This window comes from Phascolarctos cinereus, unplaced genomic scaffold, assembly GCF_003287225.1.
Source record: "Phascolarctos cinereus isolate Bilbo 61053 unplaced genomic scaffold, phaCin_HiC Scaffold_726;HRSCAF=1367, whole genome shotgun sequence".
In the NCBI taxonomy this organism is placed as follows: domain Eukaryota; kingdom Metazoa; phylum Chordata; class Mammalia; order Diprotodontia; family Phascolarctidae; genus Phascolarctos; species Phascolarctos cinereus.
In genome coordinates, this window is record NW_027556098.1 from 341,672,952 (window position 1) to 341,817,130 (window position 144,179).

The window sequence follows — 144,179 nt, forward strand, 5'->3', positions numbered from 1 at the left end:
TTTCACATGCTATCGGGAAATAAGAAAAACAGGAAATGGGGTACAGAAGTCTATCCTGCCCTACAGGAAAATAGAAGGGGAAGGGGATAAGAGAAGGGGGGAGAGAAAGAAAAGAGGACAGACTAGGGGAAGGGATATTCAGAATACATGCCATCCTTGGGTGGGGGGAGGGTAAGACAGGGTGAAAATTTGAAACTCAAAAACTTGTGAAAATGAATGTTGAAAACTACAAATAAATAAATTTATATTTAAAAAAATGAAATGAAATGAAATGAAAAAAAAAAGAAATACTCCCCTGTCTTATAATTTGTGATATACAATAATACTAGCATTTAGATAGCGCTTTAAGGTTTGCAAAGCATCTTACAAATATTTTCTCATCTGATGCTCCCAACAACCCTGGGAGATGAGGGATATTATTATCCCTATTTTACAGATGAGGTAAACAAAGATGAAGTGACTTGCCCAGGACCACACAGCTAGTAAGTGTCTGATGACAGAATTAAATTCAGGTCTTCCTGACACCAGGTCCAACACTCTACCCACTGAACCATAGCCTAACTTGCAGCCTAGATTTTGGGAAAGCAAATTTCAAAGGGTTCCAAGATAGGATAGGATTCCTTGAACTAAAATTCCATAGAAGAAGCCAGCCCAGGAAGAATAAGAAACTCTCAGGAATAAAATTTTGAAAATATAAAAGAAATAATCCTGATGAAGAAGAGAAGGGAGAAATGAATGATGAAACAGATCTGGATGCACAGAGGACTCATCAACCACTACAGATGCAGAGGGTTGGTTGGTTTGTTTGTTTCATTTATGTACTTAAAATAGCAACAAGGGCAGGTATTGGAGGAAGAATAAAATGGTTCCAAAAGGAAACTTTGAAAGAGGAAGGGAAAGATACACTGGGAAATGTAGGAGATGTAAAAACAAATATATCAGGCAGGTAGGTGGTGAAGTGGATAGAGCTCTGGCCTTGGAGTCAGGAGGAGTTCAAATCTGCCCTCAGATACTTGACACTTACTAGCTGTGTGACCCTGGGCAAGTCACTTAACCCCAACTGCTTCACCAAAAAGATATATATATATGTATATATATATATATAACTTTTATGTCCAATGAAGAGTCAGAAGCTTAGAATGAGCTGAAAATGGTAAGGAACACTGAGGACAACCAAAAGGGAATATTTTTTAAAGCCATATTAGGAGGATATTGGAGAATTCAATCCAATTCAATTGAACAAACATTTATATGGTCATATTATTTGCAGAAATTATCCCTGCCCTAAAATAGATTACATTTTAGGTTTGGATTTTAGGGATCCAAACAAATAAGAAGGTGAGTAAATACCTGATAATTGGTTGTTGGATTGAGCATTAACCAAGGGGATCGAGAAAGGCTTCCCAAAGCGTACAGGGACTGCCATGTGAAATGAGCCTCAAAAGAAGTTAGAGCTTCTAAGAGGTGAAGAGGGGACTACCTGAACCGAAACATGGAGGAAGGAAATTAAATGCGAAATTTGAAGATTAGCAAGTAAGCCAATGTAGGGGCACATGAAAAGGAGTCACATGAGATGTGTCTGAAAAGGTAAGCTTCTGAAGGACTTTAAATGCCAGGTTTGCATTTTATCTCAGAAGCTTAAATAAGGAAGCACTGAAGATTTCTGAGCAGGAGAGTTGTACAATCAGACCTATACTTTTGGAGGATTACTTTGGCAGCTACTCAGAGGCTGGAGTGAAGAAGAGAAACACTGGAAAGTAGGAGTTCAGTTAAGACATCTTGGCCATCGCCCAGGTGAGAGATGATTAGGACCTAAACTAGGGTGACAGCCAAGTGAGTACACAGATGGATGAGAAAGATGTTGGGGGGATAGAAATGACATGGCTTAGGAGGCAAGATGCTTTGTACTTGTTCAGATGCCTACAAAGCATCCAAGGGAAGATGTCCTGGAGGCAGCTGATGATGATTGGAGTTCAGAAAAGAGAGTACATATACATAGATAGATAGACATAAATAGAGATGGACAGATAGAGATAAATAGAGATAGATCTAGAGACAGAGATACAGATAAACAGATAGATGATAGATAAGTAGAAATGGAGATAGATGACAGACAATAGATAGATACATAGATAGATAGATGGATGTTTTTAGGGAGTTATCTGCACAGAAAGGATGGTTGAATTCAAGACAGCTAATAAAATGACCAAGAGAAATATACCCCAAATACATCAAAGAAAGATGGAAAAGGCCAATATGTACAAAAATATTTACGGTTGTACTTTTGTAGTGGCAAAGAACTGGAAACCAACGTTTCCAGTTCCCAATCAATTAGGGAATGGCTGAAGAAATTGTGTTATATGAACGTAACAGAATATTATTGTGATGTGTTATTGGAGAGAGGGGATTATCAAAAAGGCAAGCTCCTGGAGGACATGGAAGGGTATGGGGTTCAAGGGTACAAATGCAGGAAAAGATTGATGCTTAGGGTAAGTGGGGCAGTAACAACAGATGATATAGATAAGGGAAAACTACCTCAACTCAGCTTTTATCTTTCCTGCCCAAGGAGAATGGTGTTTGGATTCAAAAGGACCAAACAAAACGAAATGATTAATGTGAAATTCGATTCTATTCAACAAGATAATTAAAATTGAAACCCAAGATAGTTAAGTAAATAATGAGAGCACTTAGCTTCCCGGGATGAGTTCAGCTAATCAGACCCAGACAAACTACATCCCAGGGCACTAGAAGAGCTGGCCAAAAGCTGCCTCAGGAAAAAAAGAAGGAAAAATGTTATACCAATTTTCTAAGGAAAAAAAGGAAGATAGTGGGATTGGCACGCTGATAACTTTGACTTAAAATTTTGACAAAGTCTTTATATGTATTACTTTAAAAATCGTGGGTGAACATCTTGAAAAAGAAGCTGTGATGTCAAACAAGAACAGGTCAGCTGTGTGTTGGTCAGTTTTGCTAAGCTGCTTTCCTTTTTTTTATTTTTTGTTACAAAGGATGGCTCAATGGGTAGGGGAGGGAGGGAAGCATGTTTTAGGAAATTAAAGTGATTTAAAGATAAAAGATAAGAAAAAATGCTTAAAAGACAATTCACATGGAAGAATCCAACTATATTAAACTGTGAAGAAAAAAACCAAGGAAATGATCATGTCAGACTCTTCATTTTCCTTTTCACAATTACTAAGCTGGTAGCTCAGGGGAATATTGTACATATGGTTTAACCTGGACTTCTGGCAGGTATTTAGCAAAATTTCTCATACTATTACTGTGGATAAGAAGAAATGTAAACTAAATGGTAGTACAGTTGAGTGGATTCTGAATTGAATAACTGAACCCAAAGAGTATGCAAAGAAAAAAAAAGGTTCAATGGAAACAATGTAAAATTTCTAGGAGAGTCCCTCCAGGGATCTGTCCTTGGGCATATGCTATTCATTATTTTTATTAATGATTTAGATGAAGACAGAGATGGCATGCTTATCAAATCTGAAGATGACACAGAGTTAGAGATGGACAGCTAACATCCTGAATGACAAGATTAGTATCCAAAATGATTGTAATAGGCTCAAATGTTGGAATCAGTTGAATAAAGGAAGTGAGGATGTTTAGTCTGGAGAACTGAAGACTCAGGGAGAACGGAATAGATATCATCAAGTATGTAAAGGGTTACCATTCAGGAAAGGGATTAAATAAAATCTTGCTTGACCTCAGAAGACAGAACTAGTAACCAAGTAAAGACATGAAAGAGAAAATTTTAAGTTGAATATAGGGAAAGATTTCCTAGCAAAGCTGTTCAAAAATACAATCAGCTGCCTTGGTGATACCATCATTTGTCATGGGTTCCATTATTTCTATGAAGATGTCTCTCTTGATTCTCAAGTCTCACATCCCCAATTGCTTTTTGGACAGCCGTAACTAGATGTCCCATAGGCATCTCAAACTCAACATGCCCAAAACAGAACTTATCTTTCCCTACCTAAACCTTCCCATCTTCTAATCTCCCTATTACTGTCTAGGGTACCACAATTCTCAAAGTTACCTAGACTCATAACTAGGTGTCATCCTTGACTTCTCACTCTAACTCATCTAACATATCCAACCCATTGCCAAATTTTGTCACTTCTACCTTTACAACATACATGCATACATACATACATACATACATACATACATACATACATATATCCCCTTCTCTTCACCCCCACAGCCATTATGCTAGTTCAGGTCCTTATTATCTCTTGCCTGGACTATTGCAATAACCTACTAATTGTGTAGCTATGTGATGAGGTGAATAGAGTACCAGGCCTCGAGTCAGGAGACTTATCTTCCTGAGTTCAAATACGGCCTCAAACACTTACCAGCTGTATGACCCTGGTCAAGTCACTTACTCCTGTTTGCCTCAGCTTCCTTATCTGTAAAATTAGCTGGAGAAGGAAATGGCAAGCCATGCAGGTGTATTTGTCAGGAAAACCCCAAATAGGGTCATGAAGAGTCAGACATGATTGAAAAACAACAACAACAAACTAATCAGTCTCCTTTTTTAATGTCTCTCCCTACTCCAACCCAACTGCCATTCAGTTGCCAAAGTGATTTTCCTTTAAAAAAAAAAAAGTCTGCCCAATTCCAAAACACTTATGGAACATGCTACCCACATCCAAAGAAAGAATCAATGGAGTCTGAATACAGATTGAAGTATATTATTTTCACTTTCTTTATTTTTTGTGTTTTTTTTTCCTTTTGCAAAATGTTTCTTCCTTCACAACATGACTAGTATGGAAATAGGTTCTATATGATTGCACATATATAACCTATATCAAATTACTTACTGTCTTCAGGAGGGAGGAGGGAAAGGAAGGAGGGAGAAAATTTGGAACTCAAAATTTTATAAAAGTGTAAAAATTGTCTTTATATGTAATTGGGAAAAAATAAAATACTATTAAAAAAACAGGTCTGCTCATGTCATCCCACCCTTCACCCACTCAATGATCTCCAGTGGTTCTTTATTACCTCCTCGATTAAATATAAAAACCTCTGTTTAGCATTTAAAGTTCTTTATAACCTGACCCCTGCCTACTTCTCCAGTCTCAACCTTCCCTCTATGCTTCTTTAATCCAGATACTGGCCTATCTGCTATTCCTCACACGCCCCTCTCTATGCCTATACATTGGCTATCCCACAGGTTTGGAATACTCTTGCTCCTCACTTCCACCTCTTAGTTTCACTGGTTTCTTTCAAGAGAGCTCAAATCCCACCTTTTGCAGGAGGTGTTCCTCTCTGAAATCACCTTCCATCTACTCTACCTACTAAAACATCCATATGTTGTCTCCCCCATTAGAATGTGAGCTCCTCCAGGGCAGAGACTATTTTAGCCTTTCTTTTCATCCCCAAGTCTTAGCACAGTGCCAGGCCCACACTAAGTACCTAATAAATACATGTTGACTGACTCATCAGTGAGTTTTCACTCACTAAATATATTTGAGTGAAGAACAGACGATCTTTTCTTAGAAGTATTGTACAGAGGAGTCTCTAGTTTGGCTAGCTGTTCTCTAAGCTACCTTCCAATTCTGACCTTTTGTGATTCTATGCATACCATTATATGCTAAGAAATCCTATAGTGTCATAACGACATGCCAGGGCACTTTGAAAAGCACATACTATGTTTCCAATATGTAAACTGTGACCACAATGAACTCATTGACAATAAGTCCTATTTAATGAATATATGTAATGAGATATATGTGTGTATGTGTGTATACGCACACACATGGTTTGCTCCAAAGTGATTACGGCATGTAAAGCATATGCTATACAGTTATATTTCTCAGTTAATGGTTGAAATACATAATTAAAATTTTTTTAATACTACATTACTAAACATTGTCAATGTTGGTATATAAATTAAAGTAGTTTTTTACTTTATAAATTTACCTTTGTTAAATTGATTTCCTTTATAACACATTGCTGGTTGTCTGTCTTTCCTTTTGCCAAGAATGCTTTCCCAAAGGCTCCTTCCCCAATCATTTTAATTACATCATATTTATCCATGGTTTCTGGTGTAGAAAAATGTCTGGAATGAAAAGACCTTAAAAATAATTCATACGTATTTTATAGTGATTAGGAAATTAGATGATTAATATGCTTGTAGCAAGCAAACTGAGGAAGACTATTTTACGGGAAATTCAGGGAAGAAAACCTCTCCCAACCTAAGACTCTCCCTCTCTGATAAATGGCTTGGCTATGCTATACTTAAAAACAGATTCATTCTGCTAAAATGTCTTTCCTTCCAAAGTTGAGTTTTAGTCTGATATTTAAGTTTCTTTATGGAAATAAAAACTTCCATAAAGAAAGTTAGCTACATAAGCTTACACACACACACACACACACACACACACACACGTATATTGCCTCTTTTTGTATTCCTAAGGCTTACAAAAGTGTCTGGTACATAGTAGATGCTTAATAAATATTTACTGATTGACGGATATATTTCATACATATTATCCCCCCACACACACACATATGTGCATATCTCAGCACAGGATAGTCAGGCCATTTATCAGAAAGGGAGAGTCAGGCTGGGAGAAGCTTTCTTCATTGTTGTTCAGTCATGTTTAGTCTGACTTGGTGACTCTTTTGGGGGTTTTCTTGGCAAAAATATTGGAGTGATTCGTCATTACCTTCTCCAGTGGATTAAGGAAAACAGAGGCTAAGTGACTTGCCCTGGGTCACACAGCTAGTGTCTGAGATTAGATTCGAACTCAGGCCTTCATGACTCCAGCCTCATGCTCCACTGAGTGACCTAGCTGCCTTTTAAGGTTTCTATAAGACAGACTTCCTCAGCTTGATGATTCTCCCAATAATTATCCCATTTTACCGAATAATAGTCACACCCCAGTTTTGTTTTGTTTTGTTTTCAGTCCAAAGATTGGTTCATAACCTTTCATCGCATTGTGGCCAAATGGTATGATTCTGTTCTTCATGCCACTTAAAAGGTAAACAGCAGTGTATTCACCAGTGGCATATGCATTTTTGTCTTGAGCATTGAGAGTCCTAATTCTCAGTCCACGAACATTGTCAGTATTCAATTTTAATATATATTCACGAATATTTCAGGCATCCTAATCTTGCACCAAAGACAGTTTGGTAATAAATTATTTTTAAGTAATACCAGCACAATTAAAAAAAAACACATAATGGTCACACTCCACTTTTTTGCAAAAAAAATTTGGCATAAATTCTGCAACAATTATGTGGTGAATATGGTATTGCTGCTATATACACACACACAGCAGCTAGTTGATACAGTGGATAGAGTGCCAGGTCTAAAGTCAGGAAGACTCACCTTACTGAGTTCAAATCTGGCTTCAGACACTAGCTGGGCAAGTCACTTCACAGCTGTAAAACAAACTGGAGAAGGAAATGACAAACCACTTCAGTATCTTTGCCCAGAAACCCCCAAGTGGGGTCAGGAAGAGTCAGACATGACTGAAACAACTGAACAACATATATGTGTGTGTGTGTGTGTGTTTCCTTGTGCTGTGGCTGGACAGCCCAGGAGCAAAGCTCAGGTTTACAGATACTGAGCCCAGGAGTACCCCCCCAACACACCTCAACCACACCCACTATGCTTCAAAAGCTCAGAGGGAATCTTTCCTGGGGGAATCTGGGGCAGCTTGGAAATCACTATTTCCTTTGGGATCCCCCCCACACACCCCAGGAAGGAAACTGCTAGGAGGCCAATCTGAGCTTTCCCATCAATCTGGGGGACGCTACGTCCGGGGCAAGAAAGCGACGAAGCCTCCAGCGCTGGGCGACCCCAGCAGCAGCTCTAGCCCGCGCGCCTGCGGACTCTGTTTCCCGTTGCCATGGAGACCGAGTTCTGCTGCCTCCCAGTCTCCCTTTGGACGCGCGACCCTCGCCTGGTTCTCCCCCGCCCCCCCAACCTTTCGCCCCAGACGAGAGCGCGCGCGTCTCCCCCTTTCCCCACTACACAAACGTCGGGCTCGCCCCCAGTTCACCTGCTCAGCTTTTCTTCGAGGCGGCTGCGGCAGCGACAGAGGGTCCCCAAGCCTGGCCGCTTAGCTTGCCCCACAGCGCCCCCGTGTGGCTGTGGGGAGGAGTCAAGTGATAGCTTGATAGGGGCTGGGACGAAAGCCAAGGCGTCATCCTGCACGGGAAAGCCGGGCAATAATGAACCTGCTCAGGGAGCAGTCGATCCCCAGTCCCTGTGCTCACCTGCTGCTGGGCTGGCCTTGCACAGCGCCGGTGATATATCTTTTAGGACAAGCTCGACCTGAGAACCCGTCAGGAAAGGTGGTGAATTAGGCAACATTTCTATCCGTCCTCCTCCACTCCCACCCTCAGCACCTCTCAGGTGGACAACAGTGTGGTGAAAAGAGCTCTGGGATCTCGGGTCAGAGAACTTGGGTTCAAATCCATCCTGTTGCTGTGTGACCCCGGGCAAGTTATTCAACCTAGCTAGGCCTCAGTTTCCTCACCTGTAAAACGAAGAAACGAAGGTGCTGGCCTAGACTGCTTCTAAGGTCCAAATCTATAATCCTAAGATCCCCCTCCCAACTTCTTGTAAAAATGTTACACTCAGACCTCATTGTATTTACATTTCAGTAGGGTACTCTTCGAGATCTTAAAACCCCAAAAGAATGACTATTATGGGTGGGATTCTAATCAAGATGACTCACAGGTACTCACCTGTTAAAGAGGCTGGGGAGCCTACTTCATGGAGAGCCATTGATAAATGAGGCGTAATGGAAGTGCCTTGGAGAGATTTGAGGTACCTACAGACGTTCTGTAATTGGTACCTGTTCTGCTGACCTTGTGGAGGACAGCAACCTTTTTGATTGGCTGCAGTTGCAGAATTGGGACTGGCCCTAGCCAGCCTTCACCTCTCTCTCTGTAGATCTCAGCTCTTGGTTTGGCCTTGATGACCTGGCAAGAGGCAATGCCTTAAGGGAAGAGGCTTTGGGCCCTCTCCTTCCAAGACCAAATGTGCCTCCATGAACATAGGCTTTGCCTGCTCAATATTTGTTCTTTAGATTTAGATGAAGGGATTAGAGGCTGTGACCTTGTGAGTTTTGAAAGGTCAGGAATGTGAGCCATCCAGGAATTAATTTTTTTTTTTACATGATGGATTTTACAACCAGCCCAGGATCAACACTCAAGGAGCTACCTTCAGGACTCAGCCCTGCAGTAACTGAGGCGGCAGCAATATCACACACATACGGACATGAACTGTTAGAATCTATCATCCCTCTCACTATACAACTTGCCTGCTCTCCCTTTCCAGTCCCTTGTTTCATTTATGGTGAAATGCTAATATGAATGTGATTTCAATTGTTTTAGCAACATCTTTGTCTTTGGACAAAGATTACACATTTAGATCAAGCACCTTAGGAAAAATGTGAATTAGGCAAACACCTGTACATGGTCAAAAAAAAAATTGTGATTCTTAGCACCTTACCTGAGGCAACTTTGGATTGTGGACTATTTTTTCTAATAGGCTGCTGTAGTATTTACCACTTTGGCATGGAATAGGTAATATATGGTAGCCAAAACACATTTTAAAATTTATCACCATTAGGTAAGTCTAACCAAGGCAAGGAGAACCTACCACTTCCCCTCTAGGATATATTTCACGCAAATTATCCAAACCTGTGTTGAACAAAGGCCAAATATAAGTTCTCTCCATGATCAACCTGATTTTTCATAAACTAACTTTCTCCCTCTCCCTCTCCCTCTCTTTCTCTCCCCAGGTTGCTGGAGTATTTGGATTTTAACATTTTTTTCAATCACCATTAGTTGTTGTAACACAATGTGGGATGGGAATCAATTTTGTTAAGTTGTAGGTAGCTAGCTAATAGTATAAATTATAAGGCTCAATTTTTTTTAAGGCAGTAGTGGGAAATGGGAAACACTTCAATTAAACAATTCTATAAAATTTATGAAGTGATTATTATATACTAAGTGCTATGCTAGAGGGTTTATAAAGACAAATAGGACTCCTTCCAGGCCCTTCAATTTCTAATCTAGCAGGAGAAAGAAGAAAAGATGCACAATAACTATAACACAAATTAGAATGTAAATACATAGGAGAGTTATAAACAAAGTAATCAGAGACAGTAAAGATTATGTTTACCTAGAGGGATTAAAGACAATTCGAGCCAGGAGTTATAAACAAAGGTACAGGCAAGGCTAGATCTTGGGATGGAGGAGGGAGGGAGAAATTGAGAAGAGACTGATTTTGACTTTGCTTTGGAGGTAGGGAATTGCAGGATGAGTTCAGGGTATAGCAAGTGATTAATCCAATTTGAGCAGACCGTCTGACAAAACTAGAAAGGATAGTTTGGAGCCAGATAGTGGACTCTTGAAAGTAGACCTTATTGGGATTTTATTCAGTAGGTAATAGGGAACCACTGAAGGTTCTTGAGTAGTAGAAGAGTGTGATGAGATCTCTGCATTGGAAATACTAATTTGTCAGAAGTTTGTAGGATGAATTAGGAGAGGTCATTGCAATAGTTCAGGCTAGGCAGTGGTAGGAGAAACAGAAAGAAGCAATCAGGTGGAAAAAATTTCAGAATTAGAACTGACAGAAAGCAGCCTAGGATGAATTCAAATCATCAAGCTATGAGGAACTATATCCTGAAGTCCTGAAGGAACAGGAAAATATCATGACTGATCTTTGAAAGATTATAGAGAATGGAAAGGGTGTCACAGAAATGGAAAAGGAAAAAGTGCCCCAGTTCACAAAGAAAGATTATGGTGTCCGTAAATTAGAGGCCAATGAGCTTGATTTCCGAAATCCTGGCAAAATTCTAGGATGTAATAAAATGTAGTGATCACAGAGAGCCAGTATGGCTTCATCAAAGGCAAGTCATGACAAATTCACTTTTTATTTCCTTTTCTCATGTAATTAATTATTAGAACAATGGAATAATGTAATTTTCCCAGATTTTATATATTTCCCCAAAGCATTTGACAGATTGGCTTATTACTTCCCCAGTATTATTGTCAATCTTAACTCTTCCCCTTCCCTATCCCTGCTGGAATATGATGTATTTCTATATTAACCTCTGTGCGTGTTTACTCTTTTACTCAGTTCAGGTAAGAGTGAGGTTCATCTAATGCCTCATCTTTCCATTCCCTCCTTCCGTGTTTGTATACTTTCTCTTGCACATCATTTATGAGAAAGCAAATTCTTCCCTTCTGCACTACTAAATTCCTTTTACTCCCCCTTATTTTTCCCCTCTTAAAACTCTCAGAATAGAATCAATACACCCCCAAGCCATGTTTTTCTTAACTCATTCAGTACCTCTTGAACACATTAAGGTTCTGAAAAGACATTTATTTCTTCTCCTACCAATGGAATATTTGCTCTTTTCAATTGCTCATATAAATTTACCTTTCTAGGTTTCCCTCGACTCCTATGTTTCTATTTCAGAGTTTCTATTCAACTCTGGTCTTCCCACTAGAAACGTCAGAACATCTTCTATTCCATTTAAGGTCCATTTTCTTCCTCTAGGATTATACTTGGCTTTTCAAAGTAAGTTATTTTAGGTGGCATACCTCTCTTTTTTTTTTTTGTCTTTTGGAATATCGTAATCAAAGATCTCTGGTTTTTGGCAGAAGCCGCCTTATCTTGTGTGATCTTAAATATAATTCCCGAGTACTTGAACTGCTTCTTTCTGACCACCTGATGTCTCTCAAAGGCAGCTAGGTGTCACAGTGGATAGAATGCTGGGACTGGAATCAGGAAGACCCGAATTCAAATTCCACCTCAGATACATAACTAGTTGTGTGATACTGAGTGATCACTTAACCTCTGTCTCAGAATAATAACAGAATAGTGTTGTTGTGAGGATCAAATAAGACAATATTTGTAAAATTCTTAGCACAGTGCCTGGCACACAGCAGGCACTTAATAAATGCTTATTCTGGGGGCAGCTAGGTGGTGCAGTGGATAGAGCTCCAGCCTTAGAGTCAAGAGGACCTGAGTTCAAATCCAGCCTCAGACACTTGACACTTACTAGCTACGTGACCCTGGGCAAGTCACTTAACCTCAATGCCTTACCAAAAATAATAATAACAATAAAAATTTTAAAAAATAAATGCTTATTCCCTACCTTCTTTCCCTTGGGGAGCTCACCACTCTTACTACCTTCTGACAGAGAATCTTGCAGGCTATACATGATCTGCCTTTCTTCATGCTAGCACTCACTTTCTGACTGCCTTGGATTCTGGCTGACTTTTTAGTGCAGTTTTACTATAGCTTCCAACTGGATTTCTTCTTTCTCATCTGGTCTGGCTGCAAACCTGAGGGTGGGCGTTGGATGATCCATCACCTGTTCAGGCAGCCATCTTGGTAGGAAGCTAGATGCCCTTAAGAGTTTTTTTTTTTAAATGTTACTGAAATATTTTTAAAATAAACAGCAAAGTGTACACAAAAATGAACGACTCCACAATTATTCTAATGCAAGAAATGGAAACTTTTATTATGAAAAAAGTATGAAAAGGTGACCAAATATTTTCAGAAAAATCATGAAAAATTATAATTTCTCCAAAATAGATTATAAAACAGAGAAACAGGTCCTGGTTACAGGTGAAATGAGAGATTACACTGAAATTGTGTGTACTTTTAAATAGTTTTTAGTATTTAAAAAAACTGAAGGCTATCAGCTACATAGTCTGTCATAGCCTAATTATGTATCTTTAATTCCTAATTATCTCCTACCTGCTTCAGTTTCACCTTAATTCCTTGATCCTCAGCTTAAATACTGTTTTTGCCTAACCAATTCCCTGTCCCCATCTCAGACTTGCTTTGTTCCTACTTATAAGTCCAAGTTTAGTACTATCTGCTTTGCTCTCTGATACCTAGCAACATCCTTTTTCTGTCCTACTCTTCCTCACCGTTCACACCTGACCTCTGATCCGATCGAGAAATTCATCTCACTCTCATCCTCCTATTTCTGTCCCATCCCCACTGGCTCCTTGATGTCATGCACCCTTCACACACAAAAACATAGCACAGTGCTTTGTACTTCAGAATGAATCATGAGATCATTTGACAGAAACATCCCTGCAGAGTGGAAAGAACACTGGAATACTTGCATGGACCGTTTCTTTACCTGTTGTCTTCTCCGTGAGCACGTGAACTCCTTGAAGGCAGGGCTGGTTTTTGCCTTTCTGGGTGAGCCTAGCACTGGCATGTAGTGAGCACCCTTAATAAATCCTTGCTTTCTGACTGACTGACCAACTGACTCGGTGACATTACAGTTCCCACCTCTACCGCTGTGCAATCTTGGCCAAGTCACAACCACTCTGAGCACCAGTCTGAGCCACCTATAAAATAAATGGTCTAGACTAGGTCTCCTCGGTCATTTCCAAGATCTAAAATTCTGTGATTCTGTTGAGACCTTAACATCTTTGTGAATTTATCTTTAAAATTACAACATACAAAACCATAATCATTATTGCGATGATAACCACATGGCTTCTCTATTCTTGTCACATTCCTTGCTCAGCCGTCTTCAATTATTTTCCCATCATCAAATCCCCAGCAAACACCAGGGGAAATACCCACCTGAGGAATTCAAAGCAAACATCTATCTTGTGTCCACCATGTGCCAGGAAATTCAGATGATAAACACAAAGAGTCCTTGCCTTCAAATAGCTTGTCTTCTCCCAAAGGACACTGTAGTCCAAGAACTGTCCAACCGAAAATATTTTGTCTCTGAAGAACTGACAATAACAGCTTGATTTTCCTCTCAAAGATTCATCTGTTCTTATTCTACTTCATTGGTGATACTCATGTCCTATTCTTTTTCTTTTTTTTTTTGGCAAGGCAATCAGGGTCAAGTGACTTGCCCAAGGTCACACAGCTAGTAAGTGTCAAGTATCTGAGGCCACATTTGAACTCAGGTCCTCCTGACTCCAGGACCAGTGCTCTATCCACTGAGCCACCTAGCTATCCTCATGTCCTATTTTTATCACTCATGCCTGACCTCTGATGTGATCTAGAAACTTGGCCCACTCTCATCTTCCTATTGCTGTCCATCCCCACTGGCTCCTTTGTCAATTAATGGAAAAGATCCTATTACGTAAGAACAAATGCACCACTAAAAATACATCCTATGACACTCTCATAAAAATGCTATGGAGTATAAATACGTAACATGTCAAAGTCTTGTTTATTAAGAAGTAGCAACAGTATCAAGACACAGGGCTCTCCCTTACCAAAGTATTTCAGGATTAAAAGTACACTGAATATTGAGAAAAGAAATCTCAAGATGTTTTCCCAGGGTGGCACCACTTCCCTTTCTGACATATAAAGAAAACCATTTACATGATGCTGTTCCAATTAGAAGATTAATACAGAACTAACATCTACTTCAAAAACCCACTGGGGTTCTAGATGTATTTTCTGGTGATATTCATCAAACTCCTCACCTTTAATATTCGCAGCTTTTATCTATTCTGTTGCCAAAGTAAACTTACACAGTGTTGATTACTTAATTTAACAATTCTTCTGAATCTGCTTAAGAAACATTTCTTTTGGAATTATTCATGATCCACACACTTTAATTCAGCTCTCCTCTTCAGTTCAGACACCCAATCTGGGTCATCATCATCTTCTTCAAAATCCCTACATGTGAGAAATGAAAATAAAAAGTCTTCATCACAGGCACTCAAATATTTGTTTGTTTAATACAAGATAACACAACCATTTTAAAAACAAGCTTTATTCTGCTCTCTCCCACCCTTTATTCTCCCCTTTCCTGACTATTAAATAGGTCTTAAGGAGGAGGAGATGATAGAAAAGCTTTACTAAAAGTCCTTTTACTAGTTCTATTATAGTTTTTTATTCCTAAATATTTAGCATGAAAAAAAAATAGTGAGGAATACAAGATTTGAAAAATTAGATACACAGATCCAAATCAACAATGGAATGAAATTCTGTATCTCAGCATTGTTTTATTCCTATAGGACAAAATATCATGCCTGTATTCCACAAGGGTGAAAAATAATATTAAATCCCCATGTTCAATATGAAATTATTGTATAATATTTCTGTTAAAGCAAACACATGCTAACTAAAATTTTCTATATTAATTTGAACATACGTGTCCTCTTCATCTAATCTAGGTTCAAGCCTCTCAGAGTCCAAGATGATATCATGATCTCCATCTACACAATCTGATGTTTCTGCTTCATCAGAAAGAGGTCCTTTCAGAAAATTATCTGAACCTTCAAAAGATTAAAAGAATATCAACTTTTAAAAAAAATTTTTAATTGTTTCATTCATACACATATGTATATATGTAGATGTAGATATATACACACAGATACATCATATATGTGTATATATGATGTATCTGTGTGTATACACACACACACACACACATACACACACACACACACACACACAACTTATATTCCCAACTAGACCATAAGATTCTTGAGGGCAGAAACCATGTCCTTGATTTCTGTCTCCCACATATAGTGCTGGGCATACAGTAGATACGCAAGTAAACACTTAATGGTTGGATGATTAAGGAATGTTATTTCTCCCCCCAAGAACAAATGACTCATATAGGTTTCCATGACCATTTCCAAATACACATCGTTTCTTTAAGTGCTATTTAAACAAGTATCAAAGTGAGAAAAAGGCTGCAAGAATATATCATAACTGCATATGTATCATGCATAACTTAGGATGATTGTTTCTGCTTACTAAGTTCTTTCAACTAAGAATTTTAAAAAGCATTTTAACATGGGGATCTTTGTTTAAATGACAAAAATGATGAAATACAACACAGTTTAATCCCTTTCCTTAAATGATTAATATAAGTATGGGACCAGGAATTGAAACTCAGGCTCTTGACTGCTAGTTCAAGCTTCTGAATAACAAAAAATCCAGCCCAAGAAAAGGCAAATCCTATTACAAATACTACAACAAAGAGTTGCCATGTCATTATCTACTCTAGCATGGAGCTTGATATAGTAACAACCTTGCTTGGAGCCTGTCCAAGGAGGTTTATCTACTGGAAGTAATACAGGAAAAAAAATCCTCCTTAATAGCCTCTCACACATAGAATCAACAATTTACAGAATTTCAGCACTGGGCCTTCAAAGAGCATTTAGTCCCAACCCCTCAATTTTACCTTATAGATGAGGAAACAAGCTAAGTGGTTTCTACATAATCATATAGGTAAATGGTAGAACTGAGGCTAAAACTCAGATCTAACTCTTTATCAAGGGCTAAAATTCTTTCATCTAATCATAATTGGTTGTCATTCCATCTCTCTACCTTAAGGCTTCAAACTCTATACTTCATCCATACCATGGTCTCTAATCCCTCAACCTCTCAATTGGGCCCTCACTGCAGCAAGGCAATCCTCAACAGATTCATATCCAACTCTCTACAGCGGCTCTTCCAAACCTTTTCCTCTCTTCCCAATCCTCTAATGGCTCTCTCTCTCCCCCAACCCTTTGAGCTGAGAACCTTGTCTCATATTTCACTGAAAAAACTGAGGCTATTCGCTGAGAGCTCCCGCTTCTCCCTCTTCCTTATTTCATGTCACTCAGGTGCCCTCTGATAGCTACTATTTCCTCCTTCACCCCTGACACACATCAAGAGATAGCCCTTCCCTTTGCCAAGGTAAATCCCTCGCCATGTACAAGTGATACCGCTCTACTCTGTCTTCTCTGGTGGCTTGTCTCCTCTATCATCTCACTCTCATTCATTTCTAATCTCTTCCTGTCTACTGACTGTTCCTCTATTGCCTTCAAACTATATCTTCCTCACTCTTAAAAAACCAATCACTTGATCCATCTATCCACTTTAGCTATCATTTAACTATCACCCTATATCTCTCCTCCATTTCCCAGCTAAAATCATTAAGAAAGCCATCTATAAATGGTGTCTTCACAATCTTTCCTCTCATTTTATTCTTCCTCTCTGAAGTCTGGCTTCCAACTTCATCTACATCATCTCTGGCACAGAGTTACCAAGAAGAACAGCATTTTGGCAAGGTTCTTGTTTATTATTATAACAACCACCCCACATACACACAAACCCTAATTTTTAAAAAAATCTCCTGAGTTTCTATTTTTGGCTTACTATTTCAAACAGTATTCAATAAAACAAAATTCCAGTAAAATAAAATAAATTGGACTAACCCTTGGAGTTCACCACAGTTTGTTCTGAACTATAAAATATCAATACTAAGGTAATCAAATTTTTATTTGTTAAAATAAGAGGGATCAACATATATCCCTCTTAAAAGGACAGCAAATTTATGATCCAGTTAATCAAATAAGCAAAGGAGTTAATAAAATAAAAGTAAATCTATAACAGATTTTCCTGAAAATCCTATAATTTCTTATTGCATTTTAATTAGAATATGAAAATTATCTCTGAATACTTTCAAATGTTAAAAAAAATTCTAACAGATTTAATTTCTAAGCACTTATGTGAGCATATGAAGAATAGTCATTTGTTACCTGATTTATATATTGTGTAAGTCTGAAATGCCAAGCTAAGGTCAGCATTCTTAAGGATATTCAACAAAGTTTCAGGAGATTCTTTGAGCCACTGCTTCCTGGTATTATTTTCACTGTACTTTATTACAGATCCACCTAGTTAGGGAATGCTCAAAGGATTAGTATGCATTAAAACAATTGCCTGACATGGAACATAAGATTTATCTTTCAAATCATATCTCAAAATTTAAAAAGGCACTGTTTTTACCCTTTTAAAAACTTATTCCATATTCATGAGCCATACTTAAGTTCACACTGACACACTGACATCAGAAAAGCAGGTTACCAAATAATTCTTAGAAAGTTCTATATAAAAATGGTTAATTTTGATTACATTAAATTTAAAAGGTTTTGCATAAATGAAACCAATGCAGTCAAGATTAGAAGGAAATAGAAAACTGGGGGGAGAGGGGGAATTTTATAGGAAATTTCTTGATAAAGGCCTAATTTCTCACATATATAGGGAACTCAATCAAATTTATAAAACTACAAGTCATTCCCCAATTGATAAATGGTCAAAGGATATGAACATGCAGGTTTTCAGAAGAAATAAAAGCTATCAATAGTCACATGAAAAAATGATCTAAAAGCACTATTGATTAGAGAAATGCAAATTAAAACAACTCTGAGGTCCCATTTCACATCTATCAGATTGGTTAATATGGTAGAAAAGGAAAATGACAAATGTCGGAAGGGAAAATTAGGATACTAATGCACTACTGGTGGACTTGTGAACTGATCCAACCATTCTGGAGAGCTATTTGGAACTATGCTGAAAAGGCTTTAAACTGCGCATACACTTTGATCAGCAATACCACTACTAAGTCTGTACCCCCAAAGAGATTTTCAAAAAGGGAAAAGGGCCTATATGTACAAAAATATTTACAGCAGCTCTTTTTGTGGGGGCAAGGAAGTGAAATTGAGGGGATGTCCATCAACTGGGGAATGGCTGGACAAATTATGGTATACGATTGTGATGGAATCCTACTGTGCTGTAGGAAATGAAGAGCAAGATGCTTTCAAAAAAACCTGGAGAGACTTACATAAACTGATACAGAGTGAAGTGAGCAGAACCAGAAGAACAGTGTACACAGTAACAGCAACACTGTAAAATGATAAACTGTGAATGACTTAGCTATTTTCAACAACACAATGATCTAAGACAATTCAGAAGGACTCATGATGAAAAGAACTGATGGAGTCTGAATGTAGATCAAAGCATACATTTTTACTTTCTTGGGGTTTATTTTGGTCTGTGTTTTCTTTCACAATATGACTAATATGCAAATATGTTTTGCACAACTGTATGTATACAACCTTTATCAAATTGCTTGCCATCTCAGGGAAGGTGGAGAGAAGGAAGGGAGAGAATTTAAAACTCAAAAATGAATATAAAATAACTTTTACATGCAATTGGAAAAATATTTTTAAAAAAATAAAAAAGAAGAGTTCTACATAATGAAATTAATTACATTCAATCTTATCTTTACATACCTCTATCCTCCTCTGACGTTAAACTGGAGGAAAGTATAGACGCTTTTTCCAAGGCATTTACAGCTGTATTGCATATGTTCTTCTCCCACTGTCTCCTCTGAGGGCTTGGCAAGTTCCCTTTCCTCAAATGGACTGATTTGTTTTCTTATTTATGGGATAAAAAGGAGAATATTAATATTATATTTATATATCTAGTTAACTAATATAGCACAACAAAAATGCATCATTCCCTCAAATAAAAAGTAGAGCAAGATTTTTTGACCTCTCAAGGCTAAAGAAAGTAAGAAATAAGGTACTTATTAAAGTGTTTCATATATTTTTACAGTATACATATGTATCAGTACAGTTTGATTAATGTTATGCAACCTCAGAATTTAAGCTCAAAGAAAGTTTATCCAATAATTATTCTATGTTGTTCTTGACCAAATGTGGACAGTCAATAAATAATATAGAAAAAAAATATCAGAAGATGTGAAGCAGTTTGGAAAATCATCATTATTCTGAAGTTATGTGAAAGTATCGACATTTTATATTTGAAACAAATATAGAAAAGCTTATATTGTTTGCTCCAAGTCATATGGATTACAAAATAATCAAAGACATCTAATTTAGACTGATTAGTTTTAACTTGGGAACACTCATCTTCTAAAATATAAATTAAAACTACATGAATGTACATATGTGTGTATGCATATATACAAATATAATACATAATGTGTCTGCATACAGATCGTATATTTATATAAAATAATTAATATAAAATATATTTAACATATACTATGAATATACACACATATATGTAGATATATAAAAAAACCACTGACTATTGGAAAGACATGCAAAAGTCTGCTTGCCTGGTTGTCCTGGAAACATATATGTGGGCATTTCCTCTCTATTTCCCCCTTCCCTCCCCTAAGGAGAATGACTATAGTAACTATAGAATTAGAGCATTAGAATTTTTAATATTTACCTTTTTCCTCTTTGCTTATTCGTTTCAGTGCATTTTCAGCCAAATTTTTATTAATGTGCTCTAAGTCAGCATGACTGCACTTTTTACCTTCTTCTTCCCCTTGCTTTAAAAAAAATAAAAAACACGGTTGTCACAAAAAAACATAAACAAAGAGAATCACGAGTTAGGAAGCACCTTGAGGGGACAGCTAGGTGGCTCAGTGAACAGAGGATTGGCCCTGGAGTCAGGAGGACCTGAGTTCAAATTCGGCCTCATACACATAACACTTACTAGCTGTGTGACCCTCAGCAAGTCACTTAACCCCATTGCCTAGCACCCCCCCAAAAAAAAAAGATAAGGAGAAACCTTGGGAATCCACTTGGTCAAGCCTGACCTAAAGTATAGATCCATGTACTTGAAGATATATAGGGATGAGGAACTCATTGTCTTGTAACCCAGCCCATTCTATCTTTTAATAGATCAAACTGCGAACAAGTTTTTATATCAAGTCAAAATCTACTCCCATGTAATTTCTGCCCTCTGAGAACAAGCCATAGGTCTAACCTTTCTTCTACATTTTAATATTTAAATATATTTGACAACTATCATGATCCACCCCAAGTCTTCCCTTTTCTAAGCAAATAAGCTCAAGTCCCCTCATCCAATTTTGACACATTAAGTACTTCATCATTCTGATCGTGTTCGAGATTGTCAATGTTGGTCCTAGAATCCAACATGAACACAGTATTCCAGAGAGAGGTGGTACTGTGACCTTCCTGACCAACCAAGCTGAGAAGAGCAGACCCAGCTCTCTTGGACTTTCTCTACAGCATCCCAGAATGCCCTCCCGGACTTTAATAACTACAATGACAGCTTCTCCCTCTGACTGGTTGGTTCCTTCCAAAACCTCCATTTTAAGAAGGAGGTCCAAGCCAGCCATGTCTTCATTCCCCTCCAGCCTGCCCTCCCGACTCCACTTTTCTGCCATGTCTCCCATGCCAGGTACTTTCATCTCTTCACCTTCTCTTTCCCTTCCCTCATCAATGCTTTTCAAATTCCTTTTGTGTGCTATCTTCTCCCATTAGAATGTAAGCTCCTTGAGGGTAGAGACAGTCTTTCTGTTTACATTTGTATTCCCAGCATTTAGTAAGGTTCCTGGTACATAGTAAGCAGTGACTGAACAAAAATCAATAAACATTTATTAAATGCATACTATGTGTCAGGTACTACATTAGGTTTGAGAAAAACAAAGATGAAATTGAAATAGTCCGTGCCTTCATGGAGCTTACATTCTATTAGGAGAGATATCATGTACATATGTAATTATATGCAAAAGAAATGCAATATGATTGGGAGGGGGCAACAGCAGGTGGGCAGTTCTGAAAGTCTTTCTGTAGAAGGCGTCTGAAGTGAGTTTTAAAGGAAATACATTTCAAGAAGCCATATAAAGCCAGGGAATTTACTGAGCAGGTCAGATCTGTGAAGGGCAGGACAGAATCCAATGGAACCCTCGATGTCCTTGTTACAAACAGTGAACTTATGCTGAGAGAAAGTTTATACAGAGTGAAGGACTTGGAAGTCCAAAAGATCTGGGTTCATATTCTGACTCAGAATCTTACTAGCTGGGAAAGTGACCCTCAGCACGTTGATCACCCTATTTGGGCTTCAGTTTCTTAATCTGTAAAATGAGACGAAACAGCCTCTGAGGTCTCTTACAGCTCTAAAATCTATGATGCTATGTTAATGTACTCTCTGTCCCTAGTTTGGCTTAGAACTCTCTAATGGGAAAATTCTTGATTAAAAAAAAAGGAAAAAGAGAAAATCATAAATGATAAAATAAATTCAATTACATCAAGCTGAACAGTTTTTGCAAGAGCAACCTCAATGCATATAGGCTAAGGAATGCTCTCCCTGCTGCTTCTCTCTCTCTTACATAACACCAACTGCCCTTACCCTCTTTTTCCAGTCACCATCCCAGCTGCCCTCAGGTCTTTCCCCTGACCCAAGCCCCAGTCCCTAGGGTAGTTAGCAAATGAGAACAGAGGGCTCTTCTTAGATTCCACTCAGGCTCTCAGCACATGAATGAAATGCTTTTTTCCACGGGGCTAGGCCTGCTGTCAACACTGGAGATTTGAGACAATAAAGGCTAAAATAGGAAACTGGGATCAGATCAGGGAAACCCTAACATGCTGGGCTTGGGAGTTTATTCAGCAGACAATGGAGAATCACCGTTGGTTTTTTAGCCAAGGAATATCTGCTTAAAGTATTCTTTGGAAAGGAAAACCTAGCACTGGTACATGGGGTAGATTGGAAGGCAGGGAGTCCAGAGTCAGATCAAGCACCTGCTCATGTGTATTTCTTTTATGAGTTTAAATCTCATCAGGATAGCTAGGTGATGCAATGGATAGCCCAGGAGGATCGGAGTTCAAATACAGCCTTGGATACTGGATACTAACCGTGCGACCCTGGGCAAGTCTACTTAACCCTGACTGCCTGGGGAAGAGGGGTGGAATCCCATCTACCTCAATGTAATAAGTTGCTTGAGGGGACATCGTTTTTCTTTTATTGTGTCTAGCACAAGCCTGGGTAGAGAGTTGTTGTTGTTCAGTCATTTTCAGTCGTGTCTGACTCTTCATGACCCCATTTGGGGTTTTCTTGGCAAAAATATTGGAATGTTTGCCATTTCCTTCTCCAGTTCATTTTATGGATGGGAAAACTATAAAAGGGTTAAATGACTCACCCAGGGTCACACAGCTAATCCAGATTTGAACTCAGAAAGATGAGTCTTTCTGATTCTAGGCCCGGCACTCTATCCACTGTGCCACCTAGGTGCCCTGGGTAGAGGGTAAGTAGGTATTCAATAAACACTTGCTATATTGGATTTTAAGGTACTTACCTCAGTAACTGCCTCATTTCCTGAGATTATATTTGTTCTGGCAGGGCCTGAGGGAGAAAAAAAAAAGAAAACATATATTTAAGTATTACTACTTCATTACTACTTATAAGGTTTTATGAGGAAGTTAAAACATTAGTTGGAACCAGTGGTACAAAGCTTTAACCACCCTAAGAGCAGCTCTCAGTTTTTACACCTTTCTACTAAGGAGATGGTCAGTTACAAATCTGATCATTATGGTGTTAAAGTGAGTATTCTGTTTGTGGAAAAACCAGTAAGAGCAAAAAGAATGCCAAGACAGACCTTTAACACAGATGTCCCCAGATGCCTGTCTTTTCTCTGCTAGATTATATTCCTTGCATCGAATGGGTTATCAAGGTCCATATGTGTGTCTAATTCGCCTAGAAAATGCATTAGCTATTAGCTGCACTCTTTCAATCACTGTATATTACTTTTGTTTCTCATGGGAAATAGCTTCTCCAGATTGTCTTGAAACATCCACAGACTGTCTCTCTGTGGTCCCAGGTGTGGACCCTCCTCTACTGCAACAAGTCCTTAACAATGCCTACAGCTAACTGTAATGACCAATCTTGACCAGGAAATGAACCTCCCTCCTTTTAGCTGGAGAAATGAGGAACTTCAGGTGCGGAATGCAGTCAAATAGGTCACTATGTTGTTGATTCTGCTTAATTGGTTTTCTCTGTTCCAAAGGAAAATTACACTGACTGGGGGCATGACATATGCAGAAATGACTAAGATGCAAAAACAAAAGACATCGATAGGGTTTTTTAAAAAAAATCAAGCCCTGAATAAGAGCAAACACTGAAATAATTCTAGAGAAACAAAACTAACTCTTGACCTCTAAAGGGGTAAAAGGGCAGAATTTTAATACTGGAAGGTATTTAAGCCCTACAAAAGCTGTATAAAAGCATGACTTTAAAATAACTTTTAAATTAAAATGTATTTTTTCAAGCCAGTCTTTGGGTCAAAAGATCTGGGTTCAAGTCTTGCCTCTGAAGCATACTGACTATGTGACCCTGGACAAGTCACTTAAATGTCTCATTTGTCCAGACAACTCTTTAATTAAGACTATAGGTTGTAGAGAGTACGCTGAACTACATGGGTAGATGGAGGTGTTCCTCATACTAATGAAATCAAGTCCAAGTAACCCCTCCAAAAAAAAAAAAGGAATTTTCAAAATTTAATTCATCTCTACCTCTCAGAATTCTTGCTTTCCTTTAAGGCGCAACTCAAATAAGTCTTCCATGAAACTCCCCCTGATTCCCTACTACCTCCCTAATTAATGCTCTTTTTCTCCTTGATTTTCCCTGCATTATATTTCTTTATGTACACGTTGCACCCCTACTCCTACAAAATGAATATAACCTTCTAGAGAGCCAGGACTATTTTGTTTTTGTTATTGTATACATAGTACCTACCACACAGTGCCTCGTGCGTAGTAGGTGCTTAATAAATATGTCACATTTAATTTTTTGTAACTTCATAGATGATTGAATTTTGATGTCAAAATGTATACTTTGATGGATCTGTAATCTCATCCATGTGGGCACTCCCTCTACCATGCATACTGCATCCTAACTATACCTTCCTACCCTGTACCTCTGAAGGCAGGTGGGTAGCTGGGTGGATGGAGAACTGCGTTGGCAGTCACAAAGACCTGAGTTCAAATCTGGATTCAGATGTTCCTTAATTGTATGATCCTGAGCAAGTCACTTAACTGATATCTGCCTCAGCGTCCTAACTGCAAAATGGTGATCATAATAGCACCTACCTTACAAGACTGTTGTGGGGATCAAATAAGATAGCTGTAAAACGTTTTGCTTAGGAAATGTTTATTTCCTTCTCCCCTTCCTTTTCCTTCCCCTTGTACATTTCCTGTCCATATTCTTCACAAATCTTCCTTTGAAGATCTACTTAGCTCTACAGATAGCTCTTCCAGCAGGTCACAGTTTCCATGCCTCACTCAAACTGTCCTTCTGGTATCTCTTGTTCTCACCCATGAGCAGCACATTCTTTTCTGGGCATACATTTAGTTCCCTGTATGCCAAATCTTGCATGCAAGTTAGCAATGGTAATACCCTACTTCTGTGCAGCATGCATCTTACTCTACTGTCCTTGCAATCATCCTCAGTCTTGAGCCTTTGGACAGCACAGTATTTCACGATTTACATGGAAAGGCAATGTATATAATAACAATAACTAGCATTTATAGAGTGCCTACTGTGTGCCAGGTACTGTAATGAGCACTTTATAAATATTATCCATTTGATCCTCACAACAACCCTGGGAGGTAGGGGCTGTCATTAGTGTAATGGGAGTGTTGGACCTAAAAGTCCAGAAAAACCTGGGTTCATAACCTGCCTACCTACATTTCCTAGATGTGGGACCATAGGTAAGTCATTTAACCTCTGTGAAACGCAGTTTTCTCACCAGCAAAATGGGTGAATAATACTGCCCATAGCACCTCAGCCTCAAGGGATTAAAGAGATAAATAAAGTTTATAAAGAACTTTATAAACCTTGAAACACTACATCTGAGTCAGTTATCATTATTATTCCAACATATATAGTATCACTGGAAGAATGCAGATGTTTCAATAATGGGTTTCTGTGTCATCAATAACTAGCGAGCAATTATGAAGCACCGACTCTGTGCTAGGCACTGTGTTTAGTGCTGGGGAGACAAAGAAAAGTAAAAACAATCCCCGCCCTCATGGAGCTCACATCTTAATGGCAGAGACAACCTATATAGATCAGAACATATGAGATAAATATGGAGTCGATGTAAGAGAACCTTGACATGATTGGCACTAGCAGCTGAGGGGATGGGAAAAGGCATTCTGGAGGAGGAGGGAACTACTTAAAGAAAGCCTGGGATTCTGAGGCCAAGGCTGGGAAGTGGGACAAAGCATTTCAGGCAAGGCAAAGACGCAGAACGAGACACAGAGTCTTGTGCAAGGAACAGCAAGGAGGCTGGCGTGGCTGGATCACTGAGTGCGGGGAGGGAGAGCAGGAGGATGTATAAAGACTGCAAAGGAAGGCTGATGTCAGGTTGTAAAGAGCCTGACCCACCAAACAAAGGATTTTCTAATTCATTCTCGAGTGATATGGTCAGACCTACCCTTTAGGAAAAATGGCTCGTTGGGATACAAAAACACAAAGTGGACTCTGTCCTGTGCCCAAAACTGAGACACTGCAAATCAATGCTGTGGCATTTAATAAAGCAAACAGAAGACATTACCACATCCCTATATCATTTTCACTCAGTGTTAACTCTCTGATGCTTGGTTTTGGTGTGGGAGACCTAGGACAATGAGGGGTCAATGAAAAGGGACAGAGAAATCCAGAAATGACAACATTCAGAAAAGCTATGGGATGAGATTTTAGAATCATAAGGCTGCTTAAATATCACCTAAGAGATTATCTAGCAGGGGCAGTTGGATATAGCACTAGGTCTGGAGTCAGGAGGGACCTGAATTCAAATTTGTCCTCAGACACTTACTAGCTGCATGACCCTGGGCAAGTTATTTAACCCTGATTGCCCCCTTAAAGGAAAAAGAGATTATCTAGCCCAATTTGAACCTTGCCTGAAAACAGGCTATGAAACCTTTGTAGACATATAATTTCATACCAATACTGTATATACGTGGCCTTTGGGAAAAACTTTACATAAGAACATTGCTTTCTACAAGGCCCTCGATTTAATAGGCTATACTTTAATTTGCTAAATAAAAATCACTACTAAAGTTATCAAACATAAATTCTGTGGTTCCTGAATGAGCTGAATGTTTACATCAGGCTCATAAATAAAAATAGCTTGAAGTGAAAAAACCAGCCAAAGAAAGAAACACACCCAAACCTCAAATCCATTTTGATTTACAGTATCTGATAATTATTTCACATTAACTTAAAATATGTTTTTCTCCTTGTAACATATGTAGGAATTTTTTTTAACAAAAGTTAGACTTTTAAGCTTCTGTTGTTCAGTCTTGTCCAATTCTTCATTACCTCAACTGGGGTTTTCTTGGCAAAGATATTAGTGTGGCTTGCCATTTCCTTCTCATGTTAACAGATGAGGAAAATGAGGCAAACAAGGGTAAGATCTTGTGCCCAAGATCACACAGCTAGTAAGGGTCTGAGGCCAAATTTGAACTCAGACCTCTTGATTCCAGACCTAGCACTCTATCTACTGTGCCACCTAGCTGCCTCTCTCTTACCAACAGTTAAATTAACATTTATAGGCAATCCTTAATATCCCTTGTATCCTTCTCCACCATTCAGTCATCATAAGCCCATGTAAGGGGGCTGCATTAGGTGAAGGGTATTTTGTAGGAGAGAGGAACCACTCCATCAAGGTCATTTTTGGGAAACCATAAGAATAAATTCCAAAACCATTACCCATTTTTGTTGGTGTATCATTCCTGGACTTCCTGGTTTCCTCTATTATTTGCTCACCATACTCTTTGATTACCTGTAAATTGAAATAGAATATTAGAAAATGTGCTGTAAGTAACCTACCTGCTCCTTAGATGCCATCATAGTGATGTCCATTTGCCAATTATCTATATGAGTGCCTGAAGTCGAAAAAGCCTAAATGTCAATTTGTCACATTTTTAAAAAATCAACTCATGGTCCAACTAAACATATCTTACCTCTGGAGACAAGCACTTCCGGATAAGCTTTGCTAAAGAGCCTCTAGAGAGAATTGTAGTAGCTGAAGGACGACTGGTAGGATCTCTCTTAAACATTTGCTTTATCAGATAGTGAAGCTCATAAGAGTAACAAGATGGGAGGGGATTGTAGGAGCCTTTGCATATCTTGAGGATAAGATTTTTCCAACTATTGGCCTGAAACTAAAATATTAAAATGAACTTTATTTTTTTAATATTTTATTTTTTCCCAATTACATGTAAAGACAATTTTTAACATTCCTTATTTTAAAATTTTGAGTTTCAAATTTTCTCCCTCCTCTCACCTCCCCCCTCCCTAAGATGGCAAGCAATTTGATATAGGCTATACATGTGCAATCAGGCAAAACATGTTTTCATATTAGTCATGTTGTGAAAGAAGACACAGCTCAAAAGGTAAAAAAGAAACACAACAAAATAAAGACAGCGAAAAATAGTATGCTTTGAACAGCATTCAGACTCTGGATGTGAATAGCATAAAATGAACTTTAAAAGAAGACAAAGGAAGTTAAAAAAAAAAGAAACATAAATGGATAAACAAGTAAAGGCTGAACCCTATCTTGGCTATTTCTATTTAACAACTTAGAAGACATTCCTGCTGACCCCATCTGCTCATCTGCAAGAAGTTCCAAAATAGACATCATTCTAACACCTGATGACTAGTTCCAAGTGGCTCAATAGAAAAGGATATGTAAGAATGCTTGAAAAAACAAACAAACCCTAAGCTTTGGCTCTCTCTGCATACTCTCCAGATAGTCCAAACATCAGTATCTATTTCCCACTTTTTTCTTACAGTCTTTAGTCAAAAAAATAGAGCTAATGAGCCCAGTCATGCATTTATTATTTCAATAAATAACAAATTTCAATAAATTTTCAAATTTCAAAAATTTAATAAAATTTCAATAAAAACAGAAAATATCAATAAATAACAAAAAATATTCTATATGTTACATACTAAATATGTTAGGTACCCTAGGCTAGACATTTTGTTCCCTCTTCCTATTCTAGGGACTATCTGAGAACATTGTTTCCCAAAGGTATTGAAATGAACTATTTATTTCGCAAAGCAAATCACAAGCATTTTTATTGCCAAATACTTTTTACCCTCCATGACATTTTGAACCTATGTGTAATTGGCTAATTTTTCTAAGCCTCAGTTTTTTTATCTGTAAAATGGGGGCTGAAGGGAGGATGGGACAGAGGGCCACTTAGGTCCCTGCTGGCTCTAAGTGTTATGATTCTATAAACCACTTCACAGAAGGTTAATAATGACTTTTCAAGACCATGTCCTCCAAAATAATGAGACTGCATAAGTTTCACTTACAGCCTATCCCATTTTTCCTTTATTCTTTTTTATAATGTGTATGTGCATGTATCTATACAAATACATACATTACACACATATATACGTACATACATAAATATATGTACATGCATATATACACATATACACACACATGTATATATACATGTATACACATACATACACGCACATATATATATATATTACACACACACACACACACACACACACACACACACACACACACACACACACACACACACACATATATATGATGGTATGATACTTTTCAGGTTTTTAAATCACTATTCCGGGAAAGTTAAATCTTAACTGGTGTGTGTTGTGGAATTTTACCAAGAAATGGAGAATAAGATATGCAACTTAATATTTTAGAATAGAAGTAAAGTTTAAGCCTATTCTTATTTAATGACGTAAGAACAGGGGTGAACATCTTGACAATCAACCTATGTAAAGTTTTTTAAAATTTTCCTTAGAAATAGAAAAAGCCTTAAAGAGATAAGAATAGTTAAGGCTTTTTCTTTTTTCTCTATAATCTGATATGAGCATGAAACAAAAGGGGAAAATGTGTACCCAACAAATATAAAATAAGAAAAAAATCTGGCTGAGCTAGGAGAGAACAGACTTGCTTTGATTCTGAAGCTTATGCTAATCAGTTGCTGGATGTGAATTTCTATGATCTCCAAAGGATCAAAAATGACTTGAGAAAATAAAGACAATATATCACAGATTTCTAATTCTTATTCACTACATCACAGTTCTTGATACATGTTCTCTCTTTTAAAAAGTGATCACTCATGCTTTTGATAGATTTTTGAAATCATTTAAAAACTAAGTTTGAGAGACCAAGGATATTCATCAAAAATCTGCTGCTAAAATCAAACATATCCTGGGTATTTTACCCTGGGATGATGTTACTAACTCATCATTACAAAAACACATATGTAACAGTGATCAGCTTTTCTTCAGAATCACTCACACCAATGTTTCAAACTCCTGCATATTTGTGAGACAGTGTTTTAGGGTTCAATTAGCAGCAATCAAACATTAATTTTCCTGTACACAAACTTAATGAGCTTTATAGGCATTAATCCTCCTTCTAGGATACTCTATTCCTACCACCACCCCACCACTATTCCACTGCCTGTCCAATTCTTAGCCATCCTTCACGACTCTGCACAAATACCTTCACCCCCATGAAGTGTTGCCTTCTCAAAGCATTTTCTCCCTCCTATATACTAATATGCCACTTGTTATCTTCACCATTACTCTTCAACATTTATTATGGTTAAGTATGTACAGCTGTAGCATTCTTGCTAGATTGTAAACTCCCTGAAAATAAGGATCATGTGTCTTCAGTGACCTCCACAGTATCGAACACAGTACCTGGCACATAGGATGCATTTGCTAAATATTTGTCGAAGTAATAAATGAATGACCCACCATTATTAGCACTAAGATCTAACCCAATGGTTCTCAAACTGTGGTCTGAGGACCCCTGGGGGGTCTCTGAAACCATTTCTGGGGGTCCACAAACTCAAAACTATTTTCACAATAATACTAAGATGCTTTAGTATCCAATACAGCATATGTTGGTAGATATAACCCACCAGACCAAAAGCTCTTTGGGAGATCCTCAACAATTTTTAAGGGTATAAAGCGGTCCCAGAGACCAAAAGATTTGAGAACCGCTGGTCTAAATAAAGGCTGGGCAATCTTAAAATCTTTTTGTTAACCTCTCAATAAAATCACAACCATTTCCTATATCTTTTTGCCTTTCTTTGTATCCCTGGTGATTAGCCCAGTGAATGGCCCATAGTAAGTGCTTATTAAATGCTGCCTGCCTGACTAAAAGTTATAAGGAATAATAAGCATATTTGTAAAACACACTGAAAATACATAAAAATTATATGAGAAAATCCTTTTCCCAACGACCTCTCAATCAAAGAAGAGACTAAAAAGATAAAATCTGTCTACTCATAGAAATATATCCTTTCAGAACTGCAAAGGATGATGAAATGAACATTTCCTAATTCTATTTTATGTTAAAATCTCTAAATAAAAGTTCAGTCGTGAATATATGTGGAAGTTTTCCTAATTTATCCATTCCGAGGAACCATACTTCCTATTATAACTTAGCATATTCCTTAAAACCTAAGCAGAGCAAAGCTCAATGAACAACGGTCTGAAGGCTCTATTTTGTATGGCATACTTACTGGATGTCTGAGGGTACAGAGTTCATACAAAATGCATCCCAAGGACCATATGTCACTGAAACATGAAAAGATTAAAGTTACCAATCGACCATTTAAATTAAGTTTATTCAAATACAAAAAAAATTTTAATCCATCTTTAAGATGGACAGATATTACACTACTAAGGTAATTTACTTTTTAAAAAAATTTATTTTATTTTTAATTTATGGAATAAAATAATCATTTCCATAATATAGTATAATTTTTAAAAAGATACTGCACATGAAATTTAAATTTGAGTATTTATTAACTGGTGTCTTCTGAAAACCCATACTGACTCATACTTAGCCTCAGCATGGCTGCTATCAAGAGGGCCTTATTCAGGTGTCATTTGGGTGATATTTATCCTACAGAGGAACATTTGAGAAATCTTAGATTTAAAGAATCTCAAAAGTTGGAAGATATCTTTATGTTCACCTAGTTCCACACAAAGAAAGAGCCTTTCCTATAACATCCAAGAGAGGTAATCAAATATATGTAAGAGTAGGAAGCTCACTAATTTTTTTAAGTAGACTACTCTACTGCCCAAAAGCTCTAATTTTTAGGAAATTCCCATACTGAGCTTATATATATGTCCCTGTAACTTCCACTTGCTGTTCCTAGTTCTGTATGACCTTTATAATAACCCCAAAAAAGTCTGCTTTCTCTTGAAAACCTCCCTCAGGTCCCAAATCTTATCTTCTAAAAAAAAAAAGGGCTGAAAATCCCTAGTTCCATCAACCAATTTTTTATATACAGCGATTTCTAATTTTTTACCATATTGGTCCCTTTCTTCTAGAAGAGGGAATAAGTTCTATTTTTTTCTTTTTATAATTTTTAATTTTCTCTTCTCCCAGTCCCTCCCCACCCTTTAACAAGGCAAGACATTACAATGTTTATGGTTACAATTACATACCAATTACACATATGAAGTCATGTAAAACATATTTCCATATTAACCATGTTGCAAGAAAAAAAGCAAGAAAAATAAAGAAAGTGAAAAAATATATTTCAACCTATATTCAGAATGTGTAAGTTCTCTGTCTGGAGGTGGGCAGCATTTTTCAACATGAATCCTTTGGAATTGTCATGGGTCATTTTACTGAGCAGAATAGCTAAGTGTTTCACAGCTGATTGTCATTAGAGTATTGCTGTTACTATGTACCTATAATATTCTCCTGGTTCTGCTCACTTTACTTTGTATCAGTTCATATAAGTCTTCCTAGGTTTTTCTTGAACCATCTCCTTTGTCATTTCTTATAACAGTATCCTATCACAATCATATACCACAACTTCTTCAGCCATTCCCCAGTTGATGGGCATCCCCTCAGTTTCCAATTCCTTGTCACCACAAAAAGAGCTGCTATAAATATTTTCTGTACATATGAATCCTTTCCTTTTTCTTTTATCTCTCTGAGGTATAGATCTTGTCGTGGCTATAAAACTGTAGTCCTTTAGTCGTAGTTTCAAATTGTTCTCCAGAATGGTTGGATCAGTTCATAACTTCACCACAGTGCATTAATATCCCTATTTTTTCCATATCCTTTCCAACATTTGTTATTTTCCTTTTCTGTCATATTAGCCAACCTGACAGGTGTAAGGTGATACCTCAGAGTTTTTTTAAAATTGCATTTCCCTAATCAATAGTGATTTAGAGTATTTTTTCCATCATTGTTGATAGTTTTGATTTCTTCTGAAAACTGCCTGTTCATATCCTTTGATCATTTACCAACTGGGGAATCAATATCAGTCAGGGAATGGCTCTTATTCCTATAAATTGGGCTTAGTTCCCTACATATTTAAGAAATTAGACCTTTATTAGAGAGACTTGCTATAAATCTCCCCCATTTCTTGCACACATATACACACACACACACATTTTATACATATGCATATATGTATATATTGATAACTGCATTTCAGTAAAGTTGGTTTTCTCTGTAATACTAGTTATCCCTCCCACATTGTGACTTTTCCCATCGTGGTTTCAATATATTGCGGATCAACATAAGAAATTAAATGGCTCTTTTGGGAGAGTTTTGTGGAAGCTGCAAACAACACGCAAAGGCCAGCAGACAACACAGAGCCCATGACCAAATACTTAACTCAAATTTTATAACAAGATACTGTAAACACTCCATAACAGAAAAGAAAAAATCCAGACCTCCTCTGGTACGAAGGGAGAGCCAAAAAATTTTACTCAGATTTTCCTGATCCTGTGATGTGGAAGGGATAACTGTATTTACTTTCTTTGCAATAAAAAACACAGCTCTGAGGAGAAGTCCACAGGTTTCACCAGGCTGCCAAAAGGGTCCATGACACCAAAAAGGTGAAGAAGCCCTGGTCTAAAAAAGCTTTATTTTTTCATCAAAGGGATGAGTCCCATACCTTTTATTGTTATAAGGCATATTCTCCCAGATTTCCGGAGGCACATAATAAGGTGTTCCCACATATGTACAAGCAAATGCCATAGGCCTGAAGTAACAACAAGAGAAAGTTTTTCAGATTACTACTGAAGGGCAGATGCTTTGATCACTGAATCTACCAAAGAAGAGAACTACATACTTGGAGAGAAGTCGGGCAGATCCAAAATCCCCCAATTTTATGTGTCCATTTTGGGTGAGGAAGACATTCTGCATTACCAAAAGAAAGAGAAAATCAGATTATCTCTTTAACAAATACCCTCCTGTTCACCAGAAGACAAGAGTCTCCAACCGTTGCAGGAAGAGGATCTAATTTTCACTTCTCAGAGACCTTGAGTCCAGGAGTAGAGTACTGGTGTGTTAACAGTAACACCTCTGTGCAGAACAGGGAATTGGGAGTAACAGATGAATCTTGGCAAGGACGGTGGAGTTAGGCGGGTACAGGATGGTTGAGAGATGGGAATGTAGCAGTGTCACCCTGTTTAATATACTTATCAAGCAAGGTTTTCAGACAAGACAGACTTACCAGGTAAGGATTCAAGTTGGAGAAACCTGATACAAGAGATGCTAAAATTTCTTTAGGGTAAAATGGGAGAGTAACAGCAAGGTAAGGACAGGAAGTCTTTTCCAGCTCCGTGTTTTTGGTATTTTTAAAAACTAATTTCTTTAATTTAGCCATATTAGCCAATCTAACAGGCGTGACATGGTACCTCAGAGTTTTTTTTTAAATATTTATTTTCTAATCAATAGTGATTTAAAATATTTTTTCATAATTGTTGATAGTTTTAATTTCTTCTTCTGAAAACTGCCTGTTCATATCCTTTGATCATTTATCAATTGGAGAATGGCTCTTACTCTTATAAAGTAGGCTTAGTTCCCTAAATATTTGACCTCTTGGCCTCAGTTCTCCCACCTGTAAGATGAGGATAATACCACCTACCTCACAAAGTGGTTGTAAAGTGCTGTGCAAACCTCAAAGTTCTATATAAATGCTAGCTACTACTCCGAGTCAGTGACAAGCAATCTGATATTTAAAACTCCGGATTGCCTTCACTTTTAGGTCAAATTCCTCCTGTCACTGTTTTAACACTCCTATTTTCATTTTCTTACACAGGGTATTTAGGTGGCACAGTGGATAGAGGGCCAGCCCTGGAGTCCAGAAGACTTATTTTTGTGAGTTCAAATGTGGCCTCAGATACTTACTAGCTGTGTGACCCTGGGCAAGTCACGTAACCTTGTCTGCCTCAGTTTCCTCATCTGTAAAATGAAATGGAGGAGGAAATGGCAAGCCACTCCAGTATCTTTGCCAAGAAAGCCCCAAATGGGGTCATAACAACAAACCCAGCTAATATGCATCCGAACTGAGATTTAACTCGAAGTCCAGTCCTCTTTCCTTTATATCCCAGGTTTCTCCTCCACAGCACTGGTGCTGTAGGAAACAGATGAACTGACGAGAGGCTAGTGACACCAGGATATTTGCTCAGGTATTTAGGGGATCCAAAAAGAAGCAAGGTGACTGGTTTTTCTTAAGAACAGACACAAGGCAAATAAGAGTAGAGCCTGTCCAGGAACAAACCAGTTGAGGTTAGACAGAACAGTTTAGATGTGTTTGAGGCTGGGTCTTTCTCCCCCATCAATGATTACAGATAACAAGCAGTGGGGGCAGGGAGACGGGGCATGAAGTGGATGAAGAAGTGAAAATGAAAGCTATGGTCAAAGCTGCCTTAGGGATACCTGCCTGAACTTCATTAGCTCAGCTTTCTCCTGGTTTCCTATTCCTCTGGAAGGTGTGTCCACGGCAACAGCAAGTGTGGAATGGTTTGTTTCTAAAACATCAGATAAAGGGGGCTATAGCAATAAAACACACAATATGAAGTCAATCGGTCCTTAGGAGTAAATACTAGCTATTAGTCATTTTCCTCAGAAGCAGAATAGGGCAGTGGAAAAAGTGTGGGTCGAGGAGTCAGAACACCTGGATTCTAACTATTGTCGTTAGACTGTGAGCTCCCTGAGGGCAGAGACTGTCTTTCATCATTCTTTGTATCCCCAGCAGTCAGAAGAGTGCCTAGCACATAGTAGGCACTTAATGAATCTTTATTGACTGAGTAGTTCTGGCTGTGTGTGCTATTTGGTAGCTGTGTGATATGGAACCAGTCACATAATCTGTGACCTGCAGTTTCCTCTTCTATAAAAAGGAAATGTTAATTCCTGTCCTGCTGACCTCAAAAGGCTATTGTGAGGGGCAAATGCCATACTTTATGTGAAAGCATACTGTCACACACTATTATTGTTGCTATTTGATGAGAAGGGGTTAATTGGGCAGGAGAGCAATGCACACCTGAAATGGGAATAGGAGGTCATCATCGAGATGGGAAAAGTTTGCAGGAAGGAAAGGCTGAAAAGGAGAGGACCAAGGAATTGGCTCAATTTCCTTCCTTCCTTTCTTCCTCTCTCCTTCCTTCATTCCCTCTTTCCTCTCTTCCCTCCTTTCTTCTTCCTCCCTTCCCTTCCTTCTCCTTGTTCTTCCCTCCTTTTCTTCCTTCTATCCCTCCCTTCTATCTCTCCCTTCTTTTCTTCCTCTTTCCTTCCTTTTCTTCCTTTTCCTTTTTCCTTCCTTTCTCCCTTTCATTCCTTCCCTTTATTCTTCCCTTTTCTTCCTTCTATCCTTCCCTCTCTCCTCTCCTTCCTTTCTTCTATTTCTTTCCCTTTTCCTTTTTTCCTTCCTTTCTCTTTCCTTCCTTCCCTCTTTTTCTTCCTTCCATCCCTCCCTCCCTCCTTTTCTTTCCATCTCTCCCTTCTTTCCTTCCTGTCTTCTTCCTTCCCTCTCTTCCATCTTTCCCTCCCTCCTTTCTTCCTTCCTTCTTTCAACAACTGGTCTCCCTATCTTGCCCAGGCTGGGAGTATAGGGGCCACTCACAGTCCTGATCTCATTCCAATCAGCACAGGAACTTTGGACTGCTCCATTTCCGATCTATGGCTGTTTACTCCTGTTAGCTAGCCTAGTGGTCTCTCAGCTCCCCAGGGTTCACTACATTAATGCCAAACTTAGTGTTAAGTCCACTACAGCTCAAAACTCCTGAGCTCTAAAGATCCGCCTGCCTCAGCCTCCCTTACAGCTGAGAACACAGGCATGCACCATAGGCTCAGCTCAACTTACTCTCAATAGGGCAAGCTCAAGAAGGTGTACATTGAAGCATTTTTGTCACATAGCTTGTTGCTGCTCAGTTGTGTCCAACTCTTCGTGACCCCATTTGTTTTTTATTTTTATTTTTTGTCAGACATACTGTAGTGGATTGCCATTTCCTTCTCCATCTAATTTTACAGATGAGGAAACTGAGGCAAATAAGGTCAAGTGATTTGCCTAGGGTCACACAGCTAGTCAATATCCGAGGCCAGATTTGAATTCAGGTCTTCCTGACCCCAGGCTCGGCACTCTGTCCACTGTGCCACCTAACTACACAAAGGTAAGTATCTCTGCTTCCTTTGTTCTACACAGGTGACAAAGTGAATAACGTGGCTTTACTCCCAAGGTGTGCATTTAAGTGATGTACCACTGTATCCAGAATGTAACTAAATAATGATTGTTCTGGTCTATTATTATAAACATTGGCATTTTCCTATGCTTACATGCCCTCAAGGCATGCACTAAGGTTCAGAGAACTGTTTGCCCTTACCCTAAGTAGATTCAGACTGCTTTTCTTATTAATTCATGGCCTTCCTTAATGTTCTTATAAGTAATAGCTATCTTGGACTATTACATGAAGAGACTCCCTCTTTAAACTTGCTACTTTTGATTTGCTATGAGCTAGAAAAACATAATCAACCTTGATAACACTACACATAAAATAAGAGTTTACAGGCTCTAAGCAAGCCCTCATCTACAGAGCAGAACATAAGGGCTTTATGTTTAGAATGGCTGAGGTTGCTGGAAGACTAATGTCCAGGTGAGACATTTCTTTGTCTTAGTTGAGAGAATACTACCTATTGCCCTACCCACCTCACAATGATGTTTTGAGAATAAATTGAGCTGGGAGACAGGAAAGCACTTCGGAAAGTTAAGAGTAGTACCCAAATACAAGGAAATGTTATTGTTTTAATGAGTGACATGCTCAACTAAAATGTTTAATCCAAGTTCATCTATAAGCAGGCAGATATTTGTAAAAATAAATGACATCATGTCCACAGGCTGCCCAAAGAGACTAACATTTCCAGGTAGGAAAAAATATTAAAAAATTGTTTTAGTTAAAAAAAAAATTCACTCACTTTGGACTTGATATCTCTATGTAACACCCTTTTTTTGTGAATGTGATTCACTCCCAGGCACATCTGTGTAAACCAGTGAAGTATCTGTGAGGAAAAGATATTTAAAATCCAGTTCACGGAGTACCTTTTATTTAAGGAATTTTTTTAAAATCCACTTATGTTGTATTTTCAGATCTTGAGCATATTAAAACACTATCAAAGCATAAATATGATAATAGGCATGATGATGTAGAGAACTGACTTCAGAGACAGAAATATACGGCTTCCAGACCCACACACCAGCTGTAACCTCTCACTGTCCCTGAGCAATCAAAGAGAGCTATGAGGGCAGAACAGGTACTGATCTCCATCGATGAGGGAATTTCTCCGCCAACGAAATCAGAGAACCAGACAGCATCATCATCTTCATCTTCATTACCATCATTTCATCATCATTACTGTCATATCATCATCATCATCATCATCATCATCATCATCATCTCACCATCATCACCATAATCATTATATCACCATCATCATCTCATCACCATCATCTCACCATCACCATCATTATCATCCTCATCACCACCACCACCACCATCATCAACATCGGATCACGGATCTAGATGCTAGAAGGAATCTAGTCCAACTCTTCATTTTGCAGAAAAGGAAACTGATGCCCAAGGAGGTTAAGAGACTCGCCCAAGGTCACACAGGTAATGTCAGAAGCAAGATCTGAACACAAGTCTCATGTCTACAGAGTTAATGCTTTTTTCCTCACTATGCCACAATGCTTTGTCATCACCATATGTCAGAAAACTAAACAGTCCATCCATTAAAATATTCAGACATGGAATAAAAGAGACAAACTCATATATGATTATTTTACATGTGATGACAATCACTATTTCATTTCAAGCCTTTTTTTTTCATTCAACCAAATCCAAGTAGTTTTGAGATATGTATTTGGTATTAGCATTCACATAAATATAAACCATACTTTTATAATATGAAATGCACAGCACAAATGTGATAAATACAATTTCATTGCTATTTTGGGAGTTTAATGATCATTTCCATCACCGATTTCTTGAGGTTAGCATTTTTTCATATTATGACGATTTATATTATAAAACCTCCTACATTATAGTGCTCTAACATACCATATGACAAATATAAGCTGAATTTAACTGATTTCCTTTTTTATTCTTTTGAGTTTCATTTATCAAAAGTCACTGAATACAGCCATCATAGGATCTACACTACTAATATGACATTTTCCTAAAAAAGAAGTGTTCTTTATCACTACTCACAGTAATGAAAAGCATTATCAACTAATCAAATTAAGCCCTGTGTACCAAAATACAATTTTCTAGGCTGTTTTTTAAATAAAAGAATTAAGTATACACTTTTCTATAAGTAGTATAAGCAAAAGGACAATAAGTACTAATTGTTAAGAACACTTGCCCACTGTCAAATTCAAAGTTAAGTGTACTGAATAGTAGGGTTTATAAAATGAGCAAGAGAAGACTGGAAATGGATACCACCATACACCAAAATGTCTGGCCTCCTGTTTCACTTAGCCAGCAAAACAACATAAAAATATGTTTACTTTTTAAAATGTCAGTAAAACACAAAACAAGGGATGTTTTTAAAACTATATGTGACATATGCTAGTTATAATTCTGAAACAATGCTAATGTCTATATCAGGTTTGTCAAATTTATATAAATTCTACTTGCTAATATTTTCTGAAAAAAAATGTATATATAAATGAGTCCTTCTAAAATGGTTTCAGTCCATCCACTAATGCTACTTCACTTTTAACATTCCAAATTTTACAAATTTTTATGAAAAGGAGAAGGCATCATGGATAGTTTAGTGGACAGGACACTGGACTTGAAGTCAGGAAGACCTGAGTTCAAATCCTGCCTCATATTTACTGGCTGTGTGAGCATGGGCAGGTCAATTAATCGCTCTCAGCCTCAGTTTCCTCAACTGTAAAATGAGGGTGTTGGACTAGATGATCTCTGAAGTCCCTTCCAGCTCTAAATATATTGTCCTATGAAAATTTGATTAATTCAAATCAATCTAAGCATTTATTAAGTACCTACTATGTGTAAGACACTGTGGTAGATGTTGGTACACAAAGAACACAAGATATACATCCTGCTGCTGTCAGGGAGCTTGCATCTTATCAGAGTGAAAACATAGTATACAGAGAGGCCAAGTTAAGTGCAAAAGAGATGTTTAAGAAAGCAGATCTCTTACCATATCCTCAGGGAATAATTTTCCTCTTTGATGTTTAATCTTTTGCATGAGATCACCTTCATCACAATATTCCATCACTATATACAGGTGTCCATCAGCTTGGAAAAATTTTAAATTTGTTAGTTAATTATTCTATAAACAATATCAGAAATGTGGACACTACTATGCAAGAACAAAATAAATGAATATTTACCTTCAAATGACTCCTTAAAGGCAACAATATTGGGATGCTTCATTTTAGCCAACAGAACGGCTTCCTTCCTAGAGTTCTTTACATCAGAAAGAGACTGGAAAAAACGGTTTTAAAATTTTAAGTTTTAAAATTTTAAATTCTATGAATACATTCACAAAATGTTCAATAATGATAATCCACAGTTATAAAGTACAACAACTGTGTTAAGGTAGGTTATCCTCTTTTATCTGATAAGGAAATTGAGGCAGAGGGGGATATAATGACTCATTATAGTTAGTAAATATCATTGTAAGGATTGGAAACCCAGGTCTCTCAACACCATAGTCAATGCTCTTTCTCCTAGGACACTGCTCATATAATGCATTTATATTCTTTAACTAGTTTAGAAACACAAGGCTAATTTAAGTGATTTTACACAAATCCACTCATTTGGTCTCCTATGAATTGAACATAGTAAGTGCTCAGTGACCTGCATAATAAAATTACAATTCACATCTATATTGTGTTTCATGATATAAAAAGCCCTTTCCTCACAAAAGCACCATGAGGCAGGCTGTACAAATATTTTTATCCCCATTTTACAGGTGAGGGCACAGGCTCAGATGAAATGATTTGCCCATGGTCACGTACCTAGGAAGGGTGAACTTAAAGGGGTCATAGGTCACAGACCTAGAGTGGGAAGAGACAAGTATAAACCCTTCATTTTTCAGATGAGACCCTGAGGCCCAGGGAGGTCACTGCTAAGTAAGCACAAAAGGTAGGATTGGAGCCCAGGTTCTCCGACTCCAGAACCAATACTCTTGTTGCTATACTACGCTGCCTGATACTCTGACTCCAAGTCTGGGAGTAAATTGTGTGCTTTAGATATGATTCACCCATCACACTATACCTCTGGGGACCTCTCTTCAATAGCCACCACTGTGTTTTCAGAAAAACATAAAGCAATTTTGAACACAACATAATTAGGAAAGGAAATAATGATAATGATAATGATAATAATAATAATATAATGATTGGCTTTTTACACCAGGACAAATTTAAGTTTGAGATGTAAATCCTGGAAAAGTTTTTCCTAAACTGTGATTAGCAAAACTTGCTGTTTGAGGTAAAAGCTCATAGGATTTTATTTTGAGTCGTCTGATGGGTCATAATCCATCGATAATCAATAATCCACCATCTGAGAGAAATGCCACAAGCTACTCAGAGAAGGTGATACTGGTGGGAAGTCAGCATTGGGAAAAGCTGAGAGGACAATCTTAGCCTCAGTCTATGATGGGATCCTCCTGGCTCAGTTTCCCCATTATGTTCCTTTGAAAAGGAATGTTACCCACCTGGCTATTCCTGAGTCTGGCTATGAGGTGGATTTGACGCTGCATGGGTGGAAAACTGAATTATCTGAATCCAAACAGAGCTAAGGATGTTCTATCCTCTCAAAGTTGGGCCCTAAATCTAGTCCCTGCTTTATATCTGGGCTCTGCAGTTTTTTTCTGTCAGATTTGTGTCTTCCAGACTATGGGCCACTCACCTACAGTTAGTAGCAAACATCGAGTACCAGCCAATGTTCCCACATCATTCCCTGGATGCAGCCTGTGCTTGCTTCCAGTCAACCTCCTCTTTGGGACCCCCTCAAGGCAGGGACAGCTCTATGCCCCTTGCCAGCAGGAAGCAGGTTCGGAAGCTGAGACCTTCACCCCTTACTCTAAAAGAATTAGGGTCCCATTTGTTTGAGGGGGGAATGATGAGGATGGGATCTAGACCCCAAAAAGGAAAAACCCTGGATTTTTTCACATGGCCAAGCCTGAGGCTATAATCCCAGCAACTGGCCTTTTATTGTGGCTACACCCAATCTCCCCTCCATTGTCTTGCCTCTCTATGGCCCCAGGCCACTTCCCACCCTTGGTAATTCTATTACCTCATGGACTACTTGGTCACTCCTAGATCCCCCCCAAAGTCTTTCTGTATATAAGGTCCATCTTGTCTCCATTAAGATGCTGGGATTCTTATAATCTAACCACTGCTCAGATTCTTAAAATCTAGCCACTGCTTACCAACGTTCAGACTCCTTAAGAGTCTGCCTGATATGGCAGATGTTCTAATAAACTTTGTCTTTGGCTGGAAAAAAAAAAGCCTAAAACAACACTAAGACATTTGAGACAGCCTATATTATCTCATCTGACCCTCACAACAACCCTGGGAAGATAAGTGCTATTATTCCCCATTTTACAGATGACAAAACTCAGGCTCATGAAGGTTAAGTGACTTGCCCATGGTCACAAAGCTGAAAAGTATCTGAGTCGCTGAGAAAGAATTTGGGCTTCTGATTCTAAGCCTCTTACTCTATCCACTGTGCCACCCAGGTACTATAAGTATATGCCAAAATACATATGCATACGTGTGTACATATATAGCCATGTATAGAAATGCATTCCAATAAGCAACATAAATGATTTTAGGATTCCATATTTTGTGTTTTACACATTGCTGGTCTTTTTCTTTGATGTAGATAATACATCAAAGCTGGACACTACAGAGTGCTGTAGACAACATATCAAAAAGGACACATGCAGAAACCACGTACAGAAGAAAACATGTTCAAAAAAAATTTTTTCCCATAAAGTACTCTAATATCTTTTTAGGAGTGAGATGTAAAACCTATAGTTTTATCTTGCCATTATGAATCTGGCAATGACTGCATAGTGGCATTTATAACAAGGTTAAAGTAGAAATTTCTTGATATTCTAAATAGCCTTATGAATTCCAATAAAATATATCATTAGATAAATATTTTAAATCCAAGTAGAGTAAAACACCATTATAAAATTCTTCCCATATCCCCTAATTCCTTTATGCTATGGGTCAAACTGTGCCACCATGTTATATCAGGACAAAGTCTATAGAGAGCAGCTAAGTTCTCTCCCTGCCTACCCATTCCAAGATCACAACAGGGTGATGCTATAAGGCAGCACGTGTCTTGGGTAACCTCTTTTTTTGGGGGGGTGACTTCTTGCAGCAAACTTTTGAAAGGTCAGGACACAGGACAGGCAGCACCAAAAAATGGTCATCTGTATCACTGCAGGGAACACCTACATTGATGAGATCACAGATCTAATGGAGTACTAGATTATTTTCACATGTTGTTTCCAGGAATCATTACACTTGAAAACTACCAAAACTTTCACAAATATCCAGGTAAAGAATTTAGGAATTCTTGTGAATTATCCTTATTTATGTCCATAACCATTCAATGTTGGACAATTTTTCTTTTCATTTGTTACTAGCACACTGTGCCTGGTCCAGTTCAAAGGAGCTTTTTTCACTAATAAGGCCCCAGAAATAGTTATGGAACATATCAAAATGTAGGGGCAGCTAGGTGGTGAAGTGGATAGAGGGCCAGCCTAGAGTCAGGAAGACCCAAGTTCAAATCTGGCTTCAGACACTTACTAGCTGTGTGACCCTGAACAAGGTACTTAATTCTGTTTGCCTCAATTTCCTCATCCATGAAATGAGCTGGAGAAGGAAATGGCAAATCCTCCAGTATCTTTGCCAAGAAAACCCCAAAAAGGGTCACAAAAAGTCAGATACAACTGAAATGATTGAACAACAACAGTATCAAAATGTAAGTAAAGGGGAAGGGAACCTCCCTTTGGGGACTGGGCCTGTTCAAATGAGAATTTTTACTCAAATGCCTACTGGGTGAGAGGCCTGAGATTTACTCTGTAAAGCATCACAATGCCTTTGGCATGCAACACAAATGCTATGTGAAATTTGAGGAATTTAGGATCATACATTTAGGGCTAAATGAAACCTCTGAGGTCATTAAGGCTGATATCTTCATTTTATTTCTTGTTCAGTTGTGTCTGACTCTTCATGATCCCATTTGGGGGTTTCCTGACAGAGATACTAGAGTGGTTTGCCATTTCCTTCTCCAGCTCATTTTACAGATGAGGAAACTGAGGCAAACTCTTCAGTGACCTGCCCAGGGTCACACAGCTAGTAGGTGTCTATGATTGGATCTGAAATCAGGAAGATGAATCTTCCTCGTTCCAGGCTTGGCCCTCCATCCATTGGGCCACCTTAGTTGCCCATCTTTATTTGAAAGCTAAGGAAAATGAGGACCAGGCCAGTTAAAATTACTTTGTAAAAGTCACACAGCTAGTAAGTAGAAATGGAATTGGAAGCTGATCCCTCTGGCTCCCAGTGTGTGGGATTTTTCACTATGCCTCAATTATTCTGCTTATCCTTTGACCAAAGTCAGGCTTTATGCGAAAAGAGGTCTGTGCTAAAAGCCCATCTTTGCCTCAGTACAAGAAAGAGTTGCATCCTATTTTCCAGATAAAAACAAGTTTTAAAAAGAGGGAAAGAGAAGAAAATGAAGCCACTTGAATTCAGCGAGATCAAATCATCTACGTCTCTTTGGGGTCACTATGATTTTTCTCCATCTCAGATAATACAATCCTGTTTTCTTCTTTCTCATAAATCATCAACCTTAAGAACTGAATTGGGACTTTCTGATTATCAAATCAAGCCCCTTCTATAAAATCAGAAAACTTTGGTCTACTGAGGGGAAAGTGTCTTCCCTAAGGTCAAAGAGACTTCCCCAAGGTCAAAGAAAAGGGCAGGAGCTGAGGAACCCATCCCCACGGCTCCTGATTTCAGTCCAGTGCCTTCTCTTCACTAAGGTACATCATGCTGCCTCCCTTAGGCTTTCTCTGTCTGACCAGGCACCACTTGCATAGGTATATTAATCCTACCCTTAACTTTTCAACATAATGATGAGGATAGTGACAGCAAGTCACATTTATATAGTACAAAATCTGGTTCTCAAAGCACTTTCACTATTGTCAGGGAATTCTTGGGTTCTGATCATTTTTGTTTCCTGCTATGGCTGAAATTTCATTTGGTCACAAGTGGACATACTGAGCAAACCAACAGTGATGGTCTCTTCATTGGTGGTGCAAAGGCGACATTGTAACCATCTACATCAAGGATGATGACTCATCATTTTAAAGAAACAGCATACAGAAACCATTTTTTAACCTTGACGCTCATCCTGGGTCTATACATATAAATCTGATTCAACATAAGCCTAGGGATTATCTGATGATACAGTGAGAGTTAATTTCTGAAATAGTTACCTTGGGAAGCCTTATTTCCTTCATCGCATACTTCTGGTTGCTGCTTTCTTGTTGAACTAAAAGAGCCCGGCCGAAGGAGCCCTCCCCAATCACCTTCAGTACTGTGTAGTTATCCATAATGAAGCCTCAGTTGATGTTGGTGAAGGTTATCTTTCATAAGTTAGTCTTCCAAATCCTACAGACTACATTAAAAAACAAAAACAAAAATAAAACATAAGAACCAGCAGCACTCAGGTTAATTTTTTTTTTAAAGAAACAAATAATGGGAAACTATGATCCCTCTTGGGCCGCCAGGTGGTACAGCGGATAAACTGACAGGCCTAGAGTCAAGAAGATCTGAGTTCAAATATGACCTCACACTTCACTGAACCCTGTTTGCCTCAGTTTCCTCATACATAAAATGAGCTGAAGAAGAAAACAGCAAACCTCTCCAGTATCTTTGCCAAGAAAACCCCAAATGGGGTCACAAACAGTCAGATACAGCTGAATAGCAGCAACATGATCCCTTTTATAAGGGACCTTGAATTGTCTGGAAGAAAAATGCTACAGAAACTTTAAATATAACAGGAAAAAAAAGTTGTAAAATGCAAATCACTGTTCTTCGAGGCTAAGGTTGCTGAATTTTTTAATTTTTTATTTCATGTGATCTATTTTCTATTAGAATTTAGGGATGCTGCTAGGTACTGGCTCTATGATTTCAATGGTATAAGGAGTTCCCAGTCCCAATCCAACAAGCATTTATTAAGTACCTACTAGATGCCTGGAATATGCAAATTGAAAAGCAGCTCTTGTCCTTTTGAGGATCTTCCAATCTACTGGAGAAAAACAATGTATAAACAGGTCAGGTATATACACATGCTAATTTGAGGAAGGAAAGAGTATGAACAAGAAGGAGATCAGGAATGCCTCCCCTCAGGAAGTGGAACATAAACTGAGCCCACAAGACTCTAACAGGCTGAGATGAGGAGGAGAGGGGGCAATTCAGGCACTGGTATACAAACGAACAGACACGGGAAATAGAAATCCAAGTTCAGGAATAGCAAATAGAGTCATTTGGCTAAAACATAGGATGTACAAAGGGAAGTAATGTGCACTAAACCTAGAGAAATTAGCTGGGAATATATACATGTGTATATATATGTGTGTGTATGCATGTGTATATATATATATATATATATACACACACACACACACACACACATATATATATATATATATATTTTTTTTAATTAAGGACCAATCAGCCAACCAGTAGAACTTTCCTATGTAAAATCTTTTTTAAAAGATTCCATCCCAAAGGGTTTCATCTTTGATTTTGTAAAGTTTAGGCAAATGAAGGAATAAACAAGCTATTTTAAATTCTGTTCTGAGGTCTCCCTCATTCTTAGATATATATATATATATATATATATATATATATATATATATATATATATTTTAAATTCATATCCTTTTTTTTCTTTGCCATCATTTCTTCTGCGGCAAACTTATCAATGAACAACGATCACCGGCGACATGCTGGCTGATAACCTTTGATTTTTGGTGGGTAGTCATCACATTAAGATTGCTAACTTGTTTAGGTTTTCCAGGGGTAAGCAGCAATAGATCTAATTCTAGGAAATAGTAATAGTCAGAAGGAAATGTCCATTACTGTCTCTCCAATGTTCACCTCGAGCTTTCAACTGGAACACTCTCAACCCTTAGAATGAGGACATATGCAACTCACAATCACAGAATCTAGGCTTGGAAAGGCTTTCAAGTCATGAGTCCAACATCACAGTAAAGGAAGCCCGGCTCCCAAGGCGGCTGGATTTTAACATCCCCAGTGACACCTTCAGCCCCTCACCAGGACTGTCTTTAGGAATCAAGTGGTTCGAAATTTCTTTATTCTGACTGGGTGAATATTTGCTCCCCCTGTAACTTCTCCCAATATTTGCTAATTCTCCCCAGTGAGAATTAGGCAGAATAAATGTAATCCCTCTTCCACAAGGCAGTCCTTCAAATATCTGAAGACACTTACAATGCACTTAAGGCTAAATGACCCACTCCCTCCTCAGTCTTTAAATCTTTTCTCTTATCATGGAGCTTTGTATTTTTAGAAGGAAAAAACCCAACTCTTCCCATTCTACAAAATGCTCTCACCACCCAGGTAAATTTAAAATTGCAAAAGCAAATAAACACCTGCAAAGATGGAGAAGGGTTAGGATCCGCTTGTGTGCATGGAATGCTGTACCTTACCTCTCAAAGCGGGGCTATATAGTTGTTTGAGGTGACCACCTTGAACGCTCAAGGCTGTTTAGGAAAACTTACGCATCGGTATCCTACCCTTCTGTTTTGGGGGACCACCCCCAATACACCAAGTACTACTTTCTTTTAAAAAACCAAAACCAAAACTCTGGGGTTTCACTTCGGCTGTGCATATAGACACTGAGGCCGAGTCTAGAAGGGCGCATAGGTGCGGAGGATCAGGGTGGGAGTGGACTCACCCGACCCTAGCAGGGAGTGCAAGGAGTAGGGGGTGGGGCAGGGCTGGACGGCTGGAGAGCGGCTGCACAGCAACCCCGGACCTGGTGGGGGAGGTTGGCTGCATCGACCTGCCCAGCCAGGAAGTGCAGGACACGAGCTTCCAGCCCTTTGTTTCCCTAGGGAGCTCCAGGGGCCCTAGTCCGTTCTGGCTCAGCTCTCCCTCCCCACTGTCCCTGGGAAGTAGTCATTATATACCCTGATGCATCTGCAGCCCCCGAGCTTTCCCCCAAGCCGGCAACCCGGCAGCCCCTGGCAGCGCTCACGCAGAACCTTCCCCAGCTGCGGGACTCCTCCAGGTCTGCCAACAGGGCGCGGAGGCGGGAACATAGGCACCCCGGTGAATAATACAGGCAGGATTCTAGGGCGGCCGGGCCCTTGACGAATTGGCTTTCTGGTTCTTGGGTCAAAGACAAAGAGACCGAAAAAAGCGGGAGGGTAGTTGTCTTTGAATTAGAAAGACTACAGAACTCGGTGCTGGTGTTTTGTTTAAAGGAATTACTTGGGGCAGCTAGGTGGTGCAGTGGATAGAGCACCAGCCCTGAAGTCAGGAGGACCTGAGTTCAAACTCGACCTTAGACCAAACGATTGATACTTACTAGCTGTGTGACCCTGGTCAAGTCACTTAACCCCAATTGCCTAAAAGAAGAAATTACTTTGTGTTGCAGCTCAGAAATACCAAATACCTTAATATACCTAGTGTGTTCCTAATAACAGCTGAAGTTTTACAGTAGCATTGCTGTTGAATGTTTTAATTGTTTATTACCAGTAAAAAAATACTTCATGCAGTAGGAACGATCAGAACCCCTGTTCAATTAGATGAGTGGATCAGGCAATAAATATTTGTTTAGTTCCTACTATGTGCCAAGCACTGTGCTGTGAGCTGGGGATATAAAGAAAGACAAAAGACAGTCCCTGCCCTCAAGGAGCTCACAGCACTGAGGAGACAACATGCAAACATCTAGGTACAAACGAGTTCTTTACAAGATAATTAATATGAAATTACAGAAAATGGACTCCAGTAGAGTTAATCCTATAGTTAAATGTCACCCCTCCACGCTCAGGTGAGAAACCAAACTATAGTGGGTGAAAATTTTTTTCCATTGAGTCCCGGCAGATCATAGAGGAATTCTGCAATGATCTCTGTCTGCAGTAACACTGAGCAGTAGCCCACAGGGCAATCTGGCCTCTGTCCCACATAGGACAAGCTGACTAGTTCAAAAATAGGGTAGTGAATAAAAAGGCAGCTGTGGTGGGTGTGATCCAAGGCTGAGGTTTGGCAGGGCAAAATCTTTCACAGGATTCAAGAGAAGAAGGTAATGTAGAATTGACCTGGGCCACCAGTTTCACTTTAGTTATCTATTTTATCTTTTGTAATTGCTTCTCTCCCTTGTTTGATGAAGAATATATCTTTTTGCTCATCTGCAAAAGGTATATGATCTGCTTTTTAATGATTATGATCTTTAATAATAGGATACTGTATAGGATGTATAGTGGGGATATGGTATGGAATTAAGGTACTGACCTCATTTCTACCTGAAAGCCTCCCAGTTTTCCCAACACTGACACTCCCCACTCAGTTCAGGCTCTCATCACCTCATACTTGGACTATTGCAATAGCCTGCCACAAGTCTCTCCCCACTCCAATCTATCATCCACTCAGCTCAGTGGTCAGAGGTCTGACCATCACCTTCTTCACTCAACTCTAGTGACTCTCTGTCGTGTCCAGGATCAAATTTGACACTGGCATTCTTGATGTTCATCGGACAAGATACTCCATCTCCCAACTCGTTTTCACTGGCCATCCCCCATGCATGGAATGTTCTCTCTCATCTCTACCTCTTGGCTTTGTGTGGGACAAGTGAAAGTTTCTCATGTGAAATGTAAGCTATGCTCCAAAATGTAGTGAGGCTTCAGCATGAGCTAGGCCTAAGTTTCACTTTCGTTTTTGGGGAATGGGGGCTGTGCACCAGCTGCCCGCCCCCTCCCTTGTTTTGTAACCACCCCTTCTGTTGTTTTGTGCCTTAACTTTACCATATAAGGCAATCCTCTAGCTCCCAAGCTAGTTTTGAGTAAAATGTATCTCTTGGGTTCTAAATATAGACTGTGAGGTCTCTTGCCTCAGCCAATGAGGATAAAGAGAGTGAGACAAACAAGTGGGGAGGGGGGCTTTTTGGAGTGGTTTGCCTAAGACTATATAACTGCTTGCTGCTGTTTGTGCCAGGCCTCACTACTCTAGTCTGCTGTGGGTAGGTGATGTCCAACTCTCTCTCTCTCTCTCTCTCTCTCTCTCTCTCTCTCTCTCTCTCTCTCTCCCTCTCTCTCTCTCTCTCTCTCCCTCTCTCTCTCTTTCTTTCTCTCTCTCTCTCTCTCTCTCTCTCTCTCTCTCTCTCTCTCTCTCTCTCTCTCTCTTCTCTCTCTCTCTCTCTTGACTTGCTAGAATAAAACCTTCTGTTTTCTACCTGGAGATACCTCTGAGTTTTTATTTGGGTAAGTGGTCTCAATCCCACTCAGCTTCCTTCAAGTCCCAGCAAAAGTCCCACCTTCCACAGAAAGCTTTTCCCTACCTCTTAATTACAATGCCTTTCCTCTGTTGATTATCTATTTATTTCTGAATATAGTTTGTTCATAGTAATTTACGTGTTGTCTCCCTTAGATTGTGAGGTCTTCTCCTCAAGGGCAGGGACCATCTTTTGCCCTTCTTTGTATCCTTAGCATTTAGCATAGTGCCTGGTACGTAGGCACTTAATGTTTCTTGACTAACTTGACTGATATGGTATTGAGTAATATGTATATTTTAGCAGCCCCATTTGGAAGATGCCATAAGTCTCTTAGTTTAGTTTTTCCAGCAAATTATTCAATTTTTTGTTTTCCATTTTATCTTTGTTAGATTTGTGCAAAACTGAGAGATTAAAATATCTTGCTCCTATTACATTATTGTCTGTATCTTGTAATTCAGTTAATTTTTCCTTTATGAATTTTCATGCAAAGGCATTTGGAGTATATAACTTTAATATTGATATTGATTTGTTGTCTATGGTTCTTTTCAGTATAATGTAGATTCCTTATCTCCTTTTATGTTGCAAATGTTTGTTTTTGCTCTTGTCTAGTAGCAGGATGGGCAGCTGGATGGTTCAGTGGATTGAGTACTGGGCCTGGAGTCAGACATTTACTAGTTCTGTGACCCTGGGCAAGCTACTTAACCTCTATTTGCCTTAATTCACTGGAGAAGGAAATGGCAAACCATTCCAGTATCTTTGCCAAGAACACCCCAGGGACAATATGGTCTTTGGGATCATGGAGAGTTGGACATGACTGAACAATAGCATGATGACAACCTCTGCTTTTTTGTATTCAACTGATGCACAAACTTTATTCCAGTCTTTTATTTTTATTGTCTTTGTTTTTTCAGGTGTGTTTCTTGTAAGCAACTGGAATTTTGTTTTCTTATTGAATATCACTTTTTCCCTGTTTTATTGGATTATTTAATCTACTTATATTTAAAGTTACGAATTAGATGTATATTTCCCTCTATTTCTCTATTTTTTCCCCTGAATTAGGATGTTATTTTTCTTCCTTTGTAAATCTTGTACTTTGTCTCCAGTTATTTTGGCTTAATTTACTTTGAAACAACCCTATTCTTATAGTTTCTTTCCTCTCACCCTCAAACTCCCTCTCCCATTTTCTATCCCTTTCCCTAATTTTGGAATTTTGCTTAATTCCTTTTTCTTTCTTCCTTTTATCTAGTCATTTAATTCATCTCATTTTTTCTGTTAAAGAGAAACCTTCCTCTACTTCTTCCATTTGTTTTCATTTTCTGTGCCTTTTTCTAAAAAGGATTCCTCTCATTCTCTTCTCTATTTTAGACTTTTATTCTTAGATTCAAGTCCTCGTACTTGTTTTATTCCTACTTTTAAAAATTTCCCTATATTCCTTCTAAAACACCTATTTTTGTGTTCCTTCCTCCAAATTTTCTATATTACTGCCTTGTAGATCTTGCCCTCTCTTCTGTTGAGCCTCACTCTTAGAAGGATCACTTCTAAAAGATGAGAGGCTAGAATTATTGCCCCATTGTAGAAATTTTCTTATATCCCTGATTGTCCAGTTAATTACTAATCCCTGCTGACCCCACGATCATTTTTCTCCCTTTTTGCTATGAAGTCTCTTCCTTGAAACCATGCCTTTGCTCCCTTCCAGTTGTCAGTCACCTCCAGGAGCTTAGAGTCCCCTTCTCCTGATGCAGAATGCTGTTCATGGAGGAAGAAAACTGTCTCAGAAGTATTGGTCTTTCTAAATACTAAATTCCTGAAGATTGTATCCATGGTAAGGTCCCAGTATCCTATTGGAGGAGTTCTCCTCTATGGGACTGTTTTTTGGTGGTACCCCCACACACCAGTGAATTATGATTTCCTTCTTGCTTCTTTTTTGGCCCTTCTCTTTGTAAATTCACCCATTCTCCTGTAGGCCTTCTTCTGAGACTACAAGAGTTATTTTTTCCTTCACTGTTTGTCATTAACTTGATTAGGGTACAGTACACATTTTCCTCTATCTTCTTCCTCTCTTTTCTCCTTTCATGAGCCCTCCCATTCAGTAGTTTCATCTCTCCAAAAACCATTGATTCACCTCTAGGTGGGGTGTTTTGAGATTTAGTATATGTTTCAGGATTGTTCCTCCAACATTACTACTTCTAATTAAGTGCTGTTTTCATAATTATCTGTACTTTTAGAAAGAAATCTCTAATAGCCTGTTATTTTGTTGTTGTTAACCCTAGAAGTATCTCTACTTTTTTTTCTCTTTCTTTTCCTGGGGTAATTTATTTCATTATTTGTATTTTCATTCATAGCTATATTTGTTTACCTTTCTCATATTTCTTGTCTGGAGTGTTTGCAAGGCAAATAACCTGCTCATACCTGCTTTTCTTTGTAGGAATGTTTCAATGGCCTTTTTTTTTCAAATGTCTTTTTTTTCTTTCCCATTATTGGACTCAGATTTGCAAAGGTATCTATCTCATTGTGGGTTATATTTTGAGCTCCTTTGCTCTTTGGAACACATTATTCTATTCCTGCCCTATAGCTTTTAGTGGCTACAGAATAGCCTTGTTTTTTATATTTCGTCTCCTTTATATCTGAAAGTCTGTTGTAACTAGAATTCTTATGTTACATTATGTTTTAGAACTTGTAGCAGACCGTCCACACTCTTACCACCTCCTCCATCCCACCCCACCCCTGTCACCAACCAAACTTATAGATTCTTTTTTAGTAATGCTTTGCTTCTAGTGTTCAGAAGTTCTGGACAATTTTCTTGTATTATAGCATTCAGGTTGTTTTACTTATTGTCTTCTTCTAGGAGACCTATAATCTTTAAGTTGTCTGTGTCCTGTCTTTCAAGATCAATGTTTTTCCTGTAAAGAAATGTTTTCTTTGAATATTATTGCTTCTCTTTTTTCATATTTTCCTTCACTTCTGTGTACCTGCAGTCTCAATCAGTTGTTCTTTCATTTCTTTGATGAGACTTGCTACCATGGATTTTATTTTGCCAATTATTTCTGCTGGGCAGGCCATAAATTCTTATTTCTCCCTGGAACCATTTGTGAATATCCTGCTTTGGTTCCATGCTTTTGGGTATCCACAAGGTCTTTTTCCTTATTAGGGGTTGATTCATTTTCCTGTCTTGCAATATTTATTCAGAGGTGTTCAGACTCACCTAGATGTTCTGGGGGTCACCTTCCATTCTCTTATTATCTTCTCTGTTATGTTATGTGTTTGTGCTTAAGGTTTTAAGTGAGTTTTCTTCCTCCTAAGATCTTTGGCAATGCCTTTTTTCCCTTACGCTCTCCTAGCTCACTTTCTGACTTTTTCACCCTTGATGGTAAATACCATGAGGGTCCTCTATCTTGTTAGTTACTTGACCACATGACCTGGAAGCCTGGTCAAAAGTATCATATGCAGAAGAGCTAAGAAGATTAAAGACTGAGAAAAGGCTATCAGATTTCCCAATTAAGAGGCCACTGGTGGTTTTTGAGTTAATAATTTCAGTAAAGTAATGGGACCAAAAGACTATAAGTGGTAGAACAGTAAAGAGGTATAATATGAGTGGAAGCAATGAGTGGAAACAACTCTACCTTTATAGCGTTTTAGCAGTTTAAGGAAAAGCTATGGTAACAATTAGATTTATTGTACTGGACTGCAGAGAGCAGAATTAGTACCAGTAGAAATTATAGGGAGGCATATTTTAGACCATCCTAACAATTAGACTTATCCAAAAAAAAAGGGGAGGGAGGTGCTTGATGATAGTGAGATCTTTGTCACTAAAGTTAGCGAACCTAAATAACTACTTTTTGTAAAAAATCCCTCCAAGGTTACCTTCCATCTATTCTGCATGCACCTATTTATATATGTATGCTATATCCTCCTTTAAAATATAAGCTGCTTATATTTTAAGGGACAGGGGCTGTTTTTGCTTTTTCTTTTATCCCCAGTATTTAGTACTGTGCCTAGCACATTGTAGGAGCTAAAGAAATGTTATTTCAATGACCTGATTGACAAGATTCATTTGTAAGGTTGGATTAAATGACCTGTTAAGTCCTTGCCAGTTCTATGGCTGTAAATGCTAAAACTTTACATGGACAACTTACGTATCCAGAATACCTTATTCACCAATGTTAGGTCAAATAATGAGGCTTCACCTTAAGGCATTATTATACTTAGGAATCCCTACAGGTATTCTTAAAAGTAGAGAAAGCAAATGAATACTATATAATTGCTGATTCACTTTAAAAAATATACAACAAAGTGACACGTTTGTAAAAGTTATTCACGATAAAAATTTTAATGCAACTTTTATATCTTAAAAAAGCTCAACAAAATATCATAGTTTTAGTTGTTAAATACTGAGAAATACTCAAAGGACTAATGTTAAGTGAATATAGATTCTACTCCAAAAACCCCAATTAAAGTGAATATTTAAATCTTACTAAATTGGAACACATTTCCTCTAATGGAAAAAAATATATCATGTTAGCATACTTCCTCCAACACAAATACATTTCTAGAAAAACCTTCTTTTCCAACATTGTTCTTTTGATTTGTATACATCCATTTAAATAGTCACAAAAAAAGTAGGCATATGTAATAGTCAGCTATGTTATTCTTGAATTAGTTATACTGAGATTTTCTTGCTCAAAATAATAGAATATAGAAATACAAACTGTATAATAATCTTGTTTCAAAGACAGTCTCTACCAATCTCCAAAAAAAGTAGACTTCCTAACTTGTTATTTTTTGGATAGTAAGGCTAAATCTGTTTACTAATCCATGCAAGTCAAATCCTGCTATATAAGTACCTCATCAATTACATTTTCATTGTAGTAATACCTTGGTAAAAACTTGGGTAATAAGCTACACATCTGTGGGAAATGTGAAACCTGAAACACAACAGACTTAATTTGATAAGTTTTTAAATATATTTCTTCCCTTGTTAAAATTTCATTTCTTTTCTGTTTCTTTTGCTTCTTCTTCAAGGGAAGTTGCACATAATGCAGTGTTTGGACGGCATATATAAGCGCTTGTTTCACTTCCCAGTTCTGCTAACTGTTCCAATGAAGAAACACAGGGATAATGATCTTTTAACATATCTGGTAATTTACAACACTTCCCCTGAAGACGTCGAGAACGCCTCACTGGTGTCAGAAACTTCAAGTCCTTAAATGAAGAACTATTTTCATCAAAATTCATCTTCTTTTTCACACTAAAGGAGAACACAAAGTTATTCCCAAAGCTTCATAATAAACTGCATTATACCTTTTTAAATGCTAACATTTAAGAGGCAGTTCATCTTCAAGTATGATATGAGAACATTAGTGTAACTATTTGTTAATCTCAAAAAACCCCCCAGAAATTAACAACCCATAACTTATTCAACATTCAGGCACAAGCTATGTCCCCCTTCCACCTCTTTTACTCAGATATATTGTAGTCTTCGAAGACTAAAAATTATTTCCCTAAAAAACTCTTCAAAGAATCTGTCTTTTCTTCCTTTCCATCTTATATTCTGTATATTTTCATTTCCACACAATTAGAGATATCTGATTCACAGGAAGCTCAATTACTTAGGGAGTTTTCAACAACAAAAAAAGAGCGTTATCTTATGGGGATAACAGTCTCATTGAGAATATGTTATTTTAGGAATGTATGACAGGAGGTTAACAACAGGAAGAAAAGATGAACTAGTCATGTGGTAGTGCTCTACAGGCACCCTCACAATGTCAGGAGAAATAAAGGATGCCCTCTAGTATACTGGATTAATACCTACTGCTGGATTTATGGGAAGACACAGGATAAGAGTCAGATAGAATAGGCAGGCATGGATGGGATGAGTTCTGCATTGTTGGAAGGGATCTCCAAATTCATGAGTTCACAGACCTATCTGAATACTTGAGAGGTTTTTTGTTGTTATTTTTAAAAACCTGACCTGTGATTTCACCTGAGTAGCTCCCAGTGAGAACATCTCTTCAACTTACATGTTAGCCAGTTGTCTAGGACAGAGGTTTCAAATATAGTTACGTGTAACCCACAACACTCCTAAGTACAGCCCAAATCAGATTAAAATGTAATTAGGAAATATTTAACAAAATAAATAAAAATAAAACAAAACATAATGTGTGTTTTTGTAAGTCACTATGTGGTCTACGGGGATCCTTAAGTACAGTTTAGTGACCCCCATTTCTATTTGAGTTTGACCTTACTGATCTAGGTCTCTGACAGGCTAAATGACTTGCCCAGAGTCACAGAGCTAGTTTGTGTCAGAGGGAGGAGTGGAACCCAGGTTTTCCTCACTGTAAGACCAGTTATCTATTCACAACACCAAGCTTCCCATCATATTTGAGATGATGCTGTGCCAACATAAGAGCATTTTCAGTAACAACAGGTTCATCAACAGGATGAAGTAAAATGACCTGAAAAAAATTTTTTTTGGTGGTGGGGGAAGAATTTAGAGAGGGGAAAAACAGACTGAACACAAGACACTCAAGTAGAAAGATTCAAATGACACGATTTAGTTTGGAAATTATTCTAACAATCCCCACATTTTGGATTTCAGAGTCTTCTTAAACACCAGCTAGATCAGTGGTGTCAAATTCAAATAGAAATAAGGTCACTAAACTATACACAAGGATTCTTGCAGGCTACATCTTGACTTAGAAAACCACATATTAACATTATTTCTGTTCTATTATATTTTTATTTATTTTGTTAACTATTTGCCAATTACATTTCAATCTGGTACAGCATGAACCAGGGCTGCCCACTGCTAGCTAATGTGGAGAGCCGTGTGTCTAACAACTCTGAGCAAAATAATCTAGTTTAAATTGAGTTGAAGTTCAGCAAATTTGGTTGGAGGTTTGTTTGATTTGTTTTACAAAGCATTCAGACCTTGGTTCCCAAACTGTGCACAGTCCAAGGTACCACGGTGAATTCAAAGAATATTTAGGATATTTTAAGTTTTCCAGCAAAGCATAGCGATAATGAATATTCTAATACATCTGTCCACCTGTGGACACTGTGTGAACTACTAGCTCAAGGAAGTTCATCATTTCAACATTAGATGCTACATTCCTTCTGATGACAGTCTCTAATATTTGAAATATATTTTTGTGTATTTGTTCTTCCAGCTATATCAATAACTACTAGAATTTTCTTGTTTCTTAGAATTTTTATATAAATATCTGTCAACTCTGGATCTGTCAGTAATCCAAATTAATTTTTTTCACTTAGCTACTAATTTGTGAGGACATAAATACTTATTAAGTTCTTTTGACCTAACTGCTTGGTAAATGGAACTATTAGGTTTTTCATTTGGCCTAGGGGTACTATGAAAAAATTAGTCAGACACTGAGTGTCATAAACTAAGAAAGTTTGGGAACTTCTGCATTAAGGTATTACATTAATTGTAGCTGTGTGAAATTGGGGCCTAAATGTTAATTAAATTTCTGTACCTTGATACATTGAATTTTGGAAATTTGTGACTTACCTTTGCAAGTATGGAGTAGTTGACACATTATATTTAATAACATAAGAACCTCTGGTATCCTTTTCTGGAGTCTCTAAATCACAGTTTGAATCTTCTGCTTTATCCTTTTGCTCTCCTTCAAATACTTGAAGTTTTACATTCCTTGTTTTATGATCTGTATCATTTGATTCTGAATTTTCCACTGCTGATGCCCCTTCTATATCAATTTTATCCTGATTTATAACTTCATCACATATTTTGTTGACTTTTTCATTAGCTGAACAAGCTTCAACGTTCTCCCCTGAAGAAAATGCATTTATAAATGAGGAACTTCTAGCCAATGTTACAATAAAGCTTTTTGGTTAAAGAAAACACATAGGTGACTAGATTTTTTAAACCAAAAAGGAGGGATAAGTTGTAACAACTTTAAATATCCTATTCAAAACCAACCGACAGCTCCTTTTATCTCCTACTCTACATCTTATAATCCTTTGATGCCAACTTTCATTCTTTCCTTCCCTTTTCATGTTTGATAAACAGGCAACTCAGTTTCTTGTGGAAGACAATTACATGCATAATCAGTCCCATCTCTTTCATCTTCTCCAGTAGATTGCTCCCACAATCGTGTACCACACCCCCTTATAAAACCTTTAATCTCTACCTATTTATTGCTTCCCAGTTGCTTACAGGCACACCCAAATGCCTACCATCTTGAAAAAACCCTTGCTAGATCCTAAAATTCATTCAAATTACTGTCTGGTATCTCTTTTCCTTTTCTCAGTCAAGGTCCTGGAAAAAGCTGGCTATACCCAAATTGCCTCTACTCAATCTCCTCTTACTTCTCAACCTATTGGAAGCTAGGTCCCAACCTCATATACAAATGAAATTCCTGTGTCCTAAATTACAAATGATCTAATTACCAAATCTTATAGCCTTTTAAAAATCTTCATTCTTTTCAACCTATTGGCTGTTTGTTGACCATCCTCTTATTTTGAATAACCCTCAGCTTTGTATTTTGTTGACACTATTCTCTCATGATTCTACTCCTAACTTTGACTACTCATCCTCAGTCTCTTTTTGCTACTCCATCCTCCCTATTGTGTCTCCTACTTGTGGATGTTCCCTAAGGCTCTCCTCTCGGCCCTCTTCACCTCTCTTTTTATGGTGTTTCAGTTGTTCATCTCATCAGCTCCTATTGGTTTAATTTTCTGTTTATGTCTCCCAAATCTATACATTCAGCCTTAATGTCTTTCCTTAGCTAAAGTACACATTTCCAACTCCTTACTGGTGATGTCTCTGAAGTATCTCAAACTCAGCATTTTCAAAACAAAACTCATTATGCTTCCCACATTTCTTTCTTCCGAAACACTAAGAACACACTGTATACACAATAAAAACCAGTTAATAAATAAGGATTAACACAGGACAGCTTAATCCAGAAATATATTCCAATTGATTTCCCAGATTTATTTTGCTTCTCAACTAGCTCCATCAAAAAAACCATAAGATTGGATTGCTCTTATTACGTGGCAATACAAACCCTGCCATACATGTATTAAAGGAAATAAGGTAAAGGCATTAGGTTGTAAAGCCCAAATTCTTTTCAATCCCAAGCTGGATAAAACATTTCTAATAGTTTCATAAAGGTCCCATGTTTCCTTCAAAAACAGTCTGAAAATGTGCTCTCTTGAGTTAAATGAAAATAAAATGTTACTACTCCCTCACAGTGAAGTTATATTGCATATAAAATTCAGTGGTTTTAAAAAAATTGTACTTGTATATGATAATAATTATCTTCAAGCTTATGAATAGCTTATAGAGAGGCATTCTTCATCACTACTGAGGAAAACTAGAACTTTTTTTAATTGCAAAGAGATAATTTAAAGATGGTTAACTTTGAATTTGGACAATCTCTTTCTGAAAGTTGAAGAACCACAGAATCTGAGTTTTAAGGGATCTTAGAGACCATAAAATCTGAAATATCAAAAAGCAGACACATGAAAATCTACCCTTTGAGGCTTGGAAATTCCATATGAGGTTATCTCTTTATCAACCTAGGTGATGAAGAGAATAGAACAGTCAGAAAAATGCAGGTTAAATCTGACCTCAGAAAATGGCTATATGGCCCTGAGGCAAGTTATTGAACCTTTCTAAAATGGTTTCCCTATCTATACAATAAGAAAATAATAGTACCAACTTTAAAGGTTATTGTGATGATCTAATGAGATAATATATGTAAAGCATTTTATCAACCTGAAAGTGATCTATGTTACCTATAATTATAATTTCAAATAATGTCTTTAATACCAAAATATCACTATAAAGTCATAAAACCTTACTACAATGTCACTTAGTCTTCCCATTTATGACCAATTTTCCCTATAAACTGCCCTTTTTAATATCATTTCCACCCTCATATCATGTTTTTTGCAAAGCCAATTAAAATTATCTGTGTTTGTCTATATTCCTGCTCAAAGAAAAGATGAATTAAATGATCTTGCTCTAGGATTTCAGAACTGATTACACCTCATAAAATTTTAAAATATGGACCCAATCTTCACTATCGCATGACAAAAGGAAGGACAGGAGTGTAAGTAATATAGACTAAATATTTCCTTTAGCCTAAATACTGAACCTGTAGAGACCTAGGGTGCCATGCTGTCTTATTAATGCTAGTAATTCTTGTATTCACTACTTCCCTATTTTTCTCTCCAAGTTATTTTCAGATTCAATATTTACACTAATGGAGTAAAATCTCGGACATAAAATTCCCTTTTAGTAAAGAGGATATTAAAGAGAGGGAGCAATGTTGAAAATACTAGTAACTAAAGCAGATGAGTTACAAGTGCAGCAAATTAATATGACATTTATTCCATCACATCAGCTGGAACCTTGCCCTTATAAGTATGTAAAAACAAAGTACTTATCAGTGGAGTTTCTTCCTCGGCCAGATTAAGTCCCATTTAAGAAAGCATCATCTATATCTAAATAACCTCTCCTGTTCTGTTTTAAATGGAATATTAATTGGTCTAATATACATTGACCTAAAATCCAAAACAATTAAGAGAAGGATTTCAGTGTTTCTATTTTTTTTATTCATTAAGGAATAATAAAGAGAAGGGGAAAACAAACACAATAAAGGTAACATGAACAATCTAAAAGACAACTCTATGCTCTGTTCAAATGGGAATGTCAAGGAAGGCAGATGACTTTAAATTAAGTTTAAATGTCTACTTATTTCTTCCTACTAAGGAATCCCTTCTATTAACTATCCCTGGAACAAAAATACCTGGTAGGTCAGTTGATGAATTTTTCTATAGCATAAATCCACTAAATATCAAAGATGGCTCATTAATGTTCACATAAGTCAAGGGAAGGAAAAAATCCTAGAAATTTAGCTAGGAGAATAATAGAATAAAACAAAGCTAAAAGCTTACACAGAAATTCATTCTAATAAATAAAAACTAATGAAACAGGAAATTATTTTAGGGAAAGAAAAATTCTAATTTACCAGAATTAGTCGTCACTTGACTCTTCATTGTTAGGATATCTGCAAAAGTGTGTCGCATTTCTTCCATAGGCTTAAGAAAACAAAATTAGTCCTTTTTAGTAAAGAAAAGCATAGAATTAGTCAGAATTTTTAGTCACAAAACACTAAGTTCACTGTTGTAAACATTAAGATTAAGGGAGTAAAGTTTCATACTTTAAAATCAGAAACATTTAAGATATGAAATAAGGGTCCTATATACATATATGTATACTCACCCATATATGTACATCTATGTATATATAAACACACACATATAAAGGTTTTTCATCTTTTACAACTGTACTTTCCTTCCTATTTTCACTATTATCCTAAAATCAAGGCACTTATGAGCCCATGCTTCTGTATTACTGAAACAGCCATCCAATATCTATTTGCTTTCAGTCTCTCCTCTCTTTCAATATATTCTGCACAGCTGGCTCCTCACTGTCTGCAGGATAAAGTTCTAGATTCTTGCCTGGCACTCAATGATCTTCTTAGCTTGGTCCCAACATAACTTGACAGCTTAATTTCTCATTATCCCCCTAAGCATACCTTACACAGGAGTCATACTGCACCACTGCTGACCATCACTTTGGATATGCTTTACACTTTCCCACCTCTGCTAATTCCTTTACCCAAAATAAAATGCCCTCCTCCATTATTTGTCCACTGAGATCCATCCCATATTTCAAAACATATCTCAATTTCTAACTCCTTTTTTCTTTACTTTTTAGAAGTTCAACAAACACCAATAAATTTGAACGTTGCAACAAACAAAGAGGACTATTACACATCTATGAACTTTTATTACATACATTTTAAGTTGATATTAAATTTAACACAACAGTAGCAAAACTGCCCTGTCTGTCTTTTTGAACTTTCTTCTGTTTTCGCCCATGTGTTTTCAAATCCTAACTACTCCATGACTTTTCCCTGATCATCCCTAGCCAGAAGAGGGGAAAGTGAATAAGCATTTATTACACATCTACTGTGTGCCAGACATTCTGCTAAGTACTTCACAAATAAAGTCTCATTTGATTTTCACAACAACATTGGGAGGTAGGTGCCATTATCCCCATTTTACGGGGGGGGGGGGGAAACTGAGGCAAACAGAGTTTTGTTGTTTTTAAAGTGACTTACCCAAAGTCACATAACTAGTAAGTGTCTGAGACCAGATTTGAATTAAGGTTTTTCTGACTCCAAGCAAAGCATTCTATCCACTGTGCCACCTAACTATATCTCTCCCTTCTCTAAATGCTTATCATACTATTTGTACCACTTTATTTGTATATGGGAACTTTTCTCTCTAGTTTTAGTGAAACAGTAGCTCACAGTTATTAATGTTTGAAAGTTTGAAAAATGCTTTACATATATTACCTCACTGAGCCCCACAACAACCCTATGAGATAGGTGCTATTGTTATCCCCATTTTACAATGAAGAATCTGAGGTTGGAAAGAATATTTGACTTGGAATCTAAAGATCCAAATGTGGTTCATATTTTTCACGCATGTATATTGTATGACTAAGGGAAGTTCATTTAACCTATCTGAACCTGTTTCCTCATCTGCAAAGTGAGAATAACACCTCACTTATCTACCTCACAGGATTAGAAGCTTAAATGAGATAATTCATGAAAATGTATTTTGTAAACCTAAAGCCCTATGAAAATGTTGGCTGGGCCTAGAGTCAGGAAGACCTGAGTTCAAATGTGACATCAGATACTTACTAGCTATGTGATCTGGGCCAGCCACGTAATCTGTTTGCTTCAGTTTACTCAACTGTAAAATGAGATGATAATAACATCTACCTCCCAGGTTGTTGTGAGGATTAAATGAGATAATAGTTGTAAAAAGCACCTGGCACATAGTAGTTGCTATATAAATGTTCATTTCCCTCCCTTCTCCTCTTATTACTATCACTTGATTGACCGCTTCTTGAAGATCTGTTTGATTCAATTTCATATTTCCCAAAGTACATGGGACAGTGCCATGTATGATAAGAGAAATATTTACACATTTGTGAAAACTAAATTAACTAAGACCAGAGTGGTTGGCCAAACCTTCAAGGAAAGGCTAAGGAGATAAGCTTTAGGGATATGCTCTATATACAGTACTTCTTCCATACTTTAAGAAGCACTGAAGGGGTTGCAAGTGGAAAAAGTTTAAGAAGCCCTGTAATGGCCCATGGAGAAAATTGCTCATGATGATGCAGACTGGGATATAGTCAGAGGTTTATGTTAGCAAACTTTTATGGGATGTTGATGTTTATATGTAGAAGATATAGACTTGAAAAAGAAGTTTCCAAGGATGCAATTCATTGGTTCTTACCTTCCCACTTGCTCAGAAGGCTATAGGAGAATTGACACTGGTTTACTTTTTAATTTGCCTTAAGAATGCCTCACAGCAATACTCATTTTAATTGAATAATCAAGAACTTTCCTATCAATTCTAATTATTAAATAAGGTTAACAAATTGATCCCATTTAGTATAGTAGTCATACAAAATTGTAACAGAGGGAATTTTCTGGTCTTCTAATCCAGTGGTTCTCAAAGTGGGAACCATTGGTGGTTCTCAAGATCCTTTCAGGGAGTCTAACAAGTCAAAACTACTTCCATAATAATACTAAGATGTTTTCATTTATAATACAGTAGATATAATCCACATAAAAAAAGTGCTTTTGGAATCCTCAATAAATCTTAAGACTGCAAAGGGGTCTTGAGACCAAAGTTTGAAAACCATTGCTCTGATTAAAGGTTTAAAAATTTAAACAGAAAAGCTTACTTTTTTTTAAATCCAGGATCATTTAAAAATAATTTATAAAGCTGATTCTTTTGTATTGATGGTGATGTTGACACCATTCTTTTATAACTAAAAATTAATATTACAAATTCTGATAAATGCTTTCCAAGGAACTGATCAATTTTGAATGGGATTGGGGGCGGAGAAAGAGGTGATGTTAGTTGCAATAAATGGCCTGAATTACCTTTCATTTAATTGCTATAGCAAATACAAATGAATATACAAGCTGTCCATACATAGACCATGTTCTCAATTTCATTTTTTTTACAAGTATGGTGGTTTTATCCTGTCAATAACAAAGAAACATTATGTATAAAGCACACCAGCATGGACATTAGAAAGAATAAAGATGAATTTGGAAAAAAGTTCAAAATGAGAGGATTATCTGAATATGGAATATATTTTTTTAAACAATGAGATAAATAGTGTCCTTTTATTGCCCACACTGTATGTTTGCTAATGTGGTGGAAGAGTGGGAGAATGAAATTGCTCTAAAGCTGTTGACAAGTATGCTGGGGAAGTACATTTCTATTTGAAGGGTAATTCATTAGACAATAATAGTTTGAAAATAAATATTTCCTTTATATAACAGAATTCCTTTTCCTTCAAAAAGTAGATTCAGTACACAAACCTGTTCTAATTCAGTTTACCAAATAAGTGTTCTTCCACAGAAGCAAAAAATTTTCTTAAGACCATAGAATTCATTTTCATTTAAAATGCAGATTCAGTATGCAAACCAGTTATAATTCTCTTTCCCATATATGTCTTCTCCTGGTAAGCAAATGTGCAATCTGTACTTTTCAGTTATATTTCTTGTTCCAAATTAACAAATTGCATCCTGTTTTATGTAATTTATAATTAGCTCATCAAGGCTTGATCATCCTTGAGAAATTGATGAAAATATTCTAAAAGAAACCAAAATTAATAGCAGTGCTTTTGTGATTCCTTCCAAACTACATAATTAATGAATATCCTCTGTTACAGTAATAGTTTCTAGAATTGTGATAATCACACTATAACAAAGACTAATAAATTCTATTTCTCACCTGAGCGCCTGCAAGAATAGCTTTTTCATATATTGCAATGATATTTTCAAGAGGGCTTGTAATTGGTTCAAGGCGTGCAAGGCATATCCAATACTTAACAAGTTTCTTAGCATCTGGAATTTTTAAAATGAGCTCCTCCAGTGTTAAAAGTACTTCTTCCCTTGGACATCCCTAAAATTGAAGAACAAAAAAGTAAAATAAATATCAATACATTTATCTTTGCTGCTTAAAACATTATGGACAATTGGTAATTGGCTAGACTATATAGGCAGGTTTAGAGGTACTAAGGATAGAAAAAAATCCAGAAATAAGTTTTACTTCTTTTCTTATATATAATAATTGAGCTGCTTATTAATGCAAAATGCCTGAGAGACAGCAAAAGGAAGAGCTAACAGAAGAGGTCTGGATAATCACCCCTGGAATAAAAAAAAAGTTATTTATTATGATTGTTATAACAGGATCAGAAAAATTGTGTGTATAAAATGTCTACTTTAATTGAATTTTTTCCAAAAGTAACTTTAGTTTTTACTCATGTAAAGTAAAACCAAAGTAATGTAAATTTGAGAATTGCTGCAGAATAGACAGTCAGCTTTTAATTTCCTTAAGAATAACAAACATAACTGCTTATCCAATGATACAAAAAAAAAAGCATTTCAGCCTTTGCTTTAGTGATCAATCATCAATCCTTGGGTGTGGTACAAAATGCAGTGGACTTAATATAAAAAGCGTTGGATTCAAGTTCTAGCTCTGCCACTTACTGTATAATTTTGGGCAAAACACTTTCATTTGTCTAGCACTGGTTTTCTCATCTATAAGGTTGAACTGGATGATTTCTTTCTAAAGTCCCTTCTCGTTCTAATATTCTGTGACATTTTGACTTAATAATAAAGAACCATTACTTTATAGTTTAGATTGTGACTAAGTCCATAGAAAGAAAAAGCACCTACTAGTTTTTCTGCAATTCTACTTCTCAGTGAAGTCTCCTGGAATACATGTATATACAAAAAGAAAAGTGGGGACTACTCATAGTTGTAAGTTAGTATTTCAGTTTCTTTTTAAAGGATAATCTTTATTTAGCTTCCAAAATAACCAACATCTTGACTTCCTGTAAAGTCAAGTCCTTTCCTCTATTAAATCCCTTTCAATCAATTTACAATCTGAATCAAAAGAATAGTGCTAATATGGATAAGTCTAATCAGTAACTATTTCAAACATTTTGAAAAGTGAGAAGAATTTTTGTCTTTTGATTGTGGTAAAATAAAAGGACAAGAACATCTCTTGTGACGCAAAGGTAAATAACCTTAGCTCAGAAGATGAACAAATAGTACTAAAGTGTCTACAGTTTCCTGGGAGTATAGAAATTTTGAAAAAAGCATCATGAACAAGTCATAAAGGAGCACCCAAAGGAAAAACAATACCGTGGGACCAGAAATATTTACAAGCAAATTCTAACATTCAAAGAATAATTAATTCCAATATTGTACAAACTGTTTACAGAAGTAGGAAAAGAAGAGATCTACCAAATCATTCTATTAAAAAGTAAGTGTATGGGGGCAGCTAGGTGGCACTGTGGATAGAGCACTGGCCCTGGATTCAGAAGGACCTAAGTTCAAATCTGGCCTCAGACACATAACACTTACTAGCTGTGTGACCCTGGGCAAGTCACTTAACCCCACTGCCTAGCCAAAAAAAAAAAAAAAAGTAAGTGTATATAATGATGACCAAGCTTGGCCCTAAAGAAGAGTTGAAAATTACACCTCCCTCCCTTCTTTGTAGAGGTGGGAAACTACTTGTGTGGAATATGGCATACATTGTCATACACAGTTGATACAATAGCTGGTTTTGTTGAACTGATTTTTATAACTTTGTCACAAGATATGGCTCACTGGAGGCAAGAGGCAGGACATTTATTCTGAAGGAAGAAAGGAAGGAAAGATGGGGGCAGGGAGGGAAAGGAAGAGGGAAGGAAAGAAGGATGGACCGAAATAAAATAGCATTTATTAAGTGCTTTCTCATTTGAGCCTCACAACAACCCTGGGAGTTAGATGCCATTATTAGCTCCACTTTACAGTTGAGGAAACTGAGGCAGACAGAAGTTAAGCAACTTGCCCAGTATCACACAGGTATTAAGTGTCTGAGGCCAAATTTGAACTTAGTTCTTCCAGATTCCAAGCCTGGTACTCTATTTATTGTACCACCTAGCTGTATCTGGAAATAAAGGAGATGTAAAAAACAAAACTTATCAATTAAAAAAAAGATAAAGGTTAAAAGAAAAAACAGCATGTAGAGTGTTACATGTGTCTACACATGGCCAGAGGTCAAAGTGCTGTAGTAGGGCAAGAATTAAACTGAGTTAAGCTAAATATTTTTCAGTTCTGCTGTGGCCCACAAAAAGCAATTGGTGATCAAAGCAACATCAAAAAAAAAAAAAGAGCAAGAAATATCAATTTTCTTACCATCTTGGGGCTTCTTCCTTATGTTCCTATAGGATCCTTACTCTTCCAGTCAAATTTTATCAAGAATTCAGCTAGTGAACAGATCTCTACCCCAAACCCCTCCCCTTCTTCTCAGTATCTCAGAAATCTGAAAGACAGAAGCTTGCTCAGGCTGTGATAGCAGATGTGTCACATTAGAGCTTAACCAGAGAACTGAGGAAAAGAAAGAACTGGGGCAGGACACAGATGTCAGGGCTGTGTGGAAGTCCCCTAAACCTGAAGGAAGGAGCCCAGCATCCAGCTGAGGCCAATTCAGTACCCCCAGAAGTTACTTGGGGGCAGAGACCAAGGCTGGTAAAATGTCAATTATCTGGTGTATGAAGAAGCTGAAATGTTTTGAGATCCAGCCTCCAGGGAAACTGCCATCAAAGGAGGGGGAGTTAGAAAGTGAGCAGGAAGGGGGATTAAGAAAAAAGATCGAAACTGCCAAAGATCTCAGGAAGAAAAACTCAAAGATCATGAGCATAAGTAGATAAACCAACAGGGAAGATAATAACAGAAGGGAATATGGTCTTTAAGTCAGGTAAAACAGTCCAGGCATTTATGAATAAATTTCTCAAAACAAAGGAAAACTGAATACCTAATGAGGCAGAGAGACCCTAGGGATCCCTAAAAGAGCAAGGAAACACAGCAAGATGTTCCTGAATGATTTAAAGGAAGAATTTACAGTTCATACAACAGAAATAATTGGTAAAACAGAAAAACGTGAATTCACAGTAGCATGTCTTACTAAAGAAAAAAAAGAAAATAACTGATAGGGAATGCAAACATATGGAAGTGAAGGACAATATGGAAGGGAAGCAAAAAGCAATAATATTAAAAGACAGGATGATCTCCATACAAACATTGATCTTGAAGACAGTATGCTTAGAAACAATTTAAGGATTTTAAATCTCCCAGAAGAAAATGACAAGTCAAAAAACCTGACACTGTCACGTAAGAAGTAATATAAGAAAAATGTCCAGAAATTCTGAATACAAAAAACAAAGTATCAAAAGAATTCATATATTTCCTTCAGAAGAAAATATAAGGCTGCAAACTCTAAGACACATAATGGTTAAATTCCACTGACAAACAACAAACTCTGCAAGCGACCAGAAAGAAACCCCATCAAATATAAAATAAAGAAAGAAAATTCCAATAACCCAAAACGATTCTGCACCTACCAGAAATTGTAGAAAGTAATGGAATCTGTTCCAAAGAACAAAGGAGCTCAAGATGCAACCCAAGGTGACCTTTCTAGCAAATCTAAGCCTATTAATGAAAAAATGTGAATGTTCAACTTAAAAAAAGATGTTAAAAATGTTCCTATAAAGAAAACCAGACTTGAAGAAATTACTTACTTCTCAAACACCCCACACAGCACAATTCTTAGAAAAGAACTCTATTTGATAAAAACTGCTGGAAAAATTGGGAAACATTGAGGCAAAAAATTAGTCTCAGGCCAACACCTTATTCTACACCATATTCCATAATACATTTTAAATGCATATGTGACTTGAATACTGAAGATCATACTTTAAAAAAAAAATAGAAGAGAAGCCGATTACACACCTCTCACAGTTATGGGAAGATTTATCCTTAATCAAACAAGAGACAGAGACAGTAACAAAAGATAAAATATGTAATTTTTATTACATAAAACTGAAAAGCTTCTGCATAGACAAAATTAATTCCCCTAGTATAAATAAGGGTAGCAGTCAAATTGGAAAAATTTTGTTTCAATTTGTGACGGGTTGATTTGATATCCTTTGATATGAACAAACAGTTTTCAAAAGAAGAATTATAAACTACTAACAAGCACATGAAAGACTACTCCAAATCTCTAATAACAAAAGAAATGCAATAGAAAAAAAAATCCATTGATCCCTACTTGAAAGAGATCCTATGAGGAAAACTCATAGGAATATCATAGTGAAATTCCGAAACCCGCAGCTCAAGGATAAAATATTAAGAGCAACAAGAAAACAAACAATTTAAATATGATAGTGCCACAATTAGAATCACACAAGACTTAGCAGAAGAAACACTAATGGACCTCAGGTCCTATATGTCAAAGAGCAAAAGAACTGGGGTTCTGCCTGAAAATATCACACCCAGCAAAGTTAAGCATAATCCTGAATGAAAAAAAAAATGGACATTTGATCAACTGTCAGACTTTCAGGACTTTCTTAAAAATAAACAAACAAAAAAACCCCCCACCTGAACTTAATAGAAGATTTGACATACAACAGCCTAGAGAAACATAAGGTACATACCAAAGACTGATTATAAAGGATTCAAAAAGGACAGACTGTTCACCTTTTATAAATGTAAAATGTAAAACATATGTCTAAGATTGTCATTAGTAATTGGGTAGTTTGTAAGAGAGATTGGGGTAGACCTGAGTATGATATGATTTTTAAAAAGTAAAACCATTTAGGAACAGATGAAAAGAGTAATGATTTTATACAAAAGAAGTGCAAGAGGAAGGATGGACATGGGAATTAGATGGGGGAGGAGGGCTGATATTTTTGGTAACCTACTTTCACTGGGAATGAATTTAAGAGGGAACAATGCATATACATATATATATATATATGTATATGCATTGTTCCCTCTTAAATTCCCTCTTAAATTATATATATAAATGTATAGAAGAGTATAATAGTCTTCTAAATTCAGAAGAAATAAAAGGGTAAGGGGATGGGGAGGGGGAAGAGGATAACGGAAGGATCTCTAGAGAGAAGGGTGAGGGAATAGGTTATAGGGAGTTATAGAAGGGAGTTTAGATTTATGGGAATGGGAGGAAGGCAAGGTAGGGGGGAGAAATAAAGTAGAAGGTGCAGCTAGGTGGTGCTGTGGACAGAGCACTGGCCCTGGGGTCAGAAGGACCTGAGTTGAAATCCGGCCTCAGACACATGATACTCACTAGCTGTGTGACCCAGGGCATGTCACTTAACCCCGATTGCCCCCCCCCCCCACAGACACACGTAAAGTAGAAGAGTCAGGAGGGATAGGAAATAAAAAGGGAAAAAAAATGCAAATCAAAACAACCCTGAGGTTTTTACCTCACACTCTGCATGCATATTGGCAAAGATGACAAAAGGTGGGAATAGTCAATGTTGGATGAGTTGTGGGAAGATAGGCAGACTAATGCATTGTGTAGCAGCAAATCAGTACAAGCATTTTGGAAAGCATTTTCGAATTATCCAAATAAAATATCTAAATTGTCTATATCCTTTGACTCAGAAATTCCATTACTAGCTTATACCCCAAGAAGGCCACTGATAAAAAGAAATCCCCATATACACCAAAATATTTATAGCAGTACTTTTTGTGATAGCAAAGAATTGGAAACAAAGTAGATGCCCAAGGATTGGGGAATGGCTAAAGAAATTATGGTACATGTATGAGATGGAATATTACTCTCCTCTAAGAAATGGGAAATATGAATACAGAAAAGCACAAAATATCTACATGAACTAAAGGAGAGTACATTAAGCAGAGCCAAGAAAACAGCATAAGCAATAACTACAACAATGGAAAAATAAAGAACAATCATTCATACAAAACAAATTCCTAGTGAATGTTGCAAAAGTATAAAGTAAAAGCATGGCTCAAAAGAAGATATAAGAAGACATTCCCATCCCACCCCTCTGCAAAGGTGGGAGATCCATAAGTGTTAAAACATTGGAAATATTTTCAGTCTTTTTTGATGTATTGATAAGTTATACTAATTTTTTCCTCTTCTTTTTCTTTTGAAAAAAATACTCTGATATATGGGATGGCTCTCTGGGAGGGAAAGTGGAAAAGACACAAGGGGAAATATGGTGATGTAAAAACTAATAATTAAAAAAATTTTCTTTTAAGAATTCAATTACAAAGATTGGTGGGCTAGATGAACAGGGTGTGGGGTTTGTCTGTGTGTTCTTCGAAAATATGGTTGTGCTTTTAATGTATATAATATTTTAATCTCTCAGTACTATGAACTACCTACCAATTGGTAGTATATGTGCTTAGTTAAATATTGGAAGGATGAAAAAAATTTTAATTTATAAATGTTTTTGATAAATACTATAAGTGGCAAAAGAAAAAGGAATTTCAAAACCTCATCACCATTCTGCTACAAATATTATCTATTAAAATCCACTGAGGTAAACAATTTTTGTGACTCAAGTAATAAGACTAATTTTCCTACTTTTGGCACTGATACCTTTGAAATATTTCCATAAAAGATTATTAATCTCACAAATGAAGTTAGTAAAACATGACTGATAAAACTTAGACAAACGACTGATGTGATATAAATGAAGTAATAAATATTGAATTAAAGGCAATTAATACCTTATTAATTAAGTTCAAGTATTCAGAAAATATTTTGTTAACTTTATCAGTGAATAATCTTTGCTCATCTTCTTCTGCAATGGTGGTCCAGAAAGACTCAACTGGTTTGTCTTTTGGCAATTCCATCTTAGGTACAGCAGATAAACCAGATGTAGGTGGTCTTTTACTTACTCTTCTTTTGTCATTTTGCCACTCAGTCAGACGAGCTCTACAATTAGAGGAAATATATTAGGATCATAGATACAGAAGAGACCCTAGAGACCAACTACTTCAACCCATCTATGTTTACAGATGAGGAAACTGAAGTCTAGAGAGGTAAAATAATTTACCCAAAGTTTTAAAAATTTAAAATGTCACAGCCAGGATCCTCTGACTATAAAGGTAGTGATTTCTACTGCACCATGCTTAATGTTGCTATCCTAAGATTCAGCAGGACTTTGTCAAATAAAAGCAAAGATGGTAAGATAGAAAGGATACAATGCTCTAAGGAATTATTTGAGTTGCACATGGCCAGGCTTTGAGATTTAGATACTGTTAATCTCAAGGGTCCCCAAGGCATCCAGTTTTAATTTAGATTATTAAAAAATTGCACAAATATACTTTGCTTTAGGAACCATCTTTTTAGAATAGTTACAATATAGAGTTTAAAATTATTTGCAATCTATGGAAGAGAAAATGCATGCCTACTAGATTGTACTGTATTATAAAACAATTTGCAAACTATTATGAAGTAATCCAGTAAATTTTTTCAGTGATTTATTTTTACCTTCTGTCTTCTGTTGATTCTTTGGTTAGTGCAGTTCTTCCAGGATTGATAGGTGCCTTTGTTAAAGTGTATCTTCTCCTATCAACAGTTTTGGAATCCTCTCTGAATTTGCTACTGAAAGTTGAAGCAGGTTTGGATTCAGAACCATGAATGCTTGTAGCTACCGATGTCCTACATTTTGATGGTGCTTCATTTTCTTTTATACCAGAAATCAGATTTGTCTTGACATTTGGTAGGACTGGATTTGAGATAGGTAATCTCTTTTTATGTTGCTCTCTTCGGATGGTAACATTGACAGAGGTTCTAACAGTGGCTTCTTTCTCCTTGTTTTGGATAGCATCAACCTGGTTTTTTCTGGAAGGCTGAAATGCTATTTTGTTCTGGGAAGAAGCAGTACCATCAGATTTAGTGGAAACAGTAGCAGATGTTGTTCTACCACCTTTCACAGCTACACTGGTACCACTTACAGAATGAGGCCTTATTTTAGGAACAGTAGTTGAAGCTGTCTTACTTGTCACAGAATTTTCATCTGTAACCGCTGATGGCTTTCGAAATGAGTTAACTTTAGATTGGACAACTCTACCACGATAAGAGCCAAGGACTGGTTTCTTTGGCAAGGAAGCATCTTGCTTCAACTTCTCTGCAATTAGTTGTTTTTCCTTACTATTTCTTTTAAGGCGAAAGGTTTGGCTAAGTGACACACTGCGAATTTTAGGGTCATCTTCATTTGGTAACACTTGTATAGTTTGATCACAGTTCTCAGGATAACATACATCAACATCTATGGCTGAATTTGTCAATACAGTGGTAGATTTTAAAGGAGCACCATTTCTTTCTGCTGTTGGGATATTTTTTCTCCAGATAGGCCGATTAGCATTTTCTTTATTATCCTGAAATAGTTAATTAGATGAGTCAGTAATTTATTATTAATTCCTATCAGGCAGAATATGTTAATAAGAGAAAAAGTAAAAGAAACAACAAGTACAGGACTAAATTATAAAATTTAAAAATGAAGGATTTAATTATTAGACTTACCATTTTGGTGCTGGTAGGCTTCAGAGCTTTTGGCACCTTCTGGATTGGATCTCCAGATACTTTTCTATTACAGCTAGTATTGCTTTAAAAAAGAAAAATGATGGAGGAAAAATTTTAAATATCTGAACTGTTTAAACATCCATGTTCCATATTCCATCAACATATAATTTAGAAGCTCTCATTTATAAAAAGTTGTACTAATTATAAATCATTTCCTTTTATTTATTTAAATATTCTTCTTCAAAAATTTCTAACAGATAACACTTTGAGGTACTGTAATAACTGACACTAATAAAGTAGATTTTCTTTAATTAAAAAAAAAAGGCAAATTCATACTGGTTTTCACTAAAGAAATCCAAACTACATATACACAGTTACGTTAAAATATATCGAGATGTAAATATTAGTTTTGGCATTCATTACTTTAGATAAATATTTTTTAAATTAATTTTTATCAATGAAAATTAATTTTTTCCTTCTATCCTTTGTCCCCCAATTAAAAAAAAAGGAAAAAAAAAAGAAAACCCTTGTAACAATTATGCAAAGTCAAGTACAACAAATTTCTGCATTGGCCATATACAAATCTATTTGGCTCATTCTGCATCCTGAATCCATCCATCACCTGTCTGTCAGAAGGTAGGCAGTGTGTTTTATTATCCGTCCTCTAGAATCATAGATGATCACTGCATTGATCAGAATTCTTACAGCTTTCAAAATTGGTTGTTTTTACAATGTTGTTATTGTATAAATTGTTCTGGTTCTGCTCACTTCACTCTGTATCAGTTCATGTATGTCTTCCCAGATTCCTGACACCATCCCTTTCTTATGGAATAATAATATTCCATTGCATTCTCATACCATCATTTGTTCAACCATTGCCCAAATTATGGGTACCCACTTAGTTCAGTTTTTTGCTACTACAAAAAGAACTATTCTAAATATTTTTGTACATATGGGTCCTTTTCATCTTTCTTTGACATCTTTGAGGTAACAAAAAATTTTTCGTTCAGAAGATTTTTTTGTTTGTTTTGGTTCAAAATCCACATTAAGTTTCTCATAATGGTTTGCTTATCTTTCTTTATGACTGTATGATAGTCAGAAAAGAGTCATCTAGCAAGAGTTTTTATGTTATGTATTTTCTTTGTAAGGTGAAACAGAAGGGGTTAGAAAATAAAAGAAAAGAAGCCCTAACCTTAGACACCAGGAAATGTTATTTTCAAAATAAAATACCCAGTCACTATAGATTCCCTAGTTGAAAGATATGGAATTTCCCATTTATTTCAAGTCCTTCTAATCCACAAATATTTCATAAAGAAAATATCTATTTGAAAAGACAATAGTTTCAATAGCCAATGTTTATCATTTTTAAGCAGTAAAATTATACCTTTGCAATGTAATAAAGAGAGATAAAATAACTTAATAAAACCAAACAAAATAACAACAAAAACAAAAAAATTCAACCATCCAAAACTTCTGAGTTAGTTACTCTGCATAGCTGAAGGTTCACCTCATTAAGCATTTAAACCTTTTTGTTTCTTTTAGCCAATACAGATGGAATTTGTTTTTTGTTTTTTGGTTTTTTTAGGCAATTGGGATTAAGTGACTTGCCCAGGGTCACACAGCTAGTACGTGTCAAGTGTTTGGTCTGAGGCCACATTTGAACTCAGGTCCTCCTGACTTCAGGGCTGGTGCTCTATCTACTGCACCACCTAGCTACCTGAAATATTTCTAAAATATATTATGCTTTCCTGTTTTCTTAAGCAGAATCACAACTTTTATTGGTCATTTGTCTTAAGTATAACTGTGATGAGGTAAAACAATTCTGGACAAGATGAGGGGAAAAAAATCTGGAATATTTGTCAGAACACATAGACCATTTACTATGTGGCTTTGGGCAAATCACAAACTCTTTATGCCTCAGTTTCCTCACCTAAAAATAGGAATAATAAACTCTGCTCTGTCTACATTACAGGATTGCTGAGAAGATCAAATGGAATGATGTAGTTAAAAACTCTTTAAAACTGTAAAGTATTAAAATGACAACTAAAATGTCCCTATCTTTGACCCAAAGATTACCCTCAAGATGAAAACAGGAAAAAAAAGGTCTAATATAAACCAAAGTAAAAACCTGGAAACAAAGTAGATACCCATTGACTGGAGAATACTAAAAAAATTATGGTACAAAAATGTAATATACTACAATATACAAATTACTATGGCACAAAAAATAATAAATATGAATACTGAGAAGTATGTGAAGACATGAAAAATAAAGTAAGCAGTACGGAAAACCACATGTACAATGATGACAACAATATACACAGAATGAACAAATTTAAAAAACCAAAATTAAAGGCTCTGTAATTATAATGACTAAACTATGAAACTATACCTTCCTAACTTCTTTGCAGAGGTAGGAGACTATAGGTGTAGAACACAGCATACACTTTAGGTATGTGATCAATATGTTGGCTTATTTTGCTGAACTGCTTTACCCCACTTTTCTCTCCCTTTTTTATTTGTAATTATAGAAGATGGCTTTTGGGGGTGGGGGAGGGGAAGGAGGAGGGCTATATTGAGAAATGAAGGCGACATAAAAATAAAAGATAAGAAAACCATAGGGTATATTGAGGTGTATAAGGTTGTTTTGCTCCTCACTAAAGGCCCCCACAATGCTATTGGTTTTTTTCCTGGTGCTTTGTTTTTAAATGGTTTTTGTTTCTGATTCTTCTATCAGTAATCGCTTTTTCTTTGCTTTCATAAAAATGTCCTTTCCCCCCTTTTAAATTTGCTGACTTCGAAATTAGATAACCAAGTTTGTTAAAACTGTGTATACAAATAGCCTCTGAGAGACAGCTAGGTTGCACAGTGGATAGAGCACTAGCCCTGAAGTCAGGAGGACAGGAGTTCAAATCCACCTCAGACACATAATGCTCACTACCTGTGTGACTCTGGGCAAGTCATTTAACCCCAACTGCCTAACAACAACAAAAAAGCTTCTGAGTGAGGTGAGGGCCTGAGAGACACTCCTGTGAAGAAAAGATATGAATTTTTATTGCTCATAAGTCTTTTTAATTTTCTTTCTGGTTCTAGCCTATGTACATTTCTTTGGTCCCGTTCTGCCCAACATTTTTACTAATGTCTTGGATGACGATATAAAACAGTATGATCATGAAATTTGCAGTTTACCAGATTGGAAGAGATAGCTAATACATTAGATGATATAACCATTCTTTAAGAAGGTAAAACCTTCGAAAGATTCTGACAAGGTAGAACAATGAGTAAAATCTAACATAATAAAATTCAACAGGTAAAAATGTAAAGTCCTTCACTTAAGTTAAAAGAAAAAAAATGTTACAAGTATAGAATGGAAAAGATCTGCCCAAGCAACTCATATGAAAAAAATCTGGGAGTTTTAATAGATTGCAAGCTTTATATGATTTAATGGTGTGACAAATAACCCTTAAAAAAGCTAATAGATTCTTATATTGTATAAAAGCTATAATGATCAGAAGAGAAGTAACAACCCAATTGTACTGTGTACTCCCTAAGGCTATATCATATTCAGTTCTAAGTGAGACTTTTTTAGAACCATAAACCGAGACTGTGAAGGTAATAGTTGAGAAAAATTGCTTTGCTATATATTAATAACCAATTTTTAAATTATGACCCAGGCTTATCTCCTTTAATTTCCTCATTTAGGGCCCAGCCTTTGTAGAAGGTCAGTCTCTGAAAGACATGACTGATAGATGAGATTGCCCTAACCCTTGGGGAACGTGCTCCTTGATCTTGAGGTGAACCTACCCAACTAGGTGACCTTACTTCTATTTAGAGCGTAAAGAGAACCCATTCTGGAGGAATTCTTGCCCCCAAGGAAATGATCCCCTGTCCTTGTAATCATCCATTAGAATTTAGGGTGATCTAGCTTAAGAAGCAGAAAACCAAGCAGAGTGGTCTGATGGAGATGGATTACCCCATCCAGATTGTTGGAGACAGCTGAGCAAGCCACATTCTTAGCAGGAGGTGCTGAAGACTTCTAGCCTACCTCCTCATTAAATGTCCAATCAGGGTTGATTTTCACTTGTCAGGGGCACTTCCTTTCAAAAAAATATTTAAGGCTCTCTATGCTTTTGTCTTTGGTTTTCTGAGAAAAACCACTGATCATCACTTTATTGATTATTAGCCAGACTAATTAATAGACTGATTAATTACTCAGAAATTCAGTCTTTCAGGGTTTTTTACTCATCACAGTAATAAAACTAACATTTATATAGTTCTTTAAAAATTTACAAAGTGCTTTCTTCAAAACGATTCTATGAAGTAGACAGCATAAATATTATTCTCAATTTATAAATGAGGCTTAGAGAGGTTAACTGAATTGCCTGATCATAACACTACCAACTGTTAAGGCCTAAAGCTTAGAAGCATCAAAATTCAGACAAAATGTCACATCTTTTGGTTTCAAGATCCATACTCTCAGGCTCAAAACTCCCTGAAGAGTTATAATTTTTAAGACAGAATATTTATTCTACTTGACTAAGGAGGAAAGAAGGCAAACCAATGGATATAAGTTATAGGGAGAAAGATTTCAGCACAACATATGGAAGATTTTTCCAACAATCCGAGATGTCTATAATCAGAGTAGGCTATCTTAAAAGATATTATATTCTCTGTCATTATAGAAGCTCAAGCAGAGGCTGGACAACTATTTGTTCAGGTATATCATAAAGAGAGATGCATACTTGAAGTAGAGGTTGAAACAAATGAAAGTCTATTTTTAAATATAGCAATTCACTCATTCAGGATTTGGAAAACCAATCTATAAATATGACAAAAGGAAATCAATAAATGCATCTTGTAGGCAGGGACATCTGAGTGGAACCTTGAAAGAAACTAGGATTTCCAACATTCGGAAACGAAAGGAATAGCTTTTCAAGCATGCAGGACAACCTATACAAAGGCTTGATGGTAAGCAGGAGAAAACTGACACAAGTAAGCAATAACTAGAAATCGGCAGAGAGACTTAAATAGAAATAAACATGAAAAGATAAATTGGAGCCAAACTGTGAAAGGCTCTGAATGCCAAACAGAAGTTTGCATTTTATCCAAACAAAAAAGGAAAACAAAGAGCCACTGAAGCTTCTTAAACAGCATGCATGCAAGCTGTTTTACAGAGAAAACTTTATCTTAGTATTATAACACTAAAATGAACTTAACTTTACCTGGTTAACTGCTTTTCCTGTAGTTTTAAAACAGAAAGGGCTTTCCTTCTAGCAAGATATTCCTCAAGTTTTTGTCTTCTTTGTTCTAATGGACAAATAGAAGAGATAAACATTCAACTATATTTAAATTTCAACAAATACACCAATAAATTAAGGCACTGTCAACTAACAGTACTGCAAAGAAATATTTGTCCAAAGTAGAGACTCTATAACTGGAAAGTAGAAACATGTGAGTTCTGCTTTATCTAACAAGATCATAGGATGGTAGATTTAGGGCTGGAGGCCAGTGGTTCTTAAAGGGAGTGCCAAGGCTCTTAGCTAGGTATGTCATGAGTTGTGTGGAACTTAAAACTTGCCATCAAATGGGCATGGATAATTCTCCCAACTGTCTTTTTAGGGTGCTAAGATTCTCCAAAACAAGGACTATTCTGTGGCCACGATCAAAAAAGAACCACTGTCCAATCCCCTCATTTTACAGATACAGAAACTGAGGCATAGAGAGAGGTGAAGAGGCAGAGACTTGCCCAGAGTCAATCAACTAGCAAGTGTCTAAGACAAGATTCGAACCCAGCTCTTCCTGACTCCAAGTCAGGTACCCTTTTCCTAGGCACTCCTGCCCCTCCCTTGCCAAGCAGTAAGTGGCAGCGCTGGGGTTAGAACACCCATTGAGTACTCCTTTCCACAGCACCACTCTGGTTCGCCGTTAATAACTTAAGAAGGTAAGATAACAAATGCCCACAGCCATTCTGCACCAGAAGCAGAGAATACAATTACCCTCAAAACTGGGAGAAATAATGGCTAGCATTTATGTAATATAATAATAATAACTGCTAGCATTTACATGATATAAATCCAACAGCTAATATTTGCATAATGTAAATATAATTCACACATGATAAGAATATATTATAGGTAGCATTTACATGACAGAGAGCTAGCATTTGTATAACGTAAACATAATTCTGATTTGCCGTGATATAAATATAATAGCTAGCATTTATAGAATGTAAATATAATAATTAGCATTTACGAGAGAGAAATGAAGGAACAGCTAACATTTATATATCAATAACAATAGTAATAAAAATAGCTAGCGTTTAAATAACATTTAAGGTTCGCAAAAGGTTGTTTCCAAGGTCGGCTCCTCGGGAGATCTGGACACGTGATCTGGCCCCAGACCCACCTTTTGAACTCCACCTGGACCTGTGAGAGCCCAGCAGTGACCCGGAGGAGGTCAGCAGGCTACCCGGGTAGGCAGGGCAGCTGCATTAATGAGACAAAAACCTGGGTGGGGAGGGGGAGATCCCTCAGGAGCCGCGGCTGCCCCGCCCCCATCCAGCCCACCACTCAGGCTCCGGGTTCAATCGGCCTAAAGCCCACGGCCAATCCTCAACAGCCAGGTGCGTCTGCCCCGCTACGATCCAGTCAGTCAGGCAATACGCATTTATTAAGCGCCTACAGCGTACCAGGCGCTAGAGCTAATTGCCGGAGAGGCAAAGAAAAGCAAAGGATAGTCCTTGCCCTCAAGGAGCTCACCATCTAGAGATTCAGGTAAAAGCCCGAGACCCGGAAGTGAGGAGTGGGGAAAGCACGCCCTCCCCCCCCAACCCCCGCCGGCCCACCCGAGGCAAGGCTTCCGCCGGAGCTCGCAGGCCCCGGCGCCCAGCCTCCGGCCCCTGTCCCCCGCCTCCCCTCGCGCTCCTCACACCTTTGAACTGGGGGTTGGACCTCTGACTGGTGGGCAGCTGCAGGGTGGGAGCGCTCATGATGGCTGGGGGCGCCTGAGGCCCTGTCGCCTCAGCAGCTAAGCCCGCGCCTCCTCCGCCACCTCGGACCCGAGCGCGAGACGACAGGCGGCCGCGTTCGAACCGCGCGCCGAGCTCTCTGGTTCGTTCGCTCCTCGCGTGCTCCCCGCCCATTGGCTCAGGGCTTGAATTGAATGCACCAATGACTGAGAGGGGACTTGCGGTTTCTAGGTCGCGTCCTGGGATTTACCCTAGCTTTGGGGCGGGTCTTACTGTCTTTCAAACCAAAATAAACCCGGGTGAGTCATCTCCCTTTCTCCTATTCTCATAATCGGGTGGGAGTTTGGGGGGTGGAGCTAGTACTAGGAGAGGAAGAAATGTATGGTCCTTGTTAGGTTTCTGTGGCCTTTTTGCTAACACTGTAAATGTATGCATCAGTGTGCTTTAGGGATATTTGGTTTATAATTTTCTTGTTTTTTGGTTTTTGGGGTTTTTTTTAGGCAGTTGGGGTTAAGTGACTTGACCAGGGTCACACAGCTAGTAAGTGTCAAGTCTGAGACCGGATTTGAACTCAGGTGTTCCTGACTTCAGGGCCGGTACTCTGTCCACTGCACCACCTAGCTGCCCCTGGTTTATAATTTTCTTTGTTTTGGCTCTGTGTTTGTATCATAGAAGGAATTTGATAGAATCTCTTTTCCTATTTTTTATACAGTTTATGTAATACTGGAATTAATTGTTCTTTGAATGGTTGTTAGAATTTGGCTTGTAAATCCATCTGGTTCCCCCCCCATGCTTGGACACCCTGTCAACTCTATCTACTGACTTCCCTGGATTCCTTCAGGTCCGAACCAAAATCCCATCTTTTACTGGAAATTTTTCCCAAACTCTCTTAATTATTACCCTGTTAATTATTTCCTTTTTGTCCCATATGAATTTTTGGAACGGAGATGTCTCTAAATTTACACATCTCGTGTTTCTTTTAAGCTATTGCAATTCTGCTTTGCTCATAGAGCAGTACATAGCTAACTTTTCTAAATTCTGTTCACCTCCTTAACTTCTTACTCATTTTGTGGTTAGACTTACCTAGTTCTGTGAGGAGAAAGTTGAGTTGCCCCACTATTATAGTTGTACTATTTCCTGTAGCTCATTTCTCCTTTAAGAATTTGGATGCTGTACCACTTGATGCATGTATGTTTAGTATTACTATTACTTCATTGTTTATGGTACCTTTTAGCAAAATGTAGTTTCCTTTCTTGTTTATTTTAATTGGATCTGTTTTTGCTTTTGCTTTGTCCGAGATCATGATTGCTACCGCTGCTTTTTTTTTTTTAGTTCCGCTGAAGCATAATAGATCCTGTTCCAGCCCCTTAACTTCACTGACTAACTCTCTCCTTTAGTTGTGTTTCTTGTAAACAACATATTGTACGATTCTGGGTTTTTTTTTATTATTTTATTTTGATTTATCAACTATCACTTCCATAAGCTTCTGAGTTTTAAATTTTTCTCCCCCTTCCTCCCTCCCCAAGATGGCATGCAATCTGATATAGGCTCTACATATACATTCCTATTAAACATATTTTCACATTAGTGATTTTGTAAGGAAGAATTAGAACCAACAGGAGGAACCATCAGAAATCGAAAACAGAGGAAAAAAATAGCAAGTAGTATGCTTCAATCTGCATTCAAACCCCATAGTTCTTTCTTTGGATGTGGATAGCATTTTCCATCATGAAACCTCTGGAGATGTCTTAGATCCTTGCATTGCTGAGAAGGGCTAAGTCTGTCAAAGTTAGTCATTGCATAATGTGGCTGTTACTGTGTACAATGTTCTCCTGACTCTGCTCACTTCACTCAGTCCATACAAGTCTTTACAGGTTTTTCTGAAATCTGCCTGCTCATCATTTCTTACAGCACCATAGTATTCCATTACATTCATATACATACAACTTGTTCAGCCATGCCCCAATTGATGGGCATCCTCTCAATTTTCAATTCTTTGCCGCCACAAAAAGAGCTGCTATATATATTTTTGTACATGTGGGTCCTTTTCCCATTTGTATGATTTCTTTGGGATACAGCCCTAAAAGTGCTATTGCTGGGTCAAAGGGCATGCACATTTTTATAGCCCTTTGGGCATAGTTCCAAATTGCTCTCCAAAATGGTTGGATCATTTCACAACTCCACCAACAATGCATTAGTGTTCCAATTTTCCCACATCTTCTCCAACATTTATCATTTTCCTATTTTGTCATGTTGGCCAGTCTGATAGGTGTGATGTGGTACCTCAGAGTTATTTTGCTTTGCATTTCTCTAATCAGTAGTAATTTAGAGCATTTTTTCATATGACTATAGATGGCTTTAATTTCTCCATCTGAAAACTGCCTACTCATATCCTTTGACCATTTTTCAATTAGGGAATGACTTGTATTCTTTAAATTTGACTTAACTATCTGTATATTTTAGAAATAAGTCCCTCATCAGAGACACTGGTTGTAAAAATTCTTTCCCAATTTTCTACTTTCCTTCTAATCTTGGTTTCATTGGCTTTGCTTGTGCAAAAACTTTTCAATTTAATGTAATCAAAATTATCCATTTTGCATTTTGTAATGTTCTCTATCTTCTGTTTGGTCATGAATTCTTCTGTTCTCCATAAATCTGATAGATAAACTATTCCTTAGTTTCCCAGTTTGCTTACAGTATCAGCCTTTATATCTAAATCATGAACCCATTTTGACTTTATTTTGGATATGGTATGAGATTTTTGTCTATGCCTAGTTTCTGCCATACTCTTTTCCAGTTTTCCCAGCATTTTTTCAAATAGTGAGTTCTTAGCCTAGAAGCTGGGGTCTTTGGGTTTATCAAATATAAGATTACTGTAGTCATTGACTACTGTCTTGCATATTTAACCTATTCCACTGATCTACCACTCTATTTCTTAGCCAATACAAAGTAGTTTTGATGATTGCTGCTTTATAATACAATTTAAAATCTGGAATGGCTAGGCCACCTTCCCCTGCATTTCTTTTTATTAGATCCCTTGATATTCTGGACCTTTTGTTATTCCAAATGGATCTTGTTTTTATTTTTTCTAGCTCTATAAAATAATTTTTTGGTAGTTTGATTGGTATGGCACTGAATAAGTAAATTAGCTTAGACAGAACTGTCATTTTTATCATATTAGCTCAGCCTACCCATAAGCAACTGATGTTTTTCCAGTTATTTAGATCTGACTTTATTTGTGTGAAAAGTGTTTTATAATTGTGTTCCTATAGTTCCTGAGTTTGTTTCAGTAGGTAGATTCCTAAATATTTTATGTCTATGGTAATTTTAAATGGAATTTCTCTTTCTATCTCTTGCTGTTGGGTTTTGTTGCTAACATATAAAATGCTGATGATTTATGTGGGTTTATTTTATAGCCTGCAACTTTGCTAAAGTTGTTTATTATTTCAAGTAGTTTCTTACTTGATTCTCTAGGATTCTCTAAGTATATCATCATATCATCTGCACGATTCTGGTTTTTAATCCACTCTGCTATTTGCTTTCGCTTTATGGGTGAGTTATCCCATTCACATTTATGATTACTGTATATTTCCCTCCATCCAATTTTTCCTCCTGTTTATCCTTCTCTTTCTCCTTTCACCATTTCCCTACTCATCACTGTTTTACTTGTAACCACTGCCTCTCCCAATCTGCCCTCCCTTCTGTCCCCCACTCCTTCCCCTACTTCCCTATAGGGTAAGATAGATAGATTTCTACACCAACTGATTGTGTATATTATTCCCTCTTTGAGCCAATTCTGATAAGAGTAAGGTTCAAGAGATGTCCACTGCCCTGCCTCTCATTTTCCCCTCCATTGTAATAGGTCTTTTGTACCTCTTCATGTAAGATACTTTTCCTTTTTCTACTTCTTCCTTCCTTCTGCTCCCAGTGTAATCTTCTTTCTCACCTTGTAATTATTTTTTTGGATATCATCCCCTCACCTTATACCCCACACTTTCTGTCTATGTATACTCTTTCTAACTGCACTAATAGTGAAAACAGATTTTAAGAATTATAAGTATCATATTCCTATGTAGGGATGCAAAGAGATTAGCCTCATTGAATTCCTTGTGTTTTCACTTTCCTTTTTACTTTTTTATGCTTCTTTTAAGACTTGTATTTGAAAATCAAATTTTCTATTCAGCTCAGGTCTTTTTACTGGAAAGGGCTGATAGCCCTCTATTCCATCCAATGACTGTTTTTTCCCCCTGGAGGACTATGATCAGTTTTGCTAGGTAGGTGATTCTTTGTTGTAACCCTTGCTCCTTTGCCTTCTGGAATATCATATTCCATGCCCATCAGTCTTTTCATGTAGAGGCTCCTAAATCCTGACTAATCCTCATTGTGGTTCTCTGATATTTTAATTGTTTCTTTCTGGCTGCTAGCAGTATTTTCTCCTTGACCTGGGAGCTCCAGAGTTTGGCTATGATATTCTTTGGAGTTTTCATTTTGGGATCTCTTTCAGGAGGTGATTGGTAGCTTGTTTCCATTCCCATTTTACCCTCTGATTCTAGAATATCAGGACAGTTTTCCTTGATACTTTTTTTTTTTTAGACAATTGGGGTTAAGTGACTCCTTGATAATTTCTTAAAAGATGATGTCTAGGCTCTTTTTTGATCATGTCTTTCAGGTAGTCCAATAATTCTTAAATTATCTCTTCTCAATCTATTTTCCAGGTCAGTTGTTTTTCCAAAGAGATATTTCACATTTTCTTCTATTTTTCCATTCTTTTGATTTTGTTTGATTGATTCCTGATGTCTCATGGAATCATTAGCTTCCACTTGTTCAGTTCTAATTTTTAAGGATTTTTTTTCAGTTAGCTTTTTTACCTCCTTTTCTATTTGGCCAATTCTACTTTTTAAGGAGTTGTTTTCTTCAGTAAATTTGTGTACATCCTTTCCATTTGCTAATCAAGCTGTTGACTCTTTTTTCATGATTCTCTTGCATCATTCTCATTTTTTTCTCCAATTTTTCTTCTGCCTCCCTTAGTTGATTTTTAAAATCCTTTTTGATCTCAACATTTTTCTTTGAGGCTTTGCATTGGAGGCTTTTTGACATTGTTGTTCTCTTCGGAGTTTGTGTTTTGATCTTCACTGTCACCATAACTTTCTATGGTCAGGTGTGTTTTTGTTGTTGTTAGCTCATCTTTTCCAGCCTTGTTCATTATTTAATTTTTTTTTTAAGTGAGGCAATTGGGGTTAAGTGACTTGCCCAGAGTCACACAGTTACATTGACTCAGACCAGGGATCTCATTTCACTGACATGATACTCTCCTAAATTTATTTCTGTCTAAAGGTAACTCCTAAATTTCATATCCCTTGTCACCCTTCCTCCCCCCTCCCCCCGCCTCCTCCCGCCCCCTTTCCTGAATTCTGGTCAAGTTGAACATATGAATAAAGAATTTGAGATTATATTTGTAAGCCATGTTCTGAAACATCCTAAATGGCCTGACTTTCACTCCCTTGCATTGTTCCATCTCAGGTGTAGACCCAGAGACCCAGAAGGAATGACATGTTTTTCCTTTTGAAAGGCTTTTTGGTCATTCTCCATAAGCAAAACCTTTTGCCTCAGCCTATACATCATTAGTAGGAGGAGATACTTCTGTTGCCTCTTACATACAGCAATTATGGAACAGAGTGAGAACTCCATGACAGGAGCTGCAGCACAAACTGGCCCTTTGGTCTTTTCACTTGCATGACTTCCGTCCTGGAGGTAAAGTCTTCATAAAAAATTTCCAGCGAACCAGCAGAACTCCGCCTGCCTGGGAAGGCCTGTTCCAACGTGTTGCTAGCTACTCCTGCTGCAGTAAAGATTGGAGAAAAGGACTCTCGGATACCCTGTTCTCGTGTAAAACCTGCTCCTCAGTTAGATTCATAATGCGTTTTGTGATTTACTTTATTTTAATTCTGTCACCTGTTGTTTTTACTTTTTGTGATAATTTTTCCCACTTTGCTAACTCTTCCAAAGAGAGTAGCAATAAGCACCCATCTTTATAGAAAGTTTATATATTCAGTAAGATGGAAGCCTTTCGTTTTACCACTTGCTTTATGCTTCGCATTATTAATCATTTTAATTATGACAAGAAATCTTGCTACTCGTTGTTATATTGTTTTGATTTTGATATTTTTTCCCTGTTACTCTTTCCTCTCCAGTCAACTCCTCTCAGGAGGATTTGAGAATAGAGAACCCAGGAATTAAACTGCCTGCTTCTTGGGAAGTTTCCGCATATATAGCGTATTGGATTCTTTTTACCTGGTCTGTATGCTACACCAATGACTTTATGTCTGAATACTACCATTATCCTATTGTGTAAATCTAAGTTTTCTTGTTGTTGTTTAGTTTTACTATTATTATCTGTTGTGTTCTCCTCCCCATCTGCTCCTTCCAGGAAGACTGGAAAAGACTCAGTGCTATTAGTAAATTACACAGTGAAGCAGGGCGAACTATATCACTTGAAAGTTATCGGGCCTCATGGGTGTTAGGTATATCATCATATACACCAAGGTGGGGCCTAACTCATGGGAAGTCTTCCCCCATCACAGAGAACAATAACTTTGCCACAGTCAAGATGTAATTGTGCCTCACCATTGATTGGAAGTTTTTCAGCTGTGGCTTCAACAAGGTATAATTGTATGCCCCTAATAGGAAGGTACTAAACTGGGCCAACCCCGTATCCATGACCTTGAACCCCCTAGGAAGTGATTACATTTCATTTAAAATCAGCCTCTGATGGTGGTGGTGGTGGGTGGTGCAGAAAAGGGGGAAGGTATGGCAGTATGCTAAGACCAGGACTGTTTCTGTTACTGTTAATATGCCTCTATCACATTTTCCTTTATGTATCACCTGAGACTGTGGCCCCTATAATACCCTTGACTTTGGCAAAGTAATAATTCGTAACCATAGCATTACCTTCCCTGATATAAATAGGGTAGATTTTTTTCATTTGTGCCAGAACTTGCCTTTACAACAGCTATGCAGACTGGAAACCCAAGCATGTTTCACCAAATCTCACCAGAAATGACTTAGGTTGGATTAGGTCTGACAACACTTTTGGTGGACAATCTTACATGGAGTTTATCATCCCCAGGTTAGTTTTCCATCTGTGGAAACAAGGCTTATGCCTCTCTTTCCCCTAATTATTTTGGAACTTCTTGAACCATGGGAAGAAGTGCTATTAGAAATCTGGGTGCATTATGGGATGGCTGTGAAAAAAGAGAAACGTTAGTGAGTGACCCTGTGAAAGAAAATGGGCTAGGGATGAAGATCCACTGGTCCCTATTCCCATCCACTGGAGTGGCAGCATTCGAAACTTATCACTTGAAACTGAGAAACTTGTCTAAGCTACTAGAGAACCCATTTCCTCCCTCCAAATCGAGGTTGATTTCTTAGCACAATAAGCCTTACAAAATCCCATGGTCCTTGATTTTACTGCACCATTATAAGGAGGGGACTGTGCTGTGATCAATCAACCTTCTTGTTCTGATATTAATTTGTCAGGGGACATTGTAAACCAACCTTCATGAAATTCAGTGGTTTTAGCAGAAACACAACTTCCTGACTCAAGAGACCCTTGGTGGAATCCCTCCCCTTGGTTTACTTGGTTACAGGGTAATAGGTTATTATTCCACACCATAGGCAAATGGGCTCTTCTTTCTTAAAGACTGATTTTTATTTTTGCTTTATGTACCAACTGTTGCCCTAAGCTATGTGAGAGAGTGACACCTAGTGGTCTATTCTTGTTACATAATTTTAATTCTGAGGATATGATACCCCTTGATTGGTTTGGTTTACATCTCAGTGATTAATGAGGGAGTAGGCTGGCCCCTCTCACTTAATCAAAACAGGGGAATTGATGAGAAAAGTGAAGACCAGTTACAAAATGGAGTCGGTTTGGCGTGGGAATCAAAAGAACCCATCAGATTCTATCTTATGAACGTTGACTCCATCTTGTGCTGCTACATGTATTCTCCTCCGTCTTGTTTTTCGTTATTCAACTATGGGAAGCTACATTATATAAGTCTAATTGTTTCATACATTCAGGTGGATGCAATTAATCAACATGTTTTCATTTTATAAATAGAAGATCCTGAAAACTACCCTTCCCCCTCCCAACTTGGAAAACCTCTAAACTTTCCTCTGATAAGAAATGCTATTACCTAATTTTGTATTCTGGTTAATTGTTTTTATTATAATTAATTGGTCTTATTTGATTTTTTTATGTATAAAAATTTGCTTCACTGTGTATTCAGGGTCTTTGGACCACTGACCCATTCATTCTTGACTGCCTAGCCAATAAATTTCTTTTGCTCAGATTGTTTCCTCAGTTATTAATTACTGGCCACACTTTCACAAAGTATTGTTTGCAAGCTCTAGAATTAAAAATTAGCTTCTCTGTAAGTGAAACGAACAAAGCTTTGTTAACTATAAGCTTTTACTGATAGTCCTGCCAGTATCAATAATAGTCCCCTTAGAAATACAACTTATGGAACACAGTATCTGAACCTGAGATTTCCTTATCTGAAAAATAACTGTACCCTGTAGCACCTCTTCATTAGGTGATTGTGAGGCTTAGATGAAATCGTGTGCTTTAAGTTTTGCAAACCTTAAAGCATTATGTAAATGTCTGTTATTAGAAGCCTGGGAAGACTTCTATGAATTGATGCTGAGGGAAGTGAGCAGAACCAGAATAATCTGTAGTAAGAACAGATAAAGGCAGACGACTTTTGGCTTAAAAACTTTGCTCAACCTTAGTGACCACCCATGATTCTACAGGACCAATAATGAACCAACTACCTGACATCCAGGTGGTGGACTCAGTGCAGAATGAGCCATTTTTTGGACATGGCCAATACCAGAATTTGTGCTGCTTGAATACATATATTTGGTACAAGGGCTGGCTAGCTTTTTTTTCTCTCTTTCTGAGGGTGGGGCTAGATTTCTGTTAATTGGGAAAAAATAAAACATTCTAAAATGTCAGTGGCCATGATTATTTTCCCCTGCGCCCCCCACCTTTAGCTACTATATGGAAGCTGGGAACTGCCCCTTGGCCGGGCAGAGTCAAGTAGCTGCCGAGCAGCTGGTCGGGAAGGACCCCCTTCTCGCCCCCTCGCCCCGGGGCTCCCCGCAGCCAGCTCGCAGCCGGCCCCGCCCCGCCCCCGCGCTGCGGCTCCCGGGGAGCAGCCAGGCCGCCAGGGGGCGCCACGCCCTCGCAGTGCGGGAGGCGGCCGGGCTGGCGGCTCCGCGGCCGGGGAGAAAGCGAGAGGGCAGAGGCTGGGCCGGGCCCGGAACTGCGGAGGCGGCGGCGGGTCATGGACCGGTTCGTGTGGACGAACGGCCTCCTGGAGATCAACGAGACGCTGGTGATTCAGCAGCGCGGGGTCCGCATCTACGACGGCGAGGAGAAGGTGCGCGGCCGCCGCGGGGCGGGCGGGCGGCCAGGGCGGCGCTCGGCCGCGGGAGGCCTGGCCGGGGAGCCGGCGGGGAGGCGGCCGGGGCTCGGGCTGCCCTGCGGCGCTCGCCTCGCTGCCCCCGAAGGGGGTCCTCAGGAGCCTTGGGCCCCCCGAGCGGAGGAACCGGGGGGAGGCGCCGCCCCGCCCCGAGCTTTCTGGCCATTGTGAGCCCGGCGCCCCCTGCGCACCCCCGGATTCCCGGCCGCCCCAGCCTGGTTCCGCGACCTCTGAATGCTGGCGGTGGCCCTTCCGGCTCCAGACCCGCGCTCCCGACCCTCCCCTGCACGGCCGGTGCGGTCGTCTCTCTCTTCCCTCCCCCCCCGCCGTCCCCCTTCCTTCCCTCCCCTCTTTCCTCCCCTCCTCCTTTTCCATGTCTTCCTTCTTCCTTTTTCTCTTCCTTTCCTCTCTTTTATGTTCATCTTTTTTCCTTCCTCCTTTCCGCCTCCTTCCTTTCCTCCTCTTTAATTCCCTTTCTCCTTCTTTTCCTCTCTCCTTTCCTTTCCTCCCCTTCCCCTGTTCCTTCCCTCTTTTCTGCCCCCTTCCTTTACTTCCTCCTCTCTTCTGTCTGCCCCTTCTTTATTTTCCTCCCTCCTTTCTCTCCCTCCTCCCTTCTTTCGCTTCCTTCCATTTCTGCCTCTTCTCCTCTGCTTCTCCTCTCCTGTCCCTTTGCTACTAAAGCAGAAAAGCGGAGGTGAGGCTAGAGAGCCGAAGATGTGGTCAGTCATTTCCTTAAGGATAACACACTTGAGTCTCTGGCTGCTGCTCCTTCCGGCTGCCTCTGGTTAATTACGCTTGTGTTAACACACCTTAATATTGATGGTGCTTGTGCCTCATTAGCCAAAGCCAATTTCATCAACTCTCCCCTTCCTCCTTTTTCTGGAACAAGTCAGGTCGTTCAAACTTTTAAGTGCCTGCTATACCCAAGATACAATTATTTAAAAAAAAAAAAAGAGTTCCAACTTCCAAGGAGTTCATAATCTATTGAAGGAGGAGGAAAGAGAAGGGACAAAAATATTCTACAAGGTAGATTATGTGATTCTTCCAAGGAAGATGAGATCAAATAGTTACCGTAAGGAAAATGGTTTAATGAGTTCTTTCTATTCCTTGAATGCTTAGCAACATTCATTGGCTTCTTCAGCCCACTACACTTAGAATACTCCCCAAGGGGCAGGTTCTATACTAAAGCAGATGGTTTTTCACTGTAGTGTTCTGTTTTCAGCCTCCACCGATTATTAGTGCTTCTTCTCTAACCTGCCAAAATAATACTAATGGACTGGTGCTGCCATACTTTTTAGAATGTTAGTATTAATGGTAACATCATTTCATATACATTAATTACATAGTATGCCTATTCCCCATCTCCTTTTTGTTCTTATGAATGAGCAAGGGGTCATTATGGAGTCATCTGACCCAGTGATTATTTGAAGTTGAAGTTTGTCCCTGGGACTGTACTTTTTTTAAAACTGTTTTATTTTTTCCAATTACGTGTAAAGACAAATTTTAACATTCATTTAAAAATTTCGTGTTCCAAATTTCATCTTCTCTCCCTCACGTCCCACCTCCCTAAGATGATAAGCAATTTGATATAGGGTTATGTAACTGCAGTCATGTAAAACGTTTCCATATTAGTCATGTTGTGAAAGAAGAAACAGAACAAAAGAGATAAAAAACCATGAAAAAAATAAAGTGAAAATAATATGCTTCAATCTGCGTTTTAGACTCCATCACTTCTTTTTCTGGATGTGAATAGCATTTTTCCTCATTAATCATTTGAATTGTCTTAGATCATGGTACTCCTGAGAATGGCTAAGTCATTCAGTTAATCATTGTACAATGTTGTTATTATGTGTACAGTATTCTTCTGGTTCTGCTTACTTCCATTTGCATCAGTCCATGTAAGTCTTTACAGGTTTTTCTGCAATCTGCCTGCTTACCATTGCTTATAGCACAGTAATATTCCATTACATTCATTTGCCACAACTTGTTCAGCCATTCCCCAATTGATGGGTGTCCTTTCAATTTCCAGTTCTTTGCCACCACAAAAAGAGCTGCTATAAATATTTTCATACAACCTTTGCCTTCTTTTTTGATCTCTTTGGGATACAGACCTACCTAGTAGTGGTATTGCTGGATCAAAGTATCACAGTTTTGATTGCCCTTTGGGCATAGTTCCAAATTGCTCTCCAGAATAGTTGGAGCAGTTCACAGCTACACCAACAATGCATTAGTGCTGGGACTATACTTTAAAAAAAATCAGTATTAATTTTTATTTGCTTACATTTTACTTACATTTATTTACATTTTATTTAATTATATTGAAAATGTAAGTACCTATAGCATAAGATATATAGCATGGGGGAGGTGATTTAGTGTTGGGGAGTGGAGAGTTAGCTGGTAAGGGCTTTCCTCTTCAGAAAGGTAAGAACTTTTGTCCTATGGATTCACATTAGATAGACCTTGAATTCACAAGAGAATACTTTAATCTAGAGCCTAGGGGTTGTTCCTTTGGAGTCAGGGACCAAAGGAGCTTTATTCTTGTTTCATTGATTGCCACTGTTTCACTACAGAGTCCATTTGAAAGAGTGCCTTGTTTTCCACCCTAGATTTGAATCCCACCTGTAAAATGAAGAAGTTGAACTAGGTGACCTTCCAGCCTTTTTTTTTTTTCACATTAGTCATGTTGTAAGGAAGAATTAGAACCAATAGGAGGAACCACAAGAAAGAGGAAACAAAACAGAAGAAAAAAAATAGCAAATAGTGTGCTTTGATCTGCATTCAAACTCCATAGTTCTTTCTTTAGATGTAGATAGCATTTTCCATCATGAGACTTTTGGAGATGTCTTAGATCCTTGCATTACTGAGAAGGGGCTAAGTCTATCAACGTTAGTCATTGCACAACGTGGCTATTACCGTGTACAATGTGCTCCTGGTTGTGGTTCTGCTCACTTCACTCAGCATCAGTGGGACTATACTTATTAAAGCAGAAAATGGAAATGATTATTTGAAAAATTGCTATTAATCATAAAATATCTACTTAGCTCAGTGAAAGAGTGATAGTTTACTTACATATAGTGCTTTAAGATATATACATCTTCCTTGTGAGTCTTCTTATACCTTACTTTTTAATCCAGTGACACTGGCCTGCTGGTGGAACCACAAGTAAGACACTCCAACTTTGCTGTAGCTAGAGCATTCTCCCACTTACTCTGCCTACTGCCTCCCCTGGCTTCCTTTAGGTCTCAACTAAATCCTATCTTCGACAGGAAACCTTTCACAATCTCTGTTAATTGCAGTGTCTTTCTTCTGTTAATTATTTCCTATTTATCCTCTACATAAAATTGTTTTTATATATTTGTTTGCTTATTGTCTCCTCCATTAGATTATGAGCTTGTTGAGGGCAGGTACTGCCTTTTGCCTCTTTTTGTATCCCCAGTGCTGAGCACAGTACCTAGCACAGAGGTGGGGAACCTGTGGCCCTCTAGGTCCTCAACTGTGGTCCTTTGACTGAATCCAAACTTTACAGAACAAATCCTCTTAATGAAAGGACTTGTTCTGTAAAACTTGGACTCAGTCAAAAGGCTGCACCCAAGGACCTAGAAGGCCACACATGGCCTCGAGGCCCCAGGTTCCCCACCCTTGGCCTAGCACATAGAAAGAGCTTAATAAATGTTTATTGACTGACGGGTATAGGTAGTGTATTTTCTCCAATTTACAAATAGGAAATTGAGGCTGAGAAAGATTAAGTGGCTTGTCTACACTCATATAGCTAGTCAATATTGGAGCCGAAATTTAAACCTGGGTTTCTCATTTGAAATCTAATGCTATTTCCACCATGCCAGTGCAGTTTTGGTAAGGGAAGGGAAAGGATCAAGCATTTGTTAAGTATATACTGTGTGTAAGATGCTTTTCAAATATTATATTTGATTCTCACAGCCCTGTGAAATAGGTGCTATTATTATTCCCAATTTACAGTTGAGGAAACTGAGGCAAACAAAGGTTAAGTGACCTGCTGAGGTTCACACAGCTATTAAGTGTCTGAGGCTAGATTTGAACTCGATTCCTCCTCACTCCCGGCCCAGTGCTCTCTCTACTGCACCTCTTCATGTCAGTAGAAATTGACCTTTTCTACTACTCTTTTTTACTACTCTTTATAGTTTACATTTTTTCCTCATGGCCTCGTGGACAGAAAGTCAAGAATAAATGAGTTCAAATCCTGTCTCTGACACTAGTTGACTGTTCAAATCCTCATCACTATGTTTTAGGCAAGCCTCAACTGCAAAATATAGACAAGTTACTCTGCATTAGTGGGGGGAGTTTCATTTAAGTGAAATCCTTGACATAAATTTTGACATTCCCATGGCATAAAAAAGCTGAGCATGAATTGTAGAGAAACAGAAGCTTAGTTAGTTATATATCCTCAAAATTATCCTGAAATAAAGCCGGGTAAAGCATTTGCACATTAAGATAAAACACTCTGGACAAACTAGGATTCAGACTTTCTGGAAGAAAAGTCTAAAATACAGGATAAAAAGGAAAGGGAGGGAAGGCCCTGTCATTAAGAGGAATTGGAAACAGCTTCCTGTTGAAGAAGGGATTTTAGTTGGGACTTGAAGGAAGCCAGGGAAGGCAGTAGGTGAAGAAGAGACATGGGGGATAGCCAGAGAAAATGCCTAGAGCAAGGAGATGGAGTGTCATGTTTATAGATTAGCCAGGAGGAAGCGTATAAACAACTATTGGCCAGTTCTAGTTAGCTTGAAAAATTTTACTTCCATCATTATCATTTGTCAGAGTCCTTCTACCCCCCAAGGAGTTACTCCTTTTATTGATGATCTCCAAATGGCCTTTTCTCAACTCTCATCTTTCTTGAGCTCTCTGCAACTTTTGACTCTGTCCATCACCTTCTCCTTCATACTCTCTGCTGTCTAGATTTTCATGACCTGCCTGGTTCTCTTTTTACCTGTCTGGCCACTTCTCAGTCTCAGTCTCCTTTGCTGATTCTTCATTCATGTGACACCCACTAATTGTGGGTGTACCTCAGGGCTCTGTCCTGGGCCTTCACTTCTTTTCCCTCTGTATTATTTCACTTTGTTATCCCATCAGATGCCATGGTTCAGTTGTCATCTCTATTCATATAGTTTCCAAGTCTCTGTCTAGTTCTAGTCTCCCTTGAGCTCTAATCTGGCATTACCAGCTGTCTTTTGGACATCACAAAGTGATGTCTTGTGGATATCTCAAAGGCAACATGTCCAGAACAATTCATTATCCCCACCCCATCCCCAAACCTCCCTTATTCCAAATTTCCCTGTCCCTTTTGAGGACACTAGCATCCTTCCAGTCATCCAGTCCTGCAACTTCAGGGTCATTTTTGACTCCTTGCTCTTCCTCACTCCACATATTCAGTCCATTGCCAGATTTTGTCATTCTTTTCTCTGTAACATCTCCTGTCGATGTCCCCTTCTCTTCACTTACACAGCCACCACATTATTTCAAGCCCTTATCACTTCTCTCCTGAACTGCTGCAATCACCTTAACCCTGCCTCAGGTCTCTTCCTGTTCCAATCCATTCTCCATGTAGCTGCCAAAGTGATTTTCCTAAATTGGGCATAGGCCATGTTATTCTCCTACTCAGTAAACTCCAATGACTCCCTATTACCTCCCACATCAACTATAAAGTCTTCTACTTGGCATGTAAAGCTCTTCATAACATGGTCCTTTCCTGCCTTTCTAGTCTTAGATTTTATTCCCGTCCGTGCCCTCTACAATCCAGCTATCCTGGCCCACTTGCTGTTCCTCTTGAAAGATACTCTTCTCTCTCATCTCTGCCTTCACAGTCTCTTAGTTCCAGTCTCTTACCTTCCCAATCCATCCTTCACACAGCTTAAGCTTTGCAAAGGACTTAACATAGTAACTCATTTGATCAAATGCCAAATTAGTATTCTTAATACACATATGCGACCATGTAAAAAATTTTTGATGGCTGTCTGTCACCTCTGTGATAGAATATAAAATCTTTAGCCTTCCACTCACCTTTCCAGCTTTGTATATCATATTGTACCCCCTGGACCTCCCCAGACACACATATTCACTCTCTCTTTCTCTTTCTCTTTCTCCCTCCCCCTCTCCCTCTCCCCCCCTTCCTCCCTCCCCTCAAGCCCTCTTCTCTCTCCTCTGCCTCCTCCCTTCCTCCCTCTCATGTTTGACATATATATCTCATAGACCTTCCTCATGTATCTGTCTCATAGACCCTTTAGCTTTGTATGAGGCATGGTTTAGATTCAGGTGCCACCTACACAAGATCTCTCTTGATAACCCTTACATCCCTCTCCCTCCATTGTTACTAATTCTCTTTCCCTCTTAAAATTATTGAGTATTTATTTAGTACATGTATTTAATCAATCCACACACGTTTATTAATTACCTGCTACAAGTCAGGTAAATTTTGTTCTGTTTTATCTTGACACTTAGAAGGTAAGCTCCTTGAGGGCAGAAACTGTTTCCTTTTTGTCTCTGTATCTCCAGTTCATAGCCCCATGTGTGGCATGTAGTAGGTGCTTAATGAATGTACATGGAATTGAATTATTAGCTTTTCTCCAAAGCCCATTCCTTCTCACTTCACCATGCCCCTCAGTGGCACTGTTAGCTCCCTAGTTTTCCATGTTTTAATCCTTTCTATTTTCTTTGACTCTTCCTTCTGACTCACTTCTTACCACTTTAAAAGTTCTGTCAGTCTTGCCTCTCTAATATTTGTCACATCTCTCCCCTCCTATACTCCTACAGTTAGCACCTCAGTTCATACTCTTGTCATGAGTCTGGACTATTTTAGTCTATTATTGGACTGCTACTGTTGTAATACCTTTGCAATACTTTTTCCAAACTTTGTTCTCTCATTTCCAATTTGTTCTTCACAATGCTGCCAATCTTCCTTATACATACATCTGGTCAAGTCATTGCTCTCTTCAGAAATCTGTCGTAGCTTCCTCTTGTCTATTGAATAATGTTTGTAGTTATCTAACCAGCACTCCAGAGTATCCATCCTCTGTTCTGGCACCATCCTTCTTCCTAATCATCTCATTCTTCTCTCCTCCATATGCTCTATGATCCAGTCAAACTAGACTACTCAGTATAATTAGACTACTCTATATCCTCCATAGATGACCAGTATTTTCCTGCCTCCTCTGCTCAGTCTATTCTTTTTACTTTGAATGCCTTCTTCTCTTCCCCCATTTATCTTGCATGCTGTTGAGCATGTACCAGCATGTAAATTAACAGCACATAAGCATGTTATTTGAATTTTTTAAAGTTTTTATTTTACTTTTTAAAAGGTTTTTTTATAGCACAATCACTTCCCAATAAGGGATTCCCCAACAAGTTTACTTAAAAAAAAGAAGTTAAGAAAATTGTCTGATACAGGAACAGTGACCAACAGGAGAATATGTCTGTATGTATATATGTATGCGCAGGCATTTTTGTCTTTTATTCTTATCTTATTCAATAGTTAACAGTGTTCCCTATGCAGAATTTGTGGTAAACTATTTCTGAAGTACTTATAGTGTAATAATAAAGCATAGTATTAATTAACTTGAATATAGAAATGGATCACCATGGTCAAAAGCCTATCTGTAGTGGACCCCTGTGGTAAATTTTGGGGAGAACCTGGACAAATGTAGTTGTACAGAGTGGGCAGGCATGGAAAGAAAGAACTCCTGAATTGATTAGATGACAGATCCAGTTGAGTATTTGAGTATATTACTAGGTAATTAGGTAAAAGAGGATTCTGACAATTCTCAGTACCATCAGTGAATATCATGTGATGCTTCTTTCTAGATAAAATTTGATGCTGGAGTCCTTCTCCTCAGTACACACCGCCTCATCTGGAGAGATCATAAAAATCATGTAAGTTTACATTTTTTTCATGTGTTCTTACGTGACTGACCTACCTGAAACTTTTTTCTCCCGGTGGTTAAAGTATATAGAGATATATTAATATTTCTTCATCTTTAGCCTGTTGGGATCATATCTCATATGACATTCCTGAGGGAATTGGATTAGAGAGAGGCTAACAGAGAATTTTGTTGCCTGCTCTTATTTCCTTTCGTTCAACTCCAGAAGAGACTGATCTAGTTGGATCTTTTTTTTTTTTGTTAAGATTTTTTTTTAATTGGCTAGGCAATGGAGTTAAGCGATTTGCCTGGGGTCACACAGCTAGTAAGTCTTATGTGTTTGAGGCCGGATTTGAACTCAGGACCTCCAGACTCCAGGGCTGGTGCTCTATCCACTGTGCCACCTAGCTGGCCTACTAGTTGGATCTTTTGTAGAAATTAGGAAGAGTCATGGAAGCTTTCCAATTCTTCACCCTGGTCATAACCCTCTATTAGAACTGCATTGCCTCTTGATACATGGGGCACAATATTACCACATATGTGTTGGAAAATGGTTTTCTCCTTAGTAGTAAGGGCACAAAACAAGAATGCCTGTCTCTTCTCATTCCTGTAAATAGAGAGTAAGATAGATAAAAGGAGGCCTTTCTTGTAATAACTTCGAGGGATTATCAATTGCATTCTTTTCCCCTACTGTAGGGGGCCTTCTAGTCTTGGGATTAGAATATCCCTTGTGTTTGAGATCTAGTTCTGGGCTTGGCACAAAGGAGGTGCTGAATCAGTGCCTTAACTAGTTGGATGACAGAGACAAGCCACTTACTTTCTCTGGCCCTCTGTTTCTTCATTTGTAAAGTGGGAATAATGATCATTGCAATGCCTGTCTAGTAGTATAATTATCAGGAAAGTACTTTGTAAGCCTTAAAGTACCACATAGATTTGAGTTAACCCAGCAAGATGAGAAATTTTCCCATTTTTAAAGACTTTTGTCTTTAAACTCTTCAGAGTTTCATGTAATACTTTAAATGTGAGGAGCTTAAAATACTTCATGGACAGATAGGTAGAAGCCAAGTTATGCAGGGCTTTCAGAACTAAGCAGAGGAGTTTCTATTTTATTTTAGAGGCAGTAGGAAGCCACTGGAGCAGACTAAGCAGGGCAATCATGTGGTCACGTCTTTGTCAGTGGTGTGTAAGTGGGATAGACTAGAATGAAGAGACACTTAAGGCAGGGAGGCTGGTTAGGATCAGCTGTTGCCGTATTCTCAATGAGAGGAGATGAGGGCCTGAGCTAATGTGGTGGCTATGTGAGTAAAGATAAGGGGTTGGATGTGAGACATGTTGTGAAGGTTGAATTGGCAAGATTTGCCAACTAATAGACATGTGAGGTAAAGGAAAATAAAGAGTTATGCCATGGATATAAATGCCACGGACATAAACCTAGGATACTAGAAGGATGATGGTACCTCAGACAGACTTGGAAGAAAAATAATGAGTTTAATTTTGGACATGTTGAATTTAAAATACCTTCAGGGCATAGTGTTTGAAATGCCTAGTAGGCAGTTAAAGGTGTGGGACTCAACCTGGGAAGAGACCAGGGCTACATATATACTTCCGGGATCATCTGCATAGAGAGGATAGTTAAATCCATGGGATCTTATGAGGTTACTAAGGAAAAAAATAAGAAGGCTTAGGAAAGAATCTTGGGAAACACCCACAGTTTGGGGGGTATGATATAGATTATGAACTAGCGAAGTAAACATTGGTCACATAGGAGGGGAAACCAGGAAACAACAAAAACCCAGAAAGAAAAGAGTATTTAGGACAAGAGGGTGGCAGCAGTGTCAAATGCAGCAGATAGGTCAAGAGATTAGGACTGAGGAAAAAAAAGCCATCATTTTTGGTAATTAAGAGATCATTGGCAACTTCAGAGAGAGCAATGATGAGGCTAGAGGTCATATTGCAAAAGGTTGAGGACTGAGTAAGAAGAGAGAAAGTGGGCATGTGAGTGTAGACAATTTTTTCATGGTGTTTGGCTAAGAAAGAGAGGAGACATAGCCTCAGAATGGTAGGATGTAGTGAAAGATTTTTAAGGATGGATAAGGCTTGAGCGTATTTGGAGGCAATAGGGAAGGAACTAGTTGATAGGGAAAGGTTGAAGATTTCAGAACGGGGATGATTAAGGATGTGGTCTGTTGGAAAAGATGTAGAGGATCAAATGAAGCAAGCACATTGAGGATTTGGCCTTGGCAGAGAGAAGGGTCACCACTTGGTCAGAAATTGCAAGTTGGAGATGATGTTAAGGGGTTTTGAGATAAATGGAAGAATTAATTTACTTTGGATGGTCTCCATTTTCTCAGTAAAGAAGCACAGTCTTCAGGGGAACTTTAGCAATAACTTCTCCAGTCAATGATTTAATAAATCAGTTAGGGAAGAATAAAAGGATTGTCTTCTTGCACAGAGGGCCCTTTCATTAGGGAGTCTCTGATTAGATGACCTTTGCAGTTTCTTACAACTCTAAGATTCCCTGATGTTTTTGACTCTTCTTATTCAAAGATGCATTATTCAAATTGTGGATTACTCATTCTCTCCTGTTTTCTTCTGTTGTCTGCATTTTCTTACTGGGGGGGGGAGGTAAAAAAGAAGAGGTTAAATTGTTAGTTAAACTTATTTTGATGATTTTAAAATTTTACTTATTTTAATTTCTACTCAAGGCATGGTGGGAGATTTTTTTTTTTTTTGGTATCTTAGGGATACATAATGACCACAGAGCCTGTCTGTCCATCTGGCTTCTCATCCTTACTCCGTTACTGGTCCACCTTCTATTCTGGCCTTGCATGTCCTTGATAATTCAAAGCCTACTCATGCTCACCATGGGTCTTTAACTCTTTGGTATTCCAGATTACAGCCAGGTACCATCAGAGCATTGCTATTGAAAAGATGGACTTAAGCAGTAGTAAGAAGTTTGCTGGTTAAAAACTCTCAAAAATGTTTAGTAGGGACGTTGGCATTAACAATCAAGAACTGGTTTTATTAATCATTGATTTCTCTTTGTTCTAAACTTCTGTAACTTTTGTTGTGTCTACCCCTCACCTTGCTATTTAATTGTTACTACTTTGTTTTGTTACCTAATTGCTTTATAGTCCTTGTTTACAGTAGTGGAACTAATATAGAACCTAGATCCCTTCACTCTATCTTCACTATCTTCAGATTTTCTTGTTTCTTTTCTATTATCGTTGTGTTCTGTATTTATACTGTTTTTCTGTGTCGAGGACTTAGGTTTTTATATAAATCAAATAAAATTAGTCTTGATTCTGAAGGAACTAGCCTAAGGAATTGCTTTGGTAACTTCTACTGCCATCACCTAAGGGAACATGGCAGGTTTCTACTTTGTCTTTGGGTTGGTCTCTCCCTCCCCCTACAGAGCTCTGTTCAGAGTAGAATGGCATATGCTGCTTAGTGTGCAATTAGTAATGTTAGCAAGGTGGCCCAGGGTAGCTGTATAGATGCTTAGTAGACACTGAGTACTGAATGCTGTAAAGCAAAGTACCCACTGAAATCTCACTCTTTTATTTTGTATTGATTATGCTATAGGAATGTTGCATTGGTATTCCTCTTTCCCAAATTGTATTCATTGAAGAACAAGCAGCTGGTATCGGAAAAAGGTAAGATTTTATATGATCCTGTTGTTGAATATGTTTTTATTAAGCTTCTCTCCTTGATGGTTGATTTCATGTTATGGCATCACGAATTGCAGCTAGTTGACTCAGACTGCAGGACTTGGAACAGGAAGACTGGAGTACAAATCCAGCTTCACACTGCGCTATCTGCCTCAGTTTCCTGATCTGTAAAATGGAGATTATAATAGCTTTGGCCTTCCAGGGTATTGTGAGCCTCAAATGAGATATGTGTAAAGTGCTTTGTTGACCTTAAAGCACTACATAAATGCTAGCCATTATTAGTAGTATTATTATTTTATTATCATTGTAGCATTTTGGTTCTATGTAAATTAGCTCCATGACATTGGTTGGGGGGTCCTGAATATGCTATTTTTCTATACTTCTTGACATGAAATAACATCTTAAAGTATCTTAAAACTTACGTATAAGCTATAAAAGTACATAAGGAAAGATGATATACCTAAATGTCTTCTCCTTGTAGCTGATTATAAGGTTTGCTCCTCATTTTTTATTCCTTAGGCTACTGTAAGTGAAATCATTGGTTCAGATAACATCAGATGACCAAATATAACCAATGGCAACAAGTTTAGATTCTGTTTTTGAAAGCATGAGCTTGAGGGCTCCCTGACTTCCTGGTTCTTCAGTCTACTTATTCCCCATGACCTACTTAACCTCCATTCCACCTCAGCTAACTAAAGAGCTGGTCATACCCTTGATCTTGCCCTCACCCACAAGTATTCATTCCACTTACAAGTTCATGAACTTTGAACTTTCTTGATCAGATCATAATCTGTTATCATTCTGTCTTCCTGTCTGCCTTACAACCCTTCCCTCTGTGGTTTGTCGTCATCCTGACTTCTGTTCCCTTTGTTCCTGTTTACATCCTGCTGAATGAAGCTGAAGAAAAGCGTGAAACTGTGCTTACTGGATCCACTACCAATTTGTGTATACATTCGGGGCCCTCACTGCAGCAAGCATCCTTTTATAGCTCCCTAATGAAGTCACTGTCCCACTCACCACAGTGGGATAGACCAGACCTGTTCATCCCTCTTCACACCTCCTGTAGCTTCCCCTCCTCCACTCCTCTCAGCTGAAGATTGCCTCATACTTCCTGAAAATATGGAAACCTGTTTGCTTTGAACTCGCTCTCTTCTTCTTTGCTCCTCATCTCAGATGTCTTACCCCATTCTCTTGCTCTTCTCCAGTTTCTTGCATGAAAAGATGCCAAGGCAAGCCCTTCTATGTGCACAAGTGATAGCATCCCATCCTGTCTTCTTCAGCAGATTATTATGCCCACCTCGTTTATTTTCAGATCCTGTCTGCTGATTGCCTCTGTGCTGCCTGCAAACATGCTTTCCATATCTCCCCCATCATTAAAAAACTGTCACTCACTACAGTCATTCCCATTAACCATCATCCTTTATCTCTCTTCCCTTTCATGCTTAAATTCCTTATGAAAGCCATTTCTGTTGACCCTTCTACTTCCTGTCTGCATTCTGGCTTCTGATCTCAGCATTCATTCGAAACTTCTCTCCATAGTTACCTATGATCTCTTAATTGCTCAGTCCTTTTCTTCCTGGACCTTTGCAGCCTTTGGTACTGTCAATCACCGTCTTCTCCTGGATATTCTCTCCTCTCTACTTCTTATAACACTGCTTTCTCTTGGTTCTCCTGCTGCCTGTCTGAACATTCTTCAGTCTCTCTTGTTGTACCTTTATGCAGATTTATCTCCTTACCACTGACTGTGGGGATCTTCCAGGTTCTGTCCTGGATCCTCTTCTCTTCTTCTTCTCTTCCGTTTCACCTGATGATCTCATTGTCTTCTGTGTATTCAGTTATCATGTCTTTGGAGATGCTTATTAGATCTACTTCCCTAACCCCAAACTCTCTCATGACCTCCAGAATCTATTTTCTAGAGAAGAAGTAGGACTTTCTGTTTTCCTGCTGCCTTCTGCAGATGTCAGTGGAATTAAATTCAGAGTACCCATTAGTGCATTTTGATAAGTGCATAACACACAGTTTGTCTCTTTGTTTTGTTTTGTTTGTGGGTGGTGGTAGGTTTTGTATTGTTTTGTTATTTTTAGCAAAGTGTTCTTAAAAAAAAAAGGCAAGATTTTCCAGTTGCACAGGTTGCACTGTTGGTGTTTCTGACAGTAATAGGCAGAAACAGTAACACTTAAACAAAATGTGCAGCAGAGGATTTCTGACTGAAAAGGACCCGGATTCAGTTGGCCACGTCTTTTAGGTTCGCTTTTGTTGCAGATGGTTTAAGATATTGGTCATTTCTCAGTCCTTAATTCTTCAAGTCTAGATTTGTAAATTAACAATGTTGCAAAATTGGGGAAAGAATGTCCACCTCAATTTAACTGGTAACCAAAGGATGCTTTTCGCATCAAAGAAATGATCAAAAAAGCTGTGGCACATTCCAAAGCCAAAAAAGGTAACAAGAAGGCCAACATGACAAATAATGTACCACTGCCAAGACTGCCTGTTATCACCAACTGTTAGACATCTTAAATTGGATGTCCTGTAGACATTTCAAATGCAACATGTCCAAAACACAACTTGTTATCTTTTCCCCAAAATCCTCTCCACTTCTGAACTTCCCTATTGTTGTCTAGTATACTATCATACTCCTAGTTTCCCAGGTTCACAACCTTAATGTCGTTCTTGACTCCCTTTCCTCCCCTCCCCCCATATCCAGCCTGGTACCAAGGCTTGTTTGTACCATCACATCATCTTTTGTCTTATTCTCCTTTTGTCTCATCTCACAGCCTCCCCCTAGGTGCAGACCCTCATCATGTCACATCTAGACTGTTGCCATAACCTTCCTTGTTCATACCTTACTGTTTTCTTACTCTAAACCATCCTCCACTCAGTTGCCTAAGTGATCTTCCTAAAACCATATCTGACCATTTAACTCCCTCTCCAAGCCTGACTCACAGAGCTTACCTCCAGGATCCATTATGAAATCTTCTGTTTAGTGTTTGAAGCCCTTTATACCCTTCCCCTGGATCTCTGAGTTTCAGAGCATTAGATAATAAGAGCTCTCACTGGTGTCTTAGGACAGAATATTTGGGACCTCGGAGCCCCTGGGCCCTGGGATTTCTTGGTTCTAGTGCTTTGGTCAGTGCCTGTGACACTGCACTCCCTTGGTCTCTTCTCTGGGTTTTCTCAAAGGAATCATATGCACTTTTGCTGCCTTTGAACACGGAGCCATGCAGGCTAGATGTGTCTCTCTGTCCATCTTTGGTCATGCTGAGAGGCTTCTGTGTCCTGACATTGTCTTTTTTCGCAACCTTCTTTCATGTTACCTTTCTGTGTGTTTCTGAGGTGGAAGAAATCACCTATTATAGTTTAGTTTCTCTGTAGATTTCTTGATCACTGTTCTGTCTGGTGTGACAATAGGAGTAGGTATGGGACAATTGGGTAGGCTAGTCTGCCTCCTGTGTTGGCATCCATCATGGCTAGGATCCTTGAGTCAACCTGTTAGAAGGATTATGTTGTAGAATAGTTATATACATCGGACCTTTAGCTTTTTATTATTCTTGCTTATCTCTTCTCTCCTTGTTTAATGAAATGATAAAAAGTTGTGTGTTGTATAACCTATGTCAAATTGCTTGCCTTCTCAATGAGGGGGTGAGAGGAGGGAGAGAATTTAGAACTCAAAATTTGAAAAAAAGAATGTTAAAATTGTTTTTACATGTATATTTGGGGAAATATTACATTAATTTTTAAAATGAGGATAAAAAAATGGTGTGTGAAAAGACTCTGAGGTTAAAGAATTATCCTTCTGCCATGTTGAAGGGAAATCCAAACCATGGAACTTATGTATCACTTTTTACTGTCAAATTATTGTCTGCTTTTCAGATATCTCCAATGAAGGGCAAAAAATCAGTCATTCCCCTATGTTAACTGTTGAACTGTTCTCTTTAGGCCCACTCTTATGGTCCTTCCAGGCACACCATTCAGGTTGTCTAGTTTTCTCTCCCCTGCTCCTCCTCGTGGCCTTTGGCATATCCTGCAGCTACAGCAGGAGATGATTAGCTCAGTTGTTTTTTAGAAACTCCTAATGCTTTTGTCCAGTCAGAGCCAGCCTGGCTCTGATTCCTATGGCTGTGGCTTTGGTGCCTTGCTAGATGAATGATTTCAGACTATGACTATAATTGTTCCTGCCCAGTTTTTTCTTTCTAGTTTTCCTCTCAGAACTCAGCAGTTCTGAGAATCATTACAAGTCTGGACCCAACTAATAATCAAACCGTTAACAAATAGGGCTTTAAAAGTTGCATTCTGCTTTGCATATGTTATCTCATTTGATCATTATAATAACCATTTGAGGTAGTTGGTACAGGTGATATATTTCCATTTTACAGATGAGAAAACCAAGGATTGTAGGGATTAAATAAATTGTGCACAATCACATAGAGTGCCAGAATATTTTACATAGTCTTCATTGACACCACTAAAATGCTTGACACTACAAGTAGGTGCACAGTGTGATGTTTACTCAATAAGTTCAGTTGTCTGGTGTTTTTCAGACAGCTTTATGGGCAGTTGTGTAGATGGGGTCTGATCCAGTTATCGTGTCCAGTAAAGAAATAGTTGCGCAATTGGACCGTTTTTAGTCAAATACTCTTTAAAAAAAGAATTATAATTCAGTACATCAAAAGATCTCTGATTTTTTCATTGGGTATTCTTTCCACCAATAGTGATCACAGCTCCTCTGTGCCTTAGGAGACAATTTCATGGATTGCCCTGGCTCAAAAAATTCATTACCCTTTTGGTAATATGGTTCTCCATGCTTTATTAGGTTGGGAACTAGTAGAAATAAAGTCTTTTTGAAGGCTTGCACTTGACATTTTCCCAGCTTGCCTGTAGGAAGGACCTGCCAGAGCTTGTTCTGTGTTGGCTTAACCTCTGAGAGCCCAGGGTTACCTCCATATCTCAGTGGAGCATTGGAGTAGACTTTACTGAAGGAGAAAGGAATTACAGGGCTGTAAACTAGAGGTGTGGATCACTTTCCTGATCATTATGATCCATTTTTTGTGGTCTTTTTTAATAACAAAGCAATAATGTTTCCAGAGTTGTTTTTGTTATGAGGTATCTTTCTACATCATGTTGTTGATGAAGTGGTGTTTTCCCATAAGTGATGGTGTAAAATATTAGTTTTGGATGTATTTTAATAAAATGTCAGCTGGCTGGTTTTATACAGATAAGTTAATGTCTTATTAATGAAACGAGTTTGTTTCCACTTAGCTAAGGTAGTATGCTTTGGCAGAAGTTAAAGGTAATTTTGTATAACCTCTAGGGATGCTTTTACAAATGGAAAACCCTGAATAAGCACCACCTAAAGTATAGCAACCTCATTTCGACTTTATTTCCTAAAAATGTCTTATTTAATCTATAGATTATAGACATTTTCTTGGAATCTTTTGATTTTTATGTTACAAGTTTGCATTTGAATGGCATTCATATCTGCTCATTAACACTAAATTTATAGATGAAGTCACTTTTTCTCCTGGGCTTTTCTCATATTGAACTTTTGTAAGAAGTGATCCGAAATATACCCAATGTTAGTCAGAACAGAATTGGAGGTATTATTAAAGGCAATGGTGTATTTAATGAGTGTTCTTTCTTTAGTGCCAAAATAGTGATTCATCTTCACCCAGCTTCTTCCAACAAAGAGCCTGGCCCTTTCCAAAGCAGCAAGAGCTCCTACATCAAACTTTCTTTCAAAGAGCATGGCCAGATTGAGGTAAGTTCTTGTAGAGTCAGTTTGATTAAAAGTATACATGTCATTGTTTTTCATATAAGTGCCTCTCACATGCTAGAATCTAACATTGTACAGTGTGCCATTCCCCCTTCATGATTGTTTTAAAGATCTTTTTATATTGTTTTTTACACTAATAATAATTATCCATTTCTCTGTATTGTAATGTGCAAAGAACTAATTGTGACAAAGGCCAGGTAATAATAATAGCCAATGCTTATATGTCATTTTAAGGTTTAGAACAGTGTTTCTTGAATATTTTTTGCTTGTGGCACAACATTATTCTTTTCTGTGCAGAACTGCAGTACCACCATGAGTCTCTCTTGACTTCAGTCCATTGTCCATTCATCTATCGAAGTGATATTCCTAAAGTACAGGTCTGATCATGTCACCTCCTCTGCCCAAATAAACTCCAGTGACTCCTATTACCTTCACAATCAAATATAAAATCCTCTGTTTGGTGTTCAAAGCTCTTTCTAACCTGCTTTCCGCCTCCCAACATTCTTATCACACCTTACACACGCACCCACAGGCAACTAGGTAGCTCAGTGGATAGAGTGCCAGGCCTGGAGTCAGGAAGACTCATCTTCTTGATTTCAAATCTGGCCTCTTACACTTTCTAGCTCTGTGACCCTGGGCAAATCACTTAACCCTCTTTGCCCCAGTTTCCTCATCCATAAAATGAGCTGGAGAAGGAAATGACAAACCACTCCGGTATCTTTGTCAAGAAAACCTCAGTGGGGTCATGAAGAGTCAGACACGACTGAAACGACTGACCAACATTTGCCTCTCCCCCTCCAAAAAACATGCTCTTAGATCCAGTGATGTAGGCCTCCTTGCTGTTCCTCGAACAAGACAGTTATCTCCTGGCTCATGGCGTTTTTACTGGCTGTCCCCCACACCTGGAACGCTCTTAGAACCACCCCATTAGATTGTGAGCACCTTGAGAATAGGTGCCTTTCTTTGAATCTCTGATGCTTAATAAATACTTATTGACAACTGACTCTAATGGAGTTGAGAGACTTGGGTATGGAGTTGCAAGTGTCAGTTCTTTACAACACGTGGCTCACCCAGCAACACAACAGCTATGTGTGGTAGAGATGAGTTTGAACCTCAGGTTTTCCTCCTGCCAGTTCCATCCTCTTTGGTATATTACAGTCTAGCCTGAGCATGTTCAAAGAATCATCTGTTGGTAGTGGTTTATACCACTTGTCACTTCACCAGCCCAAGAGAGCTCAGAATAAATTATAGGACAAAACTAGATGCAAGGGCATGTCCTTTATTGCCACCAGGTCTCTGACAGAGTAGATTTAATCAGGTTAAGGTTACAGTGAAAGTGGGAGGCATGAAGCAGTGATGGTCGAAAAGAGGGGCTAGAGGTTGGTAATTTCTTTCAATTGGGCCTTTAGTTTACTATTAAAAAGTGTTAAAAGCTGTCATTGGCAAAATAAGTAGTTGAATTGAAGAGGCATTGAAAAGTACAGTGAGTACAAAAGAGTAGAGTAGAAAACCTTTATAATGTCTTGGTGAAAGGACCATAACTATAAGTAGATATAGATACACACTGATGCATGTGTGGCTGAATAGGTGTACATACATATATACACAGGTCTGCATGCACACTCACCTAGAGCTCTTTGGCAGACTGATTCTCAAGAACACAGTTCACAGTTTCTGGAGAAGCAATTATTCTTCAAAGATGTTACCAAAGCACACTTCTGCAAAGTCTTTCTTGATTAACCCCCACCCAGATGTCCTAATTTCTTTGACTTTTTGTGCCCTTGGTGTTTAATAAACTTATACTACATTGATGTGTAATTGTTGGTGTATTGCTTTAAAAGCATTAACAGGTCATTTTGCATTTTTTTTATTTCTCTTGTTATCTTTTTCATGCCCCTCTTTTTTTATCTCTTTAGAGCAGTTAGTGCACAATAGATACTAAGTAAATACTGAGTGACTGAAGTTGTTAGTGTAGCTAAAAGTCACCATTTCCTTTTTGCAAAAATAGGAGTCTTTGGTGTCTGATTCCTGCCTCGTATTTTAACTAGCTACATTACTTTTAATTCCTTTTTTGAAAAATGGTTGTACATTATTTCTGACATTACATTCACTTTAATACAGAGCACTTAGTAGGCAAATGAAATGGTTTTTGTAAGTGATCTCTGTAATTTAGGACATTTTTGTTGAGAGTGGATCACCTTGTATAAGCAGCTAGTTCCTCTTTCTGCTGGTGCCCTCAGAAAGGAATTATTTATGAGAGCACCATGCAAAGTGAATGAAGTAGTGTCTAGCTATCGTAACAGAATGAAGATATTTTAAGTAATGACATAGAAGCGTTCTACAGATTGATCTCACCTTTACTTATTTACACAGTTTTATAGGCGTTTATCAGAAGAAATGACTCACAGAAGATGGGAGAATATGCCAGTGTCCCAAGTAATGCAAAGGAAGAGTGGACAAGAGGTATTTTTTTAAACCATTGACATTTTCTAATTTTATACTTTTCTATATAATCACAAATGGAATAATACATGTTAGAAGCAGAACTGTCCAGGAGCAAAGACATTTTTTCTTCCAAATGATTCATGATAAAAAGTACAGTTATATGTAGCCTAGTGGAAATAGACAACTTTATTTTCTTTTAAAAAATAGATTTTCTTTGATGCCTAGAAAAAGATTACTTCAGAAAGAATCTTATATAGAAGGGAACTTGTCAAGCTCTAAATTAATCACTGTGATTATATAGAGATATTCATACTAGAAAATTGCTTCTGTAATTACCACAATGGCAAAAGACAGCTGACAGTTTGAGGCCCAGTGGAGACTTCATTAAAAATCTTGTATGTATTAGACTGTGAGTTCAGATAATGATAATAGTAATTACTGACATTTATATGTGGTTTTGGCTTTAGTGTTTGCAAAGCACTTTGTGTTATTTCTTTTGATCCTCATAGCAGTCTTGTGAGGTAGATGTTACAGGTATTTTACAGATGGGGAAACTGACTCAGAGAAATTAGCTGACTTGTTCATGCTGACACAGTCAGTTTTGGAGGTGGATTTTGAAATCTTCCTGACTTCCACTCTAGTGTTCTTCTTACGATACCACACCCAACAAAGAGTTATAAGTAATAGAAACATGGGGGTAAAGTTGGAAGTTTTGATAACGTACCTAAAAATATAGAGGTAAATATCTACTTTTATTTATACTTAGTTTTTTTCTCTAAGGATTTAGAGAGTACTGCTATTCAGCCATCTGATAAGGGGATGTTTTGAAAGGAAGTTGGATGAAAGAGTACACTCTGTTGACAGCCTCATTCATGGTTTTACTTTGCTTCTTTGTAGACCCTTTTCCTCTACTGGAAACAAAGTGTGGTGGGTGAAAAAGGTCTGAAATTTCCTTCCTGAATCCTATATGTTTTTGTTTTTCAGCCAGGAAGAATAAGGGCTGTAGGAATTGTAGGAATTGAAAGGAAGCTAGAAGAAAAGAGAAAAGAAACTGACAAAAACATTTCCGAGGTAATTATTGCTCTGCTTTCAGGTCACCTTTTCCTTTGAGCCTATATGCATTCATCGTTGTTTTTAGATACACCTACGATTCATATTATCCTATAAACTGCCATGTATGTAGGTGCATAAAGTCACCTCTCCTTTTACTACATCTCTTTATCTTAGGCAGGTATGATTTAACCCAACACTTTTTTCAGAAAGAAGTGAAGGAAGACAGATCTACTCCTTTTGAAGTTTTAACTTAACTGGTTAGAGCTGTGCTTTTGAGTAAAAGGTTCCAAGCATTAACTCTTCTTTCAGGTCAGTTGACTTAACCTGGAGGAAAAATTCCAGTACCAACCCTAGCAACACATCTCACAAGTTTGGGTTGTTGGTAATGGGGGATACCAAACGAGATGTCTGAAGAGAGGTTCATCATGTAGAAGAAACCATAGAAACAAAAATTTAAAAAGAATCTTATCTAACAAAACTAAACATGCATTAAATTATATGCTTAGTTGATATAGCTAAGATTATGTGTAGTTTTCCATGCTTAATATAGATAAATGATCTTTGATTCCTATGTGATACAATTAAAAGAAATCTTCTCTAATAATTTTGAACAAATTAATTCCATTTTCAGCTAGTACTTCTGTAAGTCACCAAAAGTATACAACATTAAAATGTCAAAGTCTAAAATAATGAAACAACTCACAAATAACTGTTTAGCATATGCCCCATAATTCTAAAGTTAGATGGTGGTTAGTGGTTACTTAACATATAGGCAAAATCTCAGTGTTCAATTTGTGGTTAAGTCTGAGGAAGGTGATTACCTAATGCCTTTTGTACTTCATTTTGTACTTACTCTGCCTTGGAAATCTCAAACTTTGACAAATCAGATTCCATTGTGACTGACTTCCTGGGACTATCCAAATTATCTTGTTTTTTGGTTAACTTTGTTGTGTTGAATTTTAGGAATAAATGAACCATTTGCTCAGACTTGGAAACCTAGTATTTTTTGTTATACTGAGATTTGATCTGTATACTTCATTAAGCTAGGTTTACTTTTGTGCCCTAATCTGATCTCATAATTTTCAAACAAATACCAAAATAGAAAAGGTATTATAAAGAGGATTTTATTGGCCTCTGGGCTTACAGGGTAGTTGCTTAGTCTGATACTATCATCCTTAAATAAATTTTTTACCTTTGTCTCTTTTGAAGCCTACCGCTAATTATTGCATAATGGTTTTGCCACAACTCATCTGCTCCTCCTTCTATGTAATTATTGCCCTATTGTTCCATAAATCCTCTCTAGGGAATCTACCAAAATTCCTAGAGTTCTACTTATCCTTTTATTGTCTTTGGGTACTTATGTACTGCTGGCTTTATCTCTCTGTTATTTTTCATTTCAGAATATGGCATGCCCACCTGCTCTACCTCAGTTATAAATGTGCTCAATAACAATGACAGAAGTAGTAGTAATAGCATTTTTATAGTGCTTTAAGGTTTGCAGAGCACTTTACATATGTTAATTTAATTTGATCACTACAATAATCTTGTGGGGTAGGTGCTGTGAATTCCTCCATTTTACATTTTACATGAGTAGACTGAAACACAGTGTAATTAAATGCCTTTTCCTAGGGGCATAGCTAATAAATGTCTGAGGCTAGATTTAAAAGTCCTGTGCTCTATCCGCTATGCTGCCTGGCTCCATAGTTTTTTTTTTTTATATCACATATGAATGAAAATGACAATGCATACTAAGTCTTACTTCCTCTTAAAAGAACTTGCCAGCTAGAAAAATTTCAGTCCAGTTGTAGATAACATCACTACTTGGTTTCTGTGCCTGGACTCTCCATGACCTCTGAAATTTTTTGTGGTGCTCTTGAAGGAAATTTCTAATAGTGAATAAAGTGTAGAAGATAGAGATTTTATTTTATTCATGCTGATTCCACTGATTAATTTTTTGCGTCTTAGGTTGGGAAGTCAGTTTATTACAACATGTATTTATTGAGCAAGTCCTGTGCTATGGATACTTGACAGGGGAGGTGAAGGTAAATAAAACACAATTCTTGCCCTAGTAGGGAGACTTAGACATACATACAAATAAATATGATACAAAGTAGAGTGTGAAAGTGAACAAAAGGTGCAAGGTACCATGAGAATTTATAGGAAGGAGGAATTTTAATTCAGGGAGTACCAAGGAAGGCTAACTGGCATTTGAATTGGGCCTTGAAAATGGGTAGGATTATAACTGACAGAGATGTGGGAGAAGGCATTCCAGGCACAGAGGAACTCTGTAGCTCGAATACAGAGATATTCAGATCTGGAAGTTGAAAGACAGATGCGTTTACATTAGCATATTCTTTATGTTGGCATCAATAGGCCCCTTGGCAGGCTAGTCACTTTCAAACAGATTTTCTTCAAGCCCCCTAGGAGCTGCTAGATTTTATAACCAGATCATTGCTTGTAGCAACAGATTCACTAAGAAGTCCTTGTAAAATTCCCTATTTCCAAGATTCTTTATAGTCTCTCTCTCTCTCTCTCTCTCTCTCTCTCTGTCTCATTGAAGATCTTTTTGAATAGACAAAGTATGAAGTTCCTGCTCTGTGCCAGGCCTGTGCTAGGTGCTGAGAGTACAAATACTATAAATGAGATACTCTCTGTTTGCAAAGAAGTCTATTCATGAAGACCTTGGCTCCCCAGATGTACTTACACTTATGCTATTTAGGATGTCAGATTAATCCATCTAGGACAGTATCTTCTGAAACAGAAAGTATCCTAGGGAACATGTTTCCTTGTCAATATCCAGCTTTTAGAGATTCTGTTGTAGCCCAATTTTAAAAGTAAAACTAGAAAAGGTTTTATTTAAATGATTTAGTATTTTGGACCATTTTTGTCTTCTATTGGTGGTGAAATCTTTTGGATTCCATCATAAAATTAACACTAATTGTAATAATATTTTATTTGTATAAAATCGACAATTTAGGGAGTGCTTTCAAGTCCTCATAATAACCTTAGAATGGGGGAAGGGGGAGCCGCAGGTATTATGATTCACCTATTTGTAGTTGAAATTGAGGATTTCTTCAGCTGAGGAAATCAGGAATGTACAAGGATAAGTGACTTGCCCAGAATCACACAGCTAATGTGGCAGATATGAGACTAGGCTGCAGGTCTTTTAGCTCTTATTTCAGCATTCATTTCACTACAGTGTGCTGCCTTGGCTAGTTAGCATGAACCCATGGTCTTTGAGTCTAGTCACTATAAACCTCAGAGAAATGATGCCCACTTAATCATGCTAACTGTCCGTTAGAACCTGATTTTTCAGTTTTTTAATTTATTTTTTGTTTTGTCTTTTTTTGGGGGAGGAGGGAATGGGGAGAGATTTGATCTGCACCCGTGATTTCACAGGTTTAGGGCAGTTCCAGTAAGGAAATCCCCTCTTACCAATATGGGTCAGTAACTATTCTTGAACGTACAGTCAGGTTCTAACGAATAGTTAGCATGATTAAATGGGTAAATTGCTTTTACTTGAAAGTGGGGCAAAGTTCTCTCACTCACTTTAAAGGAGAGGTGACTTTAAATATTAAAGGAATGAGAGAGGTAGAAACCAAGAAGCTTTCATTTATCTTTTCATAATTACTTTAAATAATTTAGGTATTTACTAAAATACCTTACAGCAATTTTAAATCTATTTTTAGTTTGTAATGGCTAAGGGAAAGAGAACTGGATGCTGTGTCAGAGGACTTCAGATCAGTTTCCAGCTCTGCCACTTGCTGGCTCTGTGGCCTTGGACAGGCCATTTCATCTTTTGGGGCCTTAATTTCCTCAGCTCTAAAATGGGATCAAACTAGATTACCTCTAAGGGACCTTCCAACTCTAAATATTTATAATTTAGAAGTGATTTACATTTATATGTATGCCTTCCTTATGGATTTACTAGTATTTAGATGGAATAGATAATATTTTTCCAAGTGAAGATATAACATTATTAATAAAGTAATTTGATACATAAATAAACATATTATCTTGTTCATTTTATCTTTCTTTGGTGTTAAGAAAAGAACCCTGTTAGTACTTTGTATTTCCAAAGTTTTTGTGTGTGGAATCTATTTGTGTGTGTGTGTGTTATATGTTCAAAGAAAAGGCATGACTTTTAGTTTGCCCCTGACTTTCAGTGTTAGAAATGACTTAATTTCAGAGCTGGTGCCCAGAGTTTCCCACAAAAGGTTTCCTGCATCTGCTGTTTGTTGCTGATAAGAATCCAGCATTTTAGCCTTTGTTTATCTGAGGAAATTCCTGTTAGGTGTGTGCATATTCCCCTTTGTTTCCAGGACTGCCCTTGGTGGTCAGAAGAATTTTATAGAACACTATTCATTTAGTAAAGTCCTTTTGGTAGATGGACAATGTTCTACATATACAGAAATGGCCATAAACTTACTGCAGTTTAATTATTTTTTAAAAATATACTCAGAATAATTTTTTTAAAGACATGCTGGTAGTTAAGTGAGAAATAACATTTGTGGGCTATACATCCATTGAAAGATACCGTAGAGGGGTTGTCTGTTTTAGGTCAGAATTGGTTTAGATGATTCTAAAAGTTTCTTCTGATTTTTAGAACACTAGGATTTAGTGAAATTTATGTGCTCTTCTATATTTAGTGTGCATTTTCAGTTTTTTTGATACTTTGATGAAATCTGTGATCTCATTGCTCTGAAGACTTCCTCCATTAGTGCAGACTGCAACCCACCCATTCCTTTTAAATCTGGGTGACTCTTGTCCATTCTTTCCGATAAAGTCTTCGTGGGGGAATCCACCCAAAATGCTGGTTTTCCTCTGAATCACCTGACAGTTCATGGCTTTTAAAGCCCTTCATGATCTGACCTCTTCCTCCCTTTCCAGGCTTCTTCTGCCCCACTCTCCTCTGTGTACTCTGTGATCCAGTGACACCAGCCTCCTGGCTGAGCCTCACACATGATGCTCTCATCTACCAATTAGGTGCCTTTTCACTGGACGTTCACCAGGCCTGCTTCCCTCTCCCTGCTCATCTCCATCCCCTCACTTTGCTGGCTTTCTTCAAGACTTGGTTAAAATCCCACCTTCAACTGGAAGCTTTTCCTGCTCCCCTTTAATGCTGTTATCTTCCTTCTGAGATCCCCTCCAGTTTATATGTTGTTTATATCCATGTTATCTGTGTATGTCTTATTTATGCATAGTTGTTTGCATGTTGTCTCCCCCATTAATGACTGTGAGCCACTGAGAACAGAGACTGGTTTTTGCCTTTCTTTGTATTGCCAGCACTCCTGCTGTAGTGCCTGGCGCTTAGTGCTAGCTGCTTATTGGTAAATGCTTGTGTGCTTGACTTTTCCTGACCAGAGATGTGAGTTGTTTACTTATCCTTTGTTCTTGAGCCTGCCTCCTTTCTTTTCATATGTCTCTCTGGTAATAATATCTTGGTGATAGGTAGTAGCCTAGTCGCACCTGAAATGTGCCTTTTCATTTCCCTTCATTTGGGTGACTTACAGCTTTAATATTTTGGAGACTGTGGAATGAATATAATGGAATACCATTGTTCTGTAAGAAATTGTGAGCAGGGGAGCAGCTAGGTGGCGCAGTGGATAGAGCACTGGCCCTGAAGTCAGGAGGACCTGAGTTTAAATCTGGCCTCAGACCAAGCACTTGACACTTACTAGCTGTGTAAACCTGGGTAAGTCACTTAACCCCAATTGCCTTTGAAAAAAAAAAAAAGAAAAGAAGCGATGAGCTGGAAAAACAACTTAGAAGGTCAGTAGGAAAGATCTGTGACCACGGTGAGGGAGAAACTTGGTCCCAGCTCCTGTCCCAGCATAGCCTTTGGGTGGTGGCTGCTTTTGGAGCTCCCAACCCACAGACCGAGAGGGAATCAAGTGGCTGATCAGAGGAGGATTGCAGGGATCTCTTTGCTGGTCCTGAGGCAGGAATCTCTTGCTTTGCCTGTGCTTGGAACTGGGTCACAGATCTGGGTGACGGACCTAGGGCAAGGAGGAGTGCTGGCGTGGTGGAGCTTGTAGTGATGATGGAGAGGGAATCCTTCTCACAGTTCCAAGGCAGAAAAGAGTGCTTGTGGTCACTCGTAGACCAGAGCACAGGCAAGGAAAGGAGTAAACACATCACCCTTGATCATACTACCTTGGAAGAACTGAAAACTTATAGGTCCCTAGAAGTATCTGAAAACAGCTGCACAAAACCCCCAAAGCTTGGGATAGTACGTCCTCCACACTGGAAGCAGACCCCTACCTTAACAAAGTGTTTAAAAGTTAAGTAATTGGCTGGGAACATGAGCAAACTTTGCACAAAAAAAAAAAGTCAGACTGTAGAATCTTCCTTTGGTGACAAAGAAGATCAAAACATACAACCAGAAGAAGACAACAAAGTCAAAGCTCCTACATCCACAGCCTCCAAGAAAAATGTGAATTGGTCCCAGGCCATGGAAGAGCTCAAAAAGGATTTTGAGAAGCAAGTAAGAGAAGTAGAGGAAAAACTGGGAAGAGAAATGAGAGTGATGCAAGAAAGTAATGAAAAACAAGTCAACCATTTGCTAAAGGAGACCCAAAAAAATGCTGAAGAAAATAACACCTTAAAAAACTGCCTAACCCAAGTAGCAAAAGAGGTCCAAAAAGCCAGTGAGGAGAAGAATGCCTTAAAAAGCAGAATTGGCCAGATGGAAAAGGAAGGCCAAAAGCTCCCTGAAGAAAATAACTTTCTTAAAAATTAGAATGAATGAAATGGAATCTAGTGACTTTATGAGAAATCAAGACATTGTAAAACAAAGCCAAAAGAATGAAAAAATAGAAGACAATGTGAAATATCTCATTGGAAAAACAACTGAGCTAGAAAATGGATCCAAGAGAGATAATTTTAAAATTATTGGACTTTCTGAAAGCCATGATCAAAAAAAGAGCCTAGACATCATCTTTCAAGAAATTATCAAGGAAAGCTGCCCTGGTATTCTAGAACTAGAGGGCAAAATAGGAATTGAAAGAATCCACCTATCACCTCCTGAAAGAGTACCCCAAAGGAAAACTCCTAGGAATATTGTAGTAAAATTCCAGAGTTCCCAGGTCAAAGAGAAAATATTACAAGCAGCCAGAAAGAAATAATTCAAGTATTGTGGAAACACAATCAGGATAACACAAGATTTAGCAGCTTATATATTAAGGGACCACAGGGCTTGGAATATGATATTCTGGAAGTCAAAGGAGATAGGATTACAGCCAAGAATCACCTACCTAGCAAAACAGTATAATCCTTTGGGGGGGGGGAATAGATATTCAGTAAATAGAGGACTTTCAAGCATTCTTGATGAAAAGACCAGAGCTGAATAGAAAATTTGACTTTCAAATACAAGACTCAAGAGAAGCGTGAAGAGGTAAACAAGAAAGAGAAATCATAAGGGACTTATTAAAGTTGAACCATTTACATTCATGCCTGGAAAGATGATATTGTAACTCATATAACTTTGTCAGTGTGAGGGTAGTTGGAGGAGAAAAAATTAGATAGATAGATAGATAGATAGATAGATAGATAGATAGATAGATAGATAGATGGTACAGGGTGAGTTGAAGATGAAGTGGTGATATCTGGAGAATAAAATTAAGGAGTGAGAGAGGATTATACTGGGAGAAGGAGAAAGGGAGAAGTAGAATGGGGTAAATTATCTCACATAAAACAGACAAGAAAAGGCTTTTACAGTGGAGGGGAAACAGGGGAAGGTGAGAGGGAATGAGTGAATCTTATTCGCATTGGTGGATTTGGTTAAAGGAGAGAATACAGTATACACTCAGTTGGGTACAGAAAGCTATCTTACCCTACAGGAAAGTAGGGGGGAAGGGGAAAAGGCAGGGGATGATAGAGGGGAGGGCAGATTGGGGGATGGGGTAATCTGAAGCAAACACTTATGAGGAGGGACAGAGTCAAAAGAGAGAATAGAATAAATGGGGCAGGATAAGATGAAGGGAAATATAGTTTTTCACAACATGACTACTGTGGGAGTGTTTTGCATGACTACACATGTATAACCTGTATCAAGATGCTTGCTTTCCCAGTGAGGGTGGTTGTAGAGGGAGGAAGAGAGAAAATTTAGAACCCAGAGTTTTAAAAACAAATGTTAAAAATTGTTTTCACATGCAACTGGGAAATAAGATATATAGGCAGTGGGGTATAGAAATCTATCCTGCCCTATAGGAAAATAGAAGTGGAAGGGGATAAGAGAAGGTGGTGGGAGATAGAAGGGAGAGCAGATTAGGGGAAGGGGTATTCAGAATGCATGCCATCTTGGGGTTGGGGGAGGGATGAGATAGGGAGAAAATTGTGGAGGTGAATGTTGAAAACTAAAAAAGAAATTAATAAAAAAAGAAATATACAATTAACAGTCATAACCATGAACATAAATGAGATGAATTTATAAAAGCTTTTATATAATCTAGTAGCACCTACAAACTAAACTATAAAAGAAAAAAAATGATGGGCAGGATGATTTCAGAAAAACCTGGAAAGACTTACATGAACTGATGCTGAGTGAGGTGAGCAGAACCAGGAGAACGTTGCACACAGCAACAGCAACATTATGCAGTGATTAACTATGATACACTTAGCTCTTCTCAGCAATACAGTGATCCAAGACAATTCCAAAAGACTCAAAATGAAAACTGCTATCCACATCCAGAGAAAGAACTATGGAGTCTGAATGCAGATGGAAGCATACTATTTGTTTTTTGTTTTTCCTTTTTGTTCTGTTTCTTCTTTCACAACGTGACTCATGTGGAAATATCTATTGCACATGTATAACCTATATCAGATTGCTTGCTGTCTTGGGAAGGGGGGAAAGAAGGAAGAGAGAAAAATTTGGAACTCAAAATTTTACAAAAATGAGTATTGAAAACTATATTTACATGTAATTGGAAAAAAATAAAACACTATTATGGAAAAAAAAGAAAGCTTCCCTTCCCCCCCACAAAAAAAAAATAAAGGTATTTGGAAAGGTTTAGGGGATATCTCAAGTGAGTCCCTAGTCAACAAAAGTTACCTTCAGACAGAGGCGTCTAAAAGACCTTACAGTCTTTTAATGTGAACTTTGCACTGAAGATTCTCCATAGCAATAGCAAACACTTTAGCACATATACATCTCCTGTTTTATTTCTCACTTGCTATTAATAATTACAGGATTACTGGATAAAGATTTGTCTTTCAAGAAATCTTATATGATTGAAAATTGAATGGGATATACCTGGGATGTACCCTGTTGGTAGAAAGCCTTTGAGAAAGGTAGCATTTTGGTCAACAAAACAATTTATTTTTTTTTTAGAGCCAGCGAAGAGTGAATATGGGTACATCTAGTATTCTCTACACCTTTCAGTCAGTGATGTATTTGCTGTAAAGCACAGTTGTGAAATTCTCCTTGTTTCCTTCTCCCACTTGCATCAGTAAGGCCTTCAGTGCAAGTATGGATTATCTTCATGCATTTTATAAGAGAGGAGGCATGGTGATTGGTGGTTAGTGATAGTTTCTCAGTTGCCCTATTTTCAGTAGTAAGATCTGTGATTTTTCCAAAATTTTGGTACTCTTTCCTCCTCCAGATATCCTGAGAATCAGTCCTGCGTTGGCCTCCAGATCTGTTGCCTCTAGTGAGGTAATGTGGGACGGTGGAAAGAGTGCTGGCTCTGGATTCAGAGCCCAGGGGTTCAGATTTCACTTTTTACCTCTGTGAACCTCAGCAAGTCACTTAATCTCCTTGGACATCAGTTTCCTCCTCTCTGAAAGGACTTTGAGGGCCCGTGTAGTCCTAGGCTCACAGTCCTTTAATAACAACATTACAGATTTATTTTGTGTAGACCTGGTCTGATCCAGGTGCTCATCCCGTCTTTGTTTTCTCTGGTGCCCTTTCTCCTTCCTCATGCAGCACCTCAGGAACTGTGATGTCATAGGCCAGTTGTGGTGCCTTTACTGTCATTGATTCAGGGAAAGGTTTGTTATGAAAATCCTTAGAAATTGTTTCAACTTCTCGCCTGTTGTTTTCCTTCTAATGTCATCCTTAAATACCTCCAAGATCTGGCTTAGTTGGTTCTCTTTTTAAGATTTCTGTAGACTTGGTTTTTCTCTCTAGTGTGTTTTGTCGTTTTTATGAGGTAGCACTCCTCATAATCTTCCATCGTCTTCCTCTATCAGATTCTACAAATGAGTTTATATTCTAAATTGGTATTGCCCCTGGCTGCCTTACTTCTTTACTTGGCAAGAAGATCAAGTATTTGCTACCAGAGGAGGTTTCAAGGCTTTTTTTAGTCTCCTTATGGTGATTGATTTATATGGGTTAAACTTCCTTAGGAATGGTCATATCTGTGTTAATATCTGCTTTCTATCCATTTTTTTTAATTTGGCTTCAAGAACTTGTTTAAATAGGTTAGGTTGGAGTTGCCCCAATTGTGTGTCATATCTTTTTATTTTTTTCCAATTTAGCATTGATTTTAATTTTTGTTGTAACATGTCCATGGGCTGAGTGTATAGTCAGCTGACTCAGAAATGATTACCACCTCAGTAACTAGTCATTTCCTGTTAGAATAAAGTTTTTATTTCTTGAAATATTATTTGGTGTTTATCATGCCCAGCACCTTCCAATTCCTTAAAGTATCTACATGGTGTAGTGGATAAAATGCTGGGCCCAGAGTCAGAGAGACCTGAATTCAAATCCAGCCTCAGACACTTACTAGCTGTGTGAAGCCTGGGCAAGTCACTTAACCTATGTCCGCCTCAGTTTCCTCAACTGTTAAATAGGGATAATAAGGTACCTACTTCCCAGAGTTGTTGTGAAAGTTAAATGAGATGTTATTTGTAAAGCACTTAGGACAGAACCTGGCACATAGTTGGCATTTAATATATGCCTATTCCCTTCTTCCTTAAAGCATTCATGATTTGTTGGCACAAAAGACTTTTGAGAATGTCTGCTAGTCTTTGTTTCTTACTTCTGAACCATATTTTCAGCATATCTTTTGCTGCACTCCCCTGTGCTTACTTTGAGATTAAAGTCACCAAGTGTGAAAATGTATGTTGACTTATTTTAGAGGGTCTTATCAAATTCTTTTTAGAATGTTTCTCTTCATCCCCTGTACATAAGCTGCAGCTGCCTTCATGGCAGTCTTTTTGAAACGGCTTATCAAGAGTACTATATTCGAAGATAGTTGTCTCATGAAATTGTGTTTATTTTTGCTATTGGATGCACAATGAAACCAGCTACCACAGTTCCTTTATTTTCATCTCTGATGAGAACCTGCAAAATCTCTTTCCATTTAGCTGTACTTTCCCTTTGTCTTCTGGTTTCAATTAAGAATCTCAAGGTTGAGATGGTTCTTTTTTTTAATAGTAAGTATATCTACTCATTGGTCATTGTACAAAGATTTTATGTTTAGAATTCTAACAGCCAAGTCAATGTTTGTGGTCTAAAAACTGGTTCCTAGCACTTCTGCCTACTTTTTCTTTTACCCTTCCATTATCACCACAAAAGGAAGAATGCACAGAGTTGAAGGACATTTTTAGTTTTTCTTCACTTTATGGGTTCCCCCATGGCCAAAGAATTCATCACCAAGTAGTCATCCAGATGATGAAGCCATCTGTACTTAGCCAGGCTGGACCTTGAGAGACAAGATATATCCTGTTTCTGGGACCTTAATCAAAACCCCACCAGCATGGGAGAACCTGCTGAAGTTTACATTTTCCTGGCATAGTCATTGAGCGAAGGATGAACAATAGCAACAACCCTGTCTTTGCCACAGTGAAACTTTATGATGACTTTTGAAAGAAAATTTCAGTGAATTAAGATAATTTATGTTCAGCATTTAAATTAAGTAATGAGATATATGGGTCATGAATGGCATTGTTGGAGGGAATGCCCATATTGATGAGATCACAGGTCCATTGAAGTATCCTGAAAGGTAGTATTATAGGTTGACTTAATCATTGAATTGTTCAAGGTTTTAGCTTGTAGATCTAGTAACATGGTTTTGTCACTCTGTGTGTGTGTGTGTGTCTGTATGTGGGCATGCTCATGTGCTCACATGTGTTTTTTTTAGTCTGACCACATCTATCACACCCAACACTAAAAACATGCGGCCAGGTCCTGATTAGTCGAACAAACAATGAATTACTTGAAATGTTCACGTTATGCAAATTTCTACTGCATATTTCCATGGAACTAGAACCAATTATCATATTTTACATAATTGTAACTTCAGCCAGGGCAAATTTCAATACACGTAACCACTTCCATGGGATTCATTATTTGTTCTAGGACCAAGCTATAAAAACCTCATAGACAAAGGCCCCTGTTCAAAACAAGTAAGTGCAAAATCACATCTTCTGTTAAAGTCAGACGTGTACCCCACTAAATGTTGCTGCATCTGTACTAGCCATTTTTGGCCAGCAAAGCAACTCCACTAAAAAATACCTTTGGTTCTTAAATTCTTAGCAAGGGAAATCAAATGACAGCATTTTATTATTCATGGCAAAGTAAATTATGTTCTCTGAAAGCAACTCAACTATTTCTGATATGCCATTTTATTTTTTAAACCAATAAAAATTTGTTGTTGTTCAGTTGTTTCAGTCATGTCTAACTGTTTGTAACCCCATCTGGGGTTTTCTTGGCAGAGATACTAGAGAGGTTTGCCATTTCCTTCTCCAGCTCATTTTACAGATGAGGGAACTGAGGCAAACAAGGTTAAGTGACTTGCCCAGGGTCACACAGCTAGTAAGTGACTGAGTCCAGATTTGAATTCAGGAATATGAGTCTTCCTGATTTCAGTGTCAACATTTTTTTGGGGGTTTTGAGGAAATTTTAAAGAAAAAGGAACATTACTTTCATTGTTTCAAAACATTTGAATCCATTTAGATCCATTCCATTAAAACTTCATTATTTTTCATTTCAGGCTTTTGAAGACCTCAGCAAACTCATGGTTAAGGTATATTAATTTATATTTGTTATATTCAAAACAATTGTGTTGTTTTAAGCACATTTTGTAACTAGAAAAATGGTTCCTTTTTTCCCGACAGGCAAAGGAAATGGTCGAATTATCCAAATCTATAGCTAATAAAATTAAGGATAAGCAAGGTGATATCACAGAAGATGAAGTAAGTAGTAGTTTTTGTGGTTTTTCAGGACTAAAAGCCAAATACACACACACACACACACACACACACACACACACAATACACACACAAATAAACAGTATAGCTAAATATTTTGATGGTCAACCTTTTAACGTAGAGTTTTTGTTTTGGGGGCTTGAAATTGAATGAAAATACTTCAGAAATACAAGATGTTTGTCTTAAAGTTGTGTTAGCTATAACAAGTTGATTTTTAAAAAGTTTTTTCTTGAAATATAAATATTAGGGTGCTATGAATATTATAAAAAGAGAATTAAAAAATGATAGTTTTTACAACCTTTTTGAAAGTCAACTTTTAGGCACAAAATTGTTTGAAATTGAGGTTTTTGAGGTTATTTATTTATTCTAATGATAACCTTGTGATTGGTGTTAAATGTAGTTGTTACCTTAGTGTTCTTAATTGCCAGCCTGGTGAGGTGAGGAAAGGGTAAGATGACAAGATAAAGGAGAGGGAGGCTATATTATTAAATTGATCCAGAGTATTGCTGGAAATCCTTTTCTTATTACAAATAATGAGAGATTATAAGTATAGTGTAGGGATTTGCAGAGGGAAAGATTTAGACTCTTCAGTGTAAAGAAAAAATTCCTAACAATTAGAGCTATCCCGGAGTGATGAACAGCTAGGTGGCACAGTGACTAGAGTGCTGGACCTGCAGTCAGGAAAACTCATTTTCCTGAGTTCAAATCTTGCCTCAGGCACTTACTAGCTGAAAGACCCTGGGCAAGTTACTTAACCCTGTTTACTTCAGTTTCCTCATCTGTAAAATGAGCTAGAGAAGCAAATGGCAATCCATTCCAGTATCTTTGCCAAGAAAACCCCAAATGGGATAACAAAGAATTGGGTGTAACTGAATGACTGAAAAACAGGAAGGGTGATGGGCTGCCTTGGGAAGATAGTGAGTTTCCCTCATTGAAGTTCTTCAAATGGAGCCTAGATGGCCCTTTGTCGATAATATTATAAAGAGGGGTCCTGATCATGTACTAACTGGACTAGATGACTCCTAAGATCCCTTTCCATTCCAAGATTCTATAAATTGGAGGGGTTAAGGGAGGAAAGAGTGACTATAGTAAAGTATTTAATTAAACATTTAGTTGATGGCCAGGAGAAATAAAGGTCTTAAACTTGAAAAGAAAAACAAATCTAGCTGTCATATCATTGATGTGTATTTTTTCTCTTTCCCATTTAGACCATCAGGTTTAAATCCTACTTGCTGAGCATGGGCATAGCTAATCCAGTTACCAGAGAAACGCATGGCTCAGGCACTCATTACCATATGCAGCTGGCAAAAACAGCTAGCTGGAATACTGCAGGTGCCTTTAGAGGTAAATGCAAAGTAGTGTTTAATTCCATCAATATCCAGTCATCAGGAACCTTGAAAGGAGTAACTCTTCTTAAAGTTTGATTAACCTTCAGCTAACATTCCATTATTTTGTTTCTTTCTGAAATAAGTATTAATTGGTTTGAATGAAACTGCTAATAATTTTCAGCTTTTTTATATTTAATCTCTACCATAGCTAATACTTTATAGATTATTAGTAGATGTACAACTTTCTTAGTCAAAAAGTGTAGTAGTATATCTTATTAGAGGTCCTTTTGTTTCCAATTTCTGACTCATGTCATCTCCTAAACACCTAATACAAAACAGTCTTTAAGACAGGAGGCAATTTTCTATGATAATTATAGAGATTCTAACTTGACATACAAGGGCAATTTACATTTTTTTCCCCCATACATTCTCCAAAAGGGTTCAGCCTAATGCTGAAGAAGAGAAGTTTTAGGAAGGACGTGATAGTGTTTTTCAAGTACTTGAAAGCCTGCCATATGTAAAGAAAGATTAATTGTGTGTGATTAAAGAGGGGTAGAACTAACAACAGAGGGTGGAACATGGAAAGAAGAAGATTTCACTTACTTATGAGCAGGAATGTCTTAACGTAAAAGCAAAGGACTGCCTGGAGAGGTGTGGAAAAAATCTGGATGACCACTTGTCAGGGCTGTTGTAGAATACATTCGTGTTTCAAATAGAGATGATCTGTGATGTCCCTTGGACCGTATGATTGTAGAATTTTATAAGTCCTTCTTCACCGATTAGTAAATATTAAACAGTAATTGTAGTATCATCTTTGAATTTGAAAAAGAATTTTTAAATCCAAATATAGAATTTGTCTCAGTATTTTCTTATGCACATTCATTTTCTGGTGTATTGTGATTTAATGCTGTTATACAGATTTCAGGAATCTTTGCCACCAACCATATTTTATATTAAATTTACTTATTTCATATTTAAACAGGAGCGAGGGGGAATAATGTCGCTCACGGAGGTGTACTGTTTAGTGAACCGAGCTAGAGGAATGGAAGTAAGAAATCAGTTTTGACATTCTACTTCTAAATCTAGGCTTTATTGATGTAATCCAGGGGAAATCCTGTTATAATGAATACTGTTCAAGGATAGATTCTATTTATGAAAAAGATATTTTCTTAACTTGAGGAGTTGCATGTAGGAGCCCTATTTTGTTAACTTAGTCATATCAAATTCTGTGCATTGGATAATGCTGTGTAAACAATGCCTTGTCTGGTTCCTTTCTGTACTGAAGACCTTGAGTGTGTACTAATAGTAGGTAGTAATAAAGAGAGAAGAACTTCTTTTGTCCTGTTGTAAAGTAACAATTATACTTCAAGTCTCCCCATTCTTTTTGACTTCCCCATATTTCCTATCCTTTTCCATATCAAAAAAATTCAACCACCTAAACAAAAGCACCACAGACTAAGAAAACAAAAGGGTCTAGGATGAGGAGAGGGTTGAATGGTGTAAATATAATTGGATGTCCTGGAGATATCTCAAGTCCAAGACCTGTGAAAAACCGAGCTCATTCTATTTTCCCTGAAGCCTTCCCTCTTCCACACTTCCCTATTTCTCTTGAAGGTACAGCCATCCTGCTAGTCTCCCAGGTTTATAACCTTGGCATTTTCCTCCTCACTATACTTGTCATTCGCCCTCACCCTACATAGTCATTCAGTTACCAAATCTTGCCAGTTCTACTTTCACAGTCTCTCTTACATCTCATGCCTTCTTTCTCCACTCACAGAGCTACCACCTTAGTTGAGGCATCAGCCACCTAAATTACTTCCTTGTCTCAAGCCTCGCATTACTTCAGTCCACCCTCGGTGCTCTGCTGAAGTAATTTTCCTTGAGTGTGGATCTTACCAGTTGATTCCTCTACTTCTCCACAGTTTCTGCTGCTCTAGAAAGGAAAGGATAAAATATAAACTCCTCTGTTTAGCTTTCATAACCTGGACCCAACCCATCTTTCCAGCCTCATTGGATAATATTACTCTCCCAAACTCTCTTATGCAGCCAGACTGCTCTTCTAGCTGTTCTTCACACATACCACTTCATCTCCCACCTCTGTGTATTTGTACGGGCCCTACTGTGTGCCTGAAATACTTCCTCTTTACCTCCCTCATGGAGTTCCTCTCTTCCCAAAAGATGCAGCCCAAGTACTGTCTTCCACATAAAACCTGTCATTACCTCCTTTACTGCTAGTGTTTTTTCTCCTTACATTTAACTACTTTATATTTATTTGTATTTATTCACCTTATATCTAGGCTGCATATATCTATATATGTACTTGTCTCATTCCTTAGAACATGAGCTTCTTGTAACTAGGGATTGTTTTCTTCTTGGTACTTGTCCCCATTACCTAGTCAATGCCTTGCATATAGTAGGCACTTACTACATATTTCTTGTTATTGTTATGATCCCTCCACCTTTCCCCTCCTGGTTCAGAAAATTTCTGGTAGACATCAACTTTATTTCTGCTCCAGTTTTTGCAGTCTAGGAATGTGATTTTTTCTGCTGTTTTTCATCTGTCAGTTGAAGGGGTTGGACTTAGATGATCTTGAGTGTTTCTTCCAGCTCTGAATCTTGGGGTCTAGCTTTCTAACATTTTAACAGAATTCCATTAGAAATAAAGCCATTTGGATATCTTATAGCATTTGCTACAGAGGGATTTTGCTTCTATAAACTTAGTGTGTTGGGGTTTTTTTAAGCTTTTTTTTAAGTTTAAGCTAACTATTGTTGGGCACCTTGTAAATGTCTTGACTTCTTTTAATCCCATATCATTTAACATATAATAGGAAAGTTGAAGTTCCAACTTCACATGCCTTCCTTTAATCAGTCAGTAAGCATTTATTAATTCCTGCTATGCGCTAGGTACTGTTCTGCACACAGTGGAAACAAGTTCAACGAAGGAAATAATCTCTATGGAATAAATACAAAGAAAATAAATACAAAGTAGTTCAATACCAGGTAGCTGGGAATGGTAAAAGGCGTCCTATAGAAGGTGGCACTTGAGCTGCATCTTAAAGGAATTACTTTCTGGAATTTGACACAGAGGAAACTGCATGCAGGCCCACCCGAGAGCACATCTCAGCCCCCTCCCTCTGTTACCAAGAGAGAATGGGTGAGCTTAGTCTACTTGGATCCACATCCTCACTTCATGACTGGCATAGGACCCAGCTATAGCTAGTGGTGAATATCTAGGCATCCCCTCTCAAGAGAGCCCGTTAATTTCCTCTTAGACTCATTGCCCTTTAAGTAGTTAGGTCATATCACCTAAAACGTTTGATAAATGTGCCTTTAGGCTCCAGGCTTCTCTCTCATTTGTGGTCCTCGTGTTTGTTTAACATCATATCTGTTTGTTTACAATGTCAACAAGGAAATTTTTTTTTTACTAGCTGCTCTCACCAGAGGACTTAGTAAATGCTTGTAAGATGTTGGAAGCGCTGAAATTACCTCTCAGGTAAGGGAGTTTATTAAGATGTGCATTTACTTTGAACAATAATTCCTTGCCGATTGAATTATAATAGTGTTTGCCAGGCCCATTTTCTTAGTGTGTCCATTGAAGGGAGTGTGATCTTTATAGTGGTGCACAGCAAGGGCCCCAAATCATGCTTTCCATGCTGAAGACACTGAGAGGAGGTGTGTTGACTGAATCTCAGTGTCAGCAGCCCCTCTCTTATCCTGTCTAACCTTCAAGTACTGTTTCTGCATTCCCAGATCCTTCTTGAGTCTTTGGCTATCCTTTTTACAGCTATATGTCATGATCTTGACACCAAAAAAGGAATTAAAAGCCTATTACTGACCTTTTGCAGGAATTTGGGTAAATTAATTAATCCTTTGGTTTCTCTTTGTCAGTTAGTGAGCTTGATTAAGCACTTGTTATGTGCCAGCTCTGGGCATTCAAAGAAAGGGAAATAAAACATGGCCCCTGCCCTCAGAGGGAAGGCACTAGAGGCAGGGTCAGGGGAGAGGGTTTAACCAGGAAAGACCTCTTGCAGAACGGAGAATTTGAGCTGAATGTTGAAGGAAACTAGGGAAGTGAGAAGGCAGAGGTGAGAAAGGAGGACATTTGGCCAGTGAAACTGGCCCGGACATGATGTGAGTGTCATGTATGAGGAACAGCAAAAAGGCCAGTGTTCCTGGATTATAAAATAATGTGGAGAAAAGTAAAATGTAAGAAGGCTGGAAAGGTAGGAAGGGACCAAGTTGTGAAAGACTTTTTAATAAGGAACATCTGGAGTTTATTGAGTAGAAGGGTGTTATGGTCAGGCCTGCTCTTTAGAAAGATCAGTTTGGCAGCTGAGAGAAGGATGAACTGGAGTGGAGAGAGACTTGGGCTTCGTTCAGTTGCTTTAACTTTGCCAGCTTTAACATCTGGACAGGGTCCAGTCTGGAGAACCAAATGCTTCCCCTAAACATATAGATATTTAGATATGTATATTTTTTTTCCTCTGTCCTCTGAGTCTTCTTTAAAAGTGATGAATGTCTCTTAGTAAAAGTTGATCTTTGGACAACATGTATAGAATACAATTTGTTGCAAGGCTCATAGTTGAAGCTTTTCTTGTTTTGGTAGGTAAACTCTACCAGAGCTTTCAGTCCCCTGGCACAGCCTTTAGTAATTTAGGGTCACCTCTACATTAGACATGATAGTAATAGATTTTAGTGGAGGATAGCAGGAATATGCATAGTTAAAAATGTAACCAGTGCTATCACATGTCTCAATATTGTCCCTGCTCCCATCTTTATTAGAGCTATAGGTGAGGTAGGAGATGGGCAAATAAACAGATTCTTTGGCAGTGAGGTAAGACATAAGGGTAAAATGTCTGCTCCTCTTAAATGGGAATGTCTAGAGTTGGTCTATATAATCTGCAAGTAAGAAAGTCAGGTTTCAGATTATCCCTTTTCTTCCACTGAAAATGTATTAAGAGGGGAAGTCATGAAGTAATCTGTACTTGACTGTTTGATCAAGTCTTTGCTCACAGTTTCTTGGGGTGTTATGTTTTGAATGTTATTTCTGCTGTGACATTACTCCTATACAAGGGTATAAAAATCCCCACAGTTTTTTAGCAGCTGAAGAGTTCTCTTATTCTCATCCTTCATTTTCAGGCTCCGAATTTTTGACAGTGGTGTCATGGTCATTGAGCTTCAGTCCCACAATGAAGAGGAAATGCTTGCTTCAGCTTTAGAGACAGTATGTGCCCTGGATGTCCTTTAACAGTCTGCAAAGATGATTTAAGCATATTAGGTGTAAAACTTGAAGAGCAGGATTTCCTTTTGAAGTTTGCCATATTAAAAAAAATGTTTTCATATGTACAGGTTCTAATGTTTTAAATTGTTCTTAAGTGGTAAGGCAGCTTGGCATGGTAGATAACACCATTTGACATAAAATCCTGTAGGCCTGTGTTTTAATCTCACCTCTGACTCTTGGTGCCTCCACCCCACCCTCAGAAGTCAGTGTGTGTATTTGTATATCTGTCCTGTGTTTTTACTTACCCATTACCAGGTTGTGTCCCCTTTGGGAGGTCGGAGACTATCTCACATTTGTATTTGACTCCCCAATGCCTGACATATCATAGACATTTAATAAATGCTTTCTGAGAGATAGGTTTGTTACGAAGTCATTGATGGGTTTCATTCAGTGTTGGGGTAGGATATTCCCAGTCTGGGAGTTTCCTACAGATCCTTTGTGCCTTGGCATATTAAGGAGTCAGTATGGATCAAACCCATAATTAAGTTCTTCTCTGGTACATCAATTTACTGATCCCTTTTTACTCAGAAATAAGTGGAGAAAATAGACTAATGTTACACAGGATATTTTCTTTGAGGCTTAGCTTTAGCTGTTTCGTTTTTTAATCAAAGCATGACATAATTGAGCTCTATCTATAGTGGATACATAAGCATCACTACTGACTGTCAGGCAGCTGTGTCAAAATATTTACTTCAGTTCAGTTCAGCAGAAAAACTGGGTGCTTACTGTGTGCATAGTACTCCATAAGCCTAGATTAGGCTGATTTAGCTGATTTCTCTATTGATGTCACTTATTTAAGATGCTTGAAATATTACTGTCTTCATTGGACCTGCCAAATCTTATTAGCTATGGTGACCTTGAGCAAGTCACTGAACTTATCTTTGTTCCAGTAGCCTCATCATAAAAAGGGAAAGCTGCCCTAGATGATCCACTAAGGTCCCTTTCCGCTCCCTGATTTCTGGATTTCAGATGTGTCCATAATACACATTTTTAACAAAAGCTGATTCATAAACTTCTTTACCCTCTTCTGTTTCAGAGTGTTTGGCCTTACTTTTATGCTACCACACAGACCTTCTGTTGTATATATTATAGAGATGTTATAATTTAGACTGCTAGGTTTTGAAATATTTTCTTTTGAGTCCTCATCTTAGTATTAGTATTACCTCATGTTTATATAGCTCTTTATCATTTACATAATGCTTTCCTCATAACCCTGTGAGGTAGGTAGAGTCAAGCACGGGTAAAGAAAATGTACTTCAATTGCTAATACTATTTGAATACCTGTAACACATTCAAGAACTTATCATATGTTTTTAAATGTCTTACTTGATCAGATTCATAGGACTAAGTATTGTGCCTTGCCAATCAAATTTGTAACACATTTTATTTTGATGTTTTTTGTTACAGGTATCAGAAAAGGGATCTCTCACATCCGAAGAATTTGCCAAACTTGTAGGAATGTCTGTTCTTTTAGCCAAAGAAAGGTAAATTAGCTTGGGGCGGTAATGCCCATTTTTGTTACTACTTATCATTGTGTTCTCTTAATTGCCAAATCTAATGGCTTTTTCTCAGTCCCCATCCATCTTTACCTTTCTACAGCCTTTGACACTGCTGACCACCCTCTTCTCCTGGATGCTCTCTCTTGTCTGGGTTTTCATGACATTGTTCTCTCTTAATTCTTTTCTTGCCAAATTAACTGCTCCTTCTTAATTTCCTTTGCTGGATCATCATCCGTAGCATACTTTGTAACTATGGGTGTACCCTGAAGTTCTGCCTCAGGCTTCTGGATCATCATCCGTAGCATACTTTGTAACTATGGGTGTACCCTGAAGTTCTGCCTCAGGCTTCTTATCTTTCTGTATACCACCTCACTTGGTGACCTCATTAACTCCCATGGATTTAATTATGGAAGCTTTGCAGATGACTCCCACATACATATAGTCAGCTGTAGTCTCTCTCTTGAACTCTGGTTCCTACATCACTGACTATTGGACATTTTGAACTGGTTGCCCATAAACATCTGTAACTCCAACTATAACCCGTTATTTCTCTTCCCAAATCCACCCCTCTTCCAAACTTACCTGTTTACTCCCAAGGGCAGCAAGATTCTTCTCGTCACCCGGGTTCACAATTTTAGTGTCTCCTCAACTAGTTCTCACCACATCTATCCATTCCATTGCCAGATCTTGCCATCTCTACCTCCCTAGCATCTCTTGAATTTATCCCGTTCTCACCACCCACATAGCCACCACCCTTTATCACCTCTCACCTAGACCATTACAGTAGTTTCCTAATTGATCTCCCTTCCTTGATTGTCTCTCTCACGGATCTCACACATCTACCACACAGCTCCCAGATCGATTTTCTTAAGGGCAGTTCAGACAGTGTCACCATCCTTTTCAATAACCTGAGTAGTTCCCTATTGCATCTTGTTTAGTCCGACTCTTCATGACCCCATAGACCATAGCGTGCCAGTGCTGTCCATGGGATTTTCTTGGCAAAGATACTGGAGTTCCTTCTTCAGTGGATTAAGGCAGACAAGGTTAAGTGACTTGCCTAAGGTCACACAGTAAGTGTCTGGGACCAGATTTGAACTCAGGTCTTGCTGACTCCAGGCTCAGTGCTCTATCCACTGAGCCACCCTAGCTGCCTCTGTTACATCTAGGGACAAATATAAGCTCCTACTTGTGGCTTTGAAAGCCTTTAAAACCTCCCTCCAGCCTACCTTTTCAGTCTTCTTATGTGTCATTGCATATTCTGTTAGTTATCCTTCTAGAAGACACTCCATGTCCATCTCTGGGCCCTTGAGCTAGCTCTCCGCACTACCAGGAATGCATTTCTTCTTCCCCTATGCTTTTTAGACTCCCTCCCTCCCTTCAAGTTGCAGCCTAAGTGCCACCTGTTATGTGGTGCCTTTCCTGAGGCCCCCGTAAGCTTGTGCCCCACCTTCCCTTTGTATCTCTGTCATATATCCTTATAGATGGAGACAGCTCTCCCGTATGGAATTGAAGACCCCTGAGGGATGGGACTGTTTCCTTTTTCTCTTTATGTCTCTAGTGTGCAGCATGGTGTGCATTTAATAAATCCTTGTGAATTGATTGATTGAATGAATGTATAAATGATTTCATTTTCTTTTTGTCTTTGTCTTTAGGTTGCTTCTTGCTGAAAAGATGGGCCATCTTTGCAGAGATGATTCAGTGGAAGGCTTGAGGTTTTATCCAAATTTGTTCATGACCCAGAGTTAAATATTTTGTAATTGTATTCTTTACCTATATCCTTTCATCATGCAATGACTGAATGACAGACAACTATGAGATAAACCTTTATTCAGTTACGGATTTTGGTAGAACACTGCAATACAGGACAGCTTTTCTAATGTTTTTCCCTAAATACTATGTCCTAGGAAAGCTTATTTAGGATTAATATGGAAAGGTACTAAAGGAAAAAATCAAAGCTGTCATGAAAATTAAATCATGTTATGTTTATGTTGACCCTTAGTAGGTTAACGTAAAATAAGAGTTTCTAACTGAATCGTTTAGTTGAACTGTTTTGAAAGAAGAGAGTTTAGTTTCATGAGAATAAATCTGAGTTAACCCAGGTAATAGTTATGTTAATAAGATGACTGAAAGGGATTGAATCACAATAGGATTTATGTTCATGTCAACTGTTTACCGTTTGGGGATATCTGAAATATGCCATGTTTGCAGTGATAGAGCTATGACCCCATTGGAACGTAATGTGATACTGGATGATGCTGTGTTAGACACCTCCTCTGGAAGCAATCACAGGCTGTCTCTTCCAGAGGCTAGATCAAGTATCCTACTTAGTTTTTTATTTAGCTTACTTATGTAGAGACTTGATACGGTAATTTCTTTTTTTTTTTTTTGTTACTAAGTGGTGAATTCATGACTGGCATTTAAAGAATGCGCCTATGTCATTTTACTTTTAAAATACATTGGATTTTGAAATTGAATTAAGAAGCTGTTTAGACATGTTTAGAGGGATGATTCCAAATTTGGGAATTAGCCGACCTGGGGATTTTTTAAGTCTGCTGTAGAAAACTTTGAACCAGCCATCAGGAACCTGGAAACTTGATTATCTTTTTTCTTTGAAGTGGAAAAAGGAAAGTTAGAATACACACACAGAGACACACACACACACGTCTTCATTCTTTCCTCCTTTTTAAAGAATTTCAACAGTAAACAATTCTGGTGCACTACTAGCAAGTCATTCTACCATATTCCAGCAATATTTTTTACTTTTGTTTGCCCTGATTTACTTAACAACATGCAAAAAAGCTTACTTCTTGGTATTATTGCTCTGTTCAGAAAAATCTTACTGAGAGAAATAAAAGAAGATTATCCTAAGACCAAAAAAATGCTGCCACTAATGAAAATAGATTCCTGTTTTACAGTTGTACAGTGTATCATATAATGGCATAACTTAAAATTCAGGGCATATGCCCACGGTCAGGATGGGGCCCCCTGCAATGGTTAGCTAAGGAGATGGAGTAGAAGGGTCTTCATAGTATGTGTACACAATTTTACAGGATGATCAGTACCCATACTCCAAGAACCAACCTTCAGTGACTGTATTTAGCCAACCTAAGAGGAATCCCCAAGTTTATACTTGAGTCTCTCTAAGGAACTTCTGTGGGGTCCACCTGTGTGTCACTGCTAGTAGCCATTCCAGGACCCTTGTGTGAAGACCTCAAGGAATTTCCAACCTCACTCTCAGAGAATACCTCCAGCTAGGCCAGCTAGCCGCTCTCTTTACATAACTGTCAGTTCCTGGGTATCAGCTCTAGCTATTTCATATCGGTAGGAAACCAGCAGAAGTGCTGCCTCTGGACAACCTTGTTCTAGGCACTGTTTTGCTGACCCACATTGTTCTGCTAATGTTCACTGATGAGTGAATTCCCTGTTCTGCCTCCATCATTCAAACCCTTAAGTTTGTTCCTGGGCATCTCTGTAGTTTTGGACCTTCAAAGATGCAAAGGATGCTTTTATACATGACACTCACAGAAAGTCTCATTTGTCAAGTTTTTTTTTTTAAATTACAAGTGTGTCAATCCTGTTCTCTCTTACTCTTGAATAGTAAGCTGTTCCACAGGTTATACTTGTACTAGGCAATGGTTCAAGCTTTAAGGATTTAGATCAGTCACCACAAATTTATGTGATTCAGCTATTATGTTTACCTTCATATGACAGCAGCAAAACATGAATGGGGTACTCACTACAAAGCGAAAAGAAACTGGAAAATGAGGAGAAATCACATATGGTTACTATTCTGGAGGCATTATCATCTTTTAAAACTCAGTGTTTAGATACTTTAGGAATTTTTGTTTTGCATTATTTTTAAATGGACATATTTCCACTATTTCTTGTCCCAATCCTTATTTTTTATGACTTTGGACTGTCTTATGGGGGCATCATTCAGGTCTTGCTCTTAGTAGGCTTATGTTGAAATAAGAACTGTTGGACTCGGACTCCCATCCAAAATGCTGTTTTGGTGCTTTTCCTAATTGATATATTTATTATTTAGTGCTTTCATGACTTACCTCTTAGGAGCATTAAGATACAGACCTGTATCCTTAGCTTTATTATAATGGCACTTCTCGAGCCACTTATTGTCAAGACAAAACTTTATACTTTGTGTACGTAAAGATCTTTTCAGGGTTAAATTAAATGATTGATATATAATATATATTAATAAATCATTACAATAAAAAGATTTTTTTTCCTAACTTGGTATTCTCTCTTTTTTTAAAAAAAAAAGTGTGAAAGAAGCCAATAATTTAAAATATGGCCACCATTTTCCTTCTAGACAATCAGCTGCCTAGTGCAAATGTAAAGGACACTTTCATACCCTTTACTTTAATCTTTTTAAAAGAGAGCTGTTCTTATAATGAACTGCTAAATTAAAAAAACAACTTGCTCTGGCTGTGTGAATGACTGAATGTATATTAAAGTGACCCTAATCCATCCTGTACTCTTCTACCACTCTTTCCAAGGACATGTCATCATGTCATTTCCTTGCTTAAGACTACAAAGGTTTCACATTCAAGTCCAGACTCTTCATTCAAGGCCTTTCTATAATTTGGCTCTGTCCAGCCTTCTCTCTCACCATTCCTTGGCTCCTTTCTGTTCCCATCTCCCCATGGCTCAGCATTCCACAGTTATTGATAACCCATTGCCTTTGCTTATCAGTGATTGTCTAAACAACAGCTGGACGTGATGAGGGACAGACAGCCTGTGCAAAAAGTACATAAGTATGAGATGGAGTGTTTTTTTATGGAACGTGTACCAAGTAATAGCAAATAGGTCAGTTTGGCTGGAAAGTAGTATATTTGGGAGGGAAAGGAAAGCCTGGGAATGGAGAATCAAATAAAATTGTTAGAGACTTCAAAAACCCAATAGGAGTCTGCATTTTTCTTGCGAACAATAGGCTTTTTGAGTAGGAGAGAAGTGTGGTCAGGTGTGCTTTAAGAACATCAATTTAGCAGTGTGTAGAAGTGGGGATTAAGAGTTAATCAATAAAAACTTGTTGCAGTAACTCAGATACAATATGAGGGGCCAAGCTAGGGCAGTAGCCACGTAGTGAAGAGGCGGGGTGGATATGAATGAATCGACAAGACTTGGCACCTCATCGGATATGGAGAGAGGAGTGAGGAAGAAAGGAGATGATGATGTTGAGGCGAATCTGGGTAACAAGAAGGAGGCTATGCCCTCAACAGAAATAGGGAAATACAGAGGAAAGGAGAAGGGATAATGGCTTCCATTTTGCACATGTTGAGTTTGGACATGTCTTAAGTGAAGATGATTAGCAATCACAGCAACTGACAGCGGGCTGGAGCTCAGGAGAGAAATGGAGAGGGGCTGGGTATTTGAATTTAGGAGTCATCTGTAGAGAGGTGAACCCATGGGGTTCACGAAAGATCACCGGGAGAAAGAGGAAGAATATAGGCCTCAGGACAGTTCTTTGGGGTTAAGGACTGGAGCATGGATACTGATTATGCAAAGCTTTGCTAAATATGTCATTGCACTAGGAACAATTTAAATATCCTGACAGCCCAATGCTGACAAGACCCTAGTGCTTCTCTCTTTTACTTCAGTCCTTTAAAACATTTTAGTAATGTTATTTATCACGTTTAAAAGGTTACTTAACCGAAGTTACAGTTTGCTCAATAATAGTCCAGTTCAGAAAGAATTTTCCTTAACCCATAAAATTACCTACAATGTGAATTTGGTTTATCTGTACCTAATTCTTCCTCCAAAAAGAAGGAGGTTTCTTACGTGTTTTAATATTCCAGAGAATAGACTGAGCTAAAAATGTTATTATACACGGAAAACTAGATTACAAAATTGAAAACTGGGATTAACCAAATAAAGTAAATTGTTTCCAGGAGTTAAAGTGGGTGGTGATGTCATTTTTTTGCAGTTCAAAAAATTTCATTAGTGCAATTAGCTAAATTATTAAAAGATAAGCATTTTTAAATTCTCTTGACTCTGTAAGTAAGATGATGTAAGTGGTTGTAATAGTCTTTAAAAGTCCATTGAAAAAGTTAGGGAACTGAAGCTAGAAGGTTTTAACTTCGATTAAAAATATGGTACTTTATGTAAAAGCAGAATAAATTGTAAGCAGTGTGTGTAACACTAAAGTGTTCACCTAATCCAGTTCAATTTCGCATTTATTAAGCAGTTGTTAGACCAAGGGACTGCTAGGTGCTGGTGATGCAAAAGCAAAACCAAAGCTGTCCTCATCCGCATGTGGATAGATTTATGAGAACTTCCCCTTCTGCTGCCTTTCACTTTTAACCAAACAGCTTTAAGGTGTTGTGTTAGGTGCATGCAGATTTTAAGCTTTTTTTTTTCCCTATCCTCTGCCACGATGACTGCATTTTAACCTTAAGGAGTCATTTCTGAGCTTTTAAAAAAGATGTAGAAGTCGAAAATGATGGATGTTTTTCTAACTCTCAAATCACATACGAGGGTCCTCTTTTCAATTTAAGGCCAGTTGCGCGGTTTTTCTTGTGGGAAATCCCATTTAAAAAAAAAATTTAATTTTTCCCCAGTTACATGTAAGAACAATTTTTAACATTCATTTTTAAGATTTTGAGTTCCAAATTCTCTCCCTTCCTCCTGCTCGTCCCACCCCCACCCCACCCCGCCCCGGGAAGGCAAGCAATTCGATATAGGCTGTACAGGTGTAGTCTTGCAAAACAGTTCCATAATAGTCATGTTGTGAAACTAGGGAAATCCCATTTCTTCTGATTCGTCAGGAAACCTCTAGAAACACAGGATGTCAGAGTCGGACCAGACCAGTGCTCAGAAATTGGCAGTCAGGCTTGGTGGCATTTGCCACTCATCAAAAGAAGCGAGCGTTCTGCACCCTCGCTAGATTTACTTTCCTTTCTTAGAAAGCAAGAAAAAAAAGTTTTATGGAGAGGGGTAATAGAATTTCCAAAGGTCTTGATAGACCACTGTTGACTCCCCGTGGAACTCCTGAGGATGGATAGAGTAGGGACAGTCTAAGCTATTTGGCTCCGACTCAGGGAATGCCCTAGACTGAAGAAGGGCAAAAGCGCTGACTTTGGGCTTCTGGTGGCTGCTCAGTTCGTCTGGGAGGTGGGGAGTCTGGAGGCAGAATTCTCTACGGTCCTGCATATTTCCTGTCCAGTTTCCTGCAGGGCAAGGGGTGGGAAGAGGAAAGGATGCAATGCACAGCAGAGAAAAAGAAACACACGCGCGCGCGCGCACACACACACAGGCACACATGAAACTTGCCTATGCTGCGCCCTCCTCTTCTTTCCCTCCCTCCCACCCACGGCAGCTGCCTAGGGCAGTCCGCGGGCGGGGCGTGCCGGCCGGGCCGGGCCAGGGCTGAGCAGGGCAGGGCGTTCCTCGCCCTTCTCTTTCCTGTTTGCTGGCTGCCCAGTTAGCTTGAGCCCAGAAGGTGCGGAGGGAGAAAGGACTGGCTCCCAGATGCTCCGGGGGCAGCCGCAGGGCCAAGACGTCCCTTCAGGCGGAGCAAGCGGGGTTGGTTTCTGCGTCTCGCCGTGGCTAAGAACACCGAGCGGTTTAGCCCAGGAAAAGAGCCCAGACATCCCAGCAGAGGTTGCAGTTTGTGAAGGTAAGAGTCCTGGCTGCCTGCCTGTCTTATTTTATGAAGTAATCCAGTTTGTTCTCAGGCTCTTGGCACTTGAGGAGTTGTGCGCTTTCGCGCTGGGATGCGTGGTGCCCACCTGGTTACGCGTGGATTTCCTGGGACTTCCTCTCTTGCTTGCCTCTTTGCTGTTCAGAAACTTTACTCGAATCACAACAGCCTTCTCCGCCAAAAGAGGATTTGCATATCAAAAACCTCGAGTGATGTTTTTTTCCTTGATGATGTTTTTTTTTCTTTCTCTTTCCCTACTGCCCTGTTCCCATTCACTTTACTCCCCCGTTTGCCTTTTCCTGGAAGAGGACACATTACACACAACACACACACACACACACACACACACACACACACACACACACACACACACACACACACACACACACACACTAGTGCATAAGATTTTACCTCCACATTTGCTTTGCCATGTGCAACAGGCAGTAGAACTTGATTGAAATCAGAAATACCCAAACTCTATGTAGTCATTCAACTTTTGTAGCAGGGTTTTAAAATTGTGTCTTGTAGGGGTAGCATAGGGTGGTGAACTCAGATGACTTCCATTCAAGTTGTGTTCCAACATATACATGACTTTTGATCACTAGCAAATCACTTAAATCTTCTAATTCCCCTGCCGTTCGCACTCACCCCTTCTCTAAAATCACAAGTTGCTAGGAGATGCTGATCTTCAAGGGTAGACGGAGTTCCCAAACAGGGAGTTCCCCATACTGATGAAATCACCAGTGTGGAAAATAATAACAATAACAATAATAATGATGCTAATGATGATGATAATCCTATGGAGACACTGAGGAAATTTAGTATTAAGCCGTCTCCCCTACTCTGGCATTGGGTATGTTGTGCAGGTAATCGTGGATTCTCCTAGGCCATGCCTGAACAGTGCGAGCTTTGTGAAGCTTTTATCAAAGTGGGACTGTATAGAGAGATGACTTATTTGCTCTCTGAGGACCACCCCAGCTCCATCTGGAGTGGCTCATCACCAGCTAATGAATGTATTTGGTCACAAGCCATGAAGACTTTCTCTACCAAAGTGGAGCTGCATCAGCCAGCCCAGACACTGCCCAAACAGATGGAATCATAGTGCTCTGCGGTACTGAAGACTAAGTAACTAGCAGAAAGTTTCTGGTGAAAAAGTAAACATCTTTGGGACAGCATGCATTGAATGGCTATATAAGAACTTCGGCCTATTTTATTTTCAGCCTACTATGTGGAAGGTGGATGAAAGTGATTTTAAGAGGACCTTATGATAGTACATAGACATTTTGGAAGACACATAGCAAAGGATCACCGCTAAAATATGGATTTGTGGGGCATATTTTTAGAAGGAGAGGGCTAGATGGTTTTCTGGATAGAGCACTGAGCCTAGAGTCAGGAAGACCTGAGTTCAAGTGCAGCTTCAGACACTGGCTGTGTGACCCTGGGCAAGTCACTGGTTTGCTTTGATCCACTGGAGCAGGTAATGGCAAACCACTCCAGTATCTTTGCCATGAAAACCCCATGGATAGTATTATTGTTCTATGGTTCACAGAGTCACAAAGAGTTGGACATGACTTGATGACTATAACTTTTAGAACATGGAGTAAAGGTGGACTGGCTTTGTGTAGCTTGGTACCAGATCAAGTATATGAACTTGTCCACCAGGAATACTCTTAAATGAAGGATACAAGGAAAGCAAACCAAATTAGAACATACATAGCATGAAATAAGACCTCCATTAAGTAATTTCTAATTCTGGAATTAGAAAATTTCTCCAATTCTGCCAATTTAAGTGTTCCTTTTCTGAAGGGACAAAAATCACTTTTTCCTGTGTGTAGATGTCACTGAAAAGGCCATATAACTTATGTCTGTATCATGGAAACTACTCAAGGGTTAGTTCCTTTCCCCCAGTTAGGACAGCAGTCTGTGGGGTCGCAAGCTATTACTTCTGGTCCAAGCAGATATTATTATTGCTGGGATTTTTTTTTTTTGGCGTGATACTTTGGCCAGTGAGAATATTTACAAATAGTTCCTTTCCCATTTCCAACATAGACATTTGGAATTGCTTTTTCTGTAAATGTGAGTGTATATTTACATATATACTATACATATCAACATTCTTTTTTCCTTAAACATTATTTAAAGCTAAATGTTCTTAAGTGACACAGTGGTGGGTATGTACACTAAGTTAGAAGAAATGCAGTAAGAAGCAGCAAAAAAGGAAATGAACGAGAAATAGCACTCAGCAAAGTTCTTTCTTACTCTTAAGTGTCCTCTCTTTTTCTGGCTGTCCTGTTACTTTTTGGTTGGTGGTCTAGTTAGCAGAATTTCCACATTTCCTTCTAGAAGCCTCAGCATATTCCCTCTCTTTTGTATGTGTCTCAGAGGAGTCTGCCTCGAATTCCTCCAGGTTATACCACATGATAGGCATAGACGACCAACCTCAGAAAGACTTTCATCATATGGAAAGATGAGCAGATTGGTTTTCATTGCTGTCATCACAATCACCCGCATTCAATCAGAGAGTTCTTTTTAAATGGTCCTGACTATGAAACAGGCAGTTTTGGAAAAGCTGCAGAACTTTTTGGAACTAAATCTTTCCCAATCCAACGTTGCTGAATACCAGATATACAGCATCTTAATTCATGAAGCCTTATACTGGCACATAATCACGATGATGCTTTCCATGAAATTTTCATCTGCATCCTTGGGCCACGTTGCCCCATCCATGTTTCAGATGTGAAGGTGAGCAGTTCTGGAGAGGATTCCAACATTCTGGCTAGGAGAGCTTTTATTTTGCTCTGCCATCCAAATCTCTACTACTTTGAGTGCTGAAAAATATCTGTTTTTTTTAACCCACTATTATTGAATGAGAAAGATAAATTCTGATGTCAATATCTCTTTTTTTCTTAAATACTGAGTAATCCATTCCTGAGAGAAGCTGGATTTATTTTTAATTTCAGTGATTGAAGTGTTTCTTAGTAATAGGAGCATAATACACACCTATGAAAGCTAATACTTATGTATAACATGTATACATATATATTAAATGTCAAGGGCTAATAATGGTGGACTTTTAAAACAAATCTATAAATGTTTTTTACAAAAACATTTATATATATACATACATTCATATATATTACATATTTATGTATTATATATGCAGCTATAATATAAATATATCACATTAATTTAATAATGTATAATAAATGTATGATTAATAACATGTATGCTATGTGTATATATATGCATGTGTGTATACACACATACATATACATGTATATATATATATATAAAATTATTAACAAGCCAAAAGACTTTTTTTTGCAGAAGAAATGGGCCCCCAAACACCTTAGATCTTGTACTACAGTAGAATAGTCTAGCCTGACTTAAGAGAAAGAGAGCCTGTCATTGAAATCATTCTGAGCCACAGGTAGCCCAGACTTTCCCTGCTCTCCCAAGTGGTTGTCTAAATAAATAAATAAATAAATGATCAGTCAAACAAACAAACAAACAAATAAATGAATAAATGAATGAATGAATAAATAAAGTGGTGCATGAATCATCCTTCTACCAATATGCTTCAGCAAGAGCAAATTTTGGAACACTAACAGAAGAAAAACCAGTGAAAGTGTTTCATTTTTAGAATACAAGATAATTGCTATTCGTCTACTCCTTCTTTAGATTATATCACCTTAAAGAAATCTGGTTGTTTGGAACTGCAAAGGTGTCGTTTATTCTTGTACCAAACCCAGATTGCTAGTCTGCTGTGTGTGAAGCACTGTGGTAAGCACCAAGAACAAGAAAAAGACGAAAAGATATACCCGCTCCTCTAAATAAATTAACAATCTAACTTAATAATTATTTGTAGAACTGTCACTCTATCCAAAAAGTCAACAACTACGATTCAACTTTTTAGCCTGGGTGGCGTAATGGATAAGACTACTGGACTTGGTGTGAGAAAGACACGAGTTTGAATCCTGCCTCAGACACTTAACTAACTGTGAGAGTCACTTGCCTCAACCTGTTTTCTC

The 144,179-nt window shown here is 38.1% G+C and overlaps 5 protein-coding genes and 1 long non-coding RNA gene across 12 annotated transcripts in view; 3 read left to right on the plus strand and 3 right to left on the minus strand.

Moving 5' to 3' along the window:
- Positions 1-6,085, minus strand: part of NEK5 (NIMA related kinase 5) — a 114,190-nt gene extending 108,105 nt beyond the window's left edge. For both annotated transcript variants that reach the window (XM_020970021.2, XM_020970019.2), the window contains exon 1: positions 5,938-6,085. In XM_020970021.2, coding sequence (XP_020825680.1) covers positions 5,938-6,054 — 117 coding nt within the window. In that variant the 5' untranslated portion in view covers positions 6,055-6,085. The remainder of the gene's footprint in view (positions 1-5,937) is intronic.
- Positions 6,086-14,183: 8,098 nt separating this feature from the next.
- Positions 14,184-48,278, minus strand: NEK3 (NIMA related kinase 3). 4 transcript variants are annotated; one of them, XM_020970000.2, is made up of 17 exons: positions 48,150-48,278; positions 46,182-46,240; positions 45,429-45,610; positions 40,294-40,387; positions 40,101-40,198; positions 37,851-37,934; positions 33,730-33,797; positions 33,553-33,639; positions 31,147-31,201; positions 27,574-27,774; positions 27,320-27,392; positions 22,905-22,951; positions 20,030-20,132; positions 19,060-19,203; positions 17,527-17,661; positions 15,144-15,267; positions 14,184-14,665 (listed from the first exon to the last, which is right to left on the minus strand). In XM_020970000.2, the coding sequence occupies exons 3-17, from the start codon at positions 45,543-45,545 to the stop codon at positions 14,581-14,583; spliced, it is 1,515 nt and encodes a 504-aa protein (XP_020825659.1). In that variant the 5' UTR covers positions 45,546-45,610; positions 46,182-46,240; positions 48,150-48,278; the 3' UTR covers positions 14,184-14,580. The 4 variants fall into 4 exon arrangements, with proteins under 4 accessions (XP_020825659.1, XP_020825660.1, XP_020825657.1 ...); XM_020970001.2 differs by having other exon boundaries at positions 46,178-46,240; XM_020969998.2 differs by having other exon boundaries at positions 46,182-46,243.
- A 3,824-nt stretch (positions 48,279-52,102) lies between these two features.
- On the plus strand, positions 52,103-58,330 carry LOC110196640 (uncharacterized). The gene is made up of 2 exons (XR_002321280.2): positions 52,103-52,274; positions 55,472-58,330. It is a non-coding gene; the product is annotated as an uncharacterized LOC110196640 (long non-coding RNA).
- On the minus strand, positions 54,761-81,076 carry CKAP2 (cytoskeleton associated protein 2). 3 transcript variants are annotated; one of them, XM_020969992.2, is made up of 9 exons: positions 80,885-81,076; positions 79,177-79,261; positions 73,955-74,036; positions 72,920-73,809; positions 72,154-72,361; positions 65,333-65,503; positions 61,468-61,537; positions 57,978-58,257; positions 54,761-55,697 (listed from the first exon to the last, which is right to left on the minus strand). In XM_020969992.2, the coding sequence occupies exons 1-9, from the start codon at positions 80,940-80,942 to the stop codon at positions 55,436-55,438; spliced, it is 2,106 nt and encodes a 701-aa protein (XP_020825651.2). In that variant the 5' UTR covers positions 80,943-81,076; the 3' UTR covers positions 54,761-55,435. The 3 variants fall into 3 exon arrangements, with proteins under 3 accessions (XP_020825651.2, XP_020825652.1, XP_020825654.1); XM_020969993.1 differs by lacking the exon at positions 80,885-81,076 and adding an exon at positions 80,713-80,771; XM_020969995.2 differs by lacking the exon at positions 80,885-81,076 and adding an exon at positions 80,360-80,431.
- A 9,081-nt stretch (positions 81,077-90,157) lies between these two features.
- On the plus strand, positions 90,158-136,738 carry VPS36 (vacuolar protein sorting 36 homolog). The gene is given in 15 exon segments (XM_020969968.2): positions 90,158-90,364; positions 98,234-98,302; positions 101,875-101,945; positions 107,601-107,715; positions 110,104-110,193; positions 111,160-111,246; positions 124,167-124,199; positions 124,291-124,368; positions 125,592-125,690; positions 125,692-125,727; positions 126,694-126,759; positions 129,140-129,204; positions 130,851-130,935; positions 132,400-132,476; positions 134,144-136,738. Coding segments are annotated over 15 exon segments (1,161 nt in total). The 5' UTR covers positions 90,158-90,268; the 3' UTR covers positions 134,238-136,738.
- Positions 136,739-139,354: 2,616 nt separating this feature from the next.
- The window catches only part of THSD1 (thrombospondin type 1 domain containing 1), a 24,499-nt gene continuing 19,674 nt past the window's right edge, over positions 139,355-144,179 (plus strand). The window contains 1 exon segment of the mRNA XM_020969985.2: positions 139,355-140,124. The gene's annotated coding sequence lies outside the window, so the exon portion shown is untranslated.

Bases quoted from the DNA above. Each gene is read 5' to 3' on its own strand.
- NEK3 (XM_020970000.2), bottom strand. From the start codon at position 45,545: ATGGATAACTACACAGTACTGAAGGTGATTGGGGAGGGCTCCTTCGGC. The intron at 17,662-19,059 runs GTATGTAAAGAT...TTCCCTAACTAG, and splicing joins AACGTCAGAGGAGGATAGAG to GTGGATCTGTAATAAAGTAC. The intron at 14,666-15,143 runs GTATGTTCAAAT...TCTCACATGTAG, and splicing joins AGATTAGATGAAGAGGACAC to GGATTTTGAAGAAGATGATG.
- CKAP2 (XM_020969992.2), bottom strand. From the start codon at position 80,942: ATGAGCGCTCCCACCCTGCAGCTGCCCACCAGTCAGAGGTCCAACCCC. The intron at 72,362-72,919 runs GTAAAAATAAAT...CTCTAATTGTAG, and splicing joins GAATCAACAGAAGACAGAAG to AGCTCGTCTGACTGAGTGGC. The intron at 55,698-57,977 runs GTAAGTCACAAA...GTTCTCCTTTAG, and splicing joins ACTACTCCATACTTGCAAAG to TGTGAAAAAGAAGATGAATT.